Here is a 144,179-nt window from a genome sequence, read left to right on the forward strand (position 1 = left end):
TATATTTTTGTACATAGGTCCTATTTGTTTTTGTTTGATCTCTTTGGGGTACAGACCTAGTGGCATTATCACTGGGTCAAAGAGTATGCACAGTTTATAGCCCTTTGGGCATAGTTCTAAATTGTTCTTCAGAACGGTTAGACCAGTTCACAATTCCACCAACACTTCACTACAGTCCCTATTTTCCCACATCTCTTCCAGCATTTGTCATTTCTTGTACTTCAGAGTTGTTTTAATTTGCCTTTCTGTAATAAACAGTGATTTAGAGCATTTTTTATGTGACTATAGTTTTGATTTCTTCTTCCAAAAACTGCCTGTTCATATCCTTTGATAATTTATCAATTGGAGAATGGCTATAATTTTTATACATTTGACTCAGTTCCCTATATATTTGAGAAAAGAAGTCTTTATCAGAAAAACTTGCAAATTTTTAAATATTTCTTTACTGTTTGTGGTACCTTTTATCAAAATGTAGTTTCCCTGATTATCTCTTTTAATTAGGTCTACTTTTGCTTTTTTTTTTTTAGATACGATTGCTACCCCTGCTTTCTTTTCTTTCCTTTTCATTTCATTTAATTTAATTTCTTTTCTTTGTACTTCAGTTATTCTGCTTTATCTCCATATTTTAACTCTGTGCGTTGGGCTCTGGTCTCTAATTGATTCTACTAACCACTTCCATAACTACATCCCCTTCACATTCACATTTATGACTAACTGTGCATTTCCTTCCATCCTATTTTCTTCTGTTTATCCCCCTTTCTTCTTATTCTGTCTCTCCTCAAAAGTCTATCTTGCTTCTGACCACTGCCTCCTTTATATTGTTGGACTTGTGTCTAATTAGCATTTTTCTCTTGACACTTTGGTTGTAGGACTTTTTACATTGTTGTCTCCTTCTGAGTTTATGTCTTGGTTTCTCTGCCACCATTCTAGCCTTTATGGCCAAGTTTTTTGAGCTCATTTTTCAAGCACATTTATTGACTTTGAACTTTATGTTAAAGTTGGATCTTGCTCACCTAGGGGTAGAAAGGCACTGTCCCAAGCTTCAGGCTTTTTCAAGCTTCTGTTTTCAGAGTTAGTTCTGGGGGTCTGTAAGTTTTTGGTTCTTCCAAAGTGGTGTGATCCAGGGAGAGGTGTCTTGCTTTGTTGGTCTATGCTTTGGTCTTTCGCCGGAAGGGTGCCTGTTCCCCTGGAACCACAAGTACTAGAGCTCCTCTTGGTCCTAAGGCTGTGACTAGGGCTCCAGCTCCATTGTGACGAACCACACACATTCCTCTCTGAACTGGAACCCAGAACTGTATGTGGGCAATAGATTTGCCAGTCAGTGGCAGCTGCACCCATTACCAGCAAAGGGTCTTCTCTAATCTCTTTCTGACCAGTTGTCTAAACCCCTAACTGTCTCTAGGCTGGGATCTCTAAAAGCTGCTACTGCTGCTACTATCACAACTGCCTCCAAGGTCTGCCAATGGTGTTGTTGTGTGCCATGCGCACTCTGGATCAGCCCTACCCTGGTATCACAGACCTTTTCTGCTGGCCTTCTGAGTTGTCTTAGGCTAGAAAAATGTCTCACTCTGACCTTTTGTTGGCTCTGCTGCTCCAAGTTTATCTGAGGTGTTATTTTAAAGTTGTTCAGAGGACAATGTTGAGAGAGTTTGGTGGGTTTGCTGCCTCTAATCTGCCATCTTGGCTCCACTCCCTCCTTCTGTTTCCATGAGCTCACCAAAGAAGCCTTTCTGACAAAACTCAGGGTCTGAGTTTGTTTGTTTGTTTGTTTTTTTACCACCCAAGGGAGCATCTTGAGAACTCCTATAAAACAATCAGCTAGCTGTTCCACCATCTTTTTCTGCCTACTTTCAACCTCTTTTTATATGCATAAGGTATCCTACATGTCTAAAATAGGTCTGTCTGCATCTTTACCTGTCAAAATCCTTTCAAGAAATCCTTCAAGGTCCAACTCAGGTATCCTTTATGATACCTCCCCCAATAGCCCACAGTAGATTGGGCTCCTTCCTCTCTAAATCTATCATAGGATCATAAGATTATGTACTTAGACATAGAAATGGTCACTGATTACCTTCATTCATTGAATAACAAACCCTCATTTTATAGATTGGAAACTAAGGCCTAGAGAGCTTAAGTAATAGCAATAGCTAGCATTTATATAGTGCTTTAAGGTTCGCAAATCATTTTACCAATATTGAGCCTTTTGATCCTCGCAATTGTCCTGGGGAGAAAACAGTAGTGGACCATAACTTCTAGTAGGTCCTACCTATAGTCTCAAGTTCAGAGGAACCCTAGTAACCTAGGTTTGTTACAAGGCAAAGAACTGTCCAGCTCCATTAATTCTCAAAGACCATTAATCTGTGGTCATAAAGTGAGTACCAACACCATTTGAAATGACAGATCCTTGAAGTATTGAGAACTTATCCCCCAAACCTAGCACATCTTGCCATTGATAGGCACTGAATTGAATTGGTAAGATCTAGGGTTCTGCAATGCCCCTAGGCCTCATGTAGATGCCCTGGGGCCATGCAACACCTTAAATAGCAGAATGATGAAGGTAGTCAGTTGTGATTCTTGTTACCTTCATCTCTGAACTGATCTTCAGCACCTAGGACAGGTTCTGGATCATAGTAATCACTTAATTGATTTCATTGATTTTACTCCTATCCCCAGCCTCTAGCACAACGCTTGACACACTGTAGGCCCTTGATAAATATAAGGTGACAGAGAGCCTTTCAAGCCTCCTCAAATCACAACCCACCAATGCTGATTCATATAGGAGTGACTGAAAGAATAGAGTCAGGAGAGATCTGGATGTATCTATCTGTAGCACCTTCTGGCTAATTCTAAGTTTTTAAAGACTGGTTTGTGTTCATTCTACTCAGATTGAATCTCCCAAGCCCTGAATCATCCAAAAAACCAAGTATTTTTGCTATCATTTTCATAATCTCATGAAAACAGAAGTGGTGAAGTAGTGAAAATGGGAAACTTAAAACAGAAAACCAGAGAGAAATCAGGAAAAGACACTGGCAATCAACACTCTCAATGTGTATGGCCCAAAATAAACCACCAATCTGGTCCCACCAAAATTTCTGCATGTGGAAAGTTGGAAGTCTAGTGCTGTCTCAGCCCCTCAGCCCTTGCTACAGGAAGCAGGATATGTTAGGTTAATATCTTGCCCCTTGGATGGGGGCCATCCATTTGGCCATTTTGATGTCTATATCACCAGCCTATTCACACTGCGACTGAACAAAATCAGGAATCTTCCACTGTGGCTTCAATGGTGGCAGGATTAAAGTCTACAAGGACTAGGAGTGGTTGGCTCTCACATCAAGTGCCAAGCCAGGCATTAGTGGGAGTAATGAAACCCCCATAGCTACATCAGATCTCAGCTAGAGTAGAGGGAAAATCACAAAGTTCTCCCCATGTGTCATCTCTTTTTCAGGTGAAATATCTATCCCCAGTCACTTCTACTGATCCTTAAATGGCATCATATTAGTGCCTCACACATCGTAAATGCTTTTTTGTTGTTCAGTTCTATCTGACTTTGTGGTCCCATTTGGGCAGAAACACTGGAGTGGTTTGCCATTTCCTTCTCCAGCTCATTTAACAGTTAACAGGGCTAAATGACTCACCCACTGTACCACCTAGATGCCCCTGGTAGGTGTTTAATAAATGTTTATTGTCTGATTGATCTTTCTCCAGTGGATCACTGTCCTAAAATGTGGTGCTCCAAACCAAACACAGTATTCCAGCAGGTATGGTTTGATCCAGGCAGAATACAATGGGAGTTAACTCTTTAGTTTTTGGACATTCTGCCTTTCTGAATATATTCTAAAATTACATTAGCTTTCTTTGCTGCCATATGACTATGGTGCACTATCACTCATAGTGAATTTGCAGTCTTAATACCACCCCCCTCTACAAATCATTTTCATATGAATTGCTCTCAAATTACATTTTTTCCACTCCTGCCCTTGTACTTTTTATATAGATTTTTTTGAACCCAAGTTTAAAACTTTACATTTAAAATCAACGTGGCTTCAGTTTTTGCTCTGATGAACTTAGATTTACAAAGTGCATGCCCAGAAGATTGAGGAAGAGAATACAAACAAGAATGGCTATGTAATTCCTATACTAATTCCTGGGAAGCTAAGATCCAGAATGAGCTAAGGCATGCATACACACACATACACACACAGAATCCAAAGACAAATAGAACTCTTAAAAAAAAATTAAGCTATGCTCAGAAAGATGTAGTATTGGGAATGGATTGGCCTGTTTCTTGGGGAAGATGACTATTTTGCTGGAGCTGTGATTGGGATGAAAGGAAATGTATTTTGGAAAGTTGTCATAATGAAAATTACATGTGATGCACTTCATGGTCTAGGAATGGTGTCTTACTACATGAAGTTATGATATTCGAAAGCCCAGTACTGTGAGGAATTCTGTTTGAAATCTGTGCCTCTCTGAAAGGAGTCAGATTTTTGGAACAAGTTTCAGAGAGCCTTCTTCCTATGGCACGTCCAGGTACAATCAAAGCAACAGCAATCCTAATTCTGACTTGCAGTTCCTGACTGTTTAAGGAGTATATTAAAACCAAAATTAGAGATCCTGGGGCTTCCATTATTAAAAACATAATCATCTGAACATTTAGGAAGTAATTGTAGCTCCTTTTACTTTTATGTAAGAAGGCAAAAGAACTGAACTTTAAAAAAATTTTGGACATTAAGTCTCATGCTTCTCTAGAAACTAACTGCTTTCTGAAATTATAATTAATCATTTCAAGCAGCACAGCCTCTCATACAGAGCGTTTAGATGAAGGCTATTGCAGCCAAGTGTTGAGATGGTGAGCAACACGCCTTGCGTTGAGTCATCTTTCCAAGGAGCTGGCATATTGTTTTAAGCTACTAGCATTGAAATAGAAGACATAGGGAGAATGAGGTTTACTGTCAAAAGATTTGAGTTTGTAACGTTTGTCCTGGAAAGTTTGCTTATTTCCTCCTGGAGACTGTCCTATTATAATTCACACAACTATGACCATGTGAATAAAGGTGCCTTGATTTTCGTTTCAGAGGTCCAACAGATCACTGAAAGTTGGACAAACACATTCCAGGCAATTATGCTTTTTCTATAAAAAGAGAACCATAGAATTTCAAAACTGGGAGGAATCCTAGATATTAATATGAACCAACCCCCTCATTTAGCTTATGAGGAACCTGAAACCCAGAGCTTACAGTGATCTGCCAAAAGTTATATAGCCATTCAGTGGCTGAGCTGGGACCGGACTCCAAATGCCCTCATTTCTAGTCAAGTGTTCTCTGCCTTGCACTAAACTGCAAGACCAGGATATCTTTCTGATCCTTTTCATGTTTCTGTCAGTGGGACTAAATCAATCACAGTCTCCAAAAGAGCACACAAAGAAAGAAAAGCTGTTACTCTTTGTTCCCTGACAAATGAATGGAAAGGTCAGATGCATCCCCAGTGATTAGTATAGGAATTGTTTTTTATTAGGATTCATGATTTCATCATGTAGGGAATTCTAGCTATGGAAACTCCCTCCACCTATGCAGATTTGCAACTAACTCAGCTATAATCTTCTAGTCCAGAGGCACCATGAAGTTAACACATAATCAACTTGTCCATAGGAACTTGGTCTTCCTGATTCTAAGGCCGGCCCTCTCTCTACTTGGGCTACATTACCTCTTCTAATAGTAACAGGAGAAAAGTTCTTTAAAAGCAGAATTTCTTAACTTTTTCATGTGTCATGGACCCTTTTGGCAGCCTGGTAAAGCCTACAGATTCTTTCTCAGAATAATGTTTTTAAATGTCTAAAATAAGAGACACTTGATTACTAAGGAAATCAAGTGTTAGTGAAAATAGAGATGTGATTTTTCCCCCATTCAAGTTCACAAATCCCTTGAAATCTGTCCATAGACCCCATGTTAAGAACACCTGGCTTAGAATAAACCACCCATGATTCCTCACTATATCTGGGACCTATCAGTAATGGGTATTATATAGCCAGTACCACGGCAAGCTTGTTTTAAGTCACTAAGCCCTCACTTATCAATCCAAAAGCATTGGTTAAGTGTCTATATGTGCCAAGCACTGTACTAGGCACTAAGGTATAAAGACAGAAATGAAATAATCTCTGCCTTCAAGAAGCTTACATTCTTCTGGAGGAGAAACCATGTCAACATATAAGTATAAACAGAATAAATAAAAATAAATGCAACATAGCTTAGGAAGGGAGGGTACTAGGAGCTGGAGCTGGGAGAGTCAGGAAGGGCTTCATGTAGGAGATGATGCTTGACTAAGTCTTAAAGAAAGTAAGCGAGAAAGAGCATTCGAAGCATGAAGAATGGCCATTGCAAATGTACAGAGATGGGGGGTGGAATACCTGGTTTGTGTTTTTTTGTGTGACATCAGTTTGCCAGGTTAATTTTGTGCTGTTCCTTGTACATGCAATGTCTCATCCACTGGGCACACCAAAAAGGTCAGGAGGAAGGGAGAGAGAAACACAGAGAGAGACAGAGAGAGACACAATGAGAGAGACAGAGAGAGAGAGAGAGGGAGAGAGAAACATGCTAATGTCCAAGAGAAAACTGTAAAAGTTACCTTTAAGTAAAGCAGTCCAGATTATATCTAGGATTCCTTCCAGTTTTTAAATTCTATGGTTCTCTTTTCATAGAAAAGGCATAACTGTCTGGTATGTGTGTTTGACTCTCTATCAAACAGCTAAAGGACAATTCATTCAAATGTCATACAAATTATTTGCAAAAAAAAAAAAAAAGGAAAGAAGAGCTCCTACAAAACTCCTTCTGTGATACAAACACGGGACTAATACCTAAACAAGGGAGAGCTAAAGTAGAAAAAAAAATCTACAGATTAATAACTCTAATGATTATCAACACAAAAACATTGGATAAAATATTACTGAAGAGGCTACAACATATTTAAAAGATCATACACTATGAGTGTTTTTTATTTATTCCAAGAATGCAAGGTTGGATAAATATTAGGGTAACTATAAACTTAACAGACCATCTTAATAACAAAACAATAAAATTACATGAATACATCAACTGATGAAGAAAAGGCTACTGAAAAAATATAACACTCTTTTAGGTTTAAAACACTAAAAATCATGCAAAAATGGACTATTCCTTAATATCATAAATAACATCTACTTAAAACCAAGAACTAGCATTACCTCTAATAGAGAAATGCTGGAGGTCTTTCAAGTTAGATTAGGAAGAAAGTATTCCTATTGACACCATTATTATTTTGTATAGTCCTAGAAATACTATTAATAACAATAAGAAAAAAAGAAATTGAGGGGATTAACATAGACAAAGAGGAAAAAATCATTTTTGCATATGACATGATGGTTTACTTAGAGAAGTATAGAGACACAACTGAAAAACTGAAATGATAACTTTGATAAAGTAGCAAGATAGAAAGTAAATCTACAAAAATCATTAGCCATTCTTTATTTTGCTTTAAAAAAAATACAAGCAAAAAGAAACAGAAAAAGAAATTCTATTCAAATTAACTACAGAATATATAAGATATCTAGGAGTTAGCCTACCCCCCCCCAAAAAGGAGGAATTATATGAATACAACTGCAAAATATAGTTCTTACAGAAATAGATTTAAATAATTAGAAAGATATTAATTGCTCTTTGTTGGCCCACATAACAAATGATAACACTACCAAAAACAATTTACAAGATCCAGTAATATACTAATCAAACTACCAAAGGTTTACTTAACAGAATTAGAAAATGATGATAGCAAAATTTGTCTGGAGGAGCAAAAGATCTAGGATCTCAAAGGAAATAATGAAAAAAAAAGTGGAAATAAAGGGGACTTAGCAGTAGCAGATATAAAAGGGCATAGCATAAACAAATTAGAGCATGAAGGAAAGAGATCTTTCTTTGTAATTATGAATGGAGAAAAATTCTTGACCAAATAAAGAATAAAGATGATCACTAGAGATAATGGACAATTTTGATTATATTATATATAGTAATATGTAATACTATATTACTAAAACACTATATTAATATCTTATTATACTATGTCAATATGTGTAATATTTACACATTATATATAATTATATTATATAATTAATATTTATTGTATATCATATATTATATTATAATAATACATATAAATGATCAAAGGCTATGAACAGGCAGTTCTCAATGAAAGAAACCTAAGCTATCATCAACCATATGGAAAAAAATGCTCTTAACTCACTTTTTTTTTTTTCGGGATGAACTTTTTAAAAAGTTTATTTACTTTCAGTTTACAACATTCAGTTCCACAACTTTTTGAGTTTCAAATTTTCTCCACTGCCCCCTTCCACTCTCCCTGCCTCCATGGTGGCACACAATCTGATATAGGTTTTACATACAGCTCCACATTAAAGATTAGTCAAGTTGTAAAGAAGAATCATAACCAATGGAATGAACAAGGAGAAAAAAAACAAAAGAGAGCCAGTAGTTTGCTTCATTCAATCTGCCTTCAAACTCTGTAATTCTTTCTTTAGATGTGGATGGCCTTTGCCATCACGAGTCCTTTGGAGTTGTCTTATAATCTTGCATTGCTGTAGGGAGCCCAGTCATCAGTCAATCATCACAGATATGATGTGTCTGTAACTGCGTACAATGTTCTCCTGGTTCTGCTCCCCTCCCTCCACATCAGTTTATGTAAGACTCTCCAGGTTATTATGAAGTCCATCTGCTCATTTCTTATAGCATAATAGTATTCCATTATATTCATATGCCACAACTTGTTTAGCCATTCCCCAACTGATGGACATACCCTTGATTTCCAATTCTTTGCCACCACAGAAAGAGCTGCTATAAATAATTTTGTACATAAGGGTCCTTTTCCCATTTGTATGATCTCTTTGGGATACAGCCCTAGAAGTGGTATTGCTGGGTCAAAGGGTCTACACATTTTTATAGCCCTTTGGGCATAGATCCAAATTGCTCTCCAGAATGGCTGGATCAGTTCACAACTCCACCAACAATGCATTAGTGTTCCAATTTTCCTGCACCTTCTCCAGCATTTATCATTTTCCTGTTTTGTCATGTTAGCCAATCTGACCAGTGAGATGTGGTACCTAAGAGTTGTTTTTAATTTGCATTTCTCTAATCAATAGTGATTAGAGCATTTTTTCATGATTACAGAAATCTTAATTCACTTCTAACAAGAGAAACAAAAATTAGAACAACTCTGAGGTTCTACCTCACCCTCTTCAGATTGGCAAAGATGATTTAAAAAAAAAAGAAAAATGACAATTGTTGAAGAGGTTGTAGGAGGGCAGACAGACACACTAATGCAGCATTGGCAGAGCTGTGGAATGGTCCAACTATAATGGAATCCAATTTGGAACTACACTCCAAGAGTCATTAAACTGTGGATAACCTTTGACCCATTAACACTACTACTAGGTTTATACCTCAAATAGATAAAAGAAATAAGTAAAGGACAATTAGACAATCAATAAGCTTTCTTCATGTGCCAGACACTGTGATAAAAATACTTATGGTAGCACATTGTAGTAAAGAACTAGAACCAAGTTGGTGCCCATCAATTGCGGAATAGGCTGGACAAATTATTTCATAGAAATGTGATGGAATGTTATTGAATTGTGATTAAATGAGATAGTTGTGAAGGGCTTATTAGCGCAGTGCCTGACACATAGTAGGCACTATATAAATGCTAATTATTATTTTTAAATTATCAAAGGAATGGATTCAGAGAAACCTGGGAGGACCAGTATGAAATGATACAGAATGAAGAGAACCAGAACAATTTATAACAACACTGTAAAGCAAAGCAATTTCAAAAGAATTAAGAACTTGATGACCAGCCACAAATTCAAAAGGCTGATGATGAATCGTGCTTCCACTTTGTGACAGACATCTCCAGAGGTGATCAATGCAGGGGTTGTACTTGATCATACTTGTTACAAGGGAGGGAGGGGGAGGAAGAGGGGCATTTATTATTTTGTGACAGGCACTGTGTTAAGTGCTTCACAAACACCCCATGTGATCCTCACAACAACCCTGGGAGGTAGATGCTATCATTATTTTCAATTTACAGATGAGGAAAGGTCAGCTGAGTCAGCTCTTACTCACTCCAATACTCTACTATGACTTTTTTTCCCTTTTCTGGCAGTGGGTCGGGGGAGAATACAAGGGTATATAGGCAGGAATTTATGTCTAATGATGTCAGAAAGAGAGAAAAGAACATCAAAGGAAATAAAGATACACAGAAGAGAGCAGAAGGAATTCAGAGAAACAGACAAACAGAAGAGCTTTGGAATTCATGTCAAATTTATTATATATTTTAAAAAATTAGTTATGAATAACAGAATTATATTTTCATATACATATCTTATTATTTAGAAATGATCATTTTAATTGATGCCTGTCAAGTTCATAATCAGAAAAAAGAAAAATTTAAAAATAAAATGTCTAAAAAGGAAATTAGTTTGTGTAATAACTTATTCTTGATGAGCCTAGGCTGAGTTTTAGTGACCATTGCTTCCCTCTGCAAATGCTCACAAGCCACTCCTTTAACAATGTGTTCTAGAATTTTTTCAGGAATGAAATTCAACTTGACTGACTTATTATTAGCAGACTACACCCTCTTTCCTTTTTTTGAAAACCAGGACATTTGCTCTTTTCCAGGTCTGTGGCATTCCTCTTTTCTCTAAGATCTTTCAAGGATCAATATTGCCTCAGCAGTTAGTATCTGGTATTTCTTTCAGTGCCCTTTTTAAAAACTTCTCTTGGCTGGATAACTAACTCAATGGGGGCAATACGGTGGCCTCTTACCTTGAATTTCCATTCCTTGTTACCCAATTTTGTTATAGTTTTCCCAGTCCAAAAACCATTCTTTTTAGACTGCAATTCATTCTCACTGCTGTCTACTCTTAACCATTTCACTCACCTGTAGCATTGATCACTAATTTGATTTTTTTTTGCAAAAATATCTTAATATATTTTAGTGTCTATAGCACTTGCAATGAGCCTCATTTCCTTTGAGGCCTTAACACTTCAATGTTATCAGAGGACTCTGTTACATTTTTGTATTCGTTACCAATTATTTTTCCTTCTATACATGTTTTTATCCACTGAATCATTCGAAAATCTGTTCTGGGCATGCTTCTAGCGTTCTTCTCCTCTACCACAAGTTCCATGATGGAATGGCTACTTGCCCCTTCAAGTTCCCCTAATTTCTATGTCAACTCTTTGCAGAATGGTAGTTCTGCATGTTGCTTCCTCCACCTCTTGAAGGGTAAAATTCTCTTTTCAGTGAGCCACACATTCATCAGTTGGTCTGCTTTTGGCTTCAAAAGAACTCTAGCAGATTCTGCAGTTAAACGTCTCTATCACCACAAAAACCTGTTTCCATGCCAGATTTGGGATCTCTTTCCCAAACTCCTATCAAAGTGATGTGGCATACTCAACGTTGCTTCTATTTATTGTTCCTTTGATCCTCACCCAGATGCTCTCCACCCACTATGCTTTCATGAATATAATAGTTTATGCCATTCCACTACTTTTAATCTGATTCCTTTTGAAAACAGCAGATTCTTCCATAGTCATCATCCAATTAAGTTCCACCAGGTCAAATATACATTCTTGTATTAAGAACTCACTCTTATTACTGACACGTTGCTATTTGCATAGACGTTTATGGCATCGGTTACTGCTAGTTCTTAGTGTAACTTTCCCATAATTGGAGCTCTTCTGCTTTTCTTCCTTTCTTGTACCTACCTTCCTCTTTGACAGTAATGTCAGATATGAATAGATATGTACTGGGCAGAATGTTGCATTTTTATTCATTTTGTTAAATATTACTCAATTACATTTTACTCTGGCACAGGCTGCACTGGGGGCCATGTCTGACAAGCTCAGTAGGTCTACACAGGCCATTTTCTCCCTCCTTCTCCCTTTTTCAGTTTCATTCCCTTTCAATTACATTTTCTAGGCTCCAGTCAAACCTGTTTTAACCAGCCCAATTTGCAAGATGCTTGCCACCCACTTCTTCCTGGCCAGGAGCCCATCAGTCTGACATTGTAACCCATGGTAGAGAAACATACCACTGATTCAGTCATCCTCAACATAGGTAACTATTCACTTCCTGAAGTCACTGTTCTCTTCTGATCCCCCCTCCCCCCCTCCCCAATCTTCAACAAGGTGTAATACTAAAAATTTTAAACGTCTCTCAAGTCTTTATTTTGTTTGGGACTTTGTATTCCTTGGCAAAACTTTCTTCTGGGCTGTATCACTTGTTCCCTTGTGAAGCACCATAAGTGAATGGTGTTCATCAGATTTCTCTTTCACATCCCAGATATGTGCCCAGAAAATGACATTAAATTACATTTATAAAGCACTTTCCTCACAAGCCATACAAATATGTTAGTTTGACATATTTGAAAACTGAGGCTCTGAGGAATTAAGGAGCTTGCACACGGTCACAAAGCTAAAATGTCAAAGGCAAACCTTGAATCCAGATCTTACTGACTCCAAGGCTGGCCTCCTACCCACTGAGCCACATTCTCTCGTAACTTTTACTCAGCAGAGGTACCTGCAGAAAAACAAACATACATTTTGCAAGTCATTACAAAGCTCTTTTTGCTTTCCATACTGGCAAGACTCACAATTCTCTGCCTACTTTAAAGTGGCTCTGTTAACCCTCGTTGCCAGAGTTTGCCTTAAACTGAATTTGAATTCTCAGCACCTAATAAATTGCCTTGATGCACAGATACATTGATCAGAATCATTCACTTATCTCCAAGATACCTCCCCCATTTGACATTTAACAATGTCCAATTACGAAGTTCTATACTTGGTGTACTCTATACTCTAAAGAAGAGAAAATAGGTTTTGATAATGGCACAATAGGCTTTTAAAAAACATTTTTGTGGTTGTTCTTGTTGGGCTAGTTTATTTCAAATGAAAACATAGGGTCCCTTTTGGGTAGCTCTTACGAAATGCTCCCACATGACAGGAACAGAAAAGTGTTCAATGTGTTTTCAAGCTGGGTGAAAAAAAGACATGTGAGAAGATTCCAAAGCAAAGGCCTACTTTAAGTCAAGCAGATAAGGGAATGAAAATGAAAAGTAGAGTAATAACTAGGCAAGACAGAAAATGTTCATCACACAGACATCTTTTGGTAAGAACTTTATTTCTGAAAAAGGGAAAAAATTTAAAGTATTAAAATATTCCTTTAGTTATTTCTTTTGGGGAGGAGCAGAGAATAGGAGGGATGATGAACAATTCATATAAAATTCTTGAACACACTTGGTGCAAAAACTGCTTCCCTCCACCATAGTGGGGATATCTACTCCTAAATGTTACAACTTGCAGTTTCCCTACTGGACTTAACAAAATAAATCACTTGTAATTAATGCAGAACCTTCTTGGTCAAAGGTGAATAAGCAAGTATCTGGAATATTCATTTGACAAATAAATACAAAAAAAAAATTTTCACAGCCTCAATAATTCAGTCAATTTTAATCTAATTTTTCTAATGAAATGCTAAAGAGAAACAAGTCTTTAGAGAGTACCAAATATTTCCTCTTTATGGTAAAATCATGATAATGTCTGGAATGAAATTTTAAAAAACTATCAGGTACATCAGGATACGGTACTGGAAAAAATGTCCAAAAGGAGTCTTTACCTCACTGAGGCGATAAGAAGAGGAAACCAACTGTCCGCTTTCTTCTCCAAGGCTCACCAGCACCATTTTGCATTATTTAAAGGAAATGAATTTGGGAAGGAGAAGGTACTATCTGCGGCAACTGTACTTTCTAACTGGCAACCTAAAGTATGTGGATCAGCTGATACATCTTGTCTTCTACTGCACAGGCCAAAACAACCCAAAAAGCTTCCAGATGTACCTCAAAACAGCAAAAATCACCAAAGTTCTGTCTCATCACCAGAGTTTTAACAGATCTTGGAACATGTCCCCTGTGTCTCTGTCCATGCTCTCAGTTGGTGTTTCTTTGAGGGATAGGAAGGTTTTCATGAAGATACTTCAAAGTTCCATTTTCTGAGAAGTCAGATACAACATGGTCCTGTCCTCTAAGAAGCCACTTAGTAGTGAGTAATCCTTCAAGACCTACTGGTCCCCTGGCATGGATTCGAGAAGTGCTGATTCCTACTTCTGCTCCTGAAAAAAAATTTTAAATACCACTTAATGAATGAGCCCTTTAAGCTTTCATGAATGACCTACCTGCTCTAACCAGATCTGTCTATCTAACATCTCTCGAGAACACGCCCTCATTCATTCCCATTTCCATACTTTTGCTGAGATTGTTTCCCTCATCTCACTTCTACACTGAATCAGTTCCTCCTAAACATCCTTGCAGGCAGGTCCTGCTGAACTCTGACTTGTTTATCACTTTCTCTGATCGTTCCAACTCCAACACTCATTAAATGCCTCTGTGTACATAGCCTTATGCTAGGTACAAGGGAAAACATAACGTTTAGATAGGGCATAGTCCCTGCCTTCACTGACCTTACGTAATAGTAGGGAGACATGGACAACACATGAACAACAACACATACTAATCCATGCTAGGTGTCAAGTATGAGGATGGAAGCTTTGTGGAGATGATTTTTTTTAAATAACATTTATTTATTTATTTATTAAGCAATGGGATTACAGGGAAAGATATTGAGATCAATTTGAGATAAGCAATTTGCAAAACCAGTGAGATACTTAGGATACACAAATATTTTGATCAATTAAAATAATGGGTCTGGATTTCCGGAGGGATGTTAGGGCTGGAGTCATCTACATAAAGGTGTTAGCTGAAGCCATAAGAGTGAATAAGATTACCAAGGGAGAAAGAGTAGCGAGAGAATAGGGCTGAAGGCAGAACTTTGGGAAACACATCTTTATGGAAAAAAAGAGAACCAAGAAGAAGATAGACACACCAAAATATTCACAGCAGCATTTTCTGTGGTACCAAAGAACTGGAAACAAACCCATCAACTGAGGAATAGCTAAACAAACAGCGGTACATGGATACAATAGAATATAACTGTGCTGTACGAAATGTGAACATGAAGAATACAGAGAAGCACTGGAAGAATTACATGCACTGATGTAAAGTGAAGTGACAAGAACCAGGAAAACAATATACACAAAGACTACAAAAAAATGTAAATGGAAAGAACCACCACCACCAATTAAAACTTAATGCTACAAAACTGTCATGACTAAACCTGGCCTATGAGCAGCCACCCTGCCTCATTCCTTTGTACATTGTGGGAACATGTATATAATATCCTTTCTTCTCCTATCTCTCCTTCAAATGCTAAACTGTCAGATCTCCAGAAAACAAAATCTTATTACAAGCTCTGAATGGCAGCATTCCTAATAACTCTCTCCTTTTTGTTCTTCCTTTTAAAAAGAATTTCTTAAAAGCTTAAATTGAACAGCCATGTAGCTCATTAGCTTTGATCAGCAACATGCCTGTACTTAAGTCCACATAAGGGAACAGACCAGCTGTGCCTTGTCCATTGCAACCATAATTGTTCTCTGTTCCTTCTCTTCCCTTCACTTTCCTCTTCTGTGGTGGCCAGTTATTCAGCATTTGCTCCTTAGGATCTGTTTTTTTTTTTTTTTACTTTGTATTATTTCATATGGTTTTTTCCAGATTTTTTTATATGCCTCGTACTTATTGATCTTAATTGCATGATAACATGTCATGACATTGATGTACCACAATTTACTTAAACATTTCCCCCAGTGGAACACAGAGATTGCTTCCAGGTTTTATTTTGTCTGTTTTTTTCTTTTTGCAATTACAAATAATGCCGTTATAAAAATCTCAGTACAAGTGTTTTTTTGTTGTTTTGATAACATTTTTGGATATACTCACAAGAAGATTTAAACTAAAAGGTATGTAGATTAAAAGGTGATACTTCTGCAAATGTTTAATAAGGGTCACCAGATTAATTTCCAAAAAGATTATACAAATTTGCAATTTTACCAGCAGTTAAAGAAGTATACTTGTTTTTCCACAATTCTACCAGCACTAAGTTTTGCTTGTTTAAAATATTTTTGTAAATTTGATGTGTGTGTGGTAGTATTTTCATTTCTATCTTTTCAACTAGTTATTAACCATCTGACAATGTTCTGTTTAAATCCCTGACCATTTATCCATTGTAGATTTGAAGTAACCTTTGGGAATTCTTCGAAGTTCCTTAATGTATTTCAAATGTCAAGTTATTAATCTCTTATGTTGGGGAGGAGGTATCCAGAGCTGTGATTTCACTTATGCAACTTTTACATGGTCTTACAGATTAGGGGATTTGTCTAGAGTCACAAAACCGATTTATGTCAGAGGAAGATTTGAACCCAGATCTTCTTGCATCCAAGACCAGCTTGTTTCTCTTTCTGCCATGCTACCTGTTTATTATACTGCCACAGATATTTTCACCCAAATCTGTTATTTTTCTTTTAGTTATATTATTTTGCCTTATAGATTCTACTACCGTGTTTCCCCGATAATAAGACACTGTCTTATTAATTTTTTTGGACAGAAAAACACCAGAGGGCTTATTTTCAGGGGAGGGCTTATTTTAATGAACATTGACAGCAATTTTAATAAACAGGTAAATGTGAACAAAAAAATGTACCTTCATTCAATAAGCAAATCACTGGGGAAGAACAGGATGACGCGCTCACTGCTGCAGCTCTGACTGGATGCAGCTCGGAGCGCAGCGTGCGTTTCATGGGGGGGGGGACGGTGCATACAGAGGGTACCATAATGTAGCGTGTAGCGCACCTTCACTACAGTAGCAATCTCAATAGGGCTTATTTTAGAGGAATCTTACACAGTAAGGGGAGGGCTTATTTTCGGGATAGGCCTTATTATCGGGGAAATACGGTATAATGAAATAAATAATAAAGATGTCTACCTTGCCTCCAAATAATTCTAACTGTTGAACAGAAAACAAAAATCATCTTCCCTCCACAACTGAGATGAAGCCACTCTCCTGCTATAATTCACTGAGCTATGTGGTTTAAGGTATAGGTCTAAATCCATTTCTTGTTAAAACTGTCAACCAATTTTCCCAAAATTTGTTAAATAATGTATACTTTCCCCAGGTTTTACATTCTATATGCTTATCAAACACTACTTTCAAAATGCATTTGCTAGGTGATTTGGCATAGATGTTCTGCTCCATAGCTCTCATTCTCTATTTTTGACCCATTTCCTAGTAGCTGGTGCTGTTTCAAAGCTTAGAAGGCAAAACCCCTTTCATCAGCCTTTTCCCCTGGCACACCCTTTGATGATATCCAGGTCCATTTGTTTCTCCCTAAAAACTGCATTATTTGATCTAGTTTATACAGAAGTCCCTCAAAATTGATTGGTGCTGCATTTTTACTCTATTAATCCAATCCTTCCATGAACATTTCACATCTCTCCAACTACTTAAGGTCTTTGTTTCTGTTATCATGGCTTTATAGCTGTCCTGTCCCTGGGTAGACTAATTCCAATCCCCCCAAAATGTCAGACTGTCCAATTCCAAATCAAGTAGAAGCTGCAATCTTTTCATCTCTTTTGCTACTCTTCTCCTTCCATTTTCTCATTCTATTCAGTGACCCTTCCCTACTGGGTCAGTTGATCAAGACTTCTTCCCACTGGCAGGTACACATCCTCCCTCTCCTCCAGTACATCCCCTCATTGCCAAACAGTGATTTACAATCACTAAATTGTTTTAAGCTCGATTCTATCCCCTACTTCCTAAAAACAGTTTCCCTACCAAGCCCAAAGCGGTAGCCATCCGAGAAACGGGTGCTGGCATTCCAGAACACACAAGCACTGTCCACATGCTGAAGGAAGAATTCTGCTGTTTTCTCTGCCGGAGAAAAAGAATAATCAGTCAAGACTGGGTTCACCACAAAATCATCCAATTCAGCACAATGGCCAATTCAGACTTAAGGGCAACTGAAACAAAGTACCCCCAGTGAGCTGTTGGTGGCCTACAGGTGTCACAGAATATGCAAGGGCTAAGAAAAACTGGCTTTTCTGAACTACAGCAACCACAGCATTTCTCTGGGCCTCGTACAGGCCTCATGGAGGGCTGGACAATCATTCTCTGGCACACCTCAGCAAACTCAGTTCTTCCCAGGGGGAGCTAGGCCACAGCCCTCTTCATGAGAAAGGGGTGCTGACCTTCCAAAGAGCTAAAGCTTCCCTGGCAGGTAGTTACCTATGAGAAGGGCTACAACTAAGGGGAGGATGGGCCAGTGTGGGTGGGAGCATCATATGCATACAAGCCTGTGGGGACCATGCCTCAGAGCCTCCACCACTTCTTTTGACAAGATGTACACCATGCTTTGGGGTTGCTGGGTTATTTCTTTTCTACTTTGGGAGGCTGAGGAGGTAGGAAGCAGACCTGTGTCTTCACTGATCTAGACTGGAAAGTTTGAATGAGGAAACACCTTTGAACAATGCAAAAAGGTACCTGCTGTGAAACTTACGAGTTGTGGAAAGTGGCCTGGAGGCACTGAGAGGTTATACAAGTCCAACATCCAGGGTCCAAGGGTCTGTATGTGTTAAGGAGGCCACACTTGAACCCAGGTCCTTCTTAATTAATCAGACTAGTTCTCTGCTCACCATGCTATTCTCCTTCTAGTATCACTGATACCATTTTAAATTAGGAAAATAACACGTAGAGAATGAAACAAGGGGCATATGAGAGAACTAAAACTGAGGCTTCAAGTGTCTTTGAAAATAAAGACATTTCAGAAATAATAATAATCTGACATTTATATGGTATAATATAAAAAGTTACAATTTTCAAAGCATTTTTTACATATTGCCTAATAGTTGAGTAACTATCATCAAAAAGGCTCTATCATCTACTGGCACAACCACAGGAACTCCTCATGACAGCCACGAAGGGATAAGGATGGGAAGGAACCAACTGCGGCCAAGTGAAACGGCTGGACCTCCGGATGGTCATCCATTAGCCAAATACCCTTTAAGCCGACTTCATACTGACCGTTTTCTGTAACAATGACATCTGTGTGGGAGCTGCCATATTTGTGGATATGGTCAATGGCTTCCTGTACATTGTCCACCACTTCAATACAACATTCCAGGTCTCCGTACTCTGTCCGCAGAGATTTAACCTCAGAAGGGCTGAAAGTCAAATAGGAAGCAAACTTGGGACCTGCGTGGATTTTCACCTAAGCAAAAGAAAATACAGAGGGTAACAAAAAAAAAAAAAAAAAAAAAAGGAAGCCCACATTTTCTCTCTTAGATCTAAACCTAAGATATCCCAGTAATTCTCCACTCACGTAATTAGGCCACCAAAGCATACTTCTATCTAGAGTTAACTTCTAGTCCTTGAGGATGTGCTGACAGACCAAAGACCAAATTCTTTTCTCCTAAAGCAAAAGGTTCTAAGAGACCAGGGAGCAAGAACAACAAATATATTAAGGATGCAGGATTTGGGGTAAAAGTTGATAAATACTAAATGTCTATTCCACAAGCATTTATAAATGGACGTGGCCTCAATGCTACTTAAATTCTTCTAATCTAGCAGAATTTTTGCTAAATGAATACTTAGCTAAAAATCACAATTCTTCACTAACATTGTTTTCTCCTTCTATTTTTTTTTAAATTTTGAAATACCAAAAAAGGAGCATTTTCATCATAACAGGAAGATTGCATATGAAACTAGAAATCTGTACTTCATATTGCTTTTTTTCTAAGTTTACATTTTCAAAACTGTCCTGTTCATCTGTGCTTCCTTTTTTTTTGTGGGGGGGGAGGGGGTTAAATTTTTTTTTTTAGATTTTTCTTTTTGCTTTTTGTTGGGCAGAAGGTAGGGCAATTGGGGTTAAGTGACTTGCCCAAGGTCACACAGCTAGTTTTGTGTTAAGTGTCTGAGGCTGGATTTGAACTCAGGTCCTCCTGACTCCAGGGCCGGTGCTCTTTTCAACTGCGCCACCTAGCTGTCCCATCTGTGCTTCCTTCTGAATCTCCTTCTGTATGTTAAAAAGTGTCAACAGGCTATTTTTGGGTGACATCACTACTGCTAATCCCTCTTCCCCACACCAAATACGTACTAATTAAAGAATGAGCGAAAGAAAAAATCCTGTAGTGAAGAAAACATATCTCACAGTGACTATATTCAAAACTGTATGTTTATATCTACATTCTGAGCCCATCATTTCTCTGTCAAGAGTTGAGTAACACACTCATCACAAAGTCCTCGGGGGCTGATCAGTAATTAAGCCTTCCAAATTGTTTCTTTCACAATATGGTGTTTATTTATAAAACAAAATCATTGACTTTGTGATGTCTTCTGAGATGAGTGGAAACAATCCAGGTATGGGAAAACCTGAGTTAAAATCACTATGCGGTGCTTACTTTGGCAGCACATATACTAAAATTGGAACATTATAGAGAAGATTAGCATGGCCCCTGCACAAGGATGACATGCAAATTCGTGAAGCGTTCCATATTTTTGGGGTGGCCAGGTGGTGTAGTAAGTAAGAGCGCCGGCCCCGGAGTCGGGAGACCCGGGATCGGTTCTGGCCTTAGATACTTAACATCCATACAAAATAATTGGCCATGTAATCTTGAGTAAGTTACTTAACCCCAATTGCTTTAAAAAAATAAAAATAAAAAATAAAATCACTATGCGATAGTTGGAGAGGATATGGGAAAAATAAGACAGTTGAAGGGGATGGGGGAAAAATGAGACATTAATGCACTGTTGGTGGAATTGTGAACTGATTAAACCATTCTATAGAGCAATCTGGAACTATGCCCAAAGGGCTATAAAATCATTCATACCCTTTGACATAGCAATACCACTACTAGGTCTATATCCCAAAAAGAGATTAAAAAACAAAAAGGAAAAGGACCTATATGTACAAAAATATTTTTAGCAGTTCTCTTCTGGGGGTAAAGAATTAGAAATTGAGAGAATGCCCATCAATTGGGGAATGGCTGAACAGGTTGTGGTATGTAATTACGATGGAATGCTACTCTGCTATAAGAAATCATGAGTAAGATGCTCTCAGAAAAACCTGGAAAGACTGACATGGACTCATACAAAGTGACATGTACTGTATACAAAGTAACAGCAATACGGCAAGATGATCAGCTGTGAATGGCTTAGCTATTCCCAACAATACAATGCTCTGAGACAACTCTGCAAGACTTGGGATGAAAAACGCTCTCCATACCCAGAGAAAGAACTGATGGTGTTGGAAGACAGACTGAAGCATACTTTTTTTTTTAAACTTTATTTTCCTTGAGTTTTTCTGTCTGTTTTCTTTCACAACATGACTATTATGGATGGATATGTTTTGCATGACTACACATATATCACCTATATGGAATTGCTTGCCTTCTCAATGGGGGGGGAGGAAGAGGAAGGGAGAGAATTTGAAACTCAAAGTTTTAAAAACAAATGTTAAAAATTGTTTTTACATTGTAACTGGGGGAAAATTAAATACTAAATAAAATAAAATCACCATGATAAAATACAGCCTCTTATTTTTGGCTGGTCTATTTGAGATCTCTATAAATATTAAAGCAATGTAATGTATTCAAACTTCAGGGATTGTGACCTAACACCAGAACTTGCACATAATGAATGCTAATATGCTGATTGATGGGTTCTACTACAGGATCTGTGTGCCTACAGGCATGAGCTCAAATACAAACACACCCACATTCAATTTGCAGATTTCTCTCTTTTGGAACCAGGTTATTTTGCATGACTGATGTATAGAGAAGGAATACAACAGGTAAGATACCACTCTTTATGCCTTCGCCATAAACCTTGGTTCCTCCTTTTCCAGCAATAGACTAGAAAGTAAGAGTCTTAAACCTAAGGGTAAAGATACTCACAAATCTACATTCCCTTCTTCATTGCTCCTCAAATTCACTGGTAAAACAGAGTACCTGTTACCTTGGAAGTTACAGGAAAAGCAATCCCAGTGATCCTCAGCCTAACCATTCTATGCTTATGACAACCTAATGTAAGGACATACTGATGATCTCACCTGTTCTACCCTCAGCATGTCAATGATCTGGTCAAACAATGGAGTTCTCAGCAGATCTCGATGGATTAGCAGAGTTTCCAGTGCATTACAAGCAGCTGGATATTCACACTTAGAGTCTCTCACTGAAAGGAAAAGAAAAGACAGGTGTTGAAATTAAGAGTACTGAGAGGGAAAAAAATTCTCAATAAAATGAAGTCTAACCTCTTCATCTTACCTAGTCTGGTGACTTTATCAACACTAGCCTCACTGTCTACATACATGTGGCAGATCCCTTCACTGTGACCCATCACTGGTATTCCTTTGGCAGCTTTCTGAATGTCTCTGACCAGCTGAGAGGAGCCACGTGGAATGATCAGGTCAATCAGCTTGTCTAGACGGCAAAGGTCCTCAACGTCTTCTCTAGTATTCACCTGTGAGGACCGGGGAAGGAAACCTAGTCAGTTGTCTCTACATACCCTGTTCACCAAATACAACGTAAATGCCTAATGGTAAGGCAGCATTTCAGAAAAGATGATACCACTTGATCTTTAGGAATCTAAACCTTCACAAAAGAATAACAACAGCTAATTGTACATGGGCAAAGGCAGAAGTATCAGCTGGCTCCCTTCTCAGAGTTCTAGTTCTCCTCTCTGCAGCTTCTGAGACCCTCCAACACCTTTCCTCCTTCCCCCCATGGCTTCCATGACTGAGTTTTCAGTTCTCCTTTTACTGGTCTGACCATTCCTTCTCAGTCCACTTTTCCAAGTCATTTTCCTACACCCACTACTGAGCACGGACATCCCCAAAGCTCTATCCCAGCCTTGTCTTTTCTCTCTACACCCTGTCTTCAATGATCTCATCACATCTCACAAATCAAGCATCATCCTATGTAAATGACTCTCAGACTTCTCTCCTAAATTCCATTCCCACGTGGACAACTGCATTTTCCATAAAATTATTGCTTCTCCAAACCTTCCTATTTCAGGCACTGACGTGTACAAGGCACTAGGAACATAAACATGAAAGATAAAACAGTGTTTTCCCTTACGAAAAATGTTCTTCAATTTTGCTGGACTGGTGGTGGTGGTGAGAAAAGATGTACACAACCAAGAAAATACAAAATTTATACAAAGCAGTTTCAAGAAGAAAGTGCTAGAAATTCCTGGGAGCTGGAGGAAAGCCTCCTGTCCTCAGTGGCCTCTGTGCCAGGCTCTCAAGGAAGCTCAGAATGCCAAATATAGGCGTCCCTGAGGCAGCCACTCCTCAGTGGGTGACAGAGTGCTACCCGTGGGGAAGATGGAGAAGGCCAGTGCAAAGCAAATGCTGGGAAGGGAGGAGTGCTAGGAGTGGCAGACAGGAGCTGACTGGGCAGGACTTTCAATGCCACCCATGGTCACACAACTAGTAATAAATCCTAGGATCATAAGATTTGGAGAATTAAGTAGCAGTCTTTACCTAGAGCCCACAAACTTGGTTTTTTTGAACACCCTGATAACCATAGTTCAATATAATTGCAAAATATTTAAAAACATTATTCTGAGAGAGGGAACCTGGCAAGGGGGTCCAGAACACAAAAAGGCTACGAAATCCAAGCTTTGAGGGAGCTTAAGTATCACTTAGTGATGGGATTCTAGCCTAACCCCATCATTTGACAGCTGAGGAAACAGGCCCAAGGCCACAATAGTCAGGGGGCTGACCCAAGATTCAAACCCAGGGCTACTATACCATGCTGACATTATTATTCTCACTAAAAGATGAGGAAGCTGAGACCAGGTCCTATAGCATCAGCATTACCAGGCAATGGGGAAAGGAGTCAGAGTTGGGCCTGGTAAGTGGAGGCCTCAAGAGCGCTGCATCCACTGTTGCCCTTGCCTCCATGCTCTTCAGGAGGCCAAACCCCAGGCAACAGCCCTACCCCCTCTCATGCTCCATCATCTCCTCTCATCTCGGTCCCTTCCATCTAGGAGCCCCTCAAGTCCCATATCCCATAAACCTTTCTAGATTGTCCCAGTTCTCCACAATCACTTCCTCTTCTTATATAGCATGGCACGTATTGCCCATAGCACAATCTTAGCAGTGGCCCAGTATAAAATCACTGCACATGGACTCAGGAAGACCTGAGTTCAAAACCCCCCTCAGCACTTTATTTGCTGTATGACTCTGGGCAAGTCACTCAACCTCTCTACCTCAGTCCGAATTTTCTCATGTTTAAAATGAAGACAATCATAGTGCCTTGCAGGTCTGTTGTGAGGATCAAATGACACGAAGTTTGTACTGAGCTTTGTAAAACCTTAAAGTGCTATTAAATACTAGTTGTAAAAATTCTTTTAGTATAGCATGTGTTATTTTAAAGTTGCTTTTATATATATATATATATATATATATATATATATATATATATATATATCCCATCTACTTAATTAGATTATTAACCCCTTGAAGGAAAGAAAGATCCTAAACCCTGTGTATCCTTGGGGTCTAGCAAAATCTCTCCACGCGTGAAATCCGTATATCACTCAGTCAAGTTTGGTTTGAAGAAATAAAGTCTAGCTCCATGTGTGCCTAACCATCATGACTCTAATTCATCTCTAATACAACCAAGATTTTCTTTCTGTTGTTCCTTAATTCATTCCTGCATACCTACCAGCTGCACTGCATCCCTGACCCCATGGAGGGAGAGGGCCTCCTGAGTTAGATGATGCAGAATTCGGTTGCTGTGGGCTGCCTCTTTTCCTCCTTTGAGAAGCAAACCATTGCCACTTGCAATAGCCAAGGCTGCCACCTAAAGATCAAAGGAGAGACAGATGGGACAAAAAGCTCAATATTATCCAAGTAAACCGAAACAAGAATTCCCAAAGATCTTCCTTTGTGTAAACAGTAACCTTCCTAGCATCACACCCCACAACCAGGAGAGCTGAGAGGACAAACCATCAAAGGTTACATCCCAACACAAATGACTAACTTGTAGCTTTGTGATACAGCTTTATGAGTGGTGCAGAGCCACCTAGATACATGTTTTTATGAATCTCATCTGTCAGTTTAATATGAATACATGGAGAAGAAAGGAGGGAACATGCCAGCCCCTGGACAGCTAGAGTATCATTTCTTAGCTCACACTGTGGAAATTGAAAGATTCCCTAGGCTAGACTTAAGGGTTAGCCATTCTGCTTAATGTTTTAATGACACTGGCCACAAAGATGTTCAAGAGGAAGTAGTGTATTGCAAGGGTGTCCAAAACTTCGTGACCTGATGGCTTTATGAACACCTCAAGATGAAGAATCACTTGTTGTGGTAGCTCAGTGTAAGGACAAGGACTTTGCCAAAAAATTCTCTAAATGGCTCACAGAGAATTCCTACAGCTTCTATAGAATAACTTGTTACCTGGGTAGAAAATAGCTCAGATACTTAATGGACCATGCAGTGACCCAAGCAGAGACTTAGGACCACAGTCAGGACTTCAACTAGCAGAGGGCACGTGTTCTTTGGCAGGATGAGGCAGAAGTGTGGATTTTACTGCAACTATTTAAAGAATCTAAGGAGTTTATGATAGATCCATGGATGAACTCAGCTTTCCCCAGGCAAAAACAATGTGAAGGACAAAGAAAAGAAAAGAAAATATACATAATGACTACAATGTAGAACCACACACAAACAAAAAATGAATGTTACAAAATTACACAGCACAGGCATGACTCCAAAGAAGAGATAGGAGAAGACAACTTCATTCTATTGCTTTGCAACTGGGGGAAGTCCATGAGAGTGGTACACGGCTTATATTTTTACACTCTTTCAACATACTCATCAGTTTGGGTGATTTTTCTTTCTTTCTTCTTAAAGTATTTTTTGGTATATGTCACAGCTCTCTTGGAGGGAGCAAGACGAGGTATTCTGAGGAAAATTTTGGTGATGTTAAAAAAATCAATAAAAACTTATTAAAACAAAACCAAACCAGGAGTGGAGGAAACTCAAGATATCTGAGGAAGTGGTAAGAGAAAACAGAACTGTACTTAATGAATAGGAATCCCCAGATCCAGTTGAGCTACTGCTTTTGAGCCATTGCTGGTGACCTTTTAAAGATCTCAGAGCAGAGAAGAGCTGCCAAAGGACCAGAAGAGGAAATACCCCAATCGTAGAAAAGGGAAGTGAGTGAAATCTGGAAAGCAAAGGCTAGTGAGTCTGACTTCTATTCCAGCAATGTTTAAGTGCACAATATTAAAGGGATGGTTTGTGAGCAGATAAAAAGGGAAACAGTTGATAAAAGAGAACATGGCTTCATCAAAACTGATTACACCACATCAGCCTCATTTCCTTTTCTGACAGAACAACCAGACTGGTAAATCAAGGAATGCTATAAAAGTAGATTTAGTGTTTATAAAACCATTTGATGAAAGATCTTATGCTATCTCTGTAACACGGAGAGATCTGGGCTAGATGGTAATCAAATTAGATGGATTCAGAACAAGCTAAATGATCATCTCTAAAGAAGACTCATTAACGGGTCAATGTCAATTTGGAGGGCTGGTCTTTAGTGGAACGCCTCAGGGATTTGTGCTTGGTCCTGTGCCATTAACATTTTTATCAGTCACTTAGATTTGCCAAGTTAGCACATTTTATACAAAACTGGAAGGGACAGCTAACATGCCAGACAACAGCTTAAGATTGAAAACTAACTTGGCAAGCTAGAAAAATTGACCACACCTAATAAAATCAAAGGTAAAGTCATATACTTGGATGCAAAAATTCAACTTCACAAGTATAGAACAGCAAGGTGTAGCTATACAAACAAAAACCATGAAGAAAGTGCGAGAATTTTAATGAGAAATGGAAAAAAAAAATAAGGTTAAAGCTATCCTAGACCTTATTAAGAGGAAGAGTAACCAGAACAAAAAAAATGGCAGTTCCCCAGGACTCTACTTTCACTGGACCACATTTGGAGAACTAGGTTCATTCTGGGCACCACATTTTAAGGACATAGACCGACTGAAGAAAATTTTGGCTGATTAAAAGAACTGGAAATAGAACCTGGAAAAGAAATATTTGGGGGCTGAGAGTAGTAGAGGCATCATACTAATCTTTACCATCTAAAGGGCAGGCTGTCACACAGAAAAGGAATTCCACCTGACCCCCAAGGACAATGGTTAGAAGTTTCAGGGGAAGAGTTAGGCATGATGTCAGGGAAAACTTCCTAACCATTTAAGTGCCCTAATGTAGCTCAAGTAGTCCAGGACGGTAATGGACTCCATCTCACGGGAAGTCGTCAGCAATAGCTACCTGGATGGTCACTTATCAAGAATACTATTGAGAGGATATTAGTGAGATACTATGGCTACACTAGATAATCTGATATTCCTGCCATCTCAGGAATTCTAGGAAATACCATTAGGAATGTCAGCTGTGGGATGCTGTGGGATGTTGGACTACTGCGGATGTTCTTTTATCTCATAGAAATTAAGCTCCTTTTTGCTATCTTGTGGCTGGAATACTTACACAAGAGTTGCTATCAGTCTGCTGGGCTGTGCAATAGACTTTCCCTGGAGGGCTTAAGCTAACAGAAGCAGAGTATGCCTTTAAGATTATTTGGACCTTCCTGGAGTTAATGTCTCTACTATTTGGGTTCCATGAACACTACTGACAACCACTATGACACTGAAATCTAATCGAGTAAGCCCAGAATCCACTTTTTTCATCCATTTATTGAAGCTCTTTTAAACATAAATTCTATGTCTAGTTAGGCATCTTGTGTTACAAATCCCAGCAAACAGGGTGTCACTGCTACATACCTGGGGAAGACAGTCAGGGCGGGATTCAAAAATCACCAAAAGGACTCCAATTGGAACAGTAACTTGCTCTAGTTCCAAATCTTTTGCAATTCTTGTCCTGCGCAAGACACGCCCAACACTGTCCTGGGAGGAAGCAGCAATCTGACGTAATCCAATAGCCAAACTATTCAATTTAGATGTAGACAAGCTCAATCGTTTCAGCAGGGGGGATGCTAGTCTCCCTGGAATAAGAGAAGAGTAAGTATGAACGGTTAATAATCAACTGGCAAACTTTCGGGTAGAGTATTTCTAACCACAAACTAAAATTTATTAACAATTAATTATAGAATGTGAAAATTTACAGCTCTACAATTTAATTAGTTTTACGTAAGTCAATTTTGTTTCCCTGTGTGATTTTAGTATTGCCAAGGCATGGAGAGGGTGGGAAACCCTTTTGCCTTTGCTAATTTTGCTTTTCTGTTGTCACAGACAGATCCGCTGGAAGGACCCAAGGCATCTATTTGATTTATTCAATATCCCATTCAACCCGGTGATATGTCAGGATCCCACTTTCCATTGCTTCTGAGCAGCCATCAAATAAAAACAATAAAAAAAATCAAAATCCCAGCCATTCTATGACAGTTTTTTAATTTTTTAAGTTAATTTAGTTATGTTAGCAATACAACTTAGAATTCACACCTATTCAATTCTTTCAGTAATTTAGTATTTCTAGAATGTGACAGGTTTAAGAACATACTTCAGCTGAAGAAATAAAAATTAAGTTGTTAATGGGGCAGAGCATGTATTGAGGTACTGTAAAATTTAATTAAGATGGAATTTCTGACCTCTGGGAGCTTTCAGACTCATGGGACAGTAAGACACAGAAGCAGATAATACAATACATAGCCAGTGCTTTAGAGAGGGCAAAATCAAACACTGCAGGATGCCATGGGGCACAGCAGTTGGCAACACACACTGAATATCAAAGAAACGTTCATGAATGAGGTGGCCTGCCCTCATCTCTGACTTAGGTTTTTAGGGTCAAGTAGGAATCAAAGAGTCAGGAAGAGAAAGGACAACATCCTAGACATAGGGAAGAGCACAAAAAGAACATATTCAAAGAATTACAAAACACCCAGTGTCAGAAAGAGCACAGGGGTCATCTAGGTCAATCTATACATGAACAAGGTTCCCCCAGACAAGGCACCAGACAGACTTCTTTTTTAAGACCTCCAGTGGTGCTGGGGGAATCATCCTTCCCAAGGCACCATGTTTGCTGAGTTCCAAGGATCATGAAAATTTTCCTGACATTAAGCTTCAATTGGCTTCTTTGGAAAGTCTACCCATTGCTCCTGGTTCTGACCTCCAGCTGTGAATGATCAGGAGATGGAAGCTGGCTAGAATACAGAATAAATAAGGGGGGGAGGGATTGTAAAATAAGACAAAGCTGGAAAAGAAATGAGCCATCCCTCAAGCTCAGTACCAAGAAAGAAAAATCAATACATAAAATACTTCTGATTTGGGTGTAAAGGGAACCTGAAGATCAGAGTGAAAACATTTCATTGTTCTGAAAACATGAAAGTAGAAGGGTTGCATGAGGCTCTGGGCTTGGTCATTTTACTACTACAATCATATCACTTGAATGCCTACATCTGAGGCTCCTCATTTATAAAATGAGGGGTTACATTAGAGACCTAAGATCCATGCCAGCCACAAACCTATGATCCCATGAAAATTATGGTATCTGTTTGTGAAAGCAAAAATATAAACAACTCGGTAATTCTTCTTTGCAAAACAATTTTCAATGAAAAGGAGAGTATATTTTGCAAAAAATCATAATAAAAATGTTTCCACTATAATGGAAGGTTAAGAGTGGACTTTACTGAAAGCTTTATTCTCTCTTCTTTTAATATTAAATCCTATCCTATTTGCTGACTTATTCTGAATCAGTACAACTGTAGGTAAATATGCTTATTAAAGTAAATAATGCTGGCCAATACATATATAAAATAGAATCCCAGGTCTCCTGCTTATATACAGCTAATGCTGTTTTCACTGGAGAAGATGAAAAAGCCTCGATAAGACACACCATACACACCCACGGAGAAAGGATAACTCTACTTTAGTGCTCAGCTAGGTCTGCAGCTGCACTGAAAGGTTCATAAAGCACATTCTTTCCAACTCCACCAGTGCAGGTTATGTTGCAGTGACACCTGCTGGTTACCGAGAGCACTGCGCTTTCAAACACTGTGGAGACAGCGTGAGACAGGAGCTGGCCACCCACAATCTCTGCTCCATAGAAGACACCCACAAACTTGGTAAGTTTAAGATTATGTTTCCTACTCAATTCTATCGCTTACCCTATACTTTTTCTTAGGGAATATTTTAAAACTTCAAATTTTAAAACATTTGACAAGATGAATTCTGATTAAAACCTAAGAAAATTAAAGGCAGGAATGTGAAGAATAAATAACAGTAGCTGGTGTCTCAATCACATTTTCAAGTCCAAAAATACTAACAATGACTACACTTCCCTTAGATTGCCATTAATAACCTTAATTTGTTGAATCTCTAACTTTAAGTCACGGTTTTGCCTGATGCATTTTCTGCTTGAACAGGAAAGGTGTAATTATTCTAAGCTGCCATGATGTACGCAGACCAGAACATCCAAAGCTGATTTAAGTGTAGTGTGGTCCAGCCCGTCTGGGCTCTCTATGACACTTTCCTGAAGAAGCCTTCTGCTGCACCTGTAGGACGGAGAGGGGACATCCCCTTCCAAAGTTTATACCCCCAATTTGTAACTTTGCCCCTCTCATTAGCCCTGTCCTGTCTCCTACAGAAAGCACAGCAGGATACAATATCCAGAATACATACCAGGGATTTTCTTCAAAATTCAAAAGTTTCTTCCAAGTTGGCCCTGTTCCACTCCCCTTAGAATCTAGCTGTCTCCTCCTCTAGTCCTGCTCCTTGGGGTTCCCATCCTTTCTTACTATCTTCCCCTACCATCCATCCGCTCCAGCCAAAGGTCTGTCTTCATGTCAGTTAGTCAACATGTATTGCTTGCTATGTGCTAGGCATTGTGCTAAGCAATGGAGATACAAGGAAAAAGCAAAACCAATCTTTGCCCTCCAGGAGCTTACATTCTAATGGGAGGAAACAAGTACATACAAGTTGCATATAGACTAGATGGAAGACAGCCTTAAAGGGGAAGGCACCAGCCGCAGACAGGAACAGGCGAGGTCTCCTGGAAGAGGAAGCCAGGGATTCCCAGAAGCAGGAATTAGGAGAGAGCATTTCAGTCACAGAGGACAGCCACTGCAAAGGCATGGAAAAAGGAGATGAAGCTGTGTCTGAAGAACAGCTAGGATGGCTGGAGTGAAGAATACATGGAAGGGAGTGGTGTTAAAAGATTGGAAAGATAGGAAAGGACCACACTGTGCAGAGCTTTAAATGCTAAACAGAGGAAATTCTATTTGGTCTAGGGGCAATAAGAGAAAAAGAAAAGAAGGAAAGGGAAAGATATATCCAACTGAATGAAGAACAGCAAGGAGAGATAAGATTTTCTTTAAATGAGCATTGCAAAGAAACAAAAGAAAACAAGAGAAGAGGAAAGATGAGATCTCTTAAGGAAAAGTGGAGACATCAAGGGAATGTTTTGTACAAAAATGGGCGTGATAAAAGACAAATAATGTAGGGACTTAACAGAAGCAGAAGAGATTAAGAGAACTTAACATCACTGATAATCACAATGCTGTGGTTGCTGATCTAGAGCCAGACATCCTGGAGGATGAAGTCAAGTGGGCCCTAGAAAGCTGCTAACAATAAGATGAATGGAGGTGATGGAATTACAGCTGATCTATTTAAAAGCCTACAAGACTATGCCGTTAATAAGCTAGCCTACCGGAAGACTCAACAGTGGCCACTGGATTGGAAAAGGTCAGTTTACAGATCCTAAAGAAGAGAAATGCCAAGAACATTCAAATTACCAAACAGGGGCTCTCATTTCACACGTCAGCAGATTATGCTTAAGACCTTGCAACCTAGGCTTCAAAGACATGTGAACTGACAAGTACTGTAAGAATAGGCTGGTTTTCAAAGAGTCGCTGGACTATGGAGAAAACAAGGGAGTTCCAGAAAAATATCTATTTCTCTTTCATTGGCTACACTAAAGCCTTTGACTGTGTAGATTATAACAAAACGTGGTGAGTCCTTAAAGAGATGGGAGTACCAATCATCTTACCTGTCTCCTTAGGAACCTGTATGTGGGCCAAGAAGCAGGTTAGAAACGAACATGAAACAACTGACTGGTTTAAGATTAAACATCAGGTGAAATATCATTATGTGAATATATATATAAACATCATGTGAAGTGCCAGGCTGAACTGAAACCAAAGCTGGAAGTTGGGTAGGGCTACTGGGCAAAATATCAACAATTGTAGATACACAGATACCACTACTCCGATGGCAGAAAGTGAAGAGGAATTAAGAAGTCTTTTGATGAGAGTGAAAAAGAAGAGTATAAAAGCTGACTTGAAGCTTAACAACTGAAATAACTAAGATCTTGCCAAATGGTCCCATCACTTCCTGGCAAACAGAGAAAAAATGGAAGCAGTGTCAGATTTTATATTCTTAGGCGCCAAGATCACTGCAGATTACAAACTGCAGCCACAAAATTAAAAGACATTTGCTCCTTGGAAGGAAAACTGACAAATCTGGTTATTGTTCAGTTGTGCCTGACTCTTTGTGACCCCACTTGGGGTTTTCTAGGCAAAGATACTAGAGTGGTTTGTCATTTTTTTTCTCCAGCCCAATTTACAGATGAGGAAACAAAGACAAACAGGGTTAAGTGACTTGCTCAGGGTCACATAACTAGTAAGTGTCTGAGGCCGGATTTGAACTTGGTCTTCCTGACTGGCCCAGAGTTCTATCCACTGTGCCATCCAGTTGCCGTAATAGCAAATCTGGACAGCATACTAAAAAGCAGAGATATTGCCTTGCCAACGAAGGTCCGTTGTAGTCAAAATTATGGCTTTTTCAGTAGCACAATGTATACCGTGTTTCCCCGATAATAAGACCCATCCCGAAAATAAGCCCTTCCCTTACTGTGTAAGATTCCTCTAAAATAAGCCCTCCCCCGAAAATAAGCCCTATTGAGATTGCTACTGCGCTACACGCTACATTATGGTACCCTCTGTATGCACCGTCCCCCCCCTGTGAAACGCACGCCGCGCTCCGAGCTGCATCCAATCAGAGCTGCAGCAGTGAGCGTGTCATCCTGTTCTTCCCCAGTGATTTGCTTATTGAATAAAGGTACATTTTTTTGTTCACATTTACCTGTTTATTATAATTGCTGTCAATGTTCATTAAAATAAGCCCTCCCCTGAAAATAAGCCCTCTGGTGTTTTTCTGTCCAAAAAAATAATAAGACAGTGTCTTATTATCGGGGAAACGTGGTAGCTGTGAAAGATGGACTATAAAGGTGAACTCCACAAAACTGACACTTTCAAATTGTGGTGCTGGAGAAGACTTTTGAGAGTATGCTGGACAGCAAGGAGATCATATCGGTCAGTATTTAAAGAAATTAACTTGGGGCAGCCAGGTAGCACAGCAAGTAAGAGCACCGGCTCCAGTGTCAGGATGACCTGGAGATTGAATCCCGGGCTCAGACACTTAGCACCCACCCAGAAACACCTGGCCATGTAACCTCGAGCAAGTTACTTTAACCCCAATTGCTTAGGGGCGGCCAGGTGGCTCAGCAAGTAAGAGCACCGGCTCCAGTGTTGGGACAACCTGGAGATCAAATCCCGGGCTCAGACACTCAGCACCACACCCAGAAATAACTGGCTGTGCAACCTTGAGCAAGTTACTTAACCCTGATTGCTTAAAAAAAAAAAAAAAAAGAAATTAACTCAATTCCAGATTGCTCTAAAAATGGTTGGATCAGTACATACATCCACCAGTGAACCGATTTTTCCACATCTTCTCCAACATTTGTCACTTTCCCCTTCAATCACCTTAGCCAATCTGATAGGCGTAAAATTATATCATTGACCCAGCAATACCATTACTAGGTCTATTACCAAAGATGATTAGGAAGAAATGAAAAAAACCTATTATGTTCTAAAATATTTATAGCAGCTCTCTCTGGTGGCAAAGAACTGAAAATTGCAGGGCTCCCTGTCAATTGGGGAATGGCTGAACAAGTTGTGGTATATGAGCATGATGGAATACTACTGTGCTATAAGAAATGATCAGCTTGTTGATTTTAGAAAAACATGGACAGATTTGCATGGAATGATGAAGCAGAACTAAGAGAACATTGTCTACAGTAACAGTAATGTTGTTTTAAGAACAATTTTGAGAGACTAAGTGATTTTGACTATTATAAATACCCAAATTAACGACAAAGGACATACGAAGGAAGTCATTACCTGTATTCAGGGAAAGAACGGAAGAATATATATAGAATGATTTTAGACATACACATACACACACACGTCTAATGATAGCCATCTTGGGGTGTGGGGGAGAAACAAAAAAAGGAAATTTACATGATAATGTTACTATGCATTTAAAAGGTACAAACTGTAACTAACAGATTTGCAGTTTCACATGCAATCATCTGATTTTTAATTCGACTATGTTGTGGAAATGCCTGTTTTATTTCATAAATTTAAAATAAAATTTAAAAATAATTCAAATTATTCACTGGAAAGTCAAATATTGAAACTGAAGCTTAAATACTATGGCCACATAATGGGAAGATGGGACTCAATGGATAAGACTGCTATTGGGAAAGACTGAAGGGAAAAGGAAAAAGGGACAGCAGAAGATGAGAGGGAAGCAAGGAATGTGAGCTTGGACAGACTACAAGGGATAGTAGAAGATAGAAGGGCCTGGCACACTATGGTTCCATGGGGCCAGGAAGAGTTGGACACAATCAGACAACAGAACAACAAAACAAAAAGGCACTGGTATTTAATAAGTTGTAGTGCGATATGATTAGACCTATGTCTTTGTTAGCCATTGCAACCAAGATTAGGAGGAAAGCAGAAAACTGGGAAAGAATTTTTACAACCAGTGTCTCTGATAAAGGCCTCATTTCTAAAATATACAGAGAACTGAGTCAAATTTATAAGAATACAAGTCGTTCCCCAAATGATAAATGGCCAAAGAATACAAACAGTTTACAGAGAAAGAAATCAAAGCTATCTATAGTTACATGAAAAAATATTCTAAACCACTGATTGGAGAAATGCAAATCAAAATAGCTCTGAGGTACCACATCACACCTATGAGATTGGCCAACATGACAAAACATGAAAATTATACATGCTGGAGAAGATGTGGGAAAATTGGAATACTATTCATTGTTGGTGGAGTTGTTAACTGATCCAACCATTCTGGAGAGCAATTTGGAATTATGCCCAAAGGGCTATAAAAATGTGCATACCCTGTGACCCAGCAATATCACTTTTAGGGCTGTATCCCAAAGAGATTATTAAAAAGGGAAAAGGACCCACATGTACAAAAGATTTAAAGCAACTCTTTGTTGTGGCCAAGAACTGGAAATTGAGGGGATGCCCTTCAACTGGGGAATGGCTTGTAATGGTAAGGGAATTTGAAGATCTTCCCTGCCCCGTAATGGGCCTCACTTGGAACCCAACAAGAGAAGCTTGCTTAGGGGAGGCTTGTTTTTCAGGAAGGTCCACACGTTTTGTTACTTTGTAATTAGGCAGCGGGTCACCAAGTTTGTGATGTCCTCTGGCCCTGTAGAAGAGGATACATATACTCCGAGGTGAGGTTTTGCTTTGGGGCTCACGTATGGGAAGAGTTGTGTATGATTTGGCCAGATGAGACTCTGGGTAGCTGTTGAGTGCGCCTGGCTTTGAAAACCCAAATGTTGGTGCTTCTCTCTGAGATAACTAACTATGTATGTAATGGTCAGACAGCTAGAAGCCCTATCTGTTGGTCTGTTGAATTTTGTTATTTTCTCTGTATTTTTTTGTCTGCTTGTAATTTCTGTTTCTATTTTCTGAAGTTTAGGGTGCTGACTTTTTCCCCTGAACTAAGTGAACGATATATATTTTTGATTAAAATAAGATTGTCAACCCCTTTTGAGTTGCTTTCCTTTAGAAAAGCAGATCAAAGAACCTGTGCTAGCACCCATCCAGGGTGTGCTAGGGTGCTTGCTGTTACATGGCTGAATAAGTTGCAGTATAGGAATATAATGGAATACTATTGTGCTATAAGAAATGATGAATAGGCAGACTTCAGAAAAACCTGCAAAGACTTTTATGAATTGACACTAAGTGAAGTGAGTAGAGCCAGAAGAACATTGTACACAGTAACAGGAACACTGTGTGATGGCTGACTTTGACAGACTTGGCTCTTCTCAGCAATGCAAGGACCTAAAACAACTCCAAAGGACTCATGATGGATCCAGATGTAGAGAAAGAAATATGGAGTCTGAATGCAGAGTGAAGACTATTTGCTCTCTTTTTGTTTTGTTCTGCTTTTTCTTTCTCATGGTTCCTCCCATCTGTTCTAATTCTTATATATAACATGACTAATGTGAAAATATGCGCAATAAGAATGTATATGTAGAGCCTATATTGGACTGCATGCTATCTTGGGGAGGGAGGAGGGGAAGGGGGCAGAAAAAATTTAAAACTTATGGAAGAAAATGTTGAAAACTAAAAATAAATAACTTAAAAAAAAGAAAAATCACTTTCTTGTGGCAACAGCACAGGGAGAAAACTAAGCAGAAAGAACAATTAAAGGACTAATATTCAAGTGAGAAATGAGGGCCTGAACTTGGGTAGTATAGCAAAAAGAGTCAAGTTGTAAAAGATGGAGATAAAGCAATTGCAAATATCTGGCAATGAATCAGAAACATGGGATTAGCCAGTGGGAGGAAGCCAAGAGGATGATGAAGTTGTAAATCTGTGTGACCAGAAGGACAGCGATAATCTCAATACTAACAGGGAAATTAAGAAAGAGTGAGTTGTGGAGGAAAGAGGATGATTTCTGTTTTCAGTATGCCTGGTTTGAAATGCCTATGGGACATCAAGCTTTAGGCAACCAACAGCAGGTTATATGATAATGGAGCTCAAGAAAGAGATGAGGGCTAGAGAAACCAATATGGGGAACATCTGCATAGAGATAACTGAACCCATGGGAGCCAATGAGGTCACTAAGTGAACCAGCACGGGAGAAGAGAGGAGGTCTTGGGCCAAGCCTTGGGGGGTGATAATGAATGATGACCAAGCAGACAAGACTGAGGAGTGCTCCGACAGGTGGGAGGAAAATCCAGAGAGAACAGTCATGAAAATCCAGAGGAGCAAGCATCCATGAGAAGGTAGTCCATTGTAAAATAAGGCAGAGAGAGCAAGGAGGCCAAATCTCTTGAGTTTTGATTTCCTGACCTACAAAATAGGGACAAAAACAAGTAGAACACCTCTGTTTCAGGGCTGTCGTGAGAATCACAAGAGATAATCTGTATTAGTCTTCACAAACATTAAAGTGTTCTAGTATAACTGTCAGCTAAGCCCTAGTGTTTTTTTTGCAGTCATGCTATTAACTCCCATTTACTGATCACACCTTTCCCCTTCCTTCTGTGTACTCTGTACCCCAGTCAGCTCTCCTAGGGCTCTCACCTCAATGAGCATATCCACAAGTCTTCCAAATCTCAGGTCCACAACTCACTAACCTCACTAACCACAGAGCAGTCTCTTAACCTCTCTGTAATTAAGGGAAGGGCTTCCAGCTCTAAAATCTGTCACCACTAAAGAGATTCAAAAGGATGATCTACAGATCTGAACAAAAGAGGAGTCCCAGATAGTCTAAGAATTAGCCTCCTTCCTCAAGTAACAATCCTTAATTGGTCGTATCAGTCTGATTATGCTTGTTTTTAGACAAAGGCTAGCTATTAACAAAATCAGTCCTTACTTCATAGTCACACCTCATGAAGCTCCAGAAGAACACAGAATGACAGGGAGAGGCTGTGGACAATGTATAGTCACCTATCAAGTGGAACCTAGACCTCCATTATTTCATAGCTCAGAAGTGCCAAACATGTAGCCTATAACACTCCCAAGTGCAGACCAAACCAGATTAAAATGTAATTGGGAAATATTTAACAAAATAATTAAAAAAACAACATAAATAATGTTTAAGATGTGGTTTTCTGGGGCAGTTAGGTGGTGCAGTGAACAGAGCACCAGCCCTGGGGTCAGAAGGACCTGAGGTCAAATCCAGCCTCAGACACTTCACACTCGCTGTGTGACCTTGGACAAGTCACTTAACTCCAACTGCCTTGCCTCCAAAAACAAAGATGTGGTTTTCTAAGTCAGTATGTAGCCCGCATAGATACTTATGTTTAGTTTAGTTCCCCTTGTTTCTATGTGAGTTTGACATTACTGTCATAGATCATAAACCACTTTGTATGGAACTGCAAACCCTACAGGTATTCAATATTTATCACCTGACAAAGGGACAGGTTATAGTAATCTATGACTTTGTTCACCAATTCTACAAAGCTTTCAACCTAGGTCTCCATCTAAACAGACAGAAATACTAATATAGTATTTCCCTGTGTTTCTTGAAAAAGTATTTTTCAGGGCAGCCAGGTGGCACAGTAAATAGAGCATCGACCCTGGAGTCAGGAGGACCTGAGTTCAAATCTGACCTCAGACACTTGACACTTACTAGCTGTGTGACCTTGGGCAAGTCACTTAACCCCAATCACCGTTCCCCCCCAAAAACAAACAAACAAAAAAAAAGAAAATGCATTTTCTCATCCTTATTTTAGCAAAATTTCTTCCATGACATTCTTGCCTTTCTTGGAAAGAACACCAAGGGGGGGAGGGGAGGCAGCATTACATCTACTAAGCAACAGATTTTCAGGGCATGGAGTTACCTTTACCCTCTGCCTCTTCCAAGTCTTTCTTGTTGGCCAACAGGATTTCTTCCCGCTGGTCAGTCAGGAGATCAGCAAGACGGTAGATAATCTCTGCTCTCTGGAGAGAAAGGGAGGAATTTGAGAGTTGGAAACAAAAGCAAAGTACCTTAAGTGAGACAAAGAATGCATCACTCACATTACCAACTTGAGACACCCTACTCCTAAAGAGACATTTCGACAGTCTTTGGCAACAATCCCCTAATGTCATTCATTTTTTTTCTTCCCACTTCCTCATTTCTTACCTCTCCTCAATTATTGCTCCCCTATTCCTTTACATTTCTTTCCCTTTCTTTATTAAATATTTATTGAGCAACTGAAACAAAATGTAAGCTATACAAATCACACGACTGTCATACCTAAGCCTAGAGTCCCCACATTAAAGAGGCCAGAGAGCTCTCCACCCACTAAACTTTCAATAACAACAGCTTTAAGGTTTGTAAAGTACTTTATATAAATTCTTATTTGACCCTCACAATAAGCCTGTAAAGTAAGTATTATTAGCCCCAATTAAAAGAAAACTGAAGCTCAGAGAATTAATAAATTTAAACCGGTTAATAAAGAGCTGAGATGGGAATCAAGCTCAGGTCTTCCCAACCCCAAGTCAATGCACTTGCTACAAGCCATTCTTCCTCTTAACACATATTGGCAGTAATAACGTAGACACTGATTCTTAAATGTTAGACTTGGCGTCTAGATTTTTATTTCAACTAGTCTTATTTAGTAGGCTTTGCTAGTGAAGAAAAGACAGAAGTCTTCAACCATGCTAATTCTGTAGATCCAGATGAGAACTCCAGACCATCCCACAATGAGAAGGCACAGGCCTTCTCTGCTCTTTCTCCCACTTCCATTCGTTATCCAAATCCTCATTCCCTTCCCCAGGCTATGGTATTTCTCAAGTGACTGGCACATACTAACCCTCAAGGCTTTATCAGACCACCTCCTAGAAGGCAACTCAGTCCTTCTTGGACCTCCTCACTGTCCCTGATGCCATCAGGTCACACTGTACCAGCTTCCAGCAGGCTCCATCTTACATGGCACTTAGTAGGTCATTAATACCTATTTGCTGATTGTCTGACAACTTGGGGGAAGCCAATATGTTTTCTGCTGGGCTGGCACAATTTTCTACATGGTCTACAGTGACATAACAAGTAAATATCCAAGTTAAGCAGAGTATCCCACTTCCCTAATTTCCCCTTATGTGTTCATCCCCCAAAATTTAACAACTATATGATATTATGATATTATGACTCTATCTTTAAAGGAAAATAGTAAAGGACAGCTGAGAAAAAAAAAAGGTAAGGGCTCTGGGCAAAGCCAAGAAAGGATGAGGGCCTGGGTGTGTAATGTCATTGGTACAGGCAATATCCATAGGAGGAAATTTCTTCCATCAATGCAGACTGGCATCTCCTCTAGTACCTGTAGTCTGAGGCAAGTTATCTACAGCACAGAGAAGTTAAGTGACTTGCCCAACATCACAGTCAATATGCATTAGAGGCAGGACTTTGATCTGGATCTCCATGGTTCTGGGGTCAGCCCTCTATCCCCTATGCCCTGCTGGCCCTCCTGGGACATAAACCAAGAAAGGCAAACCAAGATCAAAACTGTGTACCTGGAAACAGTAAGACAGCACTAAGGAGAAATGTGGAGTTGGCTGAAGGGCCACAGGCTAAATGAAAGAGCCAACTAGAAAGGTCAGGCTTGCTAACGTCCCTGTTTCTCTAGAAGTAACATGGAAACACCAACTCGCCTGCTCAGGCATCAAAGTGGCCAGAGTCCTTCCTCCAGATCGAGCCATCTCCCCCTGCTGTTCAACAGTAGGGCCTACAAACAAATTTGGAAGACATGATCATCTTCAAGTTACCATTCTTTCCGATGTCTTGATACTCAGACAGTGAAGGGCAGCTTATTTACATTTAGCATCCCAGAATCAGTCTAATCTATTTTCTGGGAAAAAGGAATAACAGATGAACTCAATGATTAAAATAAACTCTGCTATAAATTCCTAGGAGTTCATTGTATTTGACGTACAATTTGTGCCTCTCCTTTATATTCTACTTTGACTTAATTTCCCACAGAATATGTATCTATGTAGGAACTCATTTTCTGAAATCAGGTGCTTTATTCCTCTAACAGTTACCTGGGGGGAACTGGAAGCACTGCTGAGCAGAGCAGAAGGAGCTATGGAGGACGACTGACATGTAGTGGGGCAGACAAAAAAGGATGCAGACTGAAAACTGACTAAGGCATTTAACTCTGCCAACAGTTTTCAGAAATTAATCATAAATTGTTTAATATTTTTAAAAATCAAGTAAATGCATCTTCTTTGCCCAAGTAACATTTAATACTTAAATTCCTCTTTTATGAGCTCTTGGTCTATTCAGGTGGATATCAGCTATTCATTCACAAGCTCTGTGATCTCACAAATTTCCACTTACCTGCAGGTTTCACCTCTGAAAAGAAAGTGCCAACTTTTTTCCCCTCTACGATGTCTGTAATGACATGGCCTGAGACTTTAGGATGGGTTCCATTAGCAATCACAACAGAGGTTCCACCTTGGAGAGCCCAGAGGGCAGCCTTCACCTAATAAAAGAAATATCCAGATAACAGATCCAGAACTTGTCAAGGTTCAGTCAGCCAGCCAACTAACCCACAATTTTTGGCAGTGACTGCTCCAGATGCTGCAAAGAGACAAAAGAAATCCTTATTTAAAGACTTCACAACTTGGGAGTCAAGACACACACTCCTGGAAATACATACCCAATACTGCAAAAAAGACAACAACACTCACAAAAAATACATAAAACAAGTAAAAATTAGTATGGCAAAAATCATATAATGGACTATGAACTCAGCTGAGAGAAAATTTTCCCAGCTAGGATCTGAAGGCAGGTTCATGATTCATAATTTTATGAATTACTACCTGGGAAGGCAGGAAGGGTCTTCTTGTTAAGAGCTTTAAGTGACAAACAGGGAAGTTTCTATTTGATCATAAAGGTTAAGAGAGAGTCACTGGAATTTACTGAGTGGGGCCTAGGGGAATGTGTGTGTGTGTGTGTGTGAGTGAGTGTGTGAGAGAGTGTGTGTGTGTGTGTGTGTGTGAGAGAGAGAGAGAGAGTGAGTGGGGGGGGAGAGCGGGAGAGAGAGAGAGAGAGAGAGAGAGAGGGAGAGACATGGCTAGATTCTCAATTTAGGAAAAGAACCACTTTGGTAGCTTCATGGAAGACAAACTGGAATAAGAAGAGTGCTGAGACAGGGAGTGTGAGTAGACAATGATTGCAATTAATTCAGGTGACATGTGATGAAGGCTGGAAATAAGGTAGAGGCTATATAAGCAGATAAAGGGGGATGGAGATGAGAGATGCTGTGGAGGTAGTAATAAGAACAGGCCAATGACTGGCTATGCAGGGTAAGAATAAAGCACGCATGAAGACACTGAGGTTGTTAGTGAGTGTGTCTATCTGGAAGGATGGTTATGCCCCAAACAGTTATAGGAAAATTCAAAAGAGGCGTGAGTTAAGGGGGAAAGAGAATGAGATTTGTTATGGACAAGCTGAGTCTGAGACATCAATCATGGGACCCTGAGCCTGAAATGTTCAAAACTCAGTTGGTGATGTAGGACTTGGGAGAGAAACCAGGGCTGTATGTACAGATTTGGGGATTGTGTGCCCAGAGATAACCACTGAATACAAGGGAGATGATAAGGTCAAGTGAAAGTATGCAAAGAAAAGAGAAAGCCTTAAGGTAGACCTTGTTCGAGCGTGCGACATGAATTACTATGTAGTTAAGGAGGCTGAGAAGGAACAATCAGGTTAAGAGGTAGAATCACAAAAACCCAGAGAGCAGAGTTTGCTGCAGAAAGATCAAGAAGAATAAAGAATGAAAAGAGGCTGGTAGATTTGACAATTAAGAGATCACTGGTAACTTGGGAAGGAGCACCTTCAGTCAAATCATGAGGTCAAAAGCAATACTACAAAAGGTTTGGAAGCAGCAGGAAGCAAGTATATTTTTGAATGCACCATTTACTTGATAGGATTATCTGATCATTTTTAGATCTCTATATGCAAAATAGACTAGAGAGAGCTACTCTTTTCTAGATAAAATGAAGAAAACCTAAAATACCACAAAATTGTGATGATCATCTAACTTAATGAAGTAACTCATCTTGCTACGAAAAATGGTACATGATGAAAACTTAGAGAGTTCTCTGTCTCTAAGACTTAAAAAGACAGTTGAAGGGTCCTATATAAAACATTCACAAAAGTCATTTAAGACATTAGACATTTTAAAGTGATTTAAAACAATCTTATTTTATAATTTAACAACAGTCAATTCTCTTCCTACCTTGGCCTCCATGCCACCCAATCCTACTCTAGACTTGGTTCCAAATGTCACAGATTGCTGGTCTCCAGGGTAAAAAATATCAATGAGTTTGGAATCATCTGATCCTGGAGGACGGTCAAAAAGACCTGAAACAAAGATTGTAAAGTCCATCATGTCATTTTCTTTAGAAGAGAGACAGGAAAACAGGACACAAATGCACTCACATGCATCCAACAAAACTTTCCCATTGAACTCTTAAACAAGATTCAAAACAGTTCCAGCAATGGTGAAAGAACAGGAAAATTGGTTCTTTGAAATCTACCAAACTCAAAATATAAAGCCAATTTATTTGTTAGAATATTATCAGGGTAAACCTTACAAAGTAAGTTAGTTTAATAAACTTATAGATTAAAAAAAAAACATAGCTTTCTTACATCACAAGTTAAGTTGACTGTTATTACTACTGTGAACCACTGGAGAGGAAGCTGACTAAGATATCCTGAGGAGCCCTGCATTATTTCCATGTAGTACCAAGCAGGGTAAAACACTAATATGCAGTCATTAATTCATCTAAATCCTCACATTATCTCACCAAAACAGCCAACGGAATCATTTGCTCAACTTCATAAACGAAGCAAAACTTGTATACAAAAAAAAGTGTATCTGATTAAAACACCAGAACTCGGGTCTCACATCGTACAATTTCATACTTATGTGTTCCACTGATGCTATCTATACCTTTTTTTTTATGAAGCTGAAGTGTGGATAATTCTAAGCAATGCTCTAAAACCTGACCATAAAGTGCTAAAATGGTGACAGGGGAACTCAAGACAAACTCAGAAGATGAAATGGACTTGAAAACATTTATAAATGTTTTTATAAATTTATATATATATATAACCTTAAATAAAATGTAGAATTCCTAGAAGTTAAAAAAAAAGACTTTTAAAACCAAGTAAGAGCTAAGGAAGAAAGGTATGAAAAGAAAATTAACCACTTGGTAAAAGAAGTACAAAAATATCACTGAAGAAAACAAGTCTTTGAGAATTAGAATGGGTCAAATGGAATCTACTGACTGCATAAGAAATCAAAACACAAAGTCAAAAGGCTGAAAAAAAAAAAACAGAAATGGGAAGTATCTCTTAGGAAAAGCAACTGACCTGCAAAACACATCAAGGAAAGACAGTTTAAGAACTATGTGACTACAAAAAAAAGGAGCCTAAAAATTATTTCAAGCAATCTTAAAAGAAAGCTTGCCTGTTATTTAAGAAGCAGAAGGAAAAGAAGAAAACTGAAAGACTCCACCATTCACATCTTTAAAGAAACTCCAAAATGAACACCCCCCCCCCCAGAATGTTACAACCAAAATACAGAACTTCCAGTTACATGAAAAATGCTGCAAGCCAGAAACAAAGCATTCAGGTACTGAGGTGCTATGGTTAGATATAACACATGATTTAGCAGCCACCACTATAAAAAAAGGAAGATAGTTCAAAATTGGATATTCAGAAAGCAGAATAATCTATCCATCAAAACTGAGTATAATCTTACAGGTGGAAAAAAATGGACTTTAATGAAATTGAGAACTTGCAATTCCTGATGAAAAGACCAGAGCTGAGTAGAAAATCTGACATACAAATGCAGGGCTTAAGAGTAGCATAACAAGGTAATATATGAATGAGAAATCATAAAGGACTACAAGGCAGGGAAAAGAAATATACTGGCAAAAGGGAGAAGGAAGAGAACAAATGGGGGAAATTAATAACAGGAGTATGCAAGAAAGAGTTTATACAACAGAGGAGTGGGGGGAGCAGCAACATCTGAACTGGTTCAAGAAGGGAAGAATACACATAAACACAGTTGGATACAGAAATTCATCTTAGCCAACAAGGAAAAGGGTTAAGGGAAAAGAAAGGAGGAAACAAGAGTAAAAGTAGATTAAATGAGGCAGTAGCCAGAAGCAAAACTAACACTCTTAAAGAGGGAACATGGGAAAAAAAAAAGTAGAAAAATTAATAAAATTGGATGGAGAGAAACACACAGGAATAACTATGAATATGCATGTAATGGAAATGCAAATTTAAAGATTTTCCCTGCCCCTAGGCTAAAGTGCACCTGGAGCCTGGGGTGGGAGGCTTGTTTTTCAGTAGATACTTTTTGATTGGCCAGTGGGTCAATAAGGTTGTTACATTCTCTGAGCCAGCAGGAGAAGGCTATATAAGCCCTGATGTGTAGCTCTGTTTTGGGGCTCACTTTGAGAAGTGTTCTGTGATTTGATCAGATGAAACTCTGGGAAGCCGTTGTCCAGGCCCCCCGGCTTTGAAACCCAGATGTTGATTTGGTATGGATGTAATGGTTGGACAGTTTGGAAACTTTCTACTTGATCTGTTTTTCTGTCTTTATAATTCTGTCTGTATATTCTGAAGTTCGGGGTGCTGACCTTTTCCCCCTGAACTAGGTAAACGATACATATTTGACTGATTAAAGTAAGCTTGTTAACCCATTTTGAGTTGCTTTCCTATAACAAAGCAGATCTAAGAACCTGTGTTGGCAGTGACCCTAGGGACGCTGGGGTGCTTGCTGCTACAATGCACAGGATGAACTCACCCATAAAATGGAAAAGGACAGCAGGACAAAATAGAAACCAAAATTCAACAAACAATATATTGCTGACAAGAAACAAATTTTAAACAGAAAAATACTCATAAAACTAAAATAAGCAGAATCTATTATGTTTTGGTTGAAATGAAGACAATAGTGGCAACGATCTCAGACAAAATAAAAGCAAAAATAGACCTAAGTAAAAGATAAACAGGGAAACTACCCCGTATTAAAAGATACAATAATAATAATAATGCAATGAATAAATAGCAATACTGAGTATATATGCACCAAATGGCCTAACATCTCCATTCCACTCCATTCCCAAATTAATGGAAGATGGAAGAAATTACTTGTCAGGTCTCTGGCTTAAGAGAAGAGTTCATGACCAAACAAGAGACAGAGAGGTTCATAGAACACAAAATGGATAATTTTATTAATTAAAAGTCAAAGGTTTTTGCACAAACAAAACCAATGCAGCCAAGTTCAGAAGAAAAGCAGGAAACCTGAAAAATCTTTGTAGGAAGTTTCTCTGATAAAGATCTCAGTGCTAAGATATATAGGATACGAGTCAGATTTAGTGAGTCAAATTTTTCTGATTCAAGAAAAAGAGCCATTCCCCAAGCAATAAATGGACAAAGGATATGAAGAGGCAGTCTTTCAAGGAAGAAATCCAAGCTATCAATAGCCGTATGAAAAAAAATGCTCTAAAACACTAAGAGAAATGCAAATTATAACAATTCTGAGGTACTACCTCATATCCATCAGATTAGATAACACGACAGAAAAGGAAAATGACAAATGCTGTAAGGGCAGTGGGAAAACAGATCCAATACTGCATTGTTGGTAAAGCTGTGAATTGGTACAACCATACTGTAAAGCAATTTGGAAACATGCCCCCCAAACTATTCAAATGTGCATAGCCTTTGACCCAATGATACTATTAATTGTCTACCTCAAAGAGATAAAAGAAAGGGGACAAGAACCCATACATTCAAAAATATTTATAGCAGCTCTTTTGGTAATGGCAAAAAATAAGAAAGTGAGGGGTATTTATCCATTGAGGAATGGCTAAACAAGTTTTATGGTATATGAATGTGAAGGAATATTATTTTCCTGTAAGAAATGATAAAGGGGATGATTTCAGAAAAAAACTTGAGAACATTTATATGAACTGATGCAAAATGAAGTGAGCAGAACCAGAAGAACAATTATATAGTAACAACAATTATGATTAAGATAATGAACCTTCAAAGTCCTAGTTAACTCTGATCAACATAATGACTAACCAAATCCCATAGGACACACAAAGAAACATGCTATTCCAGATAGAGAGTTGATGGACTCGTAGTACAGATGGATTTTCTTTACTCTTTTTCTGGATGTGGATAACACACAAATTTCTTTTGCTTAACTACACATATTTGTAATGGATTTTGTTTTTCTTGTCTTCTCAGTGGTTGTGGGAGGGAGTCAATTCAGAACTGAAAATAAAATTAAACTGATTTTTTTTTTTAAATGAGGAGAGCTAGAGTCAGCCAGGAAGCAAGTGTGCCAAACTCTAAGAAGAAGAAAATGAAGAAAGACAGTGCAGTGTGTACCAGGTTCCAAAACCATGAAGGGACCTTAGACAACACTCATTTAGTGTGGTCACAGATGAAAAGAAAATAATATCACCACATACCTTCTACATCTGAAAGCACAATCAAGAGGTCAGTTTTCATTTCCACAGCCAGACGGGCAGCCAAACTGTCATTATCTTTAACACTAATGACCTAGAATTCAGATAAAATATCATGAATGAACCACACTACTTAAGAAGGAACCCAGATAAACATGAAGCTATGCACAAGCAGCAAACAAAGCCAAAGTTCCTGCAGTCTAAGGAACTTAGTCTTCTCTGCTCATTCTTCCTGAGAAAACCTTAGTGGAGAACCAGACCTAGAGTGGGAGAACCTTGTCTTCCAGTCCTGCCTCCACTTGCTCCCTGGGTCTCAGTTTCCTTATCTGTAAAGTGAGGGGTCGAGTCCCTTCTCCCAGCTCCCACGCTCGGGTTCTATGACCCCTCTTTGAAGCATCAGGCAGCTTCCCATCTACTGTACAACGTGAATGAGTTATATTCCTAGGAATGCAGGCCACTTGGTCCTACTAAAATTCCTATTTCACTCAGTGTTCACCAAACTCTTTCATCTTCATGATCGCAGCCTCCTTGATGAATTCTTCACCTCACTCTCATCAATGCTCTCATATCTTGGGGTGGTTAGTACATGCAGTACAGCAGGCATTAGTAGCTCCAATAGGCTCCACCCAGAGGAATACTTTACCCACATTTACCCCCTGCAGGTCACTATTGGGCTCAGCTGGGGGGACAACAGCATCATTTGTGTTGACAATTGGGACTATGTTCATGCGGAGCAGCTCATGGAGTGTTCCATTGAGGTTCCGCCGTTTCTGCTCATCATGAAAATCCAGGTTGGTCACTAAAATCTAAGAACAAATAAATAAAAAGTATCAGAGAGAAAGAATCAGAGAACCCTCAGGCTAAATACACACGGAGAAGATGCTACCTCAACTACCTGGCTAGGTGGCCACGTCAAGATAATAGTCATGTGGTAAATGGGCCTTCTACCACAACCACTCAGGATGAAGCAGCTGTCAATTCAGTGAGGGTTCTTAACCTTTCTTGCACCATGGATCCCTGTGACAGTCTGGTGAAGCCTACGGATCCCTTCTCAGAACATTATTAAGTGCATAGCATAAAATCCACAGTATTACAAAGAAACCACTGACATTTAAATATGGTTATCAAGACATCTTTGAAAACAGTTTCACAGACCCCCCAGTTAAGAAGCCCTGCTCCAGTAAAACTGTTGGTGGTAATGGAGAACACAGAAAAGAATAAAACTAGCAATAAAAAAAAAAGCTCTTAAGAGAAGGGAAGAAGTAAAGCTTGAAAAAAGCCCAAAAAAGTTCTTTAAGAAAAAAGTTCTGCAAGTCACAGAGCCATGACCCTGACCATGGACATAGGAAACCTATCCCCATGAGTGAAGTGGGCAAACTTGGAGAAGTAAATCAGAGACGAGAGAGCCCAGATTCCACAACGGAAAAAATGAAACTTAGCAAACCTGTTTAGATCCTAGACAAGGTCACACAACTTACTTAAGATTCTCAGAAAGGCATGGACAAAGGCCTTTTGTAAAGGATGATTAGAGAAGATAAGGGGCCGAGGGACAAAAGTTAAAGTCCACATGGAGATAAAAACACCTGCGAGTAACAAGAGGCCCAAGAATTGCTATCTACAGAGAGATTAGCAAATAAGGTGAAACACTTGGACAACTATACATCAGAAACAACAGTTAAAGAGTCAAGATATTTAATGGTTTGACAATTTTAAATGAGAAAGGGAGAGACAGAGAAAGAGAGACAGAGAGGCAAAAAAAGATAGAAACAGAAAAATCAGAACCATGGAAACAGAAGGGGAAAATGATCAGAGAAAAATAAGAGAGATAAGATACAGATAAACAAAGGCAACAGAAAGGAAGATGGGTGACTTAGCAGTTTGTGGCAAATGTACTTCATGTTGTGCACCAGCACTACGGGCATCAGAAGAGAGCTCTCAACGCCCTTTGAAATAGTAATGGGCTTTCCAGCAACTTAAAATTCCTTCAATGGCTCCCCATTGCCTAAAAGATTAACTCCTCAAACTGCCATCTGAGACACTACAGCCTGTGGACCCGATCCCTCATTGTAGTCCTACTTCATACACACTGCCCTGAACACTGCCCCAGCAGGACTCCCAGTCCTGTCCTGATCTCCTCTGGCCCTTTTTCCTAGTCATGGGTTTGGGTGTACCATCTGACAACTCAGAAACAACCTTTGTCTACATCTTGATGTGAAATCCTTCCTTTGCAGGACTAGTGGTGGTACCACCTTACCCAGGAGGTTTCACATCTTCCTTTCTGTCCTTCATCTCTGCCTTTCTGTTCTGACTTCTCTGATGCACTTCCGTGGGACATCTCCATTTGTGCTCATGCATCATGACCTTGTTAAACTGTAAGCTCTCTATGGGTAGGGAACTTAGCCTTTAAAAATCTTTATAGCTTCATCACCCAGCATATGGAAGGCACTTAATACTTCTTAAGTGGATTTTTGAGCTCTGCAATAAAAATCAACTTGTCTATTTTGATTATGTAAGAATGTTTGAGCTGAAAGAGGCATCAGAGATCCTCTAGTCCATTCTACTTAAAAAGTAAAAGTAGAATCTTGAAGGTCTGGCACCTGTGTATAGGATGACACCAGACACAGTGGTAAATGGGAAAAATGTGAGAGCACCTGATTTCAGTCCTGGCTCCTGCACACGCTGGTGACCCTGTTCAAGTCTGTCTGGGCTTATTCTATTATCTGTAATGCTGGACAGTTGGATGAGTTTAAAAACCATGGTTATAAAGGGACCTGAATTGGAAAGGCCTGGCCTATGGGGAGGGCCTCTGGCCAAGTATCAAGAAACCACAGCAAGACCACCACCACATTCAGGGTAATAATTACAACATACAAACTCTCTCTTCTGGTATGCACTTGTTCAAATCAAAACTAATTAAAGAGTCTGGATGAGGGATCCTATTATCAAGAGAGGCAGAAGCACAAAGGGAAATGCAAACCATCCTTGGTCTGAGGCAGTGTGCAGGGGGTATCACAGGACACAGAGAGCAGGGTCTGACATCAGGGAGACCTAGGTTCAAATCTGACGTGAGATACTTCCTTGCTGGGTGACCCTAGCCAAGTTACCTAACCTCTGCCTATAAAATGGGGATGATAACAGCACCTACCTCCTAGGATTGTTGTGAGGGCCAGATGAGATGTTTGACAAGTGCTTAGCACGGTACTTGGCACATAGTAGCTGTCCTTCCTCTCTCTCCTTTCTACCTTAAGCTACTGAATTCACAGAAAAGCTGAGGATGAACTTCTAGGCTTGTCAATCAGTGTGACAGGCTCTCACCTGGGCAGCACAGATGCTATACTGTGTGAACATCGCCTCGTACAGGGCCATCAGCCCACTCTGCCCAGCAGCCGCACAGGCTCGTGCCTCTAAGACAGGAATCGCCTGCAACAGATCCACAAGACAGCATGTCATTAGGAAGAACAGGGGCACGTCTTTAAGCATCCTGAGCACTCATGACCTACCATCTCATTAAGTTGATTCTGTCCCGAATGCAGAGCTTGCCGCACACTCTGAGACAAGAGGATTTCATGCCGCAGTCGCTGCTTCCCAAAGGCTACAGCCCCACTGGTGACCAGGATCATCTCTCGGCCTTGATTCTGTAGCACTGACACCTGCCAGGAAGAGGAGATATAAGCCCAGGAATCCTCTCCACTGTCACAAAGGGGTTGGACTAGACAATCTCTAAGGTTCCCTTCCAGCTCTGTGATTCAGGTATTCAGTCATTAGCCCTAAAACAGAGGGCCAAAGGCGGGTACCCACGTGCACCGAGCAAAAGTTGATCCCACTCCTCCTTTCACATTTTAATCTTGATTTCAGGAGTGGAAGCATTGGTCAGCCTATACCTGCCCCCAGAGTCTCCTTGAAGATGTAATGCCTGCACTAATCACCAGGAACCACTGAGAATTAGGTGTAGGGCTGTGGCTTCCTGCCTTAGCCCAGGTGCAAAAAATCCAGTCAGTATGAGAAAGCCTAGACAATTCACTAGATCAGACTATTTAGTTCTAATATCTAATGCCTGAAGACTTTCAGTCCTGATGTAGTGCTTGTTTTCTGCCATTCCTACTGTATTTCCTATAAAGGAACATGATAGTCTGTCAAAAGAGTTTCCAGTCTCTTCTTCCAATTAATCCTATATAATTAGATTGCCAGATTCCATATCTGAAACAGTTTTCATTAATGTTACTTTCTCACTTAAAAAACTTTCAGTACCTCTATCCTACCTCCTTTAACTGACCTCCAAGAAACTCTAGAAAAAGGTATGTGAACTTGTTTTTTAATATTCTGACAACTGTATTTCAACTTAACTGGTTTCCTTTATAATACCATTAATCTTATTTTATTCATTTAAGAAAACTTACTCTGAGGTAGTGTCCACAGACTCTAGCAGACTGCCAAAGGCATCTAGATATATGGAACAGCATGTGCAAAAAAAAAAAAACATAGTATAAAGGGCAGGGCAAGGAGTAGTCGAGTTGGATAAGGACACAGAACCCTTGAAAGGAAGTAATATAAGATGATGCATGATTGTGAAGGGCACTGAACATCAAAAGGAGGAGCCTTCAGGTTCCTCAGTTCAAATTGTATCCTGTGTACATAATAACCCCTGGTGGCAATGAAAACTCCTTGAGGCAAAATGTACCATTTTCTAATCTCTGTGTGGTCGGCACCTAAAACGCAGCTCAGCAACACACTCAGAGGAAATCTCAATGTTAATGAACTGGAAACTACTGAAGAGCTCTGAGAAATTAATTTGACCAGATCAATGCATAAAGATAACATCTAATTGCACAAAAATGCTCTGGAGGTAGAAAGACCCATTAAGAATCTACTTCAATTTTTATACAAGGAACATAAATAAAACATAAATATGTTAATATTTATAAATATTAGTATCAGTGCAATATAATAGTTAATATTATCTTAGTAAAGAATATTATAATTAATATAAATATTAAATAAAATAATAAAACAAAACAGACAATTTTTAAATGCATAAATGTAGATTCCTTCCTGGCCTTTGCCTCACTGGAACCAAAGGCCTAGATGAAGACTATTCTCAAGAAAGGATAAATGACCTCCTAGGAAAGAAACACATCAGACACCCTATACCTGATGGCTCTACTTGAAGTAAGAAGAAAAAAGAATTAGACGATTAGGAGGTTTCAAAGGCAACATTTTTGGAACTGTACAGTCTGAAAACTGAAAATCCTGAAGTCACATGAGGAGAATGCCCACAAAGATGAGAAAGATGATCTGATGATGGTGAGACACCACACCACGCACATGTCAAGTCTACCTACTACTACTCAGAGAAAAGGAGAAAGGCCTCTGGAGTTTGGAAGCTGAGCAATCAGTAAACCAGACAGGGAGGGGAACAATAAGCGCGGAGAGAGAGATACAGTCAGGCTGAACCATGTGCATGGGGACATAGTACACCCTTGATAACTGCAGGCCTACCTAACTGATCCTGAATATAAACCAAAGACGACAAATTGTGATCAGCTGCTAGAAAGAAGAAAGCCTCACATAAAATTTAACAGCGTCTGTATCAACAAAATCAATGCAACTAGAATAGTAAGTGAGGATACTAATGGAGGGGAAAGAATTTTCATATCAAATAGTTCTGATACCTAATATCCAAGAAATATAGAGAACTGATATAAATATATAAAACAAGGAGTATTTAATTGGTACATGGCCAGAAGATATAACAGGTAGTTTTCACATGAAAACATAGAACCTATCAGAAACCATATGAAAGAATGTTCCAAATGATTAATTAAAAAATGCAAATTTAAAAACTCAAAAGTTTCACCTCATATCATAAAATTGGTAAAGATGACAAAATAAGAAGATGGTAAATGTTGGCGAGGTTGTGGGAATACAGGCATATTGATGCACTGTTGGTAGAACTACATATTGGGCCTACTATTCTGTAAGATATTAGAACTATACTAAAAGTCACAACTACACATATTCTTTGTCCCAGTAATAACACTATGGACATATACCCAAAGTCAAAGATGTAGGTACAAGTCTGACATATATGAAAGTATCTACAGAAGCACTTTTTGTAGAAAGGAAGAAAGGAGGGGAGTGGAGAAGGAAAGAAAGAAGGAAGGGAGGGAGAGAGGGAGGGAGAAAGGAAGACAGAAAAGTGGATACACATCAATTGGGTAATGTCTGAACCAATGTGGCAAATAAATGCAATGGGATATTGCATACACAGAAATAAATAACAAATATGTACAATTCTGAGGAACTTTAAACAACTTATATGAACCAATTCAAAAGCAAGCAAAACCTTTTGTTATCTGAAAAAATTAAATTTTAAAAAAGTAAACAGAACCAAGAAGACAAATTTACACAATAACCGCAATAATATAAAACACTGAAGAACATTACAAGTCTGATTAATACAATAACCAATCTTGACATTAAGAGAACTAATGGCAAAATACACCTTCTCTCTTCTCTCTACACAAAGGTCAGACATGGTCAATATGTTGGTTTGACTTAACAATATTTGTTTGTTATAAGGCAGGGTTCTATTGGCAGGGAGAGGGTTGTAGGAAGAGTATTACTGGTAATAACATCAATGTTAAAAAAGTTTCAATAAAACATTTTTTAAGTTACTGAAACAGTACTATTTGTGTGGCAGACAGTGTAGCAACAATACTGTCTACACTGGGGGGGGGGGGTGGCGGCAGCAGGAATAAAGAGGTCAGCACTGATAGGAGAAAGACTGTCAGTAAAATCAACATGAAGGCAAAAAAAAAGTCATAGATGTTACCAAAGTTTTGACCAAAAGAGACTGGAGAAATAGTGTTACCAATGACAGAAAGAGTTAAGTCAAAAGGAGAAGAAGGTCTTAGAGAAAAGATAATACTTGTTTTGAGACATGTTGTGTTTGAGATCCTAGCAGGATGTCTAAGTGTCCTGGACTCTGAAGATGGCTCTGGTCTGGAGATGAAGATCTAGGGAGTCATCAGTATAGAAGTGGTAGCTGAAATTAGTGAATGAATGAAGTGGATGAAAATGACAGGGAAGAAAAAAGACCAAGAACAGAACACTGAAGAATGCTAAGTTTAAGGGTTCAAGAAGACGACAAGGAGGTACAGCTATAGGCTTGAAGAGAAAAGAAAAATGTTCAAGAATAGATGCTGTTGAGTAAATATAGAAAGAAAAAGAATAGCCTGGAAGGCTAGGCGAGGTTATGTACCATACATGTATAGTGGGTGAAATCAGCTGCATTTTGAAACTCTCTCCACAAGAGAATTGTAGGAAGCTCTCCAGAAAAGGAAATGAGAAGACCCGGGACAGCACAAGGTTCAGGGATGGAGGAATAGACTAAGATAAAGTGAGATCACGGGACCAGAATTCATACTGACAACAAAGCAAAGGTTTAATGCAGGCAAGGAAGCTGGGAAATGTCAAAGGATAGAGGATGGGTCAGGGAGAGGAAATTTAAGATTTAGGAACTTGAAAGTAGCAGTTTCATGAGACGGTGAAGATGCAGGTGAAGTAGAAAGGAGGTGCTGTGTCAACAAGTACCTTGAGAGTAAACTATGAATAGACTAACAATTATTTTGTAGAAAAAGAACAAGAGAACAATCTTGTGTACCAATTTCACGTCAGAGACTGTCCCCTAACATAAAAGTCTAATGAAAATAGCTTCTTGAAGATTTTTAAGGTAAAATTAAGGAGAGGCCATATGCATTCTATCATCACATGATTAAAAAAACACTACCATCTAAATAAATATACCTTTTATTTACATATAGCACTTCTCTCTGAGGAACTGAAATAGGAAATTAATTGAGTGGATACAATGCCATCACTCTAACACCCATTTTGCTGTTGGTGCCCTATGATGTTGCTCACCTCGACCCCCATTTTCTTATTTTGTCACTGTGGTCTACACTGATGAAGGGACTGTCTAGATTTTCTCACTCAAATGTGAATTAGGAAGGGGTTTTTTTGAGCTGTTCTTTTTCATCTTAACACTGATAACTGGAGCATAGTATTTAAGTCAGCAAAGACATTGAATTTCCAAGGTGGGGTGTGTGTGGGAGTTTGTGTGAGACTGTGTGTGTGTGGGTGTGTGTGTGTATGTGTAATCACCTGCTCAACAATAGATGCCAGCCGCCCCAGTGCCAGGCCACATTCATCCCCTCGGGTCACCACAGCACTTCCAAGTTTCACCACAATCCTCTTGGCATGCTTTAGCTCACTCCGGTGGGCAAAAGGCTTGCCATGCGTACGAATGAGGGGCACTGTGATGAAGGGAATGTTGCTCCAAGAACGAGAAAATTTAAGTCTGAAGGCCGATCGTTGGATGAGACAATCTGGAGATCAGGGGAAAATAATATCCTTAACAAACAAAAACCCCCAACAAAATACAAGCCAAATAAAACAGCTACCTCCTGCTGCTAAAACATGGTGGCTTGAATTCTACAATTCAATATCACTATTCAAAAAACTTTGCTATTGTAGCTGATTGACATTACTGAGCTGCCACAGTGTTCTTAGCATTATTAACAAGAATGAGTGGAAGCCTGTGGGAGCACAAGCTCTAGACTAGTATAAAAACATACTGCACATAGAACAGAAAAGATTCACACAATTACACAGAGGCAACTCACAACAGGGACCTTCTCTTACTTATCTTTGCATCTTCCACATCTACACAGTACATACTGAGTAATTATTTGCTGAATTAAGAAAATTGTGGTCAGTCCGATCTGAAACTTCCCTCCCTGTCAGTGTGACGACCCATGGCCCCTAAACCAAGAAAACCGAACCTGAAACCAAGAAAAGCAGGGCATAGAGGGGGTGGGAGCGATGAGTTCTGAAAGGAAAAGTGACCTTGTTGGACGCTGATCCTTTCCTTCACTTTTCAATAGATTATCATTGACTGCCATGCAATCAAATTGCAAAGGTAAAGCATTCTTAACACTCAGAAAACAGTTTCTTTCAATGATCTGAATAGAAGTCACTAGACAGCTAATGCCATTAAATATGGAGAACCACTTAGAAACAGAATTGGCTTTCACCGACAGTCATGTGTTTCCGCACAGTGAAGTCTTCATTTGGATGTTGAATGCTACAGAGAAAATAAAGACTAAGTTTGGACAACATGATCTGAAAATTCATAATTCTATTAATATATCTACATTGTTATTAAGAGATGTGGATGAGATGCTGTCATTTTTTTTAAAACATCAAAAAGTTTTGGGGTGGCTAGGTGGCACGGTGAATAGAGCACTGACCCTGGAGTCAGGAGGACCTGAGTTCAAATCCAGTCTCAGACATTTAACACAAAACAAGCAGTGTGACCTTGGGCAAGTCACTTAAACCCCAACTGCCCTACCTTCCACCCTCCAAAAAGCAAAAAGCAAAAAAAAAAAAAAAAAAAAAACATCAAAAAGTTTTGTTTTGTGTAAGGAATGCTAGAGAAATCACCATCTCTTCTACTTGCCTGGTTTTTTTTAAAATAGTCTTTCTTGACTCCTGACTTGTAAGTCAAAGTTTATAAAGCCTGAGAGGTGCATTCTTTTAAGGTCAGATTGATGCTTAAAGAATTAATAATCATTTATAATTTATTAAACAAAAAAGTAATAGCAAACAGTAAGTAAAAATTAAAAATTAAACAAAAGTCAAATATTTTTTAAAACTTTTTTATAAACTTTATAGATTATAATTAAATCTACTATCTATATTTTTTCCAGACAAAAAAATGGACTCCACAAATATTTATTGAGAACCCATGTACAAGACACATGTTAGGTACATGTATAAAGACGAAAAATTACATGGTTAAGAAGCATACATTCTATTAAAGGAAGAAATGACATACAGAAAGGTAAATATAATATAAAATAGATATAATGGGGTCAAGGAGAGTTCCAGACAAAATCATCCAGGAAAATCTGAGGAGGAAAAGAACACTTTCAACTAGGGGTGGAAGGGAGGCACCATCAGAGAAGGTCTGCTTCACAGAAAAAATGGTACTTGAGTTGAGCCTTTGAAAGAGGGAATTTTGACAGATTATGAAGGAGGCAGTGGAGATGACAGCTGACACAATACACAGAGGCAGGAAATATCCTGTTGAGTTCAAGGAAATGCCAGTAGTTAGTTTCATTGAAATGTAGAGTGCATGAAGAAAAATGATGTGAAATAAAGCTATAGCAGATAGGCTTTGAATTCCAGTCTAAAGTATTTCAATTTTATCCTAAAAATACCAAGGAATCAGTGACTTTGAAAGATTATTTTGGCAGTTGTGAAAAGAATAGACTGGAAAGGTTTGAGAATGGAAGAAAGCAAGATTATTAAGGCAAGAAGTAATGAATGTCTTGAACCAGAGTGGTGGTGGCATAAATCAAGATAAGGTAACAGCTTTAAGAGATGTTCTATGGAGAGAATTTTCAAGACTTAACAGTTAGATATTAGCAATAATGGAATGGCAAAGACAACAAAATTTTCAAGCTTATATGACTGAAAGAATGAGTGATCAAAAGAAATATGGAAGTTGGAAATTCAGTTATGGACATTTTGAGTTTGAGGTGCCAGCAGGACATTCAGGTTGGATATGTCTACATTTGGAGATGTAGGATTGCAATTTAGGGTAAATATTAGGGTTAAAAATAGAGTTTTGGGGGGAATGAACAATTTATGGTATATGATTGTGATGGAATACTATTATGCTATAGGAAATGATAAACAGGATGATTTCAGAAAAACGCAGGAAGACTTACATGAACTGATACATGGAGAAGAGAGCAGAACCAAAAGAACACTGTATATAGTAACAGTGACATTGTATGAAGTTCAACTAAGAATAACTTAACTATTCTGAGCAATACAATGATCCAAGACAATTCCAAAGACTTTATAATGAAAAATGCTATCCACCTCCAGAAAAATAAAAACTGATGGAATTTGAATGCAGATCGAAAAATGGGTTTTTTTACTTTCTTTCTCTGAGGTTATTTTTTTTTCTGGTCTGTGTTTTCTTTTGAAACATGGCCAATATAGAAGCATGTTTTGCATAACTTCTCATGCATAATCTATATTAAATTACTTGCCTTTCCAAGGAAGGGGAGGGGAGGAAAAGAGGGAAAGAAGTTAAAACTCAAAATTTTTAAAAATGCATGTTAAAAAAATTTTTTTACATGTATTTAGAAAAAAGCAAAATAAAAGACACAAAAAAGAGGTATGTTTTGGGGAATCCTCCACATGAGGTAATAATTAAGCCTACTGGGAGTGGATGAGATCATCAACAGAGAGACTGTTGAGAAAGAAAAGGACCTAGAACAGAAAGAACTTCTGTTAACACTCACACATAGTGTGACAGAAGGAAGATAATGAATCAATAAAGTAGGCTGAAGGAGAAGCAAGGAAAGTAGGAAAACAAGAGGAAAGCAGTATCACAGATAAAACCAGGATAAAGCATCTAAGAGAAAGGGGTGGTCGACAGTGTTGATACTAATTAAAGGTCAAGAGGAATAAAGACTAAGGCCACTAGATTTAGCAATTCAGAGGTCACTGGTGAGAGTTGTTTCACTAGAGTGGTAGGATGCCAAATTATAAAACTTTGTAGGAGGTAATGAGTATAAACTACTCCTTTAGGAATTTAGCAATGACAGGGAGAAGAGATATATAATAGCTTGAGGAGATGGTAGGGGCAAGGGAAGACATTTTTTAAGAAGGATGAAGGAAGTACAGATGATTAGCTGTTTGTCTATAAGGGGGGAGTCAATAGATAGAGAGAGAATGAAGATAACAGTGGAAAACAGAACAATCAATGGAGTAAACTACCAAAGGAAACAGGAAGGGATAAAATAAAAGACTCCAGCGAAGAAGTTAGCCTTTTCAAGAAGGACAATCTTATCCTCTGAGATTACAGCAAACAAGAAAGGATGGAAAAAACTTGGGGAAGTTTTACAAGTGTAGTATAGAAATGAATGAGTTCATGAGAGATGGGAGAGACAGTTTGTATTAGGAAAAAAAAAAACAAAGGTTTTGACAAACTCCCTAGTTCAAGTTAAACATGCCTAGTTCCTTCACTTTGATCTTCTTCTGACCTCACATCACCTGCTGCTTTTGGTTCTTCCCCACCATGGCATAAGTCTGTATTATAAGAAGACTGGTTGAAGGAACGAGGCATCTTTAGCCAGAAGAGAAGATTCAGGAGGGACATGACAGCTTCCTATTCAATACTAAGGACACGATAGCTAAGAATCTGAAAGACTGTCCTATGGATGAAAGATTAGCCTTGTTCGGTTTCATCCCACAGAGCAGAAATCAGTAAGAACTGAAGAGCAAATTCAGGCTAGACATTAGGAAAACTTCTTAGCAATCAGAACTACTGAAAAAGTCAGAAGTTCCCTTCTCTGAGGGGTGCAAACACAGGATGGATGACCATTATTGGGTATGTTATAGGGAGAATCCTTCAGTGTATGAGTTGGCCTAGATGACCAATGAGATGCCTTCCAACTCTTAAATTCTAGGATTCAATGAAAAAAAGTGAGGTAAGATAGCTGAAAAATGAACAAAATCCCGAGTCTAATGAAGAGAGGCACAGCAGCTTCCAGGAATGAGGGGCTTTTAGTCCCTGCACTGGCCACAAGAGTTTTCAAGAAGAGCTAGAATGCTGTATTCAGTTCCAAACATCAGAGTTTAGGAAGGCCACTGATAAGCCAGCATCGGAAGAAAGGCAATGAAGACAGCAAAGGGCTTTAAGTCCACACCATCTCAGGACTAGGCATGAAGAAACCACAGATATTTAGGGAGGACACCACACCTGTGATCAAGCATTTGAAGGCTGTCAAATGGAATAGGATTTAATATTGTTCTGTTTGGCCACAGAAGAAAGAGGACCAGGACCAATTGTTGAAAGTCAGAAACGGTGATTTATGGTTGATACAAAGGAAAACTTCCTAACTATTAACACTGTTGAAAGGCAGACTAGGCTGACTTAGCAGGTAGTGTATTTCCTTCACAGAAGGGATCCAAGTAGAGGCCAGATGACTGTTTATCAGGTATCTCATAGTAGGAATTAATTTTTGGGGTATGGTTTGGACTAAATGGTTGGTGGAGTCTCTTCCAATTCCAATAAAATTCTGTGGCCCTCTGGATAACTTCAGTGTTCTCAGTGAAGTAGAAGGCAAGGTCATCCACTCATTAAGAGGGCCCAAAATAGGGCCTTGGGGATGGGAGAGATGTTAGAGAAAGGAGTCTGGAAATCTGACAGGGAGTCCACTAGAAATGAAGAAAAGGAACAGGTAGAGTGGGAAGGTCTTCAGAAGTCACATTGAAGGGTGATAGAAATTCTTTTTACCTCTCCATTCCCCCTCTAGTCCCACTTCTTCAGATACTCCTTCCCTGAAACCCTCACCTGACTCTGAGATTAAGATACATACTTGGTCTGGAGCCAGCTGTGGATCGGATCCTGGAGAGGAGGCAATGGCTGAAGGGCCGAAAGCCAGAGCTGCTAGCGATGTGACTCAACATTCTGAGAAGCTTGGAATGATCAAAGTTATCCGCAGGTTCTATTTCTTTCAGACAAAGAAAAACAAAAAACAAAAGTATGTTATAGGTTGCTTTCTCCTAAGCTTCTCCATGGGACAAGCATCCCATCCTGCTGCTTTATTCCCCACCATCCCAGAGATCAGTACTCAAGGTTTTAGAGATGAACAAGAATTAGCAGATATTTCATTCCCCCTTCCTCCACTTCTGTACTCAACCCCAACAGGCAAATTCAGGTTAAAGAATGATAAGATCATAAGAGTTAAAGCAATCTGAGAGGTTATCCAGTTCAGCCCAAACCTGAAGCATGAAAGTGATATCATGACAAAAGATATCAATAAAAATAAGTCTAAAAAGAAAATTGTAGGCAATTATAAAAATAAGAAATCAAGGATGGGTGGTAATTCAATAAGAAGAAAGAACAACACCATGGCAATGGACAAAAAGTGGGAAAGTGTTGGGGTATGTATAGAAGACACTATGTAGTCAGTGTGGCTACAGCATACAGTATCCCGAGGACAGGAAACAAGAGAAAAGGCTAGAAGGCCTTTTGGTGGCACCAAACTGCAAACGGCTTTGAATGTTAGACAATGAAATTTTAATTTTGCTCTGTCACTAATAGGGAAGATTTTTAATTAGAGGAGTAACACCACCACTCATGATATACAAGAAGACTAGTATCACAGGAGCAAGAAAGGTGGCTAGATGGAAGGGAGAGGGTAGAGACAGGGAATCCGAGTAGGAGACAGTGTCACTGTCATCTCTTTACTTAGAATACTGGAAACTGAGATGGCAGATATGATGATTTTACTATTGTCAATGAAAAGACTAGAGATAACCATAAAAATGCCACAAGATCCCTACTCTTTCACACAGAATTGCTGTCTTCCATCTATGTGTGTTCACAAACGCTTTGTTGTCCTAGTTTGGCTAAATCTCAACCAAACTCTCCACCAGCTCATCTGCCCTTTAACAGCTTTTCAGTGTCTTGGGCAATAGCCATTCTAATTTTCTGTCTTTTTGATGCTCCATAAGGTTTTACAAATGACCTTGCACTCTAAATCTGTCCTGCCCATGGATGTCATGTCGTTCCACTGGGCAAAGAGATAAAGTGCTTGCAGAGGTGGTTTCTTGGTTCCTAACTATGGTGACTTCTCTATTTGTTAAACTCCTTTGGGATTTATTTTTTGAGTCAACCGTTCATTAAACAGGTTGGGGTAGAGGTGCCATGATTATAGTCTCTTCTTACTTGTTAGTCTTTCTTCTAATCTGGTATTGGTTGGACCACGTGCTCCACCTCATTAACAGTCTGACTACATAGAGCCTACATTCTGAGAAGACTCACCACAAAATTAACATCTCATCTCTAGGAAGACACAATTAGTTTCATTTTTGGTGATATATGTGCTTGCCGTGATAAAATCTTCTAACTATGAAGAACATACTCAAGGTACACAGGCTCTAGGCTTTTGAGTAGCCACTCAGTTCTTGATCCTTTTTGACATTTTGGAGGCCATCTTCCCCTATGGCCACCTTTGCATCAAAGTCACCAAGCAAAGAAAGTCACATACTGACCTGGCTTCAGGGCTCTTTCTGCACTAATTCACGCACTGCTGCAGATCTTGGTACAAGCACTCCTCCGATTATCCTCTTTTTTGATCTACCGTGTTTCCCCGATAATAAGACACTGTCTTATTATTTTTTTTTTGACAGAAAAACACCAGAGGGCTTATTTTCAGGGGAGGGCTTATTTTAATGAACATTGACAGCAATTTTAATAAACAGGTAAATGTGAACAAAAAAATGTACCTTTATTGAATAAGCAAATCACTGGGGAAGAACAGGATGACACGCTCACTGCTGCAGCTCTGATTGGATGCAGCTCGGAGCGCGGCGTGCGTTTCAGGGGGGCGGACGGGGGACGGTGCATACCGAGGGTACCGTAATGTAGCGTGTAGCACAGGGGATCACCTTCACTACAGTAGCAATCTCAATAGGGCTTATTTTCGGGGGAGGGCTTATTTTTGAGGAATCTTACACAGTAAGGGGAGGGCTTATTTTCGGGATAGGTCTTATTATCGGGGAAACATGGTATTTGACTTTTGTGGTCAAGAATGTGGCAAAACAAGATGACCATGAACACTGAAAATTTGTTTCTTACTGATTTGGGGAAGATGACAAAACATTTCTTCATTTACCTCTCAAAGAAGATACTCTGATCTACCTTTATTTGTGTCTTCTGGCTTCTCTTATAAGGAGGTGGGGTTGAGTTTCTCCAGGAGCAGGCATTCACTAGACAAAACTCCCATCGAATAGCAGTCTGTCTACAAATTGTGGTTCTTGGCATGCTCTGCACCCTTTAGCTAACACTTTACTTTAGCTAACACTCTACTAGCCTCACTGCATAAGTAAAAGGGGGATAGGCAAGACTGAGGGCCATATGTACTGTGGTCAAAACATTCAGCACTTAAGCAGCTAACTGAATGAGGATAAGGCTCTCCTCACTTAGGCAGGCTGGTGCTCAGACAACAGACAGTCTGTACCAGGAGTGGACTCACCAGATCATATATATCATATATATATCATGTATATATGTATCATGTATATGTATATGTATACATACATACGTATGTCTACATAAGAGGGTATATGGGCATATGAATACATATGTGAGTGTGTGTATATATATATGTACAGGTATACATAGACAAAGGACACAGGACCAATTCAATAGGAAGGGATGATACTTAAAAGGTGAAATTAAGAGGTGAGAAAGGAATATAATGAGAGGAGATTATGGGAGAGACAATGGGGTAAATTATCTCATATAGAAGAGGCAAGGGAAAACTGTTACAATGGAGGGGAAGAACAGGAAGTCAAAAGGGAATGAGTCAACCTTATTCTCATTGAATTTGGCTTAGGGAGGGAATGACATACACACTAAATAGGGTATCTCACCCTACAGGAGACTAGGAAGGAAGGGGATGAGACGGAGGATGATGGAAGGGAGGACAGGTTGAGGGGAGGGAAGTCAGAAGCACCTACTTTTGAAAAAGGACAGAATCAAAGTAGAGAATAGAACAAGTGGGGGGTCGGATAGGATGGAGGGAAATATAGTCAGTCGTTCACAATATATCCACTATGTTAATGTTTTGCATAGCTACACATGTACAACCTATATTGAATTGCTTATCTTCCCAGTAATGGTGGATGACGAGGGAGGAAGGGAAAGAATATGGAACACAAAGTTTTAAAATCAAATGTTTAAATATATTATCATTATTACTATTATTATTTTACATATAACTGGGAAATAAGATATACAGGTACTGGGACATAGATATCCACCGTGCCCTACTGGAAAGTCAGAGGGGGCTGGGGAATTATATGGGAAAGAGCAGATTGGGGGAGGGGATATTCAGTGGGATCGCTGTTTTGGAGTAGTGGGTGGGGGGAAAATGAGGAGAAAATCTGTAATTCAAAATCTTGTGGAAATGAATGATGTAAACTAAAAAATAAAGAGAAGAAAAAAAATAAACTAACTCAAATGCCAAAAGAGGCCCAAAAAGCCAGTGAGGAGAAGAATGCCTTAAAAAGCCAAATTTGCCAGATAGAAAAGGAATTTCAAAAACTCACTGAAGAGAATGACTTCTTCAAAATTAGATTCTAGCAACTGGAAGCTAATGACTTTATGAGAAATCAAGATACTATAAAACAGATCCAAACAAATGAAAAAAGAGAAGGCAATATAAAACATTTCATTGGGAAATCACTGACCTAGAAAATAGATCCAGGAGAGATACTTTTAAAATTATTGGACTACCTGAAGGCCATGATCAAAAAAGGAACTTAGACACCATCTTTCAAGAAATTATCAAGCAAAACTGCCCTGATATTCTAGAACCAGAGGGCAAAATAAAAATTGAAAAAATTCACCGATCACCTCTTGAAAAAGATCCCAAAAAGAAAACTCCTGGGAATATTATAGCCAAATTCCAGAGTTCCCAGGTCAAGGAGAAAATACTGCAAGCAGTCAGGAATAAACATTTTCAGTATTGTGGAAACACAATCAGGATAACACAAGACCTAGCAGCTTCTACATTAAGGGATCAAAGGGCTTGGAATATGATATTCCAAAGGTCAAAGGAATTAGGACTAAAACCAAGAATCACCTACCCAGCAAAACTGCTACAGGGAAAAATATGGTCATTCAATGAAACAGAGGATTTTCAAGTATTCTTGATGGTAAAGAAACAGAGCTGAACAGAAAATCTGACTTTCAAATACAAGAAGCAAAAGAAGCATGAGAAGGAAAACAGGAAAAAGAAATCATAAGGAAGTTGTTAAAGTTGAACTATTTACATTCCTACATGGAAAAACGATAATCATAACTCATAGGACTTTTCTTAGTATGAGAATAGTTGAAGGGAATGTATACATATATATGTATATATAAATATATATGTGACTGGGCATATGTATGTTCATGTATACATAGACAGAGGGCACAGGATGAGTTGAATATGAAGGGATATGACATCTAAAAAATAAAATCAAGAGGTAAGAGAGGAATTTATTGGGAGAAGAATAAAGGGAAAGATAGACTAGGGTAAATTACCTCATATAAAGGAGGCAAGCGAAAACTGTTACAATGGAGGGGAAAGAGCAGGAAGGTGAAAGGGAATGGGACAACCTTATTCTCATTGAATCTGGTTTAAGGAAGGAATGATAAACACATTCAATTAGGTATCTTACCCTACAGGAAAATAGCGGGGTAGGAGATAAGGGGTGGGATGATAGAAGGGAGGGCAGATGGGGGAGAGGGTAGTTAGAAGCAAACATTTTTTAAAAGGGATAGGGTCAAAAGAGAAAATAGAATAAGTGGGGGGGCAGGATAAGATGGAGGGAAATATAGTTAGTCTTTCACAATATAACTACTATGGAAATGATTTGGGTAACTACACATGTACAACCTATATTGAATTGCTTATCTTCCCAGTGGGGGTGAGTGAGGAGGGAAGAAGGGAAAAAATCTGAAACTCAAAAGTTTTAAAAACAGATGTTTAAAAATTTGTTTTTTACATGCAACTGGGAAATAAGTTATACTGGTACTGGGGTATAGAAACCCATCTTGTCCTACTAGAAAGTTAGGGGTGTGATGGGGGAGGATATGGAGAGAACAAACAGATCAGGGGAAAGGGTATTCAGTAGGCTTGCTATCTTGGGGTGGGGGTAAGGGAAAGATGAGGAGAAAAAATTGTAACTCAAAATCTTGTGGAAATGAATGTTGAAAACTAAAAATAAATAAATAAAAATATAATTTTTTTAAAAAAAGAAAGAACTGATAGTCTAAATGCAGCCTGAAGCATTTTTTCCCTCCCAACTAATATGGAAATATGTTTTATATGATTGCACATATATCACCTATTATCAGATTGTTTTTACCCTGTCAGAGAGGAGGGAAGGGTGGGAGGAGAGAATGTGGAACTCAAGATTTTTAAGAAACGAATGTTAAAAGTTGTTTTTACATGTAACTTGCGGGAGGGGATGAAATATTATGAAGAAAGAAAAAATAATTGTTGAGTCTGGGAAATTCCCCATCTTATGATCAAGCTGGAAAAGATTCAGTAGAATTTAAGTTCCTTAAGGGCAGGGGGCTGTTTCGATTTTAAGTTTCTACCCTCACAGTCAAGCACAACGTCTGTCATGTTGTAGGCATTTAATAAAAGCTTATTGATAGACACACACACACAAAACATAGCACTATAAAAAACAAAAACCAACTTTCCAGCTTGGTAGAAGGTGCCAGAGCTTGTACATTGGCATAGCTTTTGATAACACAGGATTACCTCCCTGCCCTGACAAGACATTAGAGCTGGACATTTATAGTAGATAATATTATCCTAATAATACTCAATTCAAAACACTCTAAATTCAATTTACTTTTGCAAAGCATTGTGTCCAAATGGACTTGGGATAGTAAAAAAAAAAAAAAAAAAAAAAAGGGAAATTTTCTTAGTAAAACACACAAAAAGCTTGGTTCACAGTGAAAAAAACAAAATGTATTTTAAAAATATGTATGTGTATGTATTATATATATGTATATGTGTACGTGTGTGTGTGTGTGTGTGTGTGTGTGTGTGTGTGTGTGTGTGTACTGCTTAGATCAGCACTTTCCATATGGAAACAGAAAAAGGTTTCAAAATGTACAACCAAAAATTAATTTTAAAAATCCAATGAGTAATGAATCTGAGCTGTTTCTGGCAACACTTGCCTGTGTTGCATCATGCAACTTCACTGAAGTTTTGGTTATGAACAAAGTATGCACGCTTTATACTGTATTTGCTCTCAGGCCATACAATACCAACAAATGCTGCCCAAACTCGAAAAGAGGACCTGAGTGGAAAAAATTTAAGAAGCCCTGGCTTAGATTATGACATGTAGTTAGATAAGCAACCTATTGAATAAACCCATCAATGTACATAAATTGGATGAATGATCTAAATAAAGGGTCCAGAAATGAACAGAAGGGAGGGAATGGGCTCTCTAAAATCTATACAAGTTATAAAGTATATAAAAATGATATTTATCTCATAGTTACTGTGCTTATGAAGAAAGAAGGCAGGAGAAAAAAAGGAAAAAATGGATTTCCTTTTTGTCAATTTGATGGATATGAGGTAGAACCTCATGCTTTAATTTGCATTTCTCTAATTGTTAGTTGGTTTGAAGCATTTTTTCATATAGCTGGTGACAGCCTGATTTTTTCCCTTGAAAACTGCCAGTTTATATAATATCTTTGACCATTTCTAACAGAAAAAAAGTAAAAATGTTTTAAAGTAATACAAAACACAACAGAAAATGACAAATGAAGTGAAAATAGCCATTGAAACTCTCCTAAATAAAAAAAAAAAAAACCTCTCCCCTCTTTAGTCTATCTTTCAAGCAAATACCCCAAATAGTCTTCCAAATGTGCAGGTCTGACCCTTTCATTCCCAGTTCAAAAGCATGAATAGGTTCCCCACTGCTTACAGAATAATATGAATCTTTATTCTGACTTTTCAGCTCCTCTACAACTGGCACCAACCTAACTTTCTAGTGTTATTTCCTACGATCCCCCTTTATATACACTGCATTACAACTGAACAAGACTCCTAGTAATTACCTGATCACATCCAGCTATTTACCACCTTCCATGCATTTGTCCAGGCTTCCCTTCCTTTCCTGTAATACACATCCCAGCTCAAGTCACCTTTTCCTTCATTTCTTTGTTGTTTGGGGGGGTTTTGATCAGGCTTATGACTTCACTTTGAAGAAAGGAACTTCAAATGAAGAAATTCCCTTTTCCAAAGCAGACAGGTACCTGTTCTGCAAGAGATACTCTGAAGAGAGTTGTCCCAGAATAGAAGTCAAAAGGCAGCACTAGAACTCAAGTCTTCTGAACAGTTTCAAGGTTGGATTTCCATCTGCTACACTTTCCTGCCCCTACTTTCCTCACTGATTCTGGTTCCACTGAATAACTTCTCCCCCTGATCAAGCTTTCCCAGGTCCCTTTATTTGTTTCCTTACACTCCCATTTACTCTTCTATATATACAGGTCAAGGGGTCTTTTAGAAGTCACTAAGTTCCTTGAAGGAAAGAGAGGCTGTTCATCTTTGTATTCCCAGCCCTGGCACAGTACCTTGCTATACAGGCACTTAATAAAAGTTTGGATTGAAACAAAGTTAAAAAAAAACAAACCAGTTGGAGATCTTTTAAAAATCCAGAAATATAGAAAAGTGTGCTACGCAAGAAAATCTGAGAAATTGTTTACTGAGCTCCATGAAGGCTCTAACAGCAATTTCTTCAGTAATCGCTAAATGTGAATTAGATAACACGTTTCAGTTAGACATTTAGTGTCAATGGCACTGTTCTTGAGAATCCAGGTGTACCTGGGCTTTCCACATGCATATCCTTTACATTTACAGGAAATGGTAAAGACTAAAACAGCAAGAATTTTAGCCTAACCAACAAAAACACTAGCAGCTCGGTTATCATACACTAAATTGCAAATGCAACAACACCTGGGGCTCTGTGCTAGGGAGCCTGAAACAAATGCTGAACATTTTCAGATGTTTTGCCAAGACTGCTCTCAGGATTCTGTCCTGTATACTGGCCTGCACCTTATTAGCAGGTGAAGATCATCTGTACCCTTATTCTCCTTCCCTGTATCAAACCTTCAATTTTCTTAGGTCATGAAGTAGATAGCCCTGGAGCTTAAGTCAGAAAGACTTAAATTCAAATCCAGCCTCAGAGATGTTCTAGCAATGTGACCTTGGGCAAGTCACTTAACCTCTGTTTGCCTCAATTTCCTCACCTATAAAATGTGTGTAATAATAGCACTTACCTCTTAGAATTGATGTGGGGATCTAATAAGATATTTTTAAAGCACTCTGTGAACTTTAAAGTGCTATGTAAGTAATCAACACATGAAAGAAATTGATCTATGTTCAGAAATGCACATAGCAAACTGAGAAATAATATAAAAGATAGAAGTTTGTCTCAAACTGGGAAAAACTTCAGTTTTCAAAAAGTTAAGGTGGAAAAACTAAAGCATCAAAAGCAACAGAAACTGCTAACAGATGGGACCCTTCCATGTGACACTTTATGGCTAGTGAGTCTTGCATGATATCTTTTACACTCCTTTTTTTTTTTAACTTCAGGTCCTTTCCTAAAAATGATTACTTTCTGCAACTCTTGTTACTACCTTTCCTTATTTTTACCACAATGTTGATGGTTTCTTCCTCTGTCTTGCTTCTTGTAAATTGGCAAAAAAAAACCAAGGCAATAGTGCTACTAGGGGACTACCAAGTGGAGCAGCCAAAAAGTGCCCCTGACCCAGAGTCCGATTAGTCAGAAGGGCTGAATATTCCTAGGACGCATAGGCTCAAATTCAGGAAGTCAACAGGCCAAGGTATGGCCACTCCGACTCTGAAGCAGAAGGCCAATGGTCTGAAGTACAGAGACCCAGGCCAGGCTTAGAAAGACTGGGGGAGGCAGGAGGGCAGAGATGATATTGGGGGAGAAAGGCAAGAAAAGGAAGTTAGAACAGAGAAACGCAGAAACTGAAGTCCAAGAAAACAAGGAGATGTTCAGAGAAGCAAGGGTTCTTCCATAATACATATGGTTCTATATGAGGAACACACACATACCAATGCCCACGTGGGGTTATGACCACAATCTGAGGACAGGAGTTAGCTGCCCTCTGCCCTCTTTTTACACTTCTTAATAGGTATAAGGAGATAAGGGTCAGCAAAAAATGTACTGAGACTGAGGAAGGAGGGCACAGTTCCCCAGAGAGATGGAACAGTCACTTAGGACAAAGCTGATCTAACACTAAAAGTGTTGGAATTCCTTTAAATTCAATTCCTCACAGCTTCATTAGTCACAAAAATTTTTAAACAGATATAATTAGTAAATGTGTTATTGTTTTCCAAATAAACTATTATCCAAAAAACTGGAAACACCACGTTTGCCTAACAAATGAATTTCTAAGGAAACTATAGTGTACTGACAGTAGAAAATACTATGTTTATTAAAAATGAGAATTATGCAATTACCACTATGACTGCCAATACATGAAATCATGAATAAGAAGCACACACAAAAATGTATGTATGTGCTTATTACAACTATGTAAACTTATTTACATATACTAAAAATGAGTCAAAGAATTATCAGTGAATACTGAGTTTTATATATTTTCTAAAAACTTCACAATACATCAAATATGAAGATCTTACCCACAATATAATTTAGAAAATCATTTTAGAAGCAAAAATTTATCTATAAAGCATTTTTCAAAGTCTTTCATAGATTTGTTTTTATCCTAAATTTGTTATAAGTGGAGATGAATTTTTAAAATACTTTAAAATTTCCAGAAATTTTATATCTTTATTCCTCTGCATATAAAATAACAGCACTACTGTCCTATTCCACCTTCTTACTTCTGGTAGGACATGGCACTTTGGGGTTTTTTTTCCTCCAGTCCATGGGAGTAGGTTTTTGCTGAATTTTACGTAATTTCTCATCCTCTCCTTTTAGGAACCCGTGGCTTACCTTTATAAGACATTTCACTGGAACTATGGGGCTAAGACTCAGCAAGTTCCTTCTGAAACCTCTACTTACCCCACATATCACCCCCATATACCCTAGTGGGATCTCTTTTTCACTTTTCCTGAGTATTTCTTCAGATCCTTCTATACACCTCTGACAATGTTAATTAAGATTTCAATGTGAGGTTACACACCAATGCCCTATTTAAAAAAATAATGTTTTCTCTTCCTTTTGTTCTTCCTTGAAAGCCAGACTGTGGCTAGCTAGTAAAGGGTTTTGCTGTTGTTACCGTTGTTGGGAGGGAGAAGAGGGAAGGTTAGTTTCTAGAAGCAAAACAAACATGTCTTCAAGCCCTAGATTAGATGGTTGCAAACTGTTTTTAGCTCCAAAATGTATGGTTCCCTAATTAACACCATGTAGTAACTAGTTAACCTAAATGACCTAAGCACAGGGAAAAGTGCATAATGGACAAGTCAAAGCTAAGATTAGTGGACAGAAAAAATTCTCTAATTGTTCTTTCCCTCCATATTAGAGTTGCTGCTTCCCACAATTATAACTAGACAAACTACAACCTGGGCACCCGAATCATCTTCTCCCTAAGTTACATGATCCGGTGGCTTTGCTGCTTCCCAACCAATGTACTGGGTCACATCAGTGCAGAGACAAGACATGATCATGTTTTTTTTTTTGTTGTTTTGGGTTTTTTTTTTTGTAGAGGGGAACATAGGGCAATTGGAGTTAAGTGACTTGCCCAAGGTCGCACAGCGTGTGCGTGTGCGTGTGTGTGTGTGTGTGTGTGTGTGTGTGTGTGTGTGTGAAGTGTCTAAGGCTAAATTTGAACTCAGGTCCTCCTGACTTCAGGGCCGGTGCTCTATTCACTGCACCACCTAGCCGCCCCCATGATCATGTTTTAAGGCTTTCACAGGTGCTGAACCCTCCTAGCTCCCTGCTTGTTCTCTGGTCATCTTTCCCCACTCTCTGCCCTTCAATCTACTTCAGAAGTATGGCCATTCTACAAGATATCGCTTTCATGTTTGTATGTACAGGACCTAGACCACTACCTGGCACATAGAAGTTTAATAAACTCCCTGCTTGTTAAGAGACTCATGAACTAATCTGGACCTGTGGCAGAAGACAAGAGGCAACTGAACAAAAGCAACACACATCTCAGCTTGAACAGAAAACTCAAGTTTATCTCTGTGACTCTCTTTGTGACTCCCTCTGAAGCTTTTTCCAACTTCTAGGTGGTTCTGCTGCCTAAAATCTACCTGGTATCTGAGATAGAAATCTTTGAGAGAATGGGAAACTTGAGTTTCAAAGCTAATTCACCCTTTGCTCTGGTCTTGGTTCATGTCAGTCTCCTCATCTGAATGTCCCCACTGCTCCAACTGAGATCCTACCGGCTCAAATGCCACCTCCTTCAGGAAGCCTTCCCTGAGTCACCTGTCCCATTTCCACCCCCACACACCCCAGGATCTGGCCTTCTAAGCTCCCACTGTACTTTCTAACACCATATTCTGCTCTACAACATGTTTCTATCTTATTTTCTCCCAGATATTCATTCATAGTCTTCTCCTCACCCCCCAAATAATTATTTTACAAACAAGAGAGGAATTTATTTGTTAACTTTCAGAGTGTGGTATGACCACTGAATTTTGTTGCCTTTCCATAATGACTTTGTATTATTTTTTGTTCCTGCTTTCTTTACTCTTCACCCTCATACAAGTCTTCTCATATTTCTCTGAATTTTTTGTATTAATTATACCTTATAATACAGTGATATACTTTGCTCTTTACTACCATTTTCACATTTGGCAAATCATTTAGCTTCCCCAGGCCCAAGTAACCTCATCTGTAAAGTGAAAGTGAGAGAGCTGGCCTACATTTCTAAGATCCCTTCTAATTCAAAATCAATCAATAAACATTAAGCACCTACTATGTGCCAGGCATTGTACTAAGCACTGGGATATAAAAAGAAGAAAAAAAAGTTTCTGCTCTCAAGGAGCTTACAATATAACAGGAGAGACAAGATGCAAACAAATATATACAAAGGAAGCTATATACAGGATAAAATAGAAAATAAGAGAAGGAAGACACTAGAATAAAGAAAAGTTGGAAAAGATTTCCCATAAAAGATGGGATTTTGTGTTTTGCATAATTATACATGTACCGTATGACTATGGTGAACTACCTGTCTTCTCAATGGGGGAAGAGGAGGGGGGAAGAGGAGAGGGGAAGTAAGGAAGGGAGAGATTTGGGAATTCAAAAGTTTTAAAAACAAATGTTAAAAAATTGTTTTTACAGGTAACTGGGGTAAAAAAAAAAAGAAAAAGATGGGATTTAAGTTGCAATTTATCCTTAACTATCTTAAGCCCTTATGACCTCACATCAGATAACCATAACAATATGCTACAGGATCATTTACTCCCAAGCTTCTCTTTCAAATCCATCCTACATAAGAGACATTGCCAGACTAATTTTTCTAAAATAGTATTTTCTTCAGGACATCCACCTGCTCAAGAGCCTGTAATTATTACTTACTGTATCAAGTTTAAACTCTTCTGAGACTAACTTTCAAGGCCCTTCATAATCTAGTCTCACTGTAAAGACCCAATTTACTTCTTAACAAGAGCATCCCACTTATTTAATTTCAATTTCTTTACTGTTCCTGGCATATTCTATATTTAAACATCCTCTCTACCTCTTTAAATGAAATTCTCTTCCTCCAAGGTCCAGCTCAAATCCATTCAAGGCTGACATTTTCTTATCTTTCCAGACTAATCTCAGACTGATCTTTTCACAGGTGCTAAACTCTCACCAAACAGCTCTACTCAAACTCTGCACAATCCTCCTCCACCCTACCTGTGCTCATCCCATTCCTTATATCTAAAAACCCCTTCCCCCCAAATCTCAGCTGCAGCTCTTAGAATCCTAACCACTTTTCAAGTTCCAGCCCTACTATCAGCTCTTCACAAACTGTTCTCAATCTCCCTCCCTCAAACAAGTTCTTTCTTCCATGGAACTGTATTCTTCCTCGCCTGAAGTAACTCAGAGAAAACTGACCCTGAGAAAACATACCCTGTTCAGGTATGTGTTGGTCTAGATGGCCTGTGAAGTCCTTTTCAACACAAAGTTTCTGTGATTAAAAAATAAAAATACTGTGCCAGATAAAAATGACATCCAGGAGTCTTCAGACTTGAAGAGCACTTTTGACATGTCTTCCACTCTTCTACACTAGAGTGACTGCAGTACTACAGATTTGGCAACATGTGTGATTGTCCCAAGTCCATCCTAAAATGTAAGCCTCCCTGAGAGCAGGGAACACCCTTTCTATCTTTATGCCCCTCTCCCCACTTGGTGCTCTCAGCACATTATCAGCCAGCTAATAAATGGTTGCTGAATGAATCTGAGCTTTAGATAACCCTGCCCAGGCAAGACCAGCATTATGATAGGTTTGGTTTGGAGTTTTTGGGGTGAAGATTTATGATTTCACCAGTGAGGGAGCTCCTTGTAACCTCTACTAATTTGAAGTTGCTACTGTTTATTGAAACTGAAATTTTACCTAGATATATCAAACCGGATTACCTGGTCCCAAAACTGATCCCTCAAGCCACTGCCTCAGACTACACTGCTTCTTAATCCCATTTTTGAGGTAAAGAAAATAAGTCTTAGTCAATACCAGAATTTGGTTTGTGTGATTATACATATTTGTTATAAAGTTTTTTTTCTCTCTTTTTCAGGAGGATAAATGAAAAGGGAAAAATGGTGCATTTTCACTATTTGAACAAAAAGAGAATTACATTAAAAAATGAGCCATGAGTTAAAAAAAAAGATCCATGAGGAGGTTCACTGCCTGAAGCTACAGGACTAGAAACACATCAAGGCTGAACCAAAAACTATCTTGACAAACTAAAATCCTGAAATTTTCTCAATGCAATATAGATATAGTAGATACAGAGGTGAGAGGAGGTTTGGAGCCTGAGCTTGGAGTTGGACCTTCACTTTACTAACCTTTGACCTACCCTTTACTAATACTACTTTACTACCATCCCACTTTGGGGCCTCAGTTCCCCCAACCGCAAAATGAGGGCATTGTACAAGATGACCTTCTAGCTCAATTTCTATAAAAGAACAAAGTCTCAAGTCTATTTAAAGCAGATGAGTGATTCCTTGGAACAAAAGGTATTTGCACTGAGTTTACTTCTAGCAAACAATTTTTGATATTTTGACTAAGCTATTTCTCAACTCTGTTCTTTAGGAATTCAAAACAAAAAACGACCTTATCTCAGTGATTTAAACAGAGCACTGAACTCCACTCCCAACCTTCTCATAAAAGACACTCACTACTCCTGGAGTTCCCTGTTCATTTTTTATATGTATGTATATTTCATAACTATATTTCAATACAATGGGTTTCCTTTTCCAGTCAACTTTTTACATACATATTTCTGATAATTGTATTTCAATATAATTGAAATTATATTGGTTTCCTTTGGCAGTGAGACATCTAGCATTTATTAAGCATCTACTATATACCAGACAATACCACCCTGAATGAGACCCGATCTTGTTTGACCACAAAAGCTAAGGTCTCCTTACCTGGTTACTACTTGGATGGGACACAGACTGGGAATACCAGGTGCTGTAGGCTTTATTTAAAAAATTCTTTGAAAGAGCTCGCTAGATGGCTCAGTGGGTAGAGCCCTGGGCCTGGAGTCAGGAAGACCTGAGTTCAAATTAAACCTCACACACTCAACAGTGCGTGACCTTGGGCACGTCACTTAACTGTCTGCCCTAATCCTTGCACACCCCGCCAGTATCTTTGCCAAGAAAACTTCATGGGTAGTATGGACTGCACTAATGTGCCAGGCCGCTAAAGAAAGTCAGAAGACAGAAGCTCCCCGGGAGCTCCCGGTCTGACAGACACTCCCACGTATTCCGCGCACTCACAGACTCCTCGGGAGGAGGCCACCCCTGCTCCGCTCGGAATCCATCCTCCGCCCCCCGCCGGCCCCTCGGGGTCTCTAACCTCTCCCTGCATCCCCGGCTCTCAGCTTACAGCCACGCACCGAGAAGACTGGGGGGGGAGGGGGAGAAGAGCGCTGACAGACGCCTGAGTAAAGAGGCCCCCAGCTGCGCGCACAGGGGCGGGCCCCAGGGGCCACAGCCCGGAGCCGGCTCCCGCACCGCCGAGGCGGAGGGCGGCGCCGCGCCTCGCAAGGATGGACGAGGCGGAGGCGGGTGAGCCACGGCTTCTCGGGTACCGCGACCCCGCGCTCCCCCTGCCGTGGCTCCGGCGGCCGCAGAGGTGCGCACCTGCCTCCCGGCGCGGCCACACGCCCATGCCACCGGCCTTTCCCCCCCCCCCCCCCCCCCAAAACCCCCGGGCCGCGGGTGGGCGCGGCGGCAGGTCCCCCCGCGCCCGGGACGCCGGCCGCCAGCCCCGCCGCACACGGGGGCCCCGGTCCAGATGCAGGGAGCACGCGGACCGAGCCCGGTCCCCCGTCCCCCTGGGCGGCCTGCCTACCCGCCTCCTCGGGCCGCGGGCCGCTTCCGCCGAGGGGATGCAGGCTCCCTCCAGGCGCCGGCTACGTCTGCTCCGAGTCCACGTAGAGGCGCGATTCTTAGAGCGCGTCTGCCCGCCCCTCCCCCGGCAGCCGACGTCCCGCCCGAGGGGAAACTTACGCCAGAGGCGCAGGCGAACCGGTGGACGTAGCGTGAGCTTCCGCGGCTCCAGCGTAAACGGCTTCCGAGAATCCGCGGCCCTCCACGTGGCGGGCTCCGCCCCTCCTCTCCTCCCGCCCCCCTCTGACCCCGCCCTTTGAGTCTAGGGCTGGGACTCACTTTCCAGACAGGAGGAGGGAAAGTTTATAGACTCCTTGGCTTCGGAGCCTTAAGGGTCAAGGGAAGGATGCTCGTTCATCGGGCTCCTGGTGTCAATAGACTTGTTCACTCTCTTTTTCATCAACAAACAATTCCGAGCATATGCATAAAAACCTATTCTACTACGAGGATCCCTATGAGTTTCGGGAGGCATCAGTGCACTATCTGTGTTGAATACCTAATATTACCTTCAGTTCTCGGGTGGGAAAATCCTGGAACAGAGGAAATGATTCTCACCCTGCGTGGCAACACCAGACATCGCTACCATTTCCTTGGGAAACTCATTTCCCAAATTTCCATTGCACTGCTCAGAAAAGACAATAGACAGTGACATCGCTTTCGGATCAAAAATTTGGCATTTCATTCCTGACTGGGAGATTCTAATCCTATCACATCAGTCTGTTTCTTTCTTTTTGTATTTGCCACGTTCCTCCTTTAAATCTGTGTAATGTAGGGCACTCTGGAATGGTTAAAACCTTGCTAACTAAAGACCCGTCACTCAGAGGACGTCGCTCTGTCTCGGTATTTGCCCCCTCCAGGCCTTTTCTTGCGTCTTCGACTCGGGACTTTGCTTATGTGGCAATCTGGAGCCTTCAAGATCGTCCACTGTCAGCTGTGTAGCCACAGGATAGCTCCTCCTGTCCAATTTATGAGTCAAGGAAAACGGTTCAGAAGTGTTTTGTCTGGGGCTTTTTACACTTTACTGGCACCTAGTACATGTCTCTTACATAGTAGGTGCTCGACAAATGTTCATTGAATGAAACAAGGAAGACTGTCAAAAATTTAGTGGAAAATTAAATTAAATTTAAAAAGTCTGAGAGAGAGAGAAAAAAAGCTTTAGTCTTACACCTAAAAGCTGGTTTGATTACATGTTCCTGTTAATTCTTTCTCTCCAAATCCTCCCCTCTTTCAACCTCCCTTGTTACTTTTGAGGGTACGACCATTCCCGTCTCTGCTTAGGATTTCGACAGTATTCTGAAAATCATTTTTATTCAGTACTGGACTGAATAAAGCAGTTTATAGCTAATTCCCTTTGGTTTTCTTTATAATTATTCTTTCTGGCGCATTTTTAGAATTTGCAAGGAATCTGGTCTCCTCTTGAGACTAACACATTATATTCCCACAACTCTTCTCTGCTTATTTCCTTTGACCCTTATCTCTTGGGGTTGAAAAAGATTTTTGCTCTTATTTATTTCTGTTTATGTATCTTGGATATCCAATCCACATCAGAGATATTTGATAAAAAAGCCTAATTTCTTGTGCCACATAGCATAATAAATTCAAGAGATATGTGACCTAAATTTTGAAGAACATAACATAAAAACATTAAAATAGTTTATTAAGCAATTACTCTGTGCCAGGCATTGTGCTGAAGTAGAACACATACTTTATACCACTATGAGTAAGGGATGAATTAGTTTTTTTAACTTTGATTTGAGTATTTTATTTTTCCAATTACATGTGAAAATATTAACATTCATTTTTTTTAAATTTTGAGCTGAAAAATTTTTTCCTCCCTCAGTGAGAAGGCAAGCAACTATACATGTGCAGTCATGCAAAATATATTTCCATATTGATCATGTTGTGGAGGAAAACAGAAAAAGAAAAAAGGTTTTAAAATGCTTCAATCTGCATGCAAACTCTTCCTCTGTTCTTCCTCTGGAGGTGGATAGCATTTTTCATCATAAGGCCTTCAGAATTGTCTTGATCATTGTATTGCTGAAAATAGCTAAGTCATTCAGGGATAGCTAGGTGGTACAGTACATAGAGCACCTGGCCTGGAGTCAGGAAGACTAGAGTTCAAATCCTGCCTCAGACACTTACTAGTTGTGTGATCCTGGGCAAGTCACTTAACTCTGCCTCAGTTTCTTCATTTGTAAAATGAACTGGAGAAGGAAATGGTAAACTGCTCCAGTATCTTTGCCAATAAAACCCCAAATGAGGTCATGAAGAGTCAGGGATGACCAAAGAACAAAAAGCTAAGTCTTTCAGTTGATCATTGTACAAATATGATGTTACTGTATACAACATTCTCCTGGTTCTACTCACTTCACTTTGCATGTAAGTCTTTCCAAGTTTTTCTGAAAATGTCCTCCTTGTCATTTCTTATAGCACAATAATATTCCATCAAAACACATACCACAGTTTCTTCAGCCATTCTCCAGTTGATGACCATTAGTGGATGAATTCTTAAATAAAAAAGGGATAGAATCAATAACAAAAGATAAAATAGATAATTTTGATTACATGAAAAGCTTTTACAGAAACAAAATTAATACATCTAGGATAGCAAGGTAGGTGGTTGATTTGGAATGTTTCAATACTTTGCAGTAGATTGGAGAGAAAAAATGTAAGGAATATAGGTCGTGGCAAGAAGACAGTTGGTTCAACCAGCACATGGATTATACCAAGAGAAAAATAGCTGATGTTTAAAGAGGATGAAAGCAGGGAAAGAAAGATGTAACATCCAACTAATCCCCCTACTTGTTTTGAGGTCATGTTTGTGGGTTGTGTCCCCAATGAAAAGCTGCTACCTCAGGATCTAGGGTACCCTGAAGGTATATATTTCTTACATTATAATTCATGAGCTCTTCATCAATGTGCTCCCCCTTAACAGTTAGCCAGAAGACTCAATAAGCTCATAGCAAAGGCATTTGCTAAAATGGTGAAGTAAAACCAGAACCACAAAGTATGGAGTTAACACATGTAGCATCTATGGGAAGAGAACATATTCATAAGGTACAAAAGTAGTGATGCACACAGGTCAGGATTCTCTGTAGCCAAGGTCTTTCATTCTTCTCTAGTCCCTCAAACTTCTTTCTTCACGGCTTCCTTTGTGAAACTCAACTTTCCATTGTCAGGGAGAGTTTTTGATCTCTTCTCTGCTATCAGGGTCAGGGATAATGCTTCATGAAGTTTCTTCCAGTTTCATGGGACTATCTCTTTGTATCAATGTTTATCTGGGGACTATTTCCTTTAGTTGTACCTGGAGTTCTCAAAATGACTCTCCAGGTGATCACCAAAGGTGAAGATCTGGCTTCTTCCTTGACTGTTGGACACTGCTTCTACCATCTCCAGCTCTCAATATGCTGGGTCTTTCCACAAGACCTAGCTATTTAAAGCCTCCAAGGGACAAATTATAACCTAGAGAATTGCATTGCATAGCTCCATATTCAGGAGTTCCCTATACTAGTATTTCTTCAACTTTTTCTACTCTCGACCCCTTCAGTGCTTCTTAAACTGTGGGTCTCAAACCAACATGGGCTATACCAATGAAATCACGAAACCAGACCCAATCTTCAATTAGGTAGATAGCAAGGTGGTTGCTTTTTTCTCTGGTTGTTGCTGACAGATATACATAACAATTCGTTTACAACAATGACTTGTGGGTTTCCTCTCTGACCTTTTGTTCTGGTTCAAACTAATTTGCATGCCAGATCAAGATGGATCTAAGGAATTTTTTTTTTTGGAGGGGGGAAGGCAGGTCAATTGGGTTTAAGTGACTTGCCCAAGGTCACACCGCTAGTGTTAAGGGTCTGAGGCCACATTTGAACTCAGGTCCTCCTAACTCCAGGGCTGGAGCACTGAGCCACCTAGCCACCCCATCTAAGGAATTTTTTAAAAATCCTGAACCAGGTAGTTATCTGGGTAAAAAGACTGTGATCCTGGTTCAAGATAGAGTTAAAAAATTTAATTTTTACCTTAAGGCACTGTGCCCAGCACTGGCTAGCTGAGTATAGTCTGGCTATGACTAAAAAGCTATCAAACTGCCCTTAGTAGGGTGAGGTCTTCTTGTAACATGTACCCCATGATGACTGGCAGGGGACTCTGAAAAGATGAAGCTCAGAACTCAACAGTAGGAATACTTTGTCCACTAGAGACCAAGAAACCTGTAGAGTGATGTGCCTAGCAGAGAGCAATGAAATCCATCAGAGAGCAATAGGCAGAATGAAACTATCTCTCTGCAAGGGAAGGCTGCCTAGTCATACCAAATCTAAAACTATATTATAAAGCAGCAATCATCAAAACTATTTGGTACTGGCTAAGAAAGAAAGTGGTGGATCAGTGGAATAGGTTAAGTATGCAAGACACAGTAGATAATGACAGTAGCAATATGCCGCTTGATAAGTCCAAAGACTCCAGCTTCTAGGATAACAAATCACTAATTAAAAATGCTGGGGAAACTGGAAAACAGTACATCAGAAACCAGGCATACATCAACATCTTACACCACATACCAAGATAAGGTCAAAACGGGTACATGATTTAGACATAAAAGGTGAAACTATAAGCAAATTAGGAAAGCAAGGAAGAGTTTACCTGTCAGATCTGTGGAGAAGGGAAGAATTTATGACCAAACTGGAGATAGAGAATGTTATGAAATGCAAAATGGATCATTTTTGAATACATTAAAAAGTTTTTGCACACAGCCAATGCAACCAAGATTCAATGGGAAGCAGAAAGCTGGGAAAGAATTTTTACAATCAGTGTCTCTGATAGAGGCCTCATTTCTAAAATATATAGAGAACTGAGTCAAATTCATAAGACTATAAATCATTCCCCAATTTATAAATGGTCAAAGGATATGAACAGGCAGTTTTTATATAAAGACATTAAAGCTATCTATAGACATATGAAAAAAAATGTTCTAAATCACTATTAAGAGAAATGCAAATCAAAACTACTCTGAGGTACCACATCACACCCATCAGATTGGCTACCATGACAAAACAGGAAAATTATAAATGTTAAGAGATGTGGGAAAATTGGAATATTAATGCATTGTTGGTGGAGTTGTGAACTAATCCAACCATTCTGGAGAGCAATTTGGAACTATGCCCAAAAGGCTATAAAAATGTGCATACTCTTTGATCCAGCTATATCAGTTCTAGATCTTTATCCCAAAGAGATTTCCCCTTTTTCCCTCCTCCCAGTGCATTCTACCTCTTAAAATTGTTTTTTTTTAGATAGTCATCTTATTATATTCAACTCACACCCAAATCCCCTGTCTATGTATTCTCCCTCTAACTGCCCTAATAATGAGAAAGTTTTTAGGAGATACAAGTATCATTCTCCCATGTAGGAATGTAGTTTCTTAAATCCCTTATGGTTTCTCTTTCCTATTTACCTTTTTATGTTTGAATCTTATATTTGAAGGCCAAATTTTCTATTAAGTACTGGTCTTTTCATCAGGAATGCTTGAAAGTCCTCTATTTCATTGAATGTCTATCCTCCCTCCCTCCATTATAATGTACAGGCAATTGGAAGACATGGAGTTGGGTTTTATTTCTTGATGTCTCATAAAGTCATTAGCTTCCACTTGCCCAATTCTAATTTTTAAGGAATTTTTTCTTTAGTGAGCTTTTATACTTCCTTTTTCTATTTGGCCAATTCTACCTTTTAAGTTCTTTTCTTCAATGAATTATTGTATCTCTTTTTCCTTTTGGTCAATTCTGCTTTTCAAGGCATTCTTCTTTCTTCATTGGATTTTTCTGCCTCTTGTACCATTTGACCTCTTCTATTTATTATTTTCATCAGGATTTTTTTTGTGCCTCCTTTGCCAAAATGTTTATTTTTTCGTGATTTTCTTGCATCATTCTCATTTCTCTTCTCAATTTTTTCCTCTGTCTCTCTTATTTTAGAAATTCTTTTTGAGTTCTTCCATGGCTTGAGACCAATTCATATTCTCTTTTGAGTCTTTGGATATAGCTGTTTTAACTTTGTTTTCTTTTGAGTTTGTGTTTTGAGCTTCCATGTCACCATAGTAACTTTCTACAGTCAGGATCTTTTTCTGCTATTTGCTTATTTTTCCTATTTCTTGACTTTTAACTCTATGCTAAAGTGGAACTCTGCTTCCAACATGCAGAGGGAACTGTCCCAAGCTTCAGTTTTTTTTCTGCAGCTGCTTTCAGAAACAATTCTGGGAATGTATAAGGTTATGGTTCTTCTGACATGGTATGATCTAGGGAGAGGTGTGTTTATCCCTCTCCTGGCCTATACTCTGCAACTACAAGCACTCATTTCCACCCTAGAACTGTGACCATGGTCCCAGCTTTGCTGAGGCCACAAGCTCTGGTGTGCTAGTGCTCTTCTTCACTCTGGTACTGAGACCCAGATCCAAGTATGGGCAATGTAAGAGTCCTGCCCACAGTGCAAGAAAAGGGACCCCTGTAATCTCTTTCTGACCAGGTGTCTGACCCCCTTAGCATCTGTATACTGAAAGTATGGAAATGCCATGGCTGTCACTGATTCAGTCGCCCTCAAGCCCTACTGCTGATTTGCTGGTGATTGGCATGTGGTCTATTTCTACCCCAGTGCAACAGACCTCTTCTGCTGACCTTCGAAGTTGTCTTGGGCAAAAAAATATATTTCCCCCATCTTTTTATGAGTTCTGCCGCTCCAGGATTTGTATTGGGGCATTATTTAAAGTTGTTTGGAGGGATTTGGGGGAGAGTTCAGAAGAGTCTCTGCCTTTTCTTCACTATCTTGACTTTGTCCTTCCCCCAAGATCTTTTGACAAATTCAGTGTTAAGACATCATCCTTTTCAAGAGTCCTTGACACTGTTGACATCTCTCTTCTCCAGAATACTCTCTTCTCTGGGTTTTTGTGATGCTATTTGGTCCTGGTTCTCCTCTCTTAATGCTTTCGGCTTCATTTGCTGGTTTATCCCTATCATGACCTGTAACTGTGACTATTTCCTTTTCTCTCTATATACTCTCTTGGTGACATCATTAGCTCCCATGAATTTAGTTTTATCACTGTGCAGATAACTCACTCTTCTATTATACACAGCACATCTCTTCCTTGAGCTTCTGTCCTATATTCCAAATAGCTATTAGATATTTAAAACTGGATGTCCTGGAGACATCTCAAACTCAACACATGGAAGGCATCATATTTCCTCCCAAATCCACTGTTCTTCCAAATTTCCCATTTTTGTCAGAGGCACCACCATTATTGTAGTCTCCTAAGTTCATAACTTCAGCATTATCCTTAACTCCTTCATAGGCAGAAAGGAAAGAGTATCCAAGAAGGAGGAGATGGTCTACAGTGTCAGACATTGCAGACAGATCAAAAAGGATGCAGACTGAGGAAAGTTCTTTGGTGGAAAAGTTCTTTGGTAACCTTAGGGACAGAAGTTTCAAGCTGAATCGTGGGGAAAGAAGTCAGACTACAAAGGGGTTGAGAAAAGTGAATGGAGATGAGCAAATAAAGGCAACAGATATAGAAAGCAGAATAGGGAAAAAAATGAAAATTAAGTATTTTTTTTTAAATTGGGTTTATTCCAAATTTAAGTACCAAAAAAGGGCATTTCCACATACACATTTCTGGAAGCTATGACTTTCTTAAGGAAGCCTAAAGATGGTATTAGCTTTTTGGGGGGCCAGGGTGTGGGGAGGAGTTGCCATATTACTTTTGTCTTGGTTAATTCATGGATATTTTATGCATTTTGTCGCTATTTTGAATGAAATTTCTTTTACTGTACCCTCTTGTTGTTTTTTAAAATTATAAATACATTGCTCTCTAGCAATGTCTCCCATATCTTATAGAGCTAGCTGTGGGGTTTTGGGCTTTTTTGACCTATGGAAAATTTTAATTTAGCCCTATCAAATTTCATTTTATTAGATGTAGCCCAGTGTTTTAGGCTGTTTTAGGATCTTTTTGGATCCTGACCCAGTCATCTAGTATGCTAGTTTTTCTCCAATATTTATGCCAAATGAAAATTTGGTAAGCATGCCATCTATGATCATAGAATCAAGCACAGATCCTAGGGCATTTTCCACTGGAGATGATAAAGTCAACTTTAGAAAGCAAAGGAACATAGATTTTAGAGCTAGGGCATGAGAAATCACCTATTTCAGTCTTTTTCATTTTAAAGACATGGAAACTACAGCTTAGATAGGTGAAGTGGCTTGCCTAAGATAACAAAGATAATTAACTGATAAAGAACAGAGTCAGAATTCAAACTTAAATTCAATACTTTTTTTCTTAGGAATTGGTACTACACCAAATATGAAACCATTTCTGTATTCCCTAACCCTGAGGGAAAGGAAGACGTGGACGAACAATATGGCCCTTAACTGCTGAAATAGTGAACTCAGAGTATGCTCCAGAGACATTGCAGAAAGGGGAAGAGAATTGCTTTTTCCATTTTTCTGTTAGCAAAAAAAGTGTAGCCCAAAATGGAACCAATATGGGGTGTCAATACTTCTCTGTTCTGAACACAGTCCTTTGTATTTCATGACAGTTTCTGTCAAGTTAAGTAAGACTTGTTCTTATTCCTGTAGTAGATAATCTGAATATGCCTTTGGGTACCTAAAAGCTTACTTTCTCCTTCAGAAGGAGAAAGTTTTAACTCCTCTCTGCTTAAGACTATGCCTAAATAGTGCTTTCCTGATTCAGACCTGTGTTTTCACTGGGGTAGGAAAATTCCAATACCAATGAATATCAGCAACTGTTGTGCAGCTCATAACCACAAAATGCTAGAACACAAGAGCTGCCCAGGATCACAGGTTCAGTACGTGGTAAAAGGTTAAAGTCCTTTCAACTCCCAACCTAGCCATGTACTACAATTTGCTGCCACTCATCTGGAGCTTTACTAGAAAGAACTAAGATGAGGGCATTTTTGTTCTCTCTCTTTGAAACACCTCCATACATAAAGACTCCTTTCCTCCTGTCCCACAATTGAAGGAAGCATCTTTCCTTGGTCCATAATGATGAACAGTAATCATTCCTATAGCATAAGCAGGGAGGCCACCTTACAGCCCTCACTGGGAAGAGTGAAATGTGATTCTCCTCCTTTCTTCAGTTCATCTCTAAGCTGAGAAGGCTGGGTAATAACACACACAGAAAGACAACAGAAGTGCTCAAGTTTCTTAGAGATTCCATTTTTCCACTTGATTCCTCCTGAAAAAAATAGTGGAATGGCAATATCCAGTCCATGTTTCGCAGGCTCCCTGTAAACTCTGGCTTCTTTGTGATGTCAGTGAAGGACACAAAAGTTCTCAAAGGTACTTCTACCACAGATGAAGGTAACTGCAGAAAGAAAGAAATGACAGGTCAAACAGCCCGCTAGCTTAGGCACATCATTTCAATTCAATTCAAGAAACATTTGTTAACTGCTTATGTGCTGTGAGAAATTGTGGATACAAAGACAAATAAAACTCCCTGGCTTCTAGAAGCATACATTCTTCTTGGGAGACGCAACCTGGCCTTAGAGACGTACATTCTACAAGGTAGAATGAAGTTATTTCAAGAATGATGGTGTCCCAACAACTAGAAAAATCAGCAAAAGTCTCAGGTAGGGGTAACACCAGAAGAAACTAGGGAAGATACTCTAGGCATGGAAAGGCATACTCATGAAAGGACATGGAGAGGGCAGGTAGTACTGGATACAGCCAGAAGACCTGTATGACTAGAAATGGAGCAAGCAAGAAGTAAAACAATGAAATATGGCAGGAAAGAGAGGCAGTAGCCAGTGTGTGTAGTTTTAAATTCTGGGCTAAGAAGTTTATATTTTATCTGTGAGCCTACTTGTTGATCAGTAGAGGGATAGGGCCCATTAATGCCTCCTCTACTTCCAGGCTCAATTGAGTTAAGGAGACCTAGCCTCAAAGAGAAATAATATAACATACATACTTTTTTTTTTTTTTGGCTTTTTGGAGGGGGGAAGGCAGGGCAATTGGGGTTAAGTGACTTACCCAAGGTCACATAGCTAGTAAATGTTAAGTGTCTGAGGCTGAATTTGAACTCAGGTCCTCCTGAATCCAAGGCTGGTGTTCTAGTCACTGCACCCCTAGCTGCCCCAACATCCATACTTTTTGATCTAGCCATCCCACTTCTGGACATATTTTGTTCTTTGATCGTTTTACTCACGTCCAACTCTTCATGATCCCATTTGGGGTTTTCTCAGCAAAGATACTGTAGTGGTTTGACATTTCCTTCTCAAGTTCATTTTACAGATGAGGAAACTGAGGAAAGCAAGGTTAAGTGACTTTCCCCAGGTCACACAATTAATATGTGTCTGAGGTTAGATTTGAATTCAGAAGGATGAGTCTTCCTGACTCAGGCCTGGCCCTCTTTCCACTGTGCCACCTAGTTGCTCCTATTGGACATATATCCCAAGGAAGTAAAAACTAGAGATAAAAACTGGAAATAAACCAAAACATTCATAGCAGCACTCTGTTCTGACAACTAGAAACAAAGTTGGTGCCTATTACCTGGGAAATAGCTGAAAAAATTATCAAAAATGAACATGATAGAATATTGTTGTACAGTAAGAAATAGTGAATATGAGGAATTCAGAGAAACATTGGAAGATTTGTATTATGACATGTACATGAAAATAATCTGATCCAAGTGAACAATTAATACAATAGCTACAATGGCATAAATTAAAGATACAGCCTGTCCCTCACCACCCCAATTATAGTGGCTGGGGGTGTGTAGAGGCAAGCACCCCAGTGTCTCCAGGGTGTCTGCCAATACAGGTTCTTGGATCTGCTTTGATAAAGGAAAGAAACTCAAAATGGGTTAACAAGCTTACTTTAATCAGTCAGACATATAACGTTTACCTTGTTCAGGGGAAAAGGTCAGCACCCCGAACTCCAAAGTATACAGGCAGAATTATCAAGACAGAAACAGATCAAGTAGACAGATTTCCAAACTGTCCAACCATTACATCCATACCCAGTCAACATCTAGGTTTCCACATCTGGGTTTTTCAAAGCTGGGGGGACCCTGGACAACGGCTTCCCAGAATACAGATCAAATCACAGAACATTTCTCAAAGTGAGTCCCCAAAACAAAGCCTCACATCAGGCTTATATAACCTTCTCCTGGCTCAGAGAATGTAACAACCTTATTGACCCACTGGCCAATCAAAAAGTATCTACTGAAAAACAAGCCTCCCACCCCAGGCTTCAGGTGCACTTTAGCCTAGGGGCAGGGAAGATCTTCCAAATTTGCATTCCCATTACAGGGGGGTGGGAAGAAGGGGAGCAGAGAAGGGAGGGAAGGAGTATTAAAGACAGAATCTCATATCTACTATCACCAATGAATCTTACATGATCCATGTAGGGCCCTGTTGCTCAATTGTTTTTGTCTCAAGATGGGGTTTAACTGTGTAAGAAGGGAGAAGCTTTTTTACATCTATGATGTGAAGACAAAAGGCATCGATAAAACATACTGAAATAACAAGTAAAAAGCCAGGGAAATAAAGAGGAGCATTTCTAGCCTTGTGTTTTCAGTCTTGTGATGAGATCAGCAGTCAGCATGCAAGGAGCTAAGAAACAGAAGACGAGGAAAGGCAAGCAAGGGGTCTAAATTCCATCAAGGTTTTCTGTTGCATGGTGCAGTCTGCAACTCAACCGTACCTCTCTGAGTGGAGAAAGACCAAAAGAAATAGCTACATTGCTATAATTCTTCCCCGCTTTCACCTTATAGTATAATCCTACCTAGTACTTTATTTTTAAAATGCTGAAATGGATGTCATGCTGCCAACTCAAACACATAGGCCACCAAAAACCTATGTATTGTCTGTGATGACCAGACCATGAAAAACTATAATCCCCTTAGGAGGAACACAGCTTTTCCCCCATGGGAGTCTACTTGAGAGCACAGAAAACCAAATGGCCCAATTGCTGCCCTGAAGCACCCCCTCCCCTGTCAGATCCCCAAATGTTTCAGGGTAAACAAAAGCGTGGTATACTATGCTTGTGAAACTGGGGGATGAATATTCTTCTCTTCTCCAGTAGGTAAGAACAAGCAAAGCTTTTTCAAAAACTCCTTCAAATGTTCTCCTACATTTCAAGAAAACTGGGTCATCGAATGGCACTAATATAAAATAGCTAAGGACTGGATATATGGGGGATAAATTGTGTGGACTATAATAACCCACAAATGTAAAAACTGAATCAAAAAAGGTAGGGGAGGCTGAAACTTATTCAATCTTTTTTTTGATGAAACGCTTGCCAAAAGTATCAGTTAATGTTGTGCCTTTTACAAACTGGGCCAAATACTGATCTAGAAAGTATCTTGACAGTTCTTAACAGATTTTCAGCAGAAATCAAAGAAAACAATCTGTACATTCATGTCTAAAGAGGTTCCAATACCTCTGGGGTCCATCTAATCTAGAATGGAGTGGAGTTGGGATGGAGACCCACTTAAATAGGTCCTGGGACCTGAGGGGAGTTCTGAGATGCAGTGGGCTCAAATTATTTGAGCCCTCAAGATACAGAAGGTCATCAGTTGAGGACAGAAATGACAGTTAAAGCTTATGTCAATCAGCAGTAGGATTGGGCTCATGAGTGACTGTTGCCCTTCCAGCCTGGGTGAAATAGGAAGAATAAATATTAGAAAAAAAAGAAAAAAAGTTGGATCACTGAGATAATCTCAAGTCCAAATGACCCCAATGGTGAATATGGACTCAGAAGATCTCACTGGGTCTATCTTGTGAAATAAATCCATCCCTCTAAAGTCATGTTCAGTGGAGACACCTTGTGATCAAAGTTCCAAATAGTTCTATGGCCAAAGCTGCTTCAGGACATTAAGATTTGCTCACCAGAAACTACTGCTACTTTCTATCTCTGGAACTCCCACCTTAGTTAGCCTATTGCCTCTTTCCATCTATAAGGACTATATTCTTAGGATTAATTTCTGCCCCAAGGTATCCTTAGAAAAGTCAGGGCAAGGGCAGGAGACGGCTTCTATGATCCTGTCTCATCAGTACTGGCAATAAATTCTTGCTACTATTACCTTGACCTTATTACAGACTAGCTGGTCTATTTGCCTCTGTGAGTTCAAACTGCTTGTGCCTGATCCCTAATCTAATCTACTCTGAACATCTCTAAGGCTCTCTGACATCTAGTGTGCCCTGAGTCCTGGCATTTGTTGTTGCTTCCTTGCTAATTCAAAACAAAGATTCTGATTTTTCAATGGAAGCACTAGACTGTAATGCAAACAAACTAAATATGGATCAATAATAATGTGTGACTGTAAAAAGAAAGTCATATTTAGAGTTAACAGGGATGCCCGCCTTATGTAGAGTTATATTAAATATCATATTAGGTTATATTAGTTATATTAAGTATTCTACTATTCACAATGAGTGAACAAGATCAGCTTTAGACAATTCGAAGAATATATGAGACCCCAAGCCAAGTAGGATATAGAATCTGCCAGGGAAATAGCTCTGGCTATTCTTTGATCCTTATATTAAAAGCCATAATAACAACCACCACACTATAGTTAATGTCTTTGGTGGCTGTTATTTTCCTTACGCTTTCCCAGTATTCATGAAATTGCATCTGCTAAAGAAAGTTTATGCTCCCAATTAGGCTGAAAGTATGTGGAGTCTCCTCTCTGGGTCACTAGACAGTGCTAGGGAGGAACAGAACCTGACAGTACATGTTAGGACAAGGGGAGTACTTCAATATCATCTGGAGGATGAGGTTCCTGAACTGTATTTAGTATGTCAGATTTGAAGAGGCTGAAGGCCAAACCTTTTTTCCCCACTTGCTTTTCAAAATCATTCTTTATTCTATGCATGGGTACAACTAAACAAGGAAAAAAACTGAAAGAAAACGGTTTAAACTCCTTTAAAGTCCGATCATTTATTTCTTTTATCAAGACAGATACAAACATGGGGAAAATGCTAAATCAGAACATTTGTAATGCTCAATTTATTTGTCCTTGTTGTTTTTAATTTGCTCTGGTTGAAATTAATATTTTGATCTTAGTTATTTCAAAAAGATCACCAGAAATCAAGTTTGTTCTTTGGGTTTTATTCTGCTTACCCTATCAAACTCAAATGGAAACAAGATTCTTAGTGATAAAGTTCAAATCTGGATAAAGTTCAAACTTAGAGGCTGAATGACCCCTTGTAAATGTGGTCCATACTTTAGGTAGACAGGTTTAGCATGGACACTGGACTAGATGACTTCATAAGTCTCATCTCTAAAATTCTGTGATCATGATTTTTGGTTGAAGAAAGCAAAATGTCTTCCTTTCATTCTCTAAATATTTTCTGCTTCATTTATTAATTTATTAGAGGCAAGGTGATATAGTAGAGAGTTGGCCTTGGAATCAGGAAGGTCTGGGTTCAACTCCTATTTCTAACACAAACTGGCTGTGTGATGCTGGGCAAGTCAGTTAACCTCTCATTCACTTAAGAGACTTGCTAAGCCTAAAATGCAGACAAGCTGCTAATGGGCATGAGAAGAGAGACTTTCCTCACCTAAGGAGTTCCTTATGCCAGAAAATCATACATCCAGTCGCTATCTCTGATCATGAATGAAAAACAATTCAGTACTTAAGAACAAGTTGTATACTATTACATACATGCACATACATATATATATACTTATATGCAGACATATATATGTATATATCTGTGTGTATGTGTATGTGTGTGTATAACATCTCCTAGAATTATATGTTTGCAACTACATTTTACAGACTGTGGTATAGAAAGGATTAACCCTTAATAACTAGCCAAGTGTTGCTGAGCCTTGTGATGAAAAAACCAGGTATCTATTCCTGAAGCAACAAGCAAAATTGCTTTCAGAAGATGGAATCTGACTAATGGTAAATGAAATTGGGGCTTCAAAGAAAGGCAAGAATAATAAAAAATGGAGATTATCATTACAAAATAAGGAAAAGTAAATCAGCAGAAAAATACATGATATCATTTACTATGTCAGATAGACAAATTTTCTTCCTGTTGCTCTCAGGGATAAATTTATGGCTTTAAAGAGGAAGCAGTGCCAGAGCCAACAAATCTTTAACTGCTGCAATGTTTTTTTAATTTCTATGACACCTTCTTATATATAAATATATGCTTCTGCTTTTTAGAAATTTGCAGTTAAAACTGCTATCCTCCTTTAAAGAGTATAAATGAATTAATACTCCTTTACATTACAGCTTTGTGTAAGTATGCATATACACATTTGACTTTTGATTAAAAAACCAAAAGTGTGCATATATACACATACAGAGCTATAATAATGAGTAAGGTCATGTTAGAATCTTTGTGTATTGGAAGTTCACTCATCTACCACTACAGAATATGAGTTAGCATTTCACTTGACCAAATACCTCTATGAATCCTTTGATCCCTTATGTGAGAGAATCCCTCAAGATTATTAAACTGGCACTTAATAGATAATTGTCACGTATCTTGTAAATGCTAACCGTCCCTTGCTTTTTACTTTTACCCTTAAAATCTCCCAAGGGTTCTCTCTCAATTTCCAAATAAAACTATGGATAAAAAATATCAATTAGGATCCAGACAGTGTCACAATCCCCAACACTGTTAGCTGTAGCTAACCTAGAGTAAAGGAGGGAACACAACCCTTTCATACTCTCAATTTCCCCTTAATCAATTCCTGTACTCTAAGATCTCCAAATACAGGTCTGGAAGCCAAAGTGGCAGGCAGTACCTTGCTGCTCCCAACTCATCACTACTCTGGAACTTTAGGAAAGGAGACATTTTTATCCCACAACAGAGAAAAAGCTTTTCATATATAAAAAGTTAGGGCTGAAGGCCAGTCTTCATTGCCGCCACACCACTGCCCCTACCTGGACATAGATCTGAAGGCCTGTGGCATTCCATTTACATCTCAAACCAACTGAAAGAACTCCCTTTAATAAATCTCCTTTAGACACTTAAGTCTAGTGAAAAGGATCCTTTTCTCTTCCCTAAACACAAAAAGGTAACCTCAGAATTAAAGTTACCACAAAATAATTCAGAGAGGCATTTGCTACCAAAGGTAGGAGATGAAAGGGATAGGAGAAACTGATCACGTCTCCTTATTTTTAAATTCATTAAATTCATGATTCATTTAAATTCCTTAAATCCATTCCAATTGCTAAGGTGGTCATATATTAGAAACTAGTGAAAAACTAAATTTTTCAGTTGTCTGAGATAGCACCTCTCTTTTCTTCTTCCTTTTTTAAAAAATAAACCAAGTTAATGGTGTCACCAGAAATCACAAATAACTTATGAAAAATAAGCATAAGGAATTAAATTTAGTTTATAAATAACTTCACACAAAAAACCTCAACCAAACATGGGCATATACAGAGAAAATGCTGAGTCTAATTTCAAAAAAAGATATATTTTTAAAAAGGTAATAAAACAATAAAAGTAACTCAGTGAACCTGGAGTTTTGGAAATCTTCTATAAAGAATACTAACAATAATTACCACAGAAGAAGGGGCAAAGTACTAGCATTGTCTAATAATTCATTAAGTGATATTGTAATCAATCAGGAATAAATGACTTGTAAAGGAGATAAACTTTTATGATGGGAACTTCACTGATGAATATTTAATCTATCTTTGTCATTATGATTGATGGTCCTACTTTTTGCTCTGAGGTTCTGTCTCTTAGGGTAGGGGAACTGCAGAAGACAGTTACTTCCTCAGGAAATTTATTTTCTATTACTTCATATTTACTGTGTAAATGTTGCCACTTCTTAACTCAAAGTTACCTCTTGAGGTGTGAGGACTATTTGATTTTTGTCTTTTTTTCCTAATGGCTTGTACATAGTAATGAATATTCATTGGGTAACACTGGTGGGTAGCACTGCAGGAGGATACTTTCCACCCCTGTCCTCCTTTTTGGAAGAGGCCAAGTTGACCCTTACCTACTACTTCTACCTTGCCCCTTTTTCCTTTCTCATGTTGGAGGATGGATATTTAATTAGCCAGACCCTGTTACAACAGCTATGGGCAATATGATGGTCCTCAGGTCTATTGGGCCCCTTTCTGTGCTGTCATATGGCATTTATGTTGGATGAAAAATTATTAGTACAATTACAATAGTTCTGAGCCTCCAGCTAGGAAAATTGCTAACATTTGAACAAAGGTTTTTCTCTATAAAGTCTTGTATACCTCTAGCTAACCCCTTTCCTCTTTAAGATTAAAGTAAAAATCAGGATACAGAAAGTATTTAGGTAAAAGCAGAAAGCAGAGGATGTTACATTGTCTGTTGCAGGACAGATATGTGGTGGGGAAATTGAGAAAAAAGCAGACTTTTTTGGTCCAGAACCTCTCTCAGTCCTTGAAGAAGTATGGCCCTTTGAGCAAGATGCTTGTCAGGCCTGATAGCTCCCCTGACCATTCCCTTCATTGTCACAATTAAGCCCTCCTTTCATTCCTACGTTCAGTTACTATCTGGGTGCCATCCCTTCTTTCTATCTCCTCTCCTAAGTCCCAGAAGGCTCTAGAGGCATCGACTTCTCACTGCAGCTGCTTGGCTCCTGAACTCCTCATCCCTTCCTCTCAGGCTTTCCCTCAAAAACTCTGTTCTTCCCTTTAAGAACTCTCAGACATGACTTACATCCACCTTCTGGTTCAAAGATTTTGAGAACTGAGAGAGAATGTTTGTCCTTCAGCAATACAAATCCCAGGATGCCAGTCCATTCTCAAACCCCTATCAATTTTGAAAATCAAGGGCTCTTGCACTCTTTGAAAAAACTGGTGCTACAACAGGGGTAAATATGATAGAAACATGATTTTCTATCTAGGATAGAATTTATTTATCTAAGGATTTATCTATCAACGGACACATCAACCTTGGGAAACTGAAGAAGGGCCGGGCATAAATATGCATGATAAATGCAAGAAGCAAAAAAGAAAAGAACATGGATTTGCACATAGTAACGGCTTGCACACGGTAATGAATATTTGTTGGGTAGAGTTAAAAGTAACCTTGGAGGTGTTCATTTTATAGAGCTATCAATCAGTCAACTAGTATTTATGAATCATTTAAGTGTTGACACAGTGCAAGACATTGTGATCATGAGTACAAAGAACAGGACCTGGAAGCCAAAGGAATTTACATTCTAATGATAGTGAAACTGAAATCCTTAGAGATTAAGTGACTTGCCCAAGGTCAATTAGGTGGTGAACTGCAGAGCCAATATTTGGATCCAGAACCTCACTCCCAGCCCCCAGAATTCTGACTCATATTTAGCATATGTATGTTAGAAAACATGTTTCCAATAAAACTGGAAGAAAATTAAATATAACGTGGTTACCTTGCCATTATCCCTATAGATTATCTACCCAGATGAAAAATCTTGTTCATAACTGCTTTTTAAAGAGCAGACACTAGACAACATCTTTGTTTCCATCACAAACTCCAGTTACTCTTATTCTCAGTACTGTCTGAAACTGCCAGGACTATATAAGAAAAGAAGAAAGGAAGTTGGGGAAAAAAAGTTGGAGTCTCCCCCTGTAAGGATTATGGGATTTAAAGATCTTCCATGCCCACTGGACTTGCTGACATAGCAGGAAGGGGTGGGGCAAGAGGAAGTGGAAGCCAAGCTAGAGTTCCTGCAGCAGCAGCAGAGGCAGCGAAGGCGCGAACCCCTTTTTGAGTCAGCCAGAATTTCTGCTAAGGACTTCCAGGGGCCGGAGCTGCTGGGAACATGCTTCCTGGGCACTGGATGGTTGCTATGAGTGGGGAGAGGAGGACCTTTGCCTGAGGTAGCCTGTTCTGTTTTAAAGGCTTGAAAATGTGGGTGCTTTCTACTTTACCTGTGCCAATTTCGTAACTACTCTGATGGCTTTGACTTTCTGGTTTTGGGACTCAGTCTTTTGGTATTTTAATAAATGTTCTCTCTTTATCCCCCATATAGAAAACCTGATATATTTTGTGATTGATAACTACATCAGCATATCTGTAATTGCCATAGGCATTGTGAATATTGCATTGCTAATATACCCCCATACTCAGATTCAGTTACCAAAAAAGCCCACTGTAATGGGAATGTAAATTTTAAAGATCTTCCCTGCCCCTAGGCTAAAGTGCACCTGGAGCCTGGGGTGGGAGGCTTGTTTTTCAGTAGATGCTTCTTGATTGGCCAGTGAGTCAATAAGGTTGTTACATTCTCTGAGCCAGGAGAAGGCTATATAAGCCCTGATGTATAGCTTTGTTTTGGGGCTCACTTTGAGAAGTATTCTGTGATTTGATGTGGATTCTGGGAAGCCGTTGTCCAGAGCCGCCCCCCCCCCCCCCGCCGGCTTTGAAAAAACCCAGATGTTGAAACCCAGATGTTGACTGGATATGGATGTAATGATTGGACAGTTTGAAATCTGTCTACTTGATCTGTTTCTCTGACTTGATAATTCTGTCTGTGTATTCTGAAGTTCGAGGTGCTGACCTTTTTCCCCTGAACTGGGTAAACAATACGTGTTTGACTGATTAAAGTAAGTTTGTTAACCCATTTTGAGTTGCTTTCCTTTATCAAAGCGGATCCAAGAACCTGTGCTGGCAGCAAACCTTGAGGACGCTTGGGGTGCTTGCTGCTACACCCACAAAAATAAAACCTCTTTGATTCCTAGGAAAGGTATGAACCAAAGACTGATCCCTATGTAAGGAGAAGTGAAGGACAGGTTACTATTAAGCCAAGTTTCTGTTTAAGTCTGAAAAATAATGCTATCGATTCTGGTACAAGCTAGGGAGGGGTCAAGACAGAAAAACTGAATCATTTTCTAGTTCTTACTAGAACTGATATTCACTGTATTACTTAGCAGTTACTCATTTTTTGAGCACTCACTTTAAGATACATTACTATTCAGATATAACAAAAATACAAAATGCAAAAATTCTAAAGTAAAATGTAAATTAATTTTTGCCTATCTGCTGATTGGATGATTGAATCTAATGCTTCCCTCCACTGGAATAATCAAAAAGTGATTCTAATTCTTTACACTTTCAACTGTATTTCTTGAAAATAAATTTCCATGGAATATTGGAATTTGTCTTTAAGTGTGATTGTTCTTAGCTATATGGTGAAACATTATATCTTGAAGTAATGTGTCAAAATATTTTCCTGGATGTGATTATCAGAATTTGTAGAGAGTCAACAATAAGAATTCAAACAAAATGGAACCATTATAAAGGATGATCTCCATAAGTAGACAAGATAAGATCAAATGCTCCAACAAATACCAAGAAAACATGGTGGGCAGGTCCTAAGATAAGAAAGAGGTATCATAAAGATAGTCTTGTGGCACTGAAGAATCAAGTATTAAAAAAGGAATTAACAAGTGAACAGTGTCCTTTCAAACAAAGAGAAGAATACTTAGAAAAATGTAGCAATGTCAGTTTGAAAAGTCTATATAAATAAAAAAATGATTTCGCTATTAAGGATAAATAAGTTAACAGGTAAATTGGGAAAGAATTTTTACAACCAGTATCTCTGATAAAGGCCTCATTTCTAAAATATACAGAGAACTGAGTCAAACATATAAGAATACAAGTTATCCCCCAATTGATAAATGGTCAAAGGAACAAGTTTTCAGAGAAAGAAATTAAAGATAACTATAATCATATGAAAAAATGCTCTAAATCACTATTGATTAGAGAAATGTAAATCAAAATAATTCTGAGGTACCACATCACAACCTATGAGATTGGCTAACATGACAAAACAGGAAAATGATAAATGCTGTAGAAGATATGGGAAAATTGCAAAACTAAAATGCATTGTTGGTAGAGTTGTTAACTGATCCAACCATTCTGGAGAGCAATTTGGAACAATGCCCAAAGGGCTGCAAAAATGTGCAGACCCTCTGACCCAGCAATACCACTTCTAGGGTTGTATCCCAAAGAGATCACAGAAGTGGGAAAAGGACCCGTATGTACACAAATATTTATAGCAGCTCTTTTTGTGATGGCAAAGAATTGGAAATACCCATCAATTGGGGAATGGCTAAAAATGTTGTGGTATATGAATGTAATGGAATACTATTGTGTTATAAGAAATGAGGAGCTGGGGCGGCCAGGTAGCACAGCGAGTAAGAGCACCGGCTCAAGTGTTGAGAAGACCTGGAGATCAAATCCCGGGCTCGGACACTTAGCACCCACCCAGAAACACCTGGCCGTGTAACCTTGAGCAAGTTACTTAACCCCAATTGCTTAGGGGCGGCCAGGTGGCTCAGTGAGTAAGAGCACCGGCTCCAGTGTCGGGATGACCTGAATCAAATCTGGGCTCGGATACTCAGCACCACACCCAGAAATAACTGGCCGTGTAACCTTGAGCAAGTTACTTAACTCCAATTGCTTTAAAATAAAAAAATAAAAATGAAAATAAAATAAAATAAGAAATGAGGAGCAGATGGACTTCATAATAACCTAGAGAGACTTATATAAACTGATGCAGAGTGAGAGGAGCAGAACCAGGAGAACATTGTACACAATTACGGACACATCGTATCTGTGATGACTGACTTTGATAAACTGAGTTCATCTCAGCAATGCAAGGGTATAAGACAACTCCAAAGGACTCATGATGGAAAAGGCTATCCACATCTAAAGAAAGAATTATGGAGTCTGAATGCAGATTGAAGCAAACAATTTGCTCTCTCTTTTTTGTTTTGTTTGTTCCTTCTTTCTCGTAGTTCATGCCACTGGTTATAACCTTTCTTTACAACTTGACTAATGTTTAATGTGAAGGTATTTGTAGAACCTGTATCGGACTGCATGCTGCCAGTGGGGGGGGGGGGAGGGGGAGGAGAAGAGGATGAGGAGAAAATTTGGAACTCAGAAGCTTGTGGAACTGAATGTTGTAAACTAAAAGCAAATTAATTAATTAATTAATTAATTGGAATTAAAAAACATAAGTTAACAGGTGATTCTTGTAGTAGTATAGTAGCAATATCAGTAAACAGCAGTAGCAGCAGCAGCAGAATCAGCAGTAACACTTCAATTTACTGGCATGTTTCAGAGCATAGGATGTTCTAATACATATTTTCTTATTAACTAAGGGTGAAATCCATTTGTAATTAAACCACAGGCATTCAGCTTTTCTATGAAGACTAAACTTGAGCCCTCCAAGTTGGGGAAAGCAGTGGTGACAATGAAATTCCTGAGCTGAAACAAGAGAAGGGGCTATTGGCTATCCTTGGAGGTGGGAAACTATATTATGGGCAACTGGCTTAGCAAACTAGCAGGCAAGATCTTGAAAATACACTTTACTGGTTAGGGACCATTCAAACCATACGTTAATAGCTTCATTAGTAAATCTTCTAGGGATAGTTTCCTTATACCAAAGTTAGTCTCTGTTACTTCATAATAATTCCTTTAAGAATACAACTCTAGGGGTGGCCAGATGGCGCAGTGAGTAAGAGTGCCAGCCCCAACATCAGGAGACCCAGGATCGGTTCCGGCCTCAGATACTTGGCACCCATGCAAAATAACTGGCCGTGTAACCTTGAGCAAGTTACTTAACCCCAATTGCTTTAATAAATAAATAAATAAATGAATAAATAAGTAAATAAATAAATGAATGAATGAATAAATGAATGAATAAATACATAAATGAAAATAAAAATTAAAAAAAGAATACAACTCTTACCTCCTACTAGCCAAAGCTTATGAAGTACAAAAGCTCTTGGCTCATACTACATGTACTCCGATGGCACAACTAGAAATAATTTTGGGAATGATGGAAGTGAGAACCAGAACAGAGTGCTAATATCTCTAAGTCTCAGAACAATGAAAGCCTTCTAAAGGTCAGCCAGAAGAGCCATTGATGTTACACTTAAAAAAATACCTTAAGAGTCTATTTTACTCCATTTTTAGAGGCTCATTAATTTTGAAGACACTTAATTTAAAGAAAAACATTTTAATGTATTTAATGAATCTAACTTCCCTTTTGCAGTAGGGAAGTTAATGAGATCACTAAGGAAATGGAGAGAAAGAAGAGGGCCCAGGAAGAGCCCCAGGATTACAACTGACATATTCTGAGCTATTGCTTATCAACTCTGGTGGAACTAAAGTCTCAGTCCTACAGTTTATGAGCTAAAGGGAACAATCAAAGGAGTGGCCATTGGGTCAGGGTGAACACACATGACTCTTTGGAAACTTGTTGGGAAAGATCACACTGGCAAGATCTATGAGCCTATGAAGGCAGAGTAATTATGAGGCCCACCCTAAACAGAAAATTCCTCTATCTTTTTTTTATTACACTAAAATTATTTATTTTAAAATTAATATTGAAACAATAAATGATGAATAAATTTAGACTGTATTCTTATAGCAATAACTGATAGATAACATGACCAGAAAAGCAGAGGATGTCTGAATATTAGAATATGCCTTGAGTTTATGAATCATTAGAAGCTGGATTAATTCTGCCACATTAGCTGTTTAAATTTCAGTCAGGAAAAATGCACCTGTTGGTTGAACTCAGTACAGTTAAAACTGATATAATTAGATAATGCATAATTTATCATGGAAGATGTTAACAACAGACTAGGGAGATTAAAAAAGTGGAGCAAAAGTGTATAGACTGTGTTAGCACTCTAGCAATGGATCACTTTCAATGAAAGGGCAGTACAGAATAGGAGTGAGAGGAAATGGAGCTTAATTCCTAGGCCTAGCACAGTTCTGGACAAATAGTAGGTGCTTAATAAATGTTTGCTGCCTGACTACTGACCAACTCAAGTAGAGGGAGGGCAAGTTTTATTTAATGGCACAAGCTGGTTTTTATTTAAAATTATAGGGTTAGTAAATCACTGGGCCCACCACATGTGCAATACCATTTGCAAAATTAATCAGTCCATGACAAAACTACATCTTACCGTTATAAAGTTGCACTGATACAGGTAGCGGCCTCCTAACACATGAGCTTGTGGGTTGGACTGGAGGCCTACATAAGCCCACAATATCTGGATCTCCAAGGAAAATGGTATGCCACAGCAAGAAGTACAATTTTTAGCCTGTAGTGAGAAAAACTAACATTATTATAAAATGACATTATTGAGAATTTTAGTAAATGTGGCATTGTGCCCAAAATCACAGCTTTTATACTGTCTACGAACATTTACAGCTGTTGGTATTCTAAATATGAGATTCTTATCCAGTGACCAATAAGTGGACAAACTATTGAGGAAACTGAGTCACATAACTCTTAACATTCTCTTAACTATCAATGAAACCAGAAAACAAAAAGAAGTTTTAGCTAAATATAAAAATGGTTCCTAAGTTCTCCTTAGAGAAACAAATATAGGAATCAGCAGCTGGTTTTATCATGCATCTAAAGGCAACGAGAAACAGAATTTCATGGTGGAATTGGCTATCTCGTATTGCAGTGTTCACAAACATTTTCAAAAAGACTACTATGAAAATAATTTCAGCTTATAAATTAACATCTTGCAAAGAATGAGCTAGCCAATCAGGCAAAAAACATTTATTAAGTATCTACTATGTGCCAGATGCTAAGTGCTGAGATACAAAGAAAGGTTATAAACAGTCCCTTTCTTAAGGAGTGCACAGTCTAACAGGGAAGACAACATCAAAACAACTATATACAAACGATATATATATATATATATATATTGTATAGGATAAGCTGGAGATTTTATCAGAGAGAAGGCTTCTTGTAGAAGGTGGGACTTCAGCTGAGAATTGAAGGAGCCAGAGAAGCTGGGAGGGGAAAAGGAGGAGGGAGGGCGTTACAGGCATGGGGGTAGTCAGACAAGATGCCCAGAGGTAAGACATGGAGGGTCTTGTCTGAGGATCAGCAAGGAGGCTACTGTCCCTGGATCTCGGAACACATGGAGGGAAGTAAGGAGTAAAGATACCTGCAAAGCTAGGAAGGTACCAGATTATAGAGGGCTTTGACTTATACAATAATAAAAATGATCTCAATTAAAAAAAGGAGTAGTAGGGGTTGCAACTGCAGGAAGTTGTATACAATGTCTGACATGGTTCTCATGTTCATTGCTTATTCTTAGATATTTCTCTGTGTTAAAGGGCATGGGATTTATTAGGAAGTATCTTCAGTATTCAAAAATTAAATTTTGCCACATTACATTTTCACCACTTACGTTGTAACCAAAAGTCTATTTAGCTGTGGCAGGACAGAGACACTCTCTATGCCAAGGAAATCTCTTTGCTCTGCCCACCAAGCATAAATATTCCCTCGGCTACAAAGCAGCTTTGCTCAGGGGGCAAAAAGAAAAATGACACACACACACACACACACACAAAACAGGCAAAACAGCCTGTTTAATCTCCTGCCCTAACACTGTTTTGCCATTAAATGCTTTCATCACACCACTACTCTGATTAATACCTATGCCTCTTGATTGCACTTCCCCATCCAGTCTCCAGAATCTGACACTGCCCCATTCCCACCTTAGTCATCCCTAGTCTCTAAGGCCTCCTCTCTAATTCTATTCAAGCTGGATCATACTGTCTGACCTATACATCTTGCACATTCTTGCCTTATGTTCTTATTCCTTCTGCTTGGAACGTTCCTCCTCAATTCTCACAACCACTAATCAGCTTCCATTCATCTCATTACTCTGAATCGTCTGTCTTTATGTGCTTAGTTTATACTTTAATTTGTTATTTTTCTATTTTCATTACCCCAAATGGAAGGAAAAAAGGCTGGGCAAAAATTAAGGATCCAACAGAATGACTCAAATAGGTGGATCTGTGTGTATGGGTATATCAGACCACCAGTTTCAATGCTTTTAACCTGATAACTTATTTTAAATGCTTTCATTTGCAAAGTAATACCCCATCCTCTTTACCAATGAATCTTTGAAATCTTTTCTACTCCAATCTACTCATTATACTGAGGCCTTAGAAAGGTTAAATGTACCCAAAGTCACAGAGCAAGCAAGCAAACCAGTAGCAGAGCACAGCGACCTAGAACCTGAGTCTCTTAACTCCCAAGTTCAGTGGTGCAGTGGATAGCACACTGGGCCTGAAGTCAGAAGACCCAAGTTCAAATCTGGCCTCCAGACATGTACTAGTTGTATGGCCCTACGCAAGTCACTTAACCTTTGTATGCCTCAGTTTTCTCAATTGCAAAATGGGGATAATAATAATAGCAACTACTTCCCAGGATTGTCTTAAGGATCAAATGAGATATTTGTTCAAGTGCTTAGCACAAGGTCTGGAACATAATAGGCACTTAATAAATGTTTATCCTCTCCCCAAGTCCAGAATACTTACCATGATGCCACACTAAGGTAAAATGAGTACATATCTGACCTAACCTGAAATAGTGATAACAATTCCTTTTAATGGAACTAACTCCTATACAAAGGAGTTCTTTCTTATCTAGAAACTTCATCTAGGTAAACAGGTTTCTTTTTCTTTATATACTTTCTCTATGTATCTGCATGTTTTATTGAAAAATTGAAAAAGTTAATTAAACGGGGGGGGGGGGGGGCAGAGTCAAGATGGTGGAGTAAAAACAGGACCTCTGCGCAGCTCAGGCTCCCACCAACTCCAACTCATGTAAAAGGTGACTCTGAAAAACCCTGGAGCTTCAGAACCCACAAAATGACACAGAGAAGCTAACCTCCCACTGAGGACAGCCCAGGCCAGCAGGAATCAGCCAGCAAAGAGCTCTAGGAGCTGAGCCCAGCCCCTCAGCCAGCCAGAGATTTTAGCCTCAGGGTAAGCCTGACCAGCTCCGGCTGGAGGGACTTCAGATCACCAGCAGCTGTGGCAGTTTCCAGAATTATCAACCCATAAATGCTAAGGACAAAGTGAGAGGTCAGTGCAGGGTGGACTTTGAGATCTGATAGTTTGGGAGTGCAGTTGGCCTTTATCCCCTGGAGGGAGAAGCTGCTGAGGTGCCATGGCTGCCGCCACATGGCAGCTTCAACTCCTGGCCTGCAGATTGTAGGGAGACCAAGCAACTAGTCTGAGGGGTAATGGCTCTTGCTTTAAGCTGCTTGGATCTCGACTGCAGTCTAGGGTGGAGGTCCTGGGGTGTGTGACCAGCTTGCCAGAGCATGTGGAGGCTTCAGAGAGGGCACCCAACTAATACCTTCGGCAGCTGAGAAAACCCCAGCGATTGGGACAAAGCTCCCCTGTCTGGTAGCAGTCCTACTGTGGCAAAAAGCTCAAAAGTCAAGTAATTGAGTGGCAACATGAGCAGGCAAAGGAAGAAATCCAAGCAGAGCAATCCAACTTTACATTCCTCTTTTGGGGACAAAAAACGATCAAAGCATGGAACAAGGAGGAAGACAGTGAAGTCAGAACTCCTGCACCAAAAGCTTCCAAGAAAAATATGAGCTAGTTACAGGCCATAGAGGATCTTAAGAAGGATTTAGAAAACCAAATAAGAGAAGTGGGAGAAAAACTGGGAAAAGAAATAAGAATGATGCAAGAAAATTATGGAATGAGAGTCAACAACCTGACTGAAGAAAATAACACCTTAAAAAAAATAGACTAACTCAAATGACAAAAGAGGCTCAAAAAGGCAATGAGGAGAAGAACGCCTTAAAAAGCCGAATTTGCCAGATGGAAAAAGAATCTCTAAAGCTCACTGAAAAGAATCATTCCTTCAGAATTAGATTGGAGCAAATGGAAGTTAGTGACTTTATGAGAAATCAAGATACTATTAAACAGATCCAAACAAATGAAAAAATAGAAGGCAATGTGAAATATCTCACTGGGAAAACCACTGACCTGGAAAACAGATCCAGGAGAATAATTTAAAAATTATTGAACTACCTGAAAGCCATGATCAAAAAAAGAACCTAGAAATCATCCTTCAAGAAATTCTCAAGGAAAATATCCCTGATGTTTTAGAACCAGAGGGCAAAATAGAGGTTGAAAGAATCCACTGATCACCTCCTGAAAAAGATCCCAAAAAGAAAACTCCTAGGAATATTATAGCCAGGTTCTGGAATTCCAAGATCAAGGGGAAATATTACAAGCAGCCAGGAAGAAACAATTTTAATATTGTGGAAACACAATCAGGATAACACAGGATCTGGCAGCTTCAATGGGATAGAGGACTTTCAAGCATTCTTGATGAAAAAACCAGAGTTGAATAGAAAATTTGACATTCAGATACAAGAAGCAAGAGAAGCACGAGAAGGTAAACAGGGAAAAGAAATCATGAGGAACTTATCAAAGTTGAACTATTTACATTCCTACATGGAAAAATGATAATTGTAACTTATGAAACTTTTCTAAGTATGAAAATAATTGAAGGGAATAGAAATGTATGTGTGTGTGTATGTGTATATATATATATATATATACACATACACATATATATCTATATAGGAGGGTATATGGGCATATGAATACATATGTGAATGTGTGTATAGTGTTCAGGTAAACAGAGATAGAGGGCACAGGACCAATTTAATGGAAGGAGATGATACTTAAAAGGTGAAATTAAGAGGTGAGAGAGGAATATAATGAGAGGAGATTGGGAGAGACAGAATGGGGTAAACTATCTCATATAGAAGAGGCAAGGGAAAATGGTTACAATGGAGGGGAAGAACAAGAAGGCAAAAGGGAATGGGTCAACCTTATTCTCATTGAATTTGGCTTAGGGAGGGAATGATATACACACTAAATAGAGTATCTCACCCTACAGGAGAGTAGGGGGGAAGGGGATGAGAGGGGGGATGATGGAAGGGAGGGCAGGCTGGTGGGGAGGGAAGCTGGAAGCACTCATGTTCGAAAAGGGACAGGATCAAAGTAGAGAATAGAACAAGTGGGAGGTGGGATAGGAGGGAGGGAAATATAGTCAGTCTTTTATAATATATCCACTATGGAAATGTTTTGCATAGCTACACATGTACAACCTATATTGAATTGCTTATCTTCCCAGTAAGGGTGGGTGACAAGGGAGGAAGGGAATGAATCTAGAATTCAAAGTTTTAAAAGCAAATGTTTAAAAAGAATACATACATATATATATATATATGTATATATAGTATTATCAATATTATTTTACATGTTACTAGGAAATAAGATATACAGGCACTAGGGCATAGAGGTCTACCATGCCCTACTGGAAAGTCGGAGGGAGTATGGGAGAAGATATGGGAGAGAGCAGATTGGAGGAGAGGACATCTAGTGGGATCGCTATTTTGATGTGGTGGTTAGGAGAAAAACGGGGAGGAAATTTGTAACTCAAAATCTTGCGGAACTAAATGATGTAAAGTAGAAGTTAATAAAGCATTTGATTAAAATATAAAAAAATTTTTTTAAAAGTTAGTTAGATTAAGTAAATAGACTCTCATTACCAGAGCACTGCAATTCTTGGTAAAGACCTTGACCCAATGTCCACTGTGGGATGGCTTCGAATTACCCACGATGCCTAGGTATACTGGACTGGATGTTCCACTAAGAGTCTTATAGATCTTGTCCTGCAAATGGTCACAGTTTCTGTCCTCTACCCTATAAATGCACATGGGAAGAAAAGAGTATAAATCAAAGAGAAATGTCTAGATAATTAATCAATAGCTATGCACCTTGATGATGGCAGTAGACATTTCTTTCCCTTTTACTCTTCTGCCATTCAGCAAAAGTCGAGGATTAATGGATAAATAACTGGCTAATATTAATAAAATATAAATATATGGATAAATAACACAGCTGTGGTGATAACCTCAGCATTAGGAAATTTCCCAGAAGAGGCAGTCCTGTCTTGTCCATAAGGAGCATCCCCAGAGCCCAGGACAGGTCTTCTTCGTGGCTGTCACACTCAGGATGGAGACCCTTAAAGAGACCTTTTTTCCCCCTCTTCCCTGAACCTTCAAGCCATTTGGAACAAATTGACTACTAGTTAGAGCAGAAATACAATCATGGAAAGCAAAGCTGAGACAGAGTGCATTACCTGAACTTGCAACCAGTCATCATGTTTACCCCAAATTCTACTTTTCGTCTATTCACAGAGCAGCTTCCATCACTGTGGCTCTGTGAGATAGTCATCTGTGAAGATAGGGAGTGATGGTCAAGGAAGTAACAAGAAGGAAAAATAGAAAAGAATGGAAAATGTAGTATCTGCTTCTCCAACATAGCTTATGCCTTATTAACACCTGACTTTTCAAAAGACTTGATTTGGTCTTTCTTCTTCTTAATTCATTATATTAATCAGAGAATGACATTTTAAAAAACTACTTAGTTACCTACCAATATATAAATATTCTAACAAAAAAAAGAACATTAAATATATACCTTTATCCAATCTACAATATGCTTCAAAACTTAAGGTGGGCCCAACATTTCATTGGTGATATCTAACCAGGCAACAAACAATCTGGTAAAATCAATTCTAAGTTCCTAGATAAAAGATCTGGAACATTAGGAGAAACCAAAAAATTGTCAACAGTAGGTTTTGTTTTTTGGGGTTTTTTTTCGGAATTTCTAGATTGCCTTAATAAACCAGACTTCACTCTGAGAAGGATACTGGATCACTAGTATCACCTTTTAAAACTAGGAGGGGCATTCCAAAAATATAGCCAGGATTCCCACTTCTAGCCAAAGGACGAGCAGCTCTTCTATGCTGAAAAGCCTGTAAGAATAAAAATAGTAAATCATGGAGAAAAAAGTAAGACTACTTAGACTAATAACCCTTAAAAGACAAGTCCCTGTGATCTTAATGCTGAAATAAGCTTTAGTTAAAGTTGGCAGTACAAGTATGCTGGATTAGGAGTCAGGCGACCCGAGTCTAATTGCTTGTGTTGATTTGGCACTTTAAGGTTAGCAAAATATTTATATGTGTTATCTCATTTGATTCTCATAATAACCTTTTAAGGGCTTCAACCTCTCTGGGTCAAGGTGAGGGTGTTGGACTCAATGGCTTTTAAATTCCTTTCTAGTCCCAATCCTCTATTTTATAATCTACCAATAATCTTGAGGCAAGGAAAAAGAAAAACCACCTAGTCACTTAAAATAACTGGGGTTTTGTCCAGCCTCACTGATCCAAAAGAATTAAAAGATAATGGAGTTGCATAAGAGTTATCATTCTGTAAATATTGTCTGAGAAGAAACACTGACATTGAAATTTGTCTTCCCAAGGTGGTTTCTAACAATGGTGGGAATTCTTCCACAGTGAGGTGGGAAGGTTGTACAAGGACTAGTTAGTACTTGTAAAGAAACTATACAAGGGCAAGAGGTCCAAAGGATTCAAAAGCAGAACCAGCTAGCAAAAACTCAAAAGGTATTGACTGATGTGGGAGACTCAGTTAAAGCAAATAAATACTATGATGATTACCTGGAACCAAGGGAATAGGACATTTCTTTGTGCTAAGTCCAGGGCACACTGGTTGAGTTAGACAAGAAGGTTAAGCCCTGACAGAAAAGAACTCTGCTTTTCCAATAGAGTTTAGCCCAAGCCTGAGAATAGAAATAGGGTAACTAGCAAGCAAGGATTGTGAGATCCTGGAGAAAATTTCTGCAAAGCTAACTAGGAAACATTAAGCATGAATATTTTTAACTTATCTCAACTATATACCCTGAAATGATTTTACTTTATAATTAAAAAAAAACAAAACAAAGCATAGTAAGGGTACTACCAAAGAAAAGCAATGACAAATACCCAGGAGTCTATATGTCTTTAGAGAAACCTCACCTCTCTCTGAGGAGGGAAGCAAGATAAGTCTGTCAAAAGGTGACCTATGGTAAGTAGCTTTTTGTTTGGAAATCACTCTAGGGAAGATCTATTTCATCATAAATATCATTAACTAACAACCACGTATTTCTACTGCAAATTTCATGTTTCTTTATTCTTTGGAGAAGGCACTGAAATATTATAAATTCTCCAACTATTTAGAAGCAAGACTATATAGACCACTTTTTCTTTTATCCTCTGGTTTATGTTTTCCTTAAAATGCCACTGATCACTGAGATGGCTCTGCAGAAGAAAGTGAGGCTGGTGACCTTGCACAGTCCTCCCTCACTCAAATCAGTCAACTGCAAGTCATATCATCTATCTCCCTGATGTCAAGGTCCTCTTCAAGAACGAAGGACAAACACATAACAACCATTGATCATTAGTAAACCTATCAAGAAGCAAGAAAAGAATAAATTCAGAAAAATCAACGAATTTTTACCAGTTGCTAACAATGTTAATAAAAAGGTACCATGGATAAAGAGGTTGAAAATTTAGATGAAAATGTGGTTGGCAGATAATCTCTGGATTTCAGTTACTTGGCTATATCTTTTTCCCTTAGTCAAAGACACTGGAGACACTGGATAGAGAGGTTACAAAGGAAGAGCTGAAATAGTCATTCAAATACTCCCTCCAGTTCCCAAACTTTCTTAAAAGAAGATATATTGTTTCTAACATGTCTTCATCTCACAAGACCCCAATACCCCATAAGAAAAGGACACTGACGTGGAAACGCATAGTAAAGCGTTGCTGTATAGAAGCTCCTGGATTCCCAGAAATATTCATCAGGATGAAAGAGAGAGAGATTTTCTGGATCCCAAAAGTCCCATTGGTTTCTATCACATAAATAACCTAAAATGAAACAGAAGATAAAATTATTCAATTAAAAATACTAGAATACTAACTGTACACAGAGTAACATACTAGGCATTACAGAGAAGTAAAAGATTTCTTGTTTTTCAAATAGTACGGTCTAACAGGAGAGGCAATGAAAAAATAATTGCCAACTATATCGGCAAAAGTATTGAAGAAATGTTAAAGAGAAAATGGAACAATTGGGGTATAATTTATTGAAGGCAGGTATCATGAAAGATTGAAAAAGGGGAAGATGCATGATTTAATGAAGAGGTAACACATTCCAGGTAGGGGACATACACACAGAGGAGTAACAGAGTCACCAGAGAAGCACATGAAGCTAAGAGCTGGAGCAAAATCTGAGCTCAGGTATCAAGGATAGCTAAAGGTAGTTAGAGGAAGGTAAGGGAGTATATGTAACTGGTTTGGGTTAATGAAATTTGCATTTGGTATAAAAATAATTGAAAATAACCGGAGAGATCTGAGCACATTCTGACACAATCAAAATGACTTTTGCCTTTATAAGCAGATGTTTAAAGCAGTTGAGAAGATGGAGGAATAGAAAATATCTGGGCTATTAGCAATCTCTGCTCACTGTGTTTAGAATCTAGGCAGGGGTCCTGAATGGGGAAATAGGAAGAGTGACATTTATGAAATGTGGCAGAATCATGAGGAAAACTTAATAATTGATGGGATATGTGAGATAAGAGTTTTCTAATGTTTAAAGCCTGGAGAGGGGAGAAAACAGGATGAAGTGACAATTTAGGTATAGAAGATAATCAGCCTCTGTCTCAGGATAATTTCAGTGATACTGTGATATACATGTAGGGATGCCCTGTAGCTAAGAGACATTAATGCACTCTTGAGAATGTCTATCAATACTTATTGGTTCTAAAAGTATGAAAACAGACTCCACAATTAGCTCCCATACCTGGGAAACAACATTAAGACAGGTGTTTCCATCTAGATGAGGTGAAATGGGCTCTGAAGTAAGTGTTATGGGCACCTGGAAAAAAACAAACAATTGCCTATTGATACAGAACACAGATCTCATCCTGGAGGGATTTATATTACATATTGATGAGTTCTCTACCCACAAGATGTAGACCCTCCCTTTCCTCACAAAAGACTGCATTCTAAATCTAGAAGTATACCTGATCCATGTATTGCTTATAATTTCCCTTCCAACACCATAACCTTAAGTTTCCATTCCCCATCTCAAATCTAGGGATGAGATTTTCTCTCTTCCTTCTCATCCAACAGGTCCTCACCTGCATGTTCTCCAGATCTATAACTCCTTTTGGAACCTAAAATAATTGAAATGGAAGGTTATAAAGATGCTCTTTGTGTAAGAAACCACCAGGATCCTGAAGCAACATTTCACTACAAGTAGGCCTTATGAGGAGAAAACAAAAATAGAATGGTTCTTTTCCTCACCCCAAATGCTTCCATTAACCACACTCTCTTCGCCATACCCCATCAGCCTCACTTGGATAACAAAGCTCGTGGTTGGACTAACCTTTGTTTTAACATATTATTAGAAGTAGGGTCTGGGACAGGGTTTCTTGAGCTAGGTTCATGGACAGATTTCAGAGGGTCTATGAACTTGGACAGAAAGAAAAATTATATATTTATTTTTATCAACCTCTAACTGAAATTTAGAATTTCCTTCAATTATTTAAAAATATTATTCTAAGAAGGGGCTCATAACTTTCACCAGACTGCCAAAGAAACCCACGAAATGAAAAGGTTAAAAATCCATGAGCAAGGATCTCTAGACTTCAAATAACATTGAAAATTGGGATTTAAATCCTATTCAAATTAAACTAAAAATTCAATTTCAATAATCTTTAAATAATTTACTGTTTGTGACAAGAAAGGATGCATGCTTTCATTTTAATAGGTCATTAGTGTTGTTCATTGTATAGTATGAATTTTGTTGCTGTTTAAAGTTTTGTGTGTGTGTGTGTGTGTGTGTGAGAGAGAGAGAGAGAGAGAGAGAGAGAGAGAGAGAGAGAGAGGAAGGGAGGAAGAGAGAGAGAGAAGTCATTGTTTACATTGTTCTTTTCGTTCTCCTTTTGGACTTCAGACACCTCAAACCAAAGATGACATATCAAAGAAGAAAGCATCTATAGGAGATTAAAAGGAGACTAATAAAATGAGGGCATTGTTCTTCCTTTAAAAAAAAATTAAATAGCAAGGAAGAAGGAAAAACTAGGAAATTTTTGTGGTCAGAAACATGGGCATAGAATTATAGAAGAGAATTTTAGATTGGGAAAGGCTCTTAGAGGTAAGATTATCTATCAACTCTCAGTTTATAGGAAAAAAACTGAGTCTCAGAGAATGAGGTTAAGGCAAATTTACACAATTAGTGAGTAGAAGAGTGAGGATAAAAAACCTGGGATTTTTTGTACCTACAAATTTTACTTACACTTCTCATTAGGTAAGAATGGCACATTGAGCTAAATAATCTAGAATGGATCACATACCTTTAGGACTACGAAGTCATGGTAAGAGGTGACCCTGAGTAAGGGATCTGTGGTGCAGCTACTTGTTAGATTGCTAAAGAACCGGGTACAAGTGGTACTTCCACTTTCCAGGAATCCTTAGAACACAAAGAATTAAGAGAATAAAGGAAAAAAATTACTTTAAATTTGAGCAAATAAGTCCAAATACCCTCATTTTACTCACTTGCAGCATTATGCTCAGTGCAAGAAAATCCTATTCCTGTTGGCTGTTTGAAATAACTCAGTAATGACCACTTGGGAAAGTAGATCAGAATGGGATCTCCAGCCTGAAAGAAACCCAGGAATACTTTGTTAGTGATAACAAATGGCCTAAGCAGCATAAAAGAGAAGAAAAATAACAAAAAGAGTCAAAACAGGGCTGACCCTATAAGCAGAATAAGTTCAAATGGAATGCTTGGCATATGCTAGGAGGAATCACAGAAGGGGTGAACAATATCTTCTTTACAAACATTGACTGAGGTCCATCTAGTCATCATGAAGCTTCCATACCACCCATTGCCAATTTTACCATAAAGGAAAACAAATCATAACCCCTTCCCATAGGCTTACCATGTAAAAAGAAGAAAAAGTTGGCATCGATTGAGGTACCGAGAAGAATGATGTACCTCCATACTCTATTACCAAGGACTGTATGTTGGTCCTATCAACTTTTTGAAGATTCTGGAAATAGTTCAACAATGCTTTAAAATAAAAATGTTTTAAAGATAAATAAATAAGTACTTAAAGAAAAGGAAAAAAATTTTATACCACCTAGCATGAGTTTTAATGTGTTTTAGGTTTGGAAATTGAGGGTTTTTTTGCTTTTTGGTTGTTTTTTGTTTTGTTTTGTTTGTCTCAAGGCTTATCATAGCTATTTCAAGTTACTGGAAAAGGTAATGAAAGCCATTTCTTTCTATTTTGTTTTTTTTGCTTTTTGGAGGGCAATTGAGGTTAAGTGACTTGCCCAAAGTCATATGGCTAGTAAGTGTGTTCAGTGTCTGAGGCCGACTTTGAACTCAGGTCCTGACTTCAGAGCCAATGCTCTATTCACTGCACCACCTACAGCCCCAAGCCATTTATTTCTAAGAATATTCAAGATCCCTGGCAGCCAGAAGTTTGTTCATTGTTTATTTGTGGCAATAAAATAAGCAAATAAAACAAATAAAGCTCAGCAAGGAAAAGATGTGCCCTATACAAGACCACTCTTCAATAAAAATAAAAGCTACTATCCCTAATAATATGGCTAGATAAAATTTCTTACTGTGAAGTTATCCTCTCCCCTAAATCATGATATTATCTATACCTCACAGACTCCTGACTTTGTCATTGTTTTTACTTCTTATACTCTAGGACAGAATTCTAACATTTCTTCCAAAGAAGAAGCTCTGTTCTCTAGATTTCTGAAATTTTCCTTTTTTTTGAAATCATCAACATTAGGAGAGAGATATATGACAAATGATTCAATGGAGTATGAAGCTACTTTCTGCTTAGAGGAGTTATTCATGATAAACATTTTTTTCACTCTCATGTTTTCTATGCCTTCTGTAAATCTAATGAAAAAGAGAGCTATCAAAAGCATATTCCTCTATGACAGTTTATGCCTTTCTAACCATGAGAATCAGAATAGATTCAGGGAAAGATCTCAAGCAGGACTGGATCTCTCAATGTTCTTCAGATGCCAGGTGTCTGAATTATTCCCAACTGGAGAATCCCCAGGGATTTAGGCAGATCTATTGTTATACAAAAGAGGAACACTCAAATGAACACAACACACAGCCTCCATTTCAAGTGACTATTTTAGTTATAATGCTTCTTCAGCTTATTATTATTAATAATTGTGATAGCTGAAATATATATCACATATATCCTTTTAAGGGTTACAAGCTCCTTTCATATTTGCACAGCAATCTTGTGAGTGAGGTAGATACCACAGGGATTATTCTTCATTTACAGGTAGAGGAACTAATGTTCAGAGAATGAAGTAACTTGCCCATGATCAAATAACTCTCCACCCTTGGAAGTGGGATGTGAATGATGTTTTCTTAACTCAAAATCTAGTCTCTGTCTAGTATTCCACCCTACTTTTCAACCTGGCAAAAGCCTTCACCTTCCTCCCCTGTTCCTCAGTCTTCATGCTTGCAAGCTCCTGAAAACTGCTCTTCCATATGTCTTTTCTGGGCTCTCAAAAATCTTGAAGACTAATTTGAAGAAATATTTAACTTAAGGTAAGCTGAAAAGACTAGATAAGTCAAACCCAGAAGCAATCAAATATGTAGCACAGTGTTTAATAAACCCAGGACCCAAACAATTGGCAGAAGGGCTCTCTATTCAACAGGGAACTAAACATAGGATGTTAAATTAGGGCGTTAGCAAAACAATTTCTAAAACTTCACTCCTTTCTGCCAAAATCTACTGATCTTAAATGTGTAAAATATATATCTAAGTACTTCTGTACTTTTGCTTTGTTTGTTGAGCAATTTCAAAAGTTTTGTTAATTCTGTATACTGTATTTAAAAATTATGACAGTATACTACAAAGAAAAATGCATGACTTAACTGTAACATTTACATGTGACAAATATATATAATATTACATTGTTGTCTCACATCCAGTTACACAATCACTTAATTTTTGCATGCTGTCTTCTTGTGGTTACATAGTTAATGGAAGATTCATTAAAATAGTTAGATGCGCCTCCAGTAATTCAGTTAAAGGTCTTGAAAGTTTTAAATTATTTATCAAGACTCTTGATGCATAAACGTTGGGGTAGGGGAAGAAGGGAGAGAAGATAAAATGTTAGTTAGCTGAGAAAAAGGGCAGGTAATACAGAGAATTATTTTAAAAAAGGAAACAATCCAAACGTCAGCCAGAAATAATGCCAATACCCCAAATGTGCTATGAAGTAAGAAGAGAATGTTTTCAACTCACGGTTGTTCACCTGGACACAAAATTTTGGACCCTCATCTTGTATATTCAAAGTTCTTACATGAAATGGGGCATTACTTTGAAAAATAATGGAAGCATCTACACATGCCCATTCTGTTTTCCTGTGAAGACATAAAAGAAAAAGAAACTTTAAAGTAGATTACTGCCTTGAAGTGGCCTAATCTTTATAATTTAGAGGAAAACTGTATTGGTATAGAACTCTAAAATTTCAAAGCAAACACATCTAACAAGATAAAAAAAGCACAAATCTTGTGTTTAAATCAACTTGAAAACACACTGATTTAGTACCTTTTATGTTCTGATGCTGGGAATATAAAGGTAAAAACCAGATCTGTGCTTACAATCTATACTAGGCTGGAGGGGAAAAGAGCTGATATGTACAAAAATATGAGATAGGAGGTGGAATATTACAGAGCAAGACTCAGATGAAATGCTCTAGGAAAATTTGAGGCAGGAGATATCACTGTCAGCTGGGGGGATATCACACAGATCATGGATTAAATAAATTGTGGTGCATGAATGTAATGAAGTATAACTGCTGTAAAAAATGATAAATATGAGAATCATGAGAACATTTACAGGATGCAGAATGATCTTTACAGAGCCAGGAAAATAACATATGTAATAACTACAACAATGTAAATGTGAGAAGTATGTCCTCAGGAAATTCCCAAATTTTACATGAAGCAAAAGTTAAAATGTTGGGGCAGCTAGGTGGCACAGTGACTACAGCACCGGCCCTGGTGTCAGGAGGACCTGAGTTCAAATGTGGCCTCAGACACTTAACACAAAAACTAGCCGTGTGACCTTGGGCAAGTCACTTAACCCCAACTGCCCTCCAAAAAAGCAAAAAACAAAAACAAAGTTAAAATATTGGCTGAAGTCTATAGGATAAAAAAGTCATTTTAATAAAAAGTCTTGAAATTTGAACCCTAAATGTCTTCAGGGGATTCTTCTTTTGGTTGTAAGAACTCCAGTGGATCACCCAATTTATCTTGAAGAAACACTTTTTAATATAAAATTGAGCACAATTTAACTAAATTACTTAAATTATTAATTATAATTATCAATTAATATTATTAGTAATAAATTAAAATTAAATAAAATTAATTGAGCATAACTTCCAATTGTGACTTCCAATTCCAAGTGGCTTCCAAATGAGCAAAAGATCTTTAAGTTCACATACAGACAACCTTCACATTCTTTTCTCAGTCACAATCAGAACTATATGTCCCCATATATTATTTTTTAATTTGGTGTTCCCCTTTTTCTTTCCCTTAACTGATTGTACTTATAATTGCTTCACTGTGTATTTGTCATTTAACTGCCAATTTAAATTATAACATTTCTTGTTACTTCCTTTATGGATCATGTATGCCTATTTTATGTCTCACACCTACCCAGATGAGTATAACTACCTCTAGTTCACAGAAGAAACATTCTTTTCAGAATCTGATAACATCCTAGTTCCAACAAATTTAATGACTTCCATGCTATAAATTGCATACACAGCCACCACCAATCTTCCTTGATATTGCTGGCAGTGGTTTATCTACTTACAACTCACCTGCAACTCTTTAAAGCATTTATTATGTGATGGTGTACATTTTAGTTATCTGTGTTTGTGTCTCATTCCCCTAATACAGGAGGGCAGGGAATATATGTCCATACTTGTCTCCTCCAGAACTAAATTTGAGTGCTTGTCACACCATCAGTGCATAACTACTAAAGGTTTTTTGAGTGGATGAATGGTTGCATTTGGACAGGCTTTCCTGGATGGACAGGAATTCAAGAGTAAAAAGAAAGGAATATTAAGCACAGGGAAGATGACGAGCAAAGGTTCAGAATCGAGAAAATACAAGGTATGTTCAGGAATAAATATGAACAGTGGTGTTTGATTGGGTAGGTAAATGAATGGAGCAGAGTAATATGGCCTAAAAGTGGGATGGTGTCAGACTGGGAAGGGCCTTAAATGCCCTGCAAATGAGATATTTTTTTGGTAGCAATATGGAACCATGAAACACTTTTGAGCAGAGGAGAGGCATGGTCAAGAAGCATAATTCTTACAAAGGTACAAAGATGGACTAGAGGAAGGAAACAGAAGAGGCAAGACCATCTGTAAAAAGGTGATTACAATTGTTTAGACAGGTCATGATGATGAAGGCCTACCCTTGTATTAGGGAACATGGAAGGCTGGTTGAATGATGGTGACACAGTTAGAATAATAATAAAGTCAGAAAATGTTTACACATTTAGGTGAATGTAGGCAAATGGAAATGTGAGCCTAGATCTCAGAAAAGATCAGGGTTAAAGATAAATATTTGGGAATCATCCTCATAAAAATGGTAGTTGAATCCATGGAATTGAATGAGATTGCCAAGAAAAAGGATAAAGAAAGATATGAGAGGACCATGAAAAAAACCTTGAGATGTAACCAAGTTGTAAAGACAGGAGCCAACAAAGGAGACCTAAAAAAAGGTCATTTGAGAGGCAGGAGAACCCTAAGAGCATGATGTGTCAGTGTCCCAAGTCCATCACTTTGCTATCCTCCTGGACTCCTTACTCAGCTCCACCCCACATACCTAATTAGTGGCCAAATTTGATTGTTTCTACCCTCTCAACATCCCAACACCTTAGTTCAGGTGCTCATTGCCTCCCCTAGATAATGGCAAGGTCTCCTAATTGGTCTTCTAGTACTCTGCTAATAAAGTGATTTCCAATTGTGACTTCCAATTCCAAGTGACTTCCAAATGCCTTTACAATATAATATAAACTCTTCTGTTTGTCTTTTTAAAACCTTACATAATATGACTCCAACCTACCTTCCAAGCCTCAGTGGCTATAACTTCCTGTAATGGAAATGCAAACTTAAAGATCTTCCCTGCCCCTAGGCTAGAGTGCACCTGGAGCCTGGGGAGGGAGGCTTGTTTTTCAGTAGATACTTTTTGATTGGCCAGTGGGTCAAAAAGGTTGTTACATTCTCTGAGCCAGGAGAAGGCTATATAAGCCCTGATGTGTAGCTTTGTTTTTGGGACTCACTTTGAGAAGTATTCTGTGATTTGATCTGAATTCTGGGAAGCCGTTGTTGAGAGTCCCCCGGCTTTGAAAAACCCAGATGTTGACTGGGTATGGATGTAATGGTTGGACAGTTTGGAAAGCTGTCTACTTGATCTGTTTCTGTCTTGATAATTCTGCCTGTATGCTTTGAGGTTCAGGGTGCTGACCTTTTCTCCTGAACAAGGTAAACAATATATGTCTGACTGATTAAAGTAAGCTTGTTAACCCATTTTGAGTTGCTTTCCTTTAACAAAGCAGATCCAAGAACCTGTGTGAGCAGGCACCCTGGGGACACTGGGGTGCTTGCCACTACACTTCCCCTTCCCACACACTGTCATTTGGACAAACTGACCCACTCTCTGTTCCTCACTCATAACACTGGGCCTGGAAGGTACTCCCTCTACCTCTCTCCACCATAGAGTTTCTCTTCCTTTAAGATAGAACTATAGCACCATCTACATGAAGCCTTTCTTCCTGATATCCTGAACTTCTAGTGCCCTTCCTCCCAGACCATTTTGTATTAAATTTCTTTTCCTACACACACACACACACACACACACACACACACTGACTTTATATTGATGCTGTATATATTTTTATATGAACTTGTCTCTCCCATTAAAACAGAAGCTCGTTTGTGACTAGGGACTGTTTCATTCTTTGTGCTAGTGTATGTAGTATACGGTGGATGCTTAATACTTATTGAGTAACTGATGTCTAAAACCAAGAGAGGAAAGATTTTCCAACAGTAAGGGATGGTCAACAGTGTCAAATGTAACTGAGAAGTCAAGGAGAATAAGAAATGAAAAAAAGAACACTGTATTTAGCAATGTGGTGATCTCTAAGAGAACAGTTTCAACAGCATGGAGGCAGTTGACTGTAAAGGCATAAAGAGAGAGCAGGTTGTGAGAAAACATAGTAACTTTTAGTAAGTTTTAATAAGAGGTTTTCTAGTCCAAGACCCTCATTTCAAAGAAGGGAGGACTGAGGATGCAAGGTGGAGGTAGGTAAGCCTTACAACTCAACGTCGGCTTTCCCAGCAGCACGTCCACCCACAGGTGGCTCTTCCACGAGGATGCTAAAGTTCACGTTAGCAAGGGAAGCCCTTCACTCCCAGGAGCTGACCTGGCAGTTCAGCACTCACTGTAACCCAGCGGTCAGACGAGAGGCTTTATTCATCGCCTGGGTGGGCCAGGAACAGTGCTGAGCCCCTGGGACACAGGGAAGGTAAAGGCCCCGAAAGAATGGAGCTGACCACTCCCCAAGGCTCGGCCGGCCAAGGGGCTGGGGCCGGGAGCCTGGACGCTCACCTGTAGCTCTCCGGGAGGCAGAAGGAGAACAGCGCCCGGGGGTGGAGCGTGTAGCATTCGTTGTCACAACAGCAGTTCAGATCGCACGACATCGGCGTCAGGTCACAGATACACACCTCGGACAGGCGGAGCAAAGGCTGGTAGGGACGCACGGTAACCCAAAACCCCCAGGAAGACTTCTCTTGGACCGAGAAGGGCTCCGAGGTCTCGGTTACGAGCCGCTGCTGCGGGGGCGTCTGCTCGAGAACCCCCTGCGGCGTGGCCGGGGGAGAGGCCGGGGTCTCCGGCCCAGGAGGTGGCCAGGGGCCGGGAGTCCCCCTCGGGAGCTCTTTTCCTGACGAGGTGAGAACTTCCTTGGAGGGCGAGGGTTGAGTCTGGGCCCTGGCGCCCCCCGCCAGGAGGAACCAGGGGAGCACCAGCAGCTTGAGGGGCGCCAGGGTCATGAAGCCAATAGGATCACGCAACCCGGGGAACTGAAGGTACCGCAGTCACCCGGCGCGTTGCTATGGCATCGGCGGGGGGCGGGACTTGAGGGCGGAAGACGCAATACGTGTGACCTCCTCCCGTAGACACTCGCTCATTAGAGATCTGGAATTAATGACAGAACTCTAACCAATAGAAATCACGGTGATTGCCGCGGCGCGATCCTGCTGCGGCAACATTTGGGGCTCCCGGGTTCTCTGAGAGTGAGTGCAGCTATGCAGCTTTTCCACTAGATGGACCTGTGAGGTCAGTGAGATTCCGACGCCGACAGGGATGCCCAGGCATACCTTCCATTAGGAAGCTGCAGTGCCTCCTGGCGTGCAGGAGGAGCGGCTTCCGAGAGAAAGGGACCCACATGAGCCAGAATTGGCCTTCAGAGCCTTAAACTTAAGTCAGGGCTGGAGAAAGTGTGGGTGGATGGTTGGACGGATGGATGGATGGAGGCTGGAGAAAGTGTGGATGGATGGATGGATGGATGGATGGATGGATGAGTGAATGAATAATTAAACAAAGTCACAAACAAAAAAAAAAAAATTCTTGCTAATTAGGCGCTAAACACATAATTTTCTATGCTGCCAAAGAAGTCCAAATGTTATTGCACACCCTAAAAATTTCACCACCCTGGAGTAAATCCATGATCACCCTGTCTTGGCTCTGTACTGAGGAAGTCTGTGTCTTAAATGAGAGGGTAGTTGTATGTGTAAGAATTAATTGTGGTTTCTAAACTGCTAGAGCAGAGAGAAACAGACCTTACAGAAATCCAGTTCAGCCCCTTCATTTTTATTTTGAAAAATTATCAAGCATTTTTCTCCTCACCTTCCCCCTCCCTCTAAGAAAAAAGAAAAAAAAAACACAAAAATATGCAAAGTCAAGCAAAACACATTTTCATATTGTCCATGTCCCAAAATGTGTCTCATTCTACATATTTAGTCTGTCAACTCTCTAGTCTAGCATTCTTCATTAGTGATTCTCTGGAATCATGGCTGGTCATTGAGTTGATCAAAGTTCTTTAAATATTGTTCACTTTTACTTTATTGTTGTTATAGTATAAGTTGCTCTCCTGGTTCTACTCACTTCACTTTGCATCAGTTCATCCAATTCTTCAGAGATTTCTCTGAAAAGTCTCTTTCATCATTTCTCCTAACACAGGATTCCATTACATTGATATGCAATAATTTGCTTAGCCATTCCCTAGCTGACAAATGTCCTCCGAGTTTCAAGTCCTTTGTCACTATAAAAGGAACCCCTAAAAATATTTTTGTACTCATAAGATCTTTTCCATTCTCTTCAATTTCTTTGTCAAACTTTCATTTTACAGATAAGGAAACTGAGCATCCCACAGAAGTGAAGTAAATTACTCAAGATCATTCTGAGAACTAGTGACCAGACTTGGGGTTAAACCCAGGTCTCTTCATTTTCCCTGCTTTCATGACCTTCAGCTGTATCATACATATACTGCTTGAACTTCTGACTCATAAATAAGTGTGGTCTGCTCACCCTGTTGCTTTTAGAGCAATATTTGTAGCTGAAAGCATCTGATTAGTTAAATAAAGCTTCCAGCTCTTCAATGTAACATTCTGATATGATCACAAAAATCAATACTATTAGGCTTAATCATATATATGCATGTGTTAATATTATTAATAAAGCAATACTGATGATAATATTGCTCATTGGAACACTGGTACTGAATGAAAGAAGATATTTTCTATTTATGATCATCTTTAGATATACTGTACTCTTTGTATAAAAGGTTAGTGTAGATTACAAAATAAAAATTCACTGAAATATTGGGACCTCATGATCCTTCTTGTGCCCATTGTCAGAAATTAACATTTGAGCTATGGGGGTCCTCAGAATCCATAGTTTCTGCAATAGGCAGCTTGTTTAATGGATACTGTCACTCAAGAATAGTTTCTGATGTACTTTAAGGCTGCTTAAGTTAGGAGACATTAACAGTAACAAAGTAATACAAATAGCAAAATATGATGATATTAATGACCCACAACCAGAAATGTTCCATATCATCTGAATTTGTTTATGAGGAAATCCAACCAATGTATTATCTTCCGTCAGTTTTGGAAAACTAACATGGTAACCAGATGAAGTTTTCATTGCTTGTAACAGTTCAGTTCATCTTGGATTCCTACTTACTTTTCAGGTTTAGAAACCAGAGTTTTCTGGCAAGAATTTTGCATGAAAAATGATCAATTGATGCTGATGGTGAAGGTAATTGTAAAATTTCCTATGGCATCTAACTCTTCATAGTGTTTATTAGGCTTACCATGTGCCTATCATTGTGCCAGGTGCTATATCAGATTCTTAGCTACAAGAAAACTGGGTTTCAAAGACTACAGGTTTTCTGTCTCAACTATTACACAACTGGAATGTTTAAATAGGGCAATATTGTAAATTTAACATTTTTAGTATAAGCATATAGAGAAATATTGCAACCTCAGGCAGTCTACTTAACCTCTATGTGCCTCAGACAGCACCCTACAATTTATCTACTGAGTTCTAGCTAGTTTATGATTTGTTGATTATGAATTGCATTGGGGTAGGAATTAGCTTGCAGGAAGCTCCCAATCAGTGCCAAGGAAATCACAGATGCTTTGAGTATTTCCTTATTCTAAAGTAGAAGTCAAATTCTTATATAGTTATATAAAAATACTTGTGAATTAGAAAAGTTTGAAACTTGAACTAATCTTTTATTCCAAAAATGTTTACAACATAATGTCAAGCAACAAAGTAATTCCCTAAATTATAACCTCCCAATGTAAAATAACATAGTACAGACCTCAAAATTCTTGTGGCAAAACAGTATGGTTATTATTACATACTATAATTGACATCTTCCTTATCTCCTAACATTTAGCTTTTAACAGCTTTTGCTAAAATATTTCTATTTCACTGCCTCACTTTTTGTTGTTGTTCATTCACACACCATCTTTTTTGTTGCCACATAAATTTGGTTTCTTATTATGCTCTTTCATCTTATTCCTATAGATTTATGCAGCAATCCCACAGTTTTGTTGCCTTTCTTCTTTTCTTCTTATTCCCTTTTTATTGCCTTTTTCCTGTGAATTTGTTCTATTGTCACATTTATCCATTTCATCTTTCACATTTCCTTTCCTTCAATGGTCACCCTCTCTTAATGGCTTCTTTTCCTTATTGGTATAAGGAAATCTCATTTTAAAACCTTGTTGGGTTTCCTTTCTAAATGTCATCCAAGCAAATCATCTATTGTTAAAAGAGGGAAAAGGTTACACCAAGAGACAGAGATGAGGCTGGAGTATATTGCAGGCACAGAAAGCAACCTCTGTAAAGGCAAGGAGATGAAATGTCAAGTTCAAGGAATACCAAGAAAGCCAGTTTAAGAGAACCAGAGAGTGTATTTAGGGGAGTAATATGTAATAATCCCAGAAAGGTATGGAAGGGTAGAATCAATTGAATTAGTCAATCATCTCAATCACACTTCCCCACTAAAAGTAACTACTTTTGTTAGGTGACGTTGGTTCCATAAATAAATTAACCAATCAGTGGTATAAACTGTGTGTGAACATGACCCAGTCATTTTTTAATCAATCTAGGTCATTAGACTACTATGAAAAGTTCTTAATCAACTTGGAAGGAGTGAAAGATTTGTATGAAATGAAATTAAACTACACAGAAGTATATTAGGTTTGGTTGAAAACACTCAGTGTCCTATGAAGCGTAGATAAAATAGCAGTCCCTGAAAACTAAAAAAAGAAGACATCCTGAGGAAAACAAGTTTCATTACTCAATTTGGAGCCCAGCAGAAAACTACAACATCATCAATGGAAAATATCATTAGGCTCCCTTTTGCTAGTGGAGGGGTCTTGCCTTGATGTTGATGGCTGCTGACCAAGGTGGAGACTGGTGAAGGTTGGTGTGACTGTGGCAATTTCTTAAAATAAGACAACAATGAAGTTTGCCACGTCAATTGACTCTTTCCTTCACTTGATTACTTGCAGGCCATTATAGAGTTATTAATTGACCTAATTTCAATATTACTGTATCTCAGGAAATAGGGAGGTCTGAAAAGAGAGAAAGAGATGGGAACAGCCAGATGCAGGTTTACCACAAACCTTTAATTTGTATAAAAAAAAAACAACTAAAAACTTCCAACAAAACCACAATGTCTACAAAGCACATTAAACTGAAGAAGCCTGTCCTTCCAGGTCATGCCACCCCACATGCATAATCTTCCTCCCTTTCTAGCACCCCTTTATTACTGCCTTCCTCTATTAGAATGTAAACTCCACAAGGGCAGGCAGGGACTGTCTTGTTTGCTGTTATTTGTATACCCAGTGTTTTGGACAGTGGTTGACATGTGATAAGCATTTATCTTCATTTATTCATTCATTCTTACTATGAAAATTTACTCTCAGAATTTGTCATTTGTTTATACTTTAGTATGCATTTGAATCTGAAAGATAATTATATCTATCTATGTATGTAAAGATAGAACAATTATTGAAAGGGACTGCAAAGAGAGATCAAGTTTTGGAGTGTCATATTTGAGTTGCTGCAAGTAGGCCAGTGTTACTATCACAAAATGTACATAAAAGAGCCTAATGAGTAGGACCACCAGGAAGGTAGGAAGACACTGAGCTATGCTGTGCATAGAAGCCTCATCCTGCCCTGAAGCTGTGTTTTTAACACTTTCTAGTGTAATTCACATTTGGAATGTCTATCTTACAGAGACTGTAGAAACTGTTACTGTCTCTTTATGGTTACAAGACAGAAACAACTCAAATATAATCATGAGACAAAGTTTTTGATGGCAATTTGGAAATGACAACTGAGAAAATGGTTGAATGTGAAATAGTTCTCTCTATGGAGTCAGGGAGAAAGTGTGTGATCCATTGAGGCTTTATGAAGATCTACTGGGTAAACAGAAGAGAAGCTCTCCAGAGTGATAGCCTGAGTTAAGATAAAGTGTTTTTTCCCTCCTATGGTTGGGGAACTGTTGTCTTCAAGAGAAAGGAGATAGACATGACTTCTTTTCTGAGGAAGCTATTTTTAGCTTTATCTTATGAAGAGAATTTTGAGGTGAGATTTTACTTGATAACTGCAGAGAAAAACTGGATGACATTAAGATTGATTTTTCACAAGCAAAGAGAAGTCATTTGGAAATATATGGAGGGTTTGAGGTGACAAAGACTATGATATTGATCACAGTCAAAATATTGCAATAGTTCTATGTTTTTATTATTAATTTCATTAGCTAATAAATTATAGCCATTTAGCAAGTTAAATATTTATTTAAATATAGAAAAATTATAAGTAATTACTATTAGGAAAAGAAGTTTCTCTTGTTCATTAAATAATGAATATTTAATGATCTGAATTGAGAGGTTGGGTCTATAGCTAATTACCCAATGGGAAAGATAGTACAAATATATTAATGAATAATAAATTATCCCCATATAGAACTAGATCACTCTAGATGTCTGGGGGGGGGGGCAATTAAATATATAGTGAGTCAAGTGGTAGGCTGATTGACTTAAAAATGTGTGGCCAGTCCCAATTTAAGTTAAATATTTATTAATTCCTACTATGTGTCAGGCACTGTGCTAAGCACTAGGAATACAAAAAATAAAAAAAGACAAAAAGACCATCCCTGTTCTCAAAGAGCTCGAGGTGTAATAGGAGAAATACTATGTAAACAACTAAGTACAATCATGATATCTATAGAGGCTGGAGATGGATTATCTAGTTGAGGGGAAAGCTAGTAGTAATGTTTTCTGGAAAGTAGAGTTTTTGAAAAGTAGAGAGTGACCTTTTTTCCCCATTTCAAAAAGATGTTCTAACTACATCACCATCTTTTTAAAATTAGCTCAAACCCATCCTTGGTTAATAAGGAGAAGCATGAGAATTAAGCTTAGTAAAAAAGGTAATAAAAGAGACTCTTCTTTAAGAGCACTAGCAAAATTAGCATTTCTACTTATAAAGCCTATTGTTTCAGTTTCTTGGGGATAGAGAGAGGGAGAGAGGGGAAGAAGATTAAAAATTAGGGAGGAGAAATTATTTTTGCTGCCTTCTATTCTTTAAACATAGCTACTTAATATCACTTGGGCTCTTAGGAATTGAAATCTCTGCTCCACATCAGGAACACTGTGACCTCATTATCACAGCATCTAAAAAAACCCAACCCATCCTCATAACTTTCTGCCAAAAGACAAAACAAATACTAACATTCAAGATTGTCTATTTGGTAAACTAAACTGCAAACCTTTTATGCAGTATCTTATATATTATAGGGTTCTTGTTCTTGTTTTTTTCTTTTTGGAGGGGGGGGAAATTAGGGTAATTGAGATTAAGTGACTTGCCCAAGGTCACACGGCTAGATTTGTGTTAAGTGTCTGAGGCCGGATTTGAACTAAGGTCCTCCTGACTCCAGGGCTGGTGTTCAATTCACTTCACCACCTAGCTGCCCCCAGCCTTCATTCTTGAAAAAGACCATGACATCAGGGAGGTGATACTGTGACATGCAATCAAACTGTAAGGGAGAGTGGTGCAAAGTCACCAGCCTCATTCTCTCCTCCTGAGCCATCTGGGTCCAGTGGCCAGATATAGATCAGGATGACTAGAGAGGCCCTGAATGCAGTGGGAGAACTTGGCCTTTTTAAGTTAAGGTGTTTAACAGATCTCAGTTTGACTGAGACAAAGCCTTATTCTGTGATTAAGTCTAGATAAGAAATAAGGCAGGGAATGGTATCTTTTACCTAGTCAAAAATAAATAAATAAATAAAGCTGGGAGGAGAAGACCCTTAGGGTACATTTATGCAGAAGAGAGAGGAAACAATTTTTAAAATTTCTTCATACAGAGTAGAGATTGCCCATATATGTATTTCTTTTAATGTAATTGTTTTCAATTCCTCGAAAAACTCAGTACAAAATAATGGAAAATATGATATGTTGTTAAAGAGGATCCTGTTTCTGTGTGGCTCATATTTTCTAGGAAAGGTTATAAGGAGTGTTCAGAAATGATAATAATGGCCAACTGGTAGACACTAATTAGGCAGCCTTCGTCCACTACTACTATTGATAGCCTCTCTATAGAAGGTGTTGGCTTTTTAAAATTTAAATTGTATTTTTTTCAATGATCAAATTGGCTTTTTCTTTTCCTTGAAAAAGAAAGAAAAACAAAACCCTTGTAACAAATGTGTATAAGAATAAATAAATAAATAAATTCCTCTCATTAACTATGTCCCATAAAATAGATGGCTCAATCTGCATGCTGACCTCTCTGTCAGGAACTAAGTAACATGGTTCATCATGAATCCTCTGGAATCATGGTTGGTCATCGAGTTGATTAGAGTTCTTAGTCTTTGAAAGCTACTGGCCTTTATAATATTGTTGTTGTATAAATTGTTCTAGTTCTGCTCACTTCACACTCTACAAAGCAGTTCCTTGCCTCAAATATCTTGAACTCTAGAACTGTTTCCTGGGCTGTCAACTTGAGCTTATTAAAGGTTGATAGGGGAATGGATGACCTTTTTCATACCAATATCCAACTACCATTTCCAATTCAATCAGATAATTCTTTCATAAAGGATTTTCTTTCTTCTGTAAAGAAAAAAAACATTTTGTTACAGATATTATCTGCCCCTTATTTTTATGATTAAATCAACTAGCTAGAGGTGGGGTACAAAATCTGCCCCTGCCCCACCTCTACCACACAATGTTTGCCATTATATTGAAGTCTGTTCATATCCACCATGCACCTCTCCATTTTGCTAACAGTGAAACTCATTTTCAATTCTTAAGGAGATTGTTGTGTTCCATGTCTTGATGCCATATAACAACACCAGTAGAATATTGGTATTAAAAGTATGGGGCTGCACTTAACCCAAGTTGCCCTCCAAAAAGCAAAAAAAAAAAAGTATGGGGCTATTTCTGGAAGAAGTTTAGAGTTATTAAAATTTTATAATCCTAAAAAAGCTGTATAAAACATTCTCCTCCTGTTTAATGCTGGGATCAAATTATTGACCAACAGTTATGATTCAAATTAATTTTTTGTGCAAAACCTAGGAATTTCATTGGTAGAGGGTACCATTAATGAAGAAGTCCATCTAGAAATGTGAATCAACATACTTGTTCTGCCATTTAGATAACTGTCTGTGTCATTTAGAGATTGAGTGGACCAGGATCACATAGCCAGTACATGTTGGAGTAGGACTTGAATCCAGGTCTGCCTGACTGAGGCTAACTCACACCTGGAGTGCTCTACTTTCTCATCTTTTGAGTTCCCATGACTTCTCTCTCAAAGCTTTGCTCAATTCCTACCTACTCCAGGTAAACTTTCATAGTCTCTCTAGCTGCTGGCATGTAGGGTGTGCTCAGGGAAGACTAGCACCTCTGGCATGAAGGCTGCCAACATCTTTTCAGGACTGCTTTCCACCTTTGGTGTCCACCTGATCCACCTAACTCTCACCTGCAGCTCTAAGAAGCTGCTGCGTGTCAGTGGCCACATCCCAGGAAACCATTTCAGCAGATGGGCTAAACCAGGTTGAGGGTAACCAAAGGGACTCAAACCCAATAGTGAGTTAGGGGGTGTCTACCCTGGTAGAATGGGTGGATGAGAACAATTTATTCTAACAGCCATGAAGGCAGTTAAAGCAGGTGCTATGGAGAGCTTAGAGCTTGGTTATATATTGAAAATGCCAAGGTCATCCACTGCATCTTGAGCCATCACTAGTCATCTTGACTCTGTCTTGCCACCAGACTGTGATGGCTCTGGAGAAGAGAGTGAGGCCGACCACTTCGTGCAGCTCTGCCTCACTTAAATCCAATTTATGTACCTACCAAAAGACATCACATATCATTTTACCATTTTACCCATCTCAAAATCCTGTAGTGACAGGCAAGTAGCAGGTGCAGATACACCAGGAGCTGTACTCACAACCCTGTGCACAGATAGCTTAGGTCACATGGTCCTCTCCTCACTGGAAGCAGCAGTGGGATTCAGCAGCCCCCCAGGTACCTGAGCAGTCTTTTAAGGACCATACTGCTCATCTCCTGGTGCAAAGAAGGAGCTAGAAAAGGTGCCCTCAAATTACCTACTTACCCAACCCAGAGACTGACAAGGTGGGGGTTCCCCTGCTCATACAAAAGCTGACTGAAATTTTTCAGGTTATATGGAAAGAGAAGGTTATCCCCCAGGAGGTCAAGAATGCCTCCATTATCCATCTCTATAAAGGAAATATATTGTCCTGTGACAATCACATGGGGATCTCTCTTAGTCATTGCTGGCAAGATTCTTGCCAGAGTCCTCCTTAAAATAGGCTGATCCTTCACCTAGAAGAAGGTCATTTCCCTGAGAGCTAGTGTGGCTTCAGAAATGGCCAAGGATCAGTCGATATGGTATTTGCTGCCAAACTCCAGGAGAAATGCCAGGAGCAGGTCAGAGGTCTGTGCACAAAGACTTTTGATATTGTCAGTCATGAGAGATTATGGAAAGTTATGTCAAAATTTGGTTGCCTGGAGAAGTTCATCAGTATTGTATGTCAATTTCATGACAGCATGCTTCCCTGGGTTCTAGATAATGGACAATTCTCTTGCACTTTTGAAGTCACCAATAGAGTGAAAGAAGGCTGTGTCCTTGCTCCCACATTTTTTAATATGATGATTTTATCATTGTTGTCAGACACCTCCAATGAGGACTAATATGACATCAAGGTCAGCCACTGAACTGATGATAAATTATTCAACTTGAAAAGGCTACAAATCAGTAATAAAGTGGAGAGAGAATTGGTGCATAATTTTTGTTTGCATATGATGGGTTTTTTGTTTTGTTTTGTTTTTTGGAGGACAATTGGGGTTAAGTGACTTGCCCAAGGTCACACAGCTAGTTTTTGTGTTAAGTATCTGAGGTCAGATTTGAACTCAGGTCCTCCTGATTCCAGGGCCGGTGCTCTATTCACTGTGCCACCTAGCCACCCCTGTTTGCATATGATTGTACACTCAATGAAACCTCTGAACTTGAGATGCAACAAAGTATGGATCAATTCTCTGCTTGCTTGTGCTAATTTTGGCCTAACAATACCAAGAAAACACAGGTTCTCTACCAGCCAGCGCCACACCAGCCATACATAAAACCATTAGTTGCAGCAAATTAGGAAATATTGAATGCTGTGGATACATACACTTACCTTGGCAGTCTACTTTCCAGGGATGTACTCCTTGATAATGAAGTTAACACATGCTTTGCCAGAATTAGCTCAGTGTTTGGGTGACTCCAAAGGAAAGTATAGGAGAGAAGAGGTATTAGACTAACTAATAAACTGAAGGTCTACCAAGCCATTGTGCTGACCTCATTGTTACATGCCTGTGAAACCTGGAGAGTCTGCCAGCCCCATGCTGGGAAACTGAAAGATTCAGGAAGATTCTGAAAATCACCTGGCAAGATAAGGCACCAGACACTGAGGTCCCTTCTCAAACTAAGCTGCCAAGCATTCAAACTCTACTGCAGATAGCACCACTTCAACAGGCTGCCTGCATTGTTTGAATGCCAAATGTACATTTACCTAAAAGACAATTTTATAGAGAACTCACAAAAGGCAAGTGCTCACAGGGTGGTAAGAACTCTCAAGTTCTCTCTTAAGAACTTTAGAATTGATTTGTGACATGGGAGACACTGGCACAAGACTTCCCAGCATGGTGTGCCCTCATCAGAGAAGGTGCTGTGCTCTACGAGCAAGGCAGAATTGAAGAAGCCCAAAGAAATGTGAGATGCACAATTTTAGAGAATCCACCCCAAATGTTCACATGGACCATTTGTGCCTGACCTGTGGCACAGCATTCCGAGCTCCTATTGGTTTGATTAGCCAGAGTCAGACACGCTGTAACTTGACTTTACCATAGTGATGTCATTTTGGTTATCTTCCAGAGCACAACCAACCAATCAGCTGCTAATACCTTCCCTTTGCCATGTGCCTTTTATTTTCCCTGCAAGTGTTTTCTTTCTACCTAGTTGTTTATGTGTTATTTCCTCCATTAGACTACTCCTTGAGGGCAGGGACTGAGGTTTTTTGTTTGATTGGTTTTTTATTTCTTTGTATCTCTAGCATTTTGCACAGTTCAGGGCACTTAATGAATGCTTTTTGTTTTCACTTGACAACAGATTATAAAGAGTCCCAGATAATTTTCCTGTCTGGGGCAGTCAGTGTGCTATTTTGTGGAAAGGATATTTAACCCTATTCTTGAGAGATTGAAAGGATCAGGTCTACCTATGGACGGAGTCAGTAACAATCCAACTTAAGACAGTAGGTTAAGCTTCAGAAGGTTGTGTCTTCTTTGCTAAGAAGAAACGTGACACCTATCCCTCAGTCCTTTGAGTGTGGCCGACCCAAGCAAAAGGTAGAGCATCCAGTAGGATAGCCACAAAAAGAGGAACACTCAGCTCTAGATGCTTTGCATGTGATTAGAGACTTTTCTAAAGAGCTGCAGGGGCAGCTAGGTGGCACAGTGAATAGAGCACCGGCCCTGAAGTCAGAATGACCTGAATTCAAATTTGGCCTCAGACGCTTGACACACTTACTTGCCATGTGACCTTGGGCAAGTCACTTAACCCCAATTGCCCTGCCTTCCATCCTCCAAAAAACAAACAAACAAACAAACAAAAATTGCAGTTAGAGAACTTGGAGATTGGATCTGGAGACAAGTCATGAAGGAAATGACCCATGGTGTGAACTGAGCAGTCAGTAGTGGGAAAGCCTCTAGATCCTCTCCTTCAGGAGGCCTTTCCTGGTTTCCCTGGGTGCTAACACTGTTCCCTCTAAGGTTACCATCTCTCTAGTCTATATTTTATATTTATCTTCTATGTTCTAACTTACATATGTAAGCTCCTTAGAGGCTGGAACTATTTTTGCTTTATTCTTTGTATCCATAGCACTTAGCCCAGTGCCTGGCATATTGTTAGTATTTAATAAAATCTTGTTGATTAATTGGCTGATTTGATGTTGACTTTGGGTCAGGAGCACAAACAATAATTATGACAGTGTTCTTATAGAGAAACAAGAACACTTTATATCAACCACTTTGTGTTGTGCCTAATGGGAACATATATATGCCACTGGAGAAAGCAAGATTAGTCAGAATCAGTCTGGAATTGTTCTTGTAATAGCTTAATTTTGTGTCTCAGTGAGAGTAAGGCAAAAAAAAAATACTAGGGAGTAAGATTCAAATTGTGTCTGCCCATGCCAACCCTCTGCTGGAAAAGTTCTTTAGTAAAAAAAGGGGTCTTTAGAATGGAAAGGACATCATGGAAAATTATCATGATGAGGATTCTTTCTTGGAGTTGGAGTCAGGAAGACCTTCAGAGCAGAAGGTTCCTCTTCTTGTGGCTATTCTACTGAATGCTCTACCTTTTGCTTGGGTCGGCCACACTCAAAGGACTGAGGGATAGGTGTCACATTCCTTCATAGCAAAGAAGACCCAAACTTCTGAAGCTTAACCTACTGTTTTAAGTTGGATTGTTACTGCCTCCATCCACAGGTGGAGTTGTTCAGTAAAGCCTTAATATTGGCAAATCATTTCATCTCAGTTAAGCTCTACTTTCCTTGTGTTTCACAGAGCTGCTGTGAGGTTCAAGTGGGATAATGCAGAGGCAGCAGCTAGGGGCCACAAGAGGCAGAGCACTGGCCTTCACTCAGGAAGACTTGAGTTCACTGTGACCTCAGACACTATTTGTGTGGCCCTGGAGAAGTCGTTCAGCCTCTGTCTCTTATCATCTGCAAAATGGGGATAATAACAGCACCTACCTCCCAGGGTTGTAGTGATAATAAAAGAGGATCCTATTTGTCAAGGGCCTTGTACACATTAAAGTGCTATGTAAATGCTAGTTTTTATTAATATGCATGTAAAGTACTTTTCAGGCTTTAAAGCAATCAATCATCAAGCGTTTGCCAGGTGTCTACCTTGTGCCCAAGAACTGTGCTAAACACTGGGGATACCAAGGTAAATAAATAGTCCCCACTTTCAAGGGCATTACATTCTATCAGCAAAGACAAAATGTACATATGTTAAGTACATAAAAATAAATAGAACAAACACAAAATAAATAGTTGTTTGGGAGGGAGGGCCCTGGAGGTGGTGATCGTAGTGTTGGGAGTTGAGAGTGAGAAAAGCTTTCCTATAGAAGTTGATCTGGATCCTAAAGGAAGAAGCAAATTCTATAAGATAAAGCATTGGAGAGAAGGCATTTTAGGCATAGGGGTTGGTCAGTGCAAAGGTGGCACATGGGGGCACCTATTAAATGTTAACTGACCAACTGGAGATGGAACAGAGAGAAAGCTATTGTAGCTGGATGGTAGAATGCAGTAATTATACTAAGGCTATAAGTTAGTTTGGGACCAATTTATAAAGATCTTTAAAAGCCTACTTAAAAAAAATAGGGATTTGTATTTGATCTAGTGGCAATTGAGAGCCATTGGAGTTTATTAAATAGTATAATGACGTGGTCAGAATTGTGCTTAAAGAAAATAACTTTGTTAGTTGGGTGGAGGATAGCTTGGAATTTGATGAGAATTAAGGCAGGTAGACTGAGTAGGAGGCTATTGCAAAAATCTAGGTAACAGGTAATGAAGATGAGAGGAAGTAAGGGGTGACTATGTGACTAGAGAAACAGAGTAGGGGTCAGGAGATGTGGAGATAGAAATAGCAAACTTTGGCAATTTATCACGTGAAGAGGAAGAGTGAGAAGTTGAGGATAACATCAATATTATGAACTCTGGAGACTAGAAGAATGGTGGTACTGTTAATGACAGCAAGTAAGACCATTCATCATTTCATTTATTTTTTTAAAGCAATTGGGGTTAAGTAACTTGCTCAAGGTTACACAGCCAGTTATTTCTGGGTGTGGTGCTGAGTATCTGAGCCCAGATTTGATCCCCAGGTCATCCCGACACTGGAGCCAGTGCTCTTACTCGCTGTGCTACCTGGCCGCCCCTTTTCATCATTTTAAATGGAGTTTATTGTGGAGCATAATTAACCCGGGGACTGCCAGGGGTCATGTACCCAAATCAGGTAGCCCCAAGCATATATACATCTCAGGGTTTATATAGACAAAAGCCACAACATAAGTGTTAGCGTTGCTTAATGATTGTTGCCCAGGGGTCAGTTTGTTGCCCAACTGGAAAGTTCCCAAATCTATTTTGAGAACTGAACAGAAATGGGGGGCGGCTATGGTCTTCAGGTAGCAGATTTTGGCAGGTTTACTTGGCAGGGTTGCTGCCTAGCCGGGCTTTGTTGGGTTTTGGGCAGGTTTTCTAGGCAGCTCTCCTATGATGGGGAGAGATGGGGGATGTTCACAAAATGGGGGGTTACTACAGTACCTTCAACAGTAGGGAAGAGGGTGGGTTTAGGGGAGAAAGATGATGAGTTCTGTTCTGTTCCAGAACAACCAGTTTAAAATGTCCAATAGGTGGTTGTTAATTGTGGACTGAAACTCAGGGAGATACCACAATTGGATAGGTAGATCTGTGAGTCATCTGCATAGAGGCGATAATTAAACTCATGCTCATAACTTCACCAAGAGAGAAGAAAGTCTTGAGGGGTAAATACCATTAGAGGATATGATATGGATGATGAGCCAGCAAAGGAGACTGAGAATTAGTGGTCAGGCAGGTAGGAGGAAACACAGGACAAAATCGTGTTACAAAAACCAAGAGAAGAAAAGACAATGTCCAGGAGAAGGAGAGGGCCAATAGTATCAAATGCTACAGAGAGATCAAGAAGGGTGAGAACCAAGGAGGGACCAACAGATTTGACAATTAAGAGATCATGAGGCTGGATGTGGTGATAATGCCTGTAATTCCTGCCACCTGGGAAGCTGAGGCTGGTGGATTACTGGAGCTAGAGGGTTCTAAGGCACAGTGGGCTAAACCATTTAGGTGTCCACACTAGTCTGGCATCAAGATGGTTAGCCCTGACAAGTCCTAGGATTTACCAGGCTGAGTAAGGAGGGGAGAGTCAGTCCAGGTTGGAAATGGAGCAGGTCAGAACTTTGATGCTACATTGTAGTGCTGTAAGACATGTAAGTGGCTGCTGTACTTCCCACCTGGGTAAGATAGGTAGAGCTAGTCTAAAATAAATACACAGAGAGAGAGTATGTGACAGACAGGCAGACAGAGACACAGAGAAAGGAGACAGAGAGAGAAAAAACAGAGAGGGACAGAGAGAGGGGAAAGGGGGGGAGAAAGAAGAGGAGAGAGAGAGCACATTGGTAGCTTTGGAAAAAGCAGTTTCAATTCAGTATGAGGTCTAAACAAAGATTGTAGAGAGATGATAAGTTAGTGAAAGAAGAAAATGTAGAGTTACCAAGTGTAGACAGCTCTTTCTGAGCATTTGAGAAAGGGAGATGAGATATAAAATAATAAATTGCAAAGGAAGTTAAGGTCTAGTGAAGGTTTTCTTTTTTTAAGGTTGGGAGAGGCTTTTGGCTGTTTGAAGGTCATAGGAAAGAACTCAGGGAGGGAGAAGGGAGAGGTTAAAGATTAGGGGACAAGTTGATAGAGGTTGCAATCTTCTGGGGAAGATGGAGGTGGGTAGAATTAGGGGGACATGTAGAGAGGCTGACCTTGGCAAAGAAAAAATCTACCTCATTATCAGAGACTATAGGAAGGGAGGAGACATTTAGAGATGCTGTCAAAAATTTTTGAGATAAATAAAGAAGGATAATAGGGAGCACACTGGGAATGGTTCCAATTTTTGTAGAGTCAAAGTCCTCAGTTTGGAGTATGAGAAGGGGAAAAATGTAGGCTACTTAAAACTAGAAAAGGTTGTAATAGCTTCTGTGAGACCTGAGATAGGGAACCAATTAGGGAGTAATAAAGGGATTCCCTTGTTGAAATGAGGGCCCAATTAAACTTAAACTACACAAATTTGTAGTGTACCAGTTAGCATGATGGTGTGCCTTTCTCCAGCTCTGTTCAGCAGCATGTGAGTAGGAGCCGAGGAGATAGATGGTGGAGTACTCCATGGTTAGGGTTGAGCAAAGGATGAGCAGAGATATGACAAGACAACAAGGGATTCCAGAGGAATGTGTAGAGTTAACCTGTTTAATGTCAAGATATGGAAGTCTAGAAATTGGAGTCAGAACAAGAACAATAGCCTAAGAATGTATTGAGAGTGGAAAGATTAGAGGTAATGATGAGGAGGAAAATCAAATTAGGACAGGACAATTTAGGTCGGACATAAGGAGAGATGGAATAATAGGAAGTTAGGCTATCAGAGTTTTTGATCAAGGAAGTGGGTCACTTACTCTTGTAAACGGTAATACTGAGATCTTAGGTTTGACTATCCCTGTGTGTTGCTGGAGTGGAACAGTCATGGAATTTGAGGAGTTTGAGGACATGGAAGGTTAGGGTGTTTGAGGAAGCATCAGAATGAATGCTGAAGTCTCCTAAGATAAGGGCAGGAGCTGGAGAGGAGAGAAAGGCAGTGAACCAACCTGGTCCTGAACTTTGTGAGAAAAGAGGGAGAATGATCCCCGGGGGCAGCAGACCATAGCAATCATGATCTGTATAGGGTCAAAAGTTTTAATAGAATGAAATTCAAAGGATTTCTTAGTAATAATTATCATAATTATAAATGTCAATTATTAAAAAGACAATAAAATGGAGGATAAAGACTGGGGATCTAAAAAGAAAAACAAAGCAAGTTATAGAAAGAATGTTAAATAAAATAAGATTTTTAGTCATAACATGGAAATGGACGCATTAGAGAAGGAGTTTAGGATTACAGAATTTAGAGCTGGAAGGAACCATTTAATCCAATAAGCTGATTTTACCGTTGAAGAAATTGAGGCTTAGAAAGGTTAAAAAAAATACTTTAAGAGATAACAAGTCACTTAACACTTCTGGGTCTCATTTACCTCATCTGAAAAATGAGGGGGCTGGAGTGAAATGAAACATGACTGGAGTCCAGTCTGGATATAGGCCACTGAGGCAACTTTATTATTATTATTTTTTAAGCAATCTGGGTTAAGTAACTTTCTCAAGGTTACACGGCCAGTTATTTCTGGGTGTGGTGCTAAGTATCAGAGCCCAGATTTGATCCCCAGGTCATCTTGACACTGGGACCAGTGCTCTTACTCACTGAGCCACCTGGCCACCCCCACTGAGGCAACTTTAAATCAGAACATCAAAGCCCCAAGTTTGGGGAAGTTTGGGGAGTGAAAGGATTAAGGAATAATACCAAGGTTTCAAACCTGTATTACTGAAAGGATAGTGATACTCTTAACAGAATTAGGAAATTTGGGTGAAAGATAATAAATTCTGCTTGATATGCCTACAGGACAGGTAGTTTCAAATGTTGAATAGGCAGTTGGAGTTAGACTAGAGCTCAAGAGAGAGACTAGGGCTGGATGCATAAATCTAGGAGTTATAGGTAAAAAGATGATGATGATGATGATGATGTGGTGGTGGTGGTGAAACTCATGAGAGATGATGAAGTCACCAAATGTGAGAATGTGGAGAAAAAAAGAAGGGGACTCAGGACAGAGTATTGGGGAGTAGAAAGATTAGAAGTAATGATGAGGGGGTTTTAGGACAAGACAATATAGGATGGACATAGGGAGAGATGGAATAATAGGAGGTTAGGCTATCAGAGTTTTTGATCAAGGCAGTGGGTCACTTACCCTCATAAAGGGCAATAGAGAGATCCTGGATAATAGAGACACTTGTGTATGGAGTATACCTTTAATTAGGGGGCATGATATGGTTGAAGAACCAGCACAGAAGGATGAGGAGCAATCACTTGGGTAGAAAGAAAATCAAAAGAGATTTTTGTTCCCACAATGTTCCCACAACTCAGAAAGGAGAGGGAATGTCCATGAGGAGAGGGTGGCCAATAGGGTCAAAGGCTTCTAATATATCAGAGAGGATAAAGATTGAGAAAAGGCGATCACATTTGACAACTGAGATCCCCAGCAACTTTGAAAGCAGTTTCAACTATTAACTTGAGAGAGGAGACCGTTGTGCCTTTTATTACATACCCAGCCTTTAGCACAGTGTCTGGTGCTTACCACATAGTAAATGCTTGTTGACTGAGTGACTAGTGAGAAGAAAGGAAATAGAAGCAAAGAGAATGCAAAAAGCTTTTCCCAGGAGTTTGGCTTTGTAGGAGAAATAAAACAGGATGATAATTTGAGGAATTTGTGGGATCTAGTGAGGGTTTGTATTTTTCAGAATCATAGAGATTTAGAGTATTTGTAGACAGTAGGTAAGGAATTAATAGACAAGGATAATAGATAATAGATAAGGAGAGAAGAGACAGAGTGGAAGTGATTGTGGGGACAGTCTGCTAAAAGAAAAAAATACGGGAGGGAATGGGATCAAGAGTATACATAGAAGTTTTGTACCTTTCAAGAAGATTGCCTCGTGATCAGAGGATGGAGGAAAGGAAGAGAAAATAGAGAACAGTGTCAAGTGGTTTTAACGTGTAGAAAAGGAGTCACAGTAAATGGTTTCTGTTTTTTTCATCAAAGTGTAAGGGAAGGTTCTTAGTTGATGTTAAAACTCACTTCCTTCTCTGTTAAGAAATGGCAAACCGCAGATGTTACGTGCTCTGTCAGTCGAAATCGCACAATCCAAATGTTTCTTTTTTGTAATGAAAGGCACTATGGAAGATGGGGGAGGGGATAAGAGTTGTTGAGGGATGATTGTTATTTAAAAACAGAATATGTCAATAAATTATTTAAAAGGGAGCAGAGGATACTAAAAATCCTGTTTCTTAGATAGACAACAGCTCTTCATTTAGCTGTTTACTCAAGAGGCAGAGAGTCTGTCCGGTGCCCAGGAAACTGACACCAAAGACTGTGGGGAACTGAACTACTTTCATATTGACTCAGTAGAAATGAAACAAAAAGCCATTAAGAAATTGAAGCTTAGATGGAAGAGCAGCCAACAGATTCTCTGCAGAAAAAGTGAATAAAGGAGTTGTTTTCACAGGACAAATAATGTTAGTGCTGAAAGGAACCTTCAGAGCCCAGCCCCCCACCTTCCCATTTCTTAGATGAGAAAAACTGAGATACAGACCAAATGAGTTTTTGTAAGGTCATATCGTCTGTAAGTGCTAGATTCTGCGCTTGAAGCTTGGGACTGTATCTGAATACTCTTTCCTAGCACAAAGCTCCTTTCTGAGGATCACACTCCTTTCTCTTGAGTCAGACCCCTTTTTTTTAGAAAGGCCTTCAAGACTGTATTTTGTTCAAATGATTTTTTAAACAAAATATCAGTAAACAATTAGAAGTACAGTGGGATCAAATATCAGATAGTTGCATGACAATAACAGTGTGTATGATATGGAACAGACCTGTACAACTTGGCAGTTGTGGTAGGGGCCAAAATTAAAACAGGCTAAACTTCTTTGGGTGGCAGATAAGTTTTTAGCAGCTCACTTTCCAAGTAAAGGTGACTAGAGACAAATTGACAATGGCTGATTGCGGCCGGTCATGTGACAAATAGGAGCCAGTGGGCAGTGGCTGCCACTGGAAATCCTTTGGCAGGCTGCTAGCAGCCTTTGGGCTGGATTTGTGCAGGCCTGATATAGAAAATTCACAGTGATGTGGAAGGTATAATTGTAACCATCTACATCTTTGAAAAGCAAAGTGTATTAAAACCATGTATAGCATGTAGCTATATATAGCTTATATATATATAGGTTTATAATAAGGATATAGAAAGAGATAGGGACTGAACCTGTGGTTTTCCAGGTATAAGGAACTCCCTAATGAGAAAACTCCCTTCACCAATGTGGGTTGGCACATTTTTTGCAATTTGTCATCTTAAATAATTTTCCAGTACACTTTCACAAAGACACTGTGTATCAATGGACCCAGAACTTAGTACATGTACATGTACATGTAAGAGTTGGCATATATAGGCATGTATGTGTGTATATATACATGGACATATATACACACAAAGGATTGTCAGTATACATGTGTGTGCCTATACATATATACACACATATTTACATAATACATACAATGTCATGATATAGTATATGTGTATGTCTATGTGTTTGTACATCGGAGATTGTTGATACTTCTCCCAGTAACCTCAATTCCAAATTTTGATTCATCCAACTTAGCATTTTGTACTTAGCATAATGTACTCTGCATAGAAGTTAAATAAATAAGGTGACAATATACAGCCTTGTCATACTCCTTTCCTAATCTTGAGCCAATCAGTTGTTCCACGTTTGGCTTTGACTGCTGCTTCTTGGCCCGCATAGAGGTTCCTCAAGAGACAAGTAAGATTATCTGGTACTCTGATCTCTTTGAGGACTTGCCAAATTTTGTTGTGATCTAGGCTTTAGTGTAGTCAGTGAAGCAGAAGTACGTTTTCCTGGAACTCCCTTGCTTGCTCCATAATCCAGCATATGTTGGCAATTTAATCTCCAGTTCCTCTGACTCTTTGAAAACCAGCCTGCTCTTCTGGTAATTCTTGGTTCTCATATTACTGAAGTTTAGTTTGCAGAATCTTAAGTGTAACCTTGCTGGTATGTGAAATGGGTACAATCGTTTGATAGTTTGAATATCCTTTGGCATTGCTCTACTATAGGATTGGGATATAAACTGACCTTTTCCAATCAAGTGCCCACTATTGAGTTTTCTAAATTTGCTGGCATGCTGAGTGCAACCCTTTAACAGCATCATATTTTAGGATATTAAACAGTTTGACTGGAATTCTGTTATCTCCACTAGCCTTATTGTTAGCAATGTTTCCTAAGGCCCATTTGATTTCACCGTCTGGGAAGTCTGGCTCTAGGGATCAATAACCACAGTATCATGGTTATCAGTGATGTTAAGATTTTATTTGTATAGTTCTTTGGTGTATTCTTACCACCTCTTCTTAATCTCTTCTATTTCTGTTAATTCCCTACCATATTTGTCGTTTATCATGCCCATTTTTGCACGAAACATTCCCCTGATGTCTCCAATTTTCCTGAAGAGATCTCTTGTCTTTCCAATTCTATCATTTTCTTCAATTTCTTTGCACGGCTCATTTAAGAAAAACCTTCTTAATTAAGGTTGCCAGGAGAAATAGCAACAATCTCAGATATACCGAGGTCAGATATACCTCTTAATGAGGGTGAATGAGCAAAGTGTAAAAGCAGGCTTGAAACTTAACATTAAAAAAACTAAGATCATGGCATCTAGTCCCATCACTTCTTGGCAAATATAAGGAGAAGAAATAGAAACAGTATCAGATTTTATATTCGTGGGCTCAAACATCACTGTAGATAGAGACTGCCACCATGAAATTAAGAGACAATTGCTCCTTGGAAGCTATGGCAAATCTGGACAGCAAACTGAAAAAGCAGAGATATCACCTTGACAATAAAGGTCCATGTAGTCAAAGTTATGGCTTTTCCACTAGTAATGTATGGCTGTGAGAGCTGGACTATAAGGAATGCTGAGCACCAGAATCAACACCGTTGAATTGTAGTGCTGGAGAAGACTTCTGAGAGTCCCTTGGACAGCATGAAGGTCAAATACTTAAAGAAATTAACTTGACTATTCATTGGAAGGATAAATACTGAAACTGAAGCCCAAATACTTTGACCATATTATGAGAAGTCAAGACTCATTGGAAAAGACTCTAATACTGCAAAGGAGAAGGGGATGACAGAGGATGAGATGGATAGAAAATGTCATGAAATCAACTAACATAAGCTTGGACAGACTTTAAGAGATAGTGGAGGACAGAAGGGTCTTGTATGCTATGTTCCTTGGGGTCACAAAGAGTCAGACATGAGTGAACAAATGAGCAATAATAAATGTGTGTATGTGTATGTGTATGTGTGTGTGTGTGTGTGTGTGTGTGTAGGGCTAGGCATGATCATCTCAGGATCTTCCTTCAGTCATCTATGCTCAAGGAATGAAATACTAAGTAGAAATAATAGCTAGGGCCCAAAGCCTAGATTCAGCTTGCCTAGTGAAGTACACCCAATACAGGGGCCAAAAGTGCTCCAAGAATTCTAATACCATCTGAGGAGAAAGGAGAGAGGGCCAGAGGACACTGAGTTGAGCTCCTTTTGGTTTAATGGACCATCCATTCTGATATAGTTTTGACATAGTTTCCCTTGGTTTAGTCATCAAGGGGTAAAAGACCAAGAGAGTACCCAGAGTTTGCTATTTCATGCCAAAAGGACAAGGTTTTCAGGGCTGAATCACGTTTCCCCAAAAGTGGCTAGGGAGCAGACTCAGTATTCTATGAGATGTGAGCTAGCTGGGGTGGGGGTAGGGAGGACTGCTGTTTACCCCTTCCTGCATCCGCATTGCATAGATATATCTATATATCTGTCTGTATAGAGATCTGTGGTTTTAGATCACAAGTGAACTCCTAGTAAGGAAACTCCCTCTATCAAAGTGGAGGGACCCCTTTTTTAGTTTATAGTCTCAGAGAGATGCATGGACCACTGAGAAGTTACTGTATTTCACCACATAATCATCACCACCACATAATTGCTGTACCCTGTTTTTTTGGTTTTTTTTTTTCCTTTTTGGAGGGGGGAAGACAGGGTAATTGGGGTTAAGTGACTTGCCCAAGGTCACATGGGTAGTAAGTATTAAGTGTCTGAGGCCGGATTTGAACTCAGGTCCTCCTGACTCCAGGGCTGGTGCTCTATTCACTGCACCACCTAGCCACCCCTGTTTTTGTTTTTTAGTCCAAAAATTGGTTTCATTGTGTAATTATCGCACAGTATAATTCTTTTTGTCATGCTGCTTAAAAGGTAAACAGAGTAGCGATGTATTCACCAACGTGATATGGATATACATTTATTTCTTGGGCATTGAGAGCTGTGAGCTAATAATTTTCAGTGCATGGGCATTGTCAGTATTCAATTTTAACATATATTCACAAGTATTCCATGCATTCTAATCTTGCACCAAAGACAGTTTAATAATATTCACTTTTAACATATATTCACAAGTATTCCATGCATCGTAATCTTGCACCAAAGACAGTTTAGCAATAAATTATTTTTAAGTAATACCAGTACAATTTTTTTGAAGTTTCACATAATAGTTGTACCCCATTTTTTTGCAAAAAAAAAGTTGGTATAAAATCTGCTATGAATATGTGGTGGAACATGGTAAGTGACTTGTTCAGGGTGACACAACAGTATATGACAGAAGTAGGACGTAATCCCAGGTCTTACTGACTCCAAGACCAGCATTCTAACCTCTGAGAGTGTGTGTGTGTGTGTATTTGTGTGTGTATAATTATGAGATGTTACAGATGGACCAAGATCTGGGCCCAAAATTAAGAAGGAGGAAGGATTTGGGCTGGATCACACTTAGAGAAACTGAGAAATTTTTTCAATGATTCTAAACTATTTGCTTCCATAGAAGGGCATCTCATTAATGCTCTGTATGAATCAAAGTTGGTTTTAAATTTGATCCTGGAGGTAATAGGTTGCTGCTGAAGTTTTATTGAAAAGGACAATGACATGGTCAGAATTCTGCTGTAGGTAGATCACTTGGACAAGTAAGCAGGATACACTGGAATGAAGAGAGATTTGAGGCAGAGAGACCAATCAGAAGGCTATTCTAATAACCCAAGCATTAGGTAATGAGGGTCAAGGCTCAGTCAGAGGAAAGATTGAGGCATATATGAGAGATGCTGTAGTGGTAGAATCTACAGGACATGGCGACATATTGGATTGGGGATGGATGGGGTGGGGCATGAGAATGATGAGTTGAAGTTAAAAGCCTGTGTGACTGGGCAGCCATTGGTACTCTTGACATTGATAAGGAAGTTGGGAAGGGAGGAGGGTTTTGGGGAGAAAGATAATGAGTTCCATTTTTGACATGTTGAATTTAAGATGTCTACAAATATCTAGTTTGAGATGTTCGATAGGCAAGTAGAGATATGAGGTTGGAAATCAGGAGACAAGTTAGAACTGGATATATAGATCTGAGAATTATAAGTATAGAGATGGTAATTAAATCTATAGGAGCTGATGTGATCACTAAGTGGACCAGTATAAAGGAAAAATAGAAGAGGGACCGGGAAAACCTTGGGGAACATTCACAGTAAGCATGACCTACAGAAAGATCTAGCCAAGGGGAGGCCTGTGGTCAGGCAGGTAGAAGGAGAACTATGAGAAAGCAGGGTCATGAGAACCTAGAGCAAAAAGAATGGGGGAAGGAGAAGAGGGTGATTGAAATGTCACAGGCAGAAGAGAGGTCAAGAAAGATAAGGATGGAGAAAATGCCATTATGTTTGTCAACTAAGAGAACATTAGTAACTTTAGAAAGAAGTCTCAGTTGATTGATGAGGTCAGGAGCCAGACTGAAACAAATAATCCAAATGTCAACAGAATGATAGCTGATGAATATAAGTAGTTTATAACATGCTACCAAGATAACTGGTTATATGAGTTATATAATAGGAGTCAGACAAGGTTAAGCGCTAGACTAGTTAAGAACTACCTTTCACATGACATCTCAGGCTTGAAGAATCAGACATGGTTGCAAATGATCTAAAACTTTTAATTGCAGTAAGACATCATGCCAGTGGGGCAGGGGATGCCATGGTGGAGAGCTGAAGAGGAAAAAACTTGAAGTCAAGCCATGTAGTCAGGGTGGCAGTGGGAGCCAAGTCATGGAACCAACAGGCAATGTGATTCCCAATT

At 39.1% G+C, this 144,179-nt stretch overlaps 2 protein-coding genes and 1 non-coding gene across 8 annotated transcripts; 1 reads left to right on the forward strand and 2 right to left on the reverse strand.

Annotated features, from left to right (window-relative positions):
• Positions 1-13,202: 13,202 nt before the first annotated feature.
• On the reverse strand, positions 13,203-76,835 carry ALDH18A1 (aldehyde dehydrogenase 18 family member A1). Of its 6 annotated transcripts, none has more exons than XM_069067087.1 (18): positions 76,739-76,835; positions 60,856-60,990; positions 55,556-55,779; positions 50,893-51,042; positions 50,708-50,812; positions 48,040-48,198; positions 47,396-47,486; positions 43,132-43,256; positions 41,226-41,370; positions 40,538-40,611; positions 38,749-38,848; positions 27,849-28,069; positions 24,713-24,850; positions 22,304-22,499; positions 22,090-22,211; positions 19,065-19,251; positions 17,820-17,915; positions 13,203-14,208 (listed from the first exon to the last, which is right to left on the reverse strand). In XM_069067087.1, the coding sequence occupies exons 2-18, from the start codon at positions 60,944-60,946 to the stop codon at positions 14,027-14,029; spliced, it is 2,406 nt and encodes an 801-aa protein (XP_068923188.1). In that variant the 5' UTR covers positions 60,947-60,990; positions 76,739-76,835; the 3' UTR covers positions 13,203-14,026. The 6 variants fall into 6 exon arrangements, with proteins under 6 accessions (XP_068923188.1, XP_068923189.1, XP_068923185.1 ...); XM_069067088.1 differs by lacking the exon at positions 76,739-76,835 and adding an exon at positions 76,581-76,727 and having other exon boundaries at positions 48,046-48,198; XM_069067084.1 differs by lacking the exon at positions 76,739-76,835 and adding an exon at positions 76,581-76,727.
• LOC138145613 (U6 spliceosomal RNA) lies at positions 20,433-20,539 on the forward strand. The gene has a single exon (XR_011164266.1). It is a non-coding gene; the product is annotated as a U6 spliceosomal RNA (small nuclear RNA).
• Positions 76,836-78,355: 1,520 nt separating the features above from the next.
• TCTN3 (tectonic family member 3) lies at positions 78,356-120,003 on the reverse strand. Its single transcript, XM_069067090.1, is given in 14 exon segments — positions 78,356-85,789; positions 85,791-85,973; positions 100,536-100,673; positions 105,972-106,125; positions 106,565-106,659; positions 107,138-107,242; positions 109,067-109,192; positions 110,127-110,201; positions 110,467-110,502; positions 111,685-111,800; positions 111,887-111,989; positions 112,273-112,403; positions 114,631-114,749; positions 119,016-120,003. Coding segments are annotated over 14 exon segments (1,860 nt in total). The 5' UTR covers positions 119,459-120,003; the 3' UTR covers positions 78,356-85,753.
• Between the last annotated feature and the right edge of the window lie 24,176 nt (positions 120,004-144,179).

Source organism: Petaurus breviceps, unplaced genomic scaffold (genome assembly GCF_028583685.1).
Source record: "Petaurus breviceps papuanus isolate PSGF00001 unplaced genomic scaffold, PetGlider_PUasm1.0 90740, whole genome shotgun sequence".
Classification (NCBI taxonomy): Eukaryota; Metazoa; Chordata; class Mammalia; order Diprotodontia; family Petauridae; genus Petaurus; species Petaurus breviceps.

Coding starts and splice junctions, on each gene's coding strand:
- ALDH18A1 (XM_069067087.1), bottom strand. CDS start 60,946: ATGTTGAGTCACATCGCTAGCAGCTCTGGCTTTCGGCCCTTCAGCCAT. Junction 24,851..27,848: donor GCCCTGACTGTCTTCCCCAG/GTATGTAGCAGT, acceptor TTTGATCTTTAG/GTGGCAGCCTTGGCTATTGC. Junction 14,209..17,819: donor TGGCTACCGCTTTGGGCTTG/GTAGGGAAACTG, acceptor ATTTTTTTTCAG/GAGCAGAAGTAGGAATCAGC.